The 134,985-nt window shown below is 42.3% G+C and overlaps 1 protein-coding gene across 1 annotated transcript; it reads right to left on the bottom strand.

Annotated features, from left to right (window-relative positions):
* Positions 1-15,552: 15,552 nt before the first annotated feature.
* SLC38A1 (solute carrier family 38 member 1) lies at positions 15,553-89,925 on the bottom strand. Its single transcript, XM_066589880.1, has 16 exons — positions 89,811-89,925; positions 71,827-72,008; positions 57,394-57,472; positions 56,724-56,839; positions 40,420-40,493; positions 39,674-39,766; positions 36,098-36,176; positions 32,603-32,685; positions 32,225-32,283; positions 31,978-32,100; positions 27,252-27,331; positions 23,222-23,322; positions 22,210-22,328; positions 20,576-20,717; positions 19,451-19,548; positions 15,553-16,283 (listed from the first exon to the last, which is right to left on the bottom strand). The coding sequence occupies exons 2-16, from the start codon at positions 71,943-71,945 to the stop codon at positions 16,194-16,196; spliced, it is 1,455 nt and encodes a 484-aa protein (XP_066445977.1). The 5' UTR covers positions 71,946-72,008; positions 89,811-89,925; the 3' UTR covers positions 15,553-16,193.
* Between the last annotated feature and the right edge of the window lie 45,060 nt (positions 89,926-134,985).

Below are 134,985 nucleotides of genomic sequence, written 5' to 3'. Positions count from 1 at the left end.
CAAACTTTCCTTTTTCATCCCCACTTTTCAGGAGCTATAACTTTTTTTCTTTTTCTTTTTTTGTCGGTCAAATTGTATTTTTTAATAGTTCTATTTATTGGACCATATAATGTATTGAAAAACTTGTAAACATTTTTAAGTGGGATGAAATAGAAAAAATAGAAGAAAAAAAACCACAATTGCGCCATTGTTTTTTATCTTTCTTTTTACAGTGTTCATGATGCAGCGACATGTTAACTTTATTCTGTGGGACAGTGCAGATGCAGGATACCAAGTTTATAGTTTTGTAAATGGATTATTTTGAAAATAAAATACCTTTTTTCTTAAAAACTGCTTTCCGTTGTCATATTTTTCCATCAGTGCGGCTGTATTGAGGGCTTGTTTTTTTTGCAGGACAACTTGTAGTTTGTATTGGTACCATTTATTGGTACATGAGACTTTTTAAAATCTTTTTATTCAATGTTTTTTCTACGATAGGGTGCCCCAAAAAAACCAATTCTGGCCTTATGTGATTTTATTATTTTTCTTACGATGTTCTCCATGTAGGATAAACCATTATATAATTTTATCGTTTAGCCTGTTACAGACACGACAGTACCAATTATGTCTATTTATTTTTTACATGACAAATGGGAAAAGGTCATTTTTAAAAAATGTATTCAACTTATTTTTAAGTATCCTTTTTTAGCCCCTATAGGGGTCTTGAACTTGCAAAAATTTGATCATTTCTATAATATACTGCAATACTACAGTACTGCGGTATATTGTATTTTTAATGATAGTCCTTTAAAGGAGTTCTCCAGTTGTAAAGTATTGAAGGCTTATCTGCAGGAAAGGCAGTCAATAGCAGATCGGTGGGCAGACAGCTACGTTTCCACTGCAGTGCAGAGGTTTGGTATTACAGGTAAAGTTCCCATTGAAGTGAATGAGTACTTTGCATGTAATACCAAGTCTGTAGAGATAACAAATGTTTCATTTTCTCTTCTGAGATGCTTTGCCAGTCCTTTACTTTTTCACTTTCTTTGCCTTAAGAAGCTCTTGGGTTGCTTTTGCGGTATGTTTTGAGTCATTATCCATCTATACTGTGAATCGCTGACCTATCACTTTTGCAACATTTAACTGAATCAAAGTAGAAAGTACAACTTGTACTTCAAAGTTTACCCCGCTACTTGAGTCCGCAGTCATGTCACCAGTAAATTTTAGTGACCTGGTCCCATTGCAGCAATACATGCCGCCTCCACCATGTGTCACAGATGATGTGTGCTTCAGATCATGAGCTCTTCCTATTCCCTTCATTCTAGTACAAGTTTAGAGCCTTTTAAATGCAGCCATTATGTAAAAACATCATTATATCGAGTAAATATTCTTAGTCATTATCCAGTGTAAAGGCCCATTTAGACAAAACGATTATCGCTCAAAATTAGCTCAAATGCCATCTTTTGAGCGATAATCGTTGCGTGTAAATGTGCCCATCTTTCACTTTTCTGCCGAACAATGAATTTCAGTTCGGCATAAAATCCATCCTTTGGCAGAACAGCTGATAAGTAGGAGCGCACCCTGTGTTCTGCCCGGGGATCGCTGATTACAGCTGATTACATAGTCTCAGCAGTCAGCCCCGCAGAACAAAGGGAATTTATTCAAAGAACAGCGGGTGGTCTGTTCCCTGAATACAGCTCCTGGCAGCTCACATGCTACTAATTGTTAATAATAGGCATTAGTACCAAGTAGTAGTTTATGCAAAATGATCACTCAAAAGTAATCTTTTGCGTGATCATCTTTGTGTCTAAATGCAACTTTAACCTCTACAGTGATTAAATGATTAGTGAAAATTCACTTGTTTATCATTGATTGAATCTTTTGGCCTTAAAATGATCATTTGTCAGCGTTTATCCGCTTGTGTAAAAAGCCAGCTATCCACCTCTGATTTGTCATAGAGACAGGAGAAGAAAATGCGAACAATCTCAAAAGTGATCAAAATCTAAAAAAAACCATGATTATTTTTAAATATACATGCTTGTCTTTCTAACATTAAAACTTGCTATATCGTCGATCTGTGCTCACTTTTACAAATGTATCCTCACGTGTAGAAGGAGCATTGAAGAAGTTTTTAGAGATTATAAAAATATTTTTCCAAAGAGGGATAACATAACAAAAAAAACCTACACTATTACCTACACCCCGCCGCTCTGACATTGCCACTCTAATGGACCCCGTCAGACGTTCTTTACTTAGCTGCAACGATGATGTGCCCATAGAGGATGTAGGGGATGCGGTTGCACCTGGGCCCAGGAGCCTTAGGGGGCCCATAAGGCCTCTCTTCTTCATATAGGGAACCCAGTACTATGAGTAAAGCATTATAGTTGGGGGCCCTGTTACAAGTTTTGCATCAGGGCCCGGGAGCTTCAAGTTACGCCTCTGCCTCAGTGGTTTCCTGCCATACACCGCTGAGGGCAGTGATTGGCTCTAACAGTCACGTGGGTTTATAAGCATTTCACTGCAGCCAAGTAAATGAGGGCCTTGACAATGATATACCTACTTCTTGGAAAGTGTTCTTGACTTGGCTGGATGCTGTGAAGGGGTTTTTCTTTATCATGGAAAGATTCTGCAATCATCCACTTGTAGTACCCCAGAGATGGGGTCCCACAGCACGTCTATCACTGTTCCAGGTAAATGTTCATATTCAGGAGAGAATGTGGAAAATGATTTGTGATACATGTTTAATTACAAAACAACAAGAATAATTGGTTTATTAAAGGTTAATTTCTAATGTTTCCATTAGCTAACTCTGCTTGATTTAGTGTAACGTCAACTAACCCCCTCTCACTCCCATCAATCATCCTTAGGTAGCTTGGGCATTGGACAGTTAGTTGGGCCCCCACTCAGGATTGGGAGACACAGAGAGTATAAAGGAGAGAGAGTGGGTGGAGTTAGGGGGCTGAAGGGCTTAGGTTTGAGCAGGAGGAAGGAGAGGAGAGAGTGCCATGTGGAGGCTAGCCAGAAATGGAAGAGGAAGAAGATCGAGGAGAGAAGTAGGTGATCTACTGTAAACCAGTGGGGGAAAGAATAATGCAAAGTGTAAGTACCTATGCAATAGAATGAGGAAAAGAAAGAAAGACAAAGGCTGGAAATGGAAGAAAAAGAAAAGGAGTACAGTGAGAGAAGGATCAGAGGAAAGAGAGATTGAGTGAGAAATGGGACAGACGAGTCAACAGAATGGGATGGAGACAGGGATGTGTTTACTAAACTTTAATCCAAGCTAAGGGGTGAAAGCTGGAAGTGTTTTACTGCAAATCGTTGCCACAGCCCCCCTGAGCCAATGCTGCAAATGAGATGTCAAGTTGTGTGGTTTCTCCATGTCTTTATTGCTGCAAATTGAGGTGATGCAAACATTACTGCAGGTGAGTTTGAACTGTGATTGTCTACTGCCAAGTGAGCCCAATCCCTCTGTCCTCCTGCAATAAAGAGTTGGAACTTGGTTTGATTTAAAGTCGGTCTCCTGGATTACTTCCAGCCAGTCTACAACCACTGATCAGAGGTACCACATCATCCTCCAGAATTGTAAGGGCTATTACTCCCATTTTTCCGGTATTTTGATATTGGTCCCCTCTCTATTATTGTTTCCGTTTGTAATAGGTCCCGGCCCATATACGGACTGGCGTCACGAGAAGTTAATGTTTATTTTATGCTGTTTGGTTTTTTACCACTCTTGCATGTGACTCACCGACCACTACCACCATTTCCCATAGTAACGATCCCTACTGTAAAGACCAGATCCTGATTGGTGGGGTTAAAAGGTGAATACCAGGGAACCCCATGATCCCCTGTATCTAACCAGATTGGTTTTTGTAATATAGTTGGTTCCCATCTGATGTCTTGACACATATCTTCTGCAGCCAATTCTGTCTAGTTGACCATTTTATCACCATGGATGCTGGTTTAATTCTTTTTTCCTTCTTTGCTAATGCTATATACAGCAGCAAATGACCACATGAACCAGAAAACTATTGTGATAGGTTAAACATATTTTGATGATTTAACACTAGAGTGAAGGAAGTTGTAGTAGTCTATGAATTTATATTTTTGTATATCTAAGGGCATAAGGAACAGTGAATTACAATCCATGTTGACGTAAACAACAAGTGTTCTGAAACATGTTCTCTACTTGAAGACTATATACTCTGATGACGTCATCCAGCCCGGACTCCTTTGTTGTTTAAACCTGACACATGTGGAATACCATTGGCCGGAACGTGACCACTGAGAAGTGTGTGCAGGCAAGCTGTATCCTTTTCAGCCCTAGTTTTGAACTCTCACCTTTCACTATACAGCTATATAGAAACCATCTTTGACCTCCAGATCAACTGAGAAGTCACTTATGTAAACCCCATCTGCCATTTAGAGCCAGTGTGAGAAGCTGTATGGTTCTCATTGTTGGGCCGGGTTCATATCCGCTTTAGAACCTCCGGACGGGCATTCCTTCACAGATCCGGCTCAAAATACCAGAATAAAAAGCGCTGCATGCAGCACTTTTTCTTCCATCCTAAAGCCAGGCAGCTGGGTGAAAAGCAGAAGGACCCCATTTATAGTTAATAGGGTCCATCCAGTGCTGTTTGGTTCCATCCAGAGACTGAGCCGCTCGGCAGCGGGAATTTGCCATTTCTGTTCCCTGAACGTAGCAGGAAAGCAGAAACCCCAACGCAGGTGTGAAACTACCCATAGTCCTCACCACCAGTTTTAATCGGGGATACATGCTTATCCGCTAATGTGGGTCTATATTAATAGCTCAATGTAGGCTATTTAGCCAGGAGGTTTGACTTTCTGTATACCCTTTGGTGTGTATTCTTGTTCACTATAGTGGGCTAATGGTGGCTTGCTCATTTTAGAAATGGTATCATAGGTGTGCAGCAGTTCAGAAATGTTATTTATTTTGTGGTGTCCATGTCATCACCTACCAGCAGCCCCTGGCTTGGATTTGGTTTTCCATTTATATTTGGGTTCACCCCTCTAATTATTTAATCTTTGGCACATGTGTTTTGTGCAACATCATTACTGATCTACAGTTCATGGAGATGGAATACATATATGATACCTACCTTCAGGGGTGTAGCTAAAGGCTCAGGGGCCCAGGTGCAAAAGTTCAGCTCGGGCCCCCCCCCCCCATACCCATACCTAAACCGCGCTGCCTACGGCTGCAAAGCACATTTACATACATGATTTAGCCGTTGGCATAAGCTTTTCCAAACATGACTCCTTTCATGGACTAAGGGAAAATTTGTTTGTAGCCCCTTAGGCTGTGTTCATGTTTTTTGTTACATTTTTGAACCACAATTAAAAAACACTTTTAAAAAACTGCATACACTATTAAAAACCGTATGTGGATTTAAACAATACATCCGGTTTAAAAACAACAAAACAAGTGCCGTTTATGAAATGTGCATACAGGTTTTTGATGCATTTGTTTATTGTGTGTAAAGTGTGCAATCATATTCAGGAGATACCCAGGTTATACCAGCATGGTCCATATCACTATGCACAAGATGTACAGTATAACTTATACCAGCTATACATATATAATTATATACAGGTGATACCCAGGTAATACCAGCATGCTCCAGATCACTATATATAGGATGTATAACTTATACCAGCTGTACATATATAATTATATACAGGTGATACCCAGGTAATACCAGCATGCTCCAGATCACTATATATAGGATGTATAACTTATACCAGCTGTACATATATAATTATATACAGGAGATACCCAGGTTATACCAGCATGCTCCATATCACTATATATAGGATGTATAACCTATACCAGCTGTACATATAGAATTATGCACAGGAGATACCCAGGTTATAGCAACACGGTCAATATCACTATATATAGGAGATGTATAACTTATACCAGCTGTACATATATGATTATATGCAGAAGATGCCTAGGTTACAACAGCATGGTCCCCTCCTCTCCTCCACAACCAGACACCGCCGGACTAACCAATTATGCGGCCTGCAATGCATTGACAGACAGAAGTTGGAATGAATCACAACTTCTGTCTCAGTGGTAGGAGGACCGCGCACCTAGGAAGTCTGCAGCGTTGAATAGGCTGCCGCCCAGCTAACAGTTCCTCCCCTCCCTGAGCGCCACCCGTAGCCGTCCATCCACTAAATTAGGGCAGCATCGATGGAAAAAAATATATGCTGCAAAATTAAAAATAAAAAGAACCAAACCTCTTCGGAGTTATCTTTAAGGTCCAACTTTTTAGATCCTTTGGTGTGTTTTTAGATTCAAGATGAAAAACAGCAAGATAAAGAAGGAAAAATAACCAATGGAATCCAACACTAAACAACTAGTTCATCATCTTTATTAAAAACATCTGTATGTGTCAGTTTTAGAAGCATCACACTTAATGTTTACATCAGATAACAAATACAGCTTCTATAAAATGTGCACCAATGAGACAATTTATACTGAAGTGGTAATATCTAGAAGAGCAAAGGTCACATGTTATAAATAACATTCAAGTTATAGTTTATGATCTTAAATCTGATGGCAAAACAGGAACGAAAACAAACCTTGGCCTAACAGACAATGGCTAAGGAACTGGATGGTATTTAATTAGATTTTTTCAAAAAATATGAAATTCCGCATTAAAATATTTTTCATTTAAGGTTCATTTTTCCTTTCTAAAACTGATCCAATAAACAGGGAACATTCCAGACTTGCTGCTGAATGCAATATTCTACCTGTAAATAAATAACTCCAAAGTTTTCTTCAATACCGCATGAGTGATCAGGTACAAAACACATCATGCACGCTTCATCAGACTTAGAAACTGAGACTATGTGAGACGAGGTAAAGTCCCCTGGCGCAAGCACCGAGTCGTGGCCGACTCCTAGAGTGACGTCACATCGTGACATTTTAATGGCAGACTGTTTTTGTGGGGTGGTTTACCGTTGCCTTCCCCAGTCATTTTTACCACCCAGCAAGCTGGGTACTCATTTTACCGACCTCGGAAGGATGGAAGGCTGAGTCAACCAGCAGCCTTTGAGTCACCAAGTAAGTTTCATTAATGCATCCACAGCAGTTCATTACAATCATAAAATGTAGTTTGGTTTGAGATTTATAATTTAGCGACGTAATAGTTTGAGGCATGTCTTATTAAGAGGAAAGAACGTCAAGCCAACCCTTGTCGGGACCATCTTCCACTTGGAAACGGATGTCCCCACTGCAAAAGAACCTGTGGATCAAGAATAGGCCTCTATAGTCACCGATGGACCCACCGCTAAGCTTCCTATACTTGGAAGGCAATCATGCTCGACCATGAGTGATAGCCTATGATGATATTTTTAATCAAGCCCTGTCATAAAAATAGTTTTTTCATGTACAGACTTAACATGGTGTTATCCTTAGTTGTTAAGGATTGCCAGTCTAGGAGTCAGAGTCCAATATCTGAAGCATACTCATTGAGTGTCTGCTACATTTAGTTTTCTTTTCAGAGTGGATGTTGGAATGACATTGCAGCTTTGTTGCCACCAAAGCTGAAAAAGGTTGTTTCCAAGTGGAAGAAAAGTATACATTTGAAACATTAGGAGGATATTAATGCTTAAAATTGTCATTAAAAAGTAGCCTGATTAAGAAAATGACTTCAAAAAGATATTCTTTTAATTTAATGATTGCAAGTGCAAGTTTTCTTAAAGGGGCTGTATAGTATGTTTTGGGGAGTCCCTGTTAGCAAGATAGGCTCTACACAAAATTATCAGAAATCGTCCCTCTGGTGTGATTCCAAGCAATCAGCTGTACTCTGGGGGAATCGGCAAAGAAGCATTTAACTCCCTTGCAGTACCAACATAGGAGAAACGAGGCATTACATGGTGTTCACTGCAATCAATGGACTGTCCTGGTAATGCACAGATATACAGCCTCCTCAAGAAAGAATGATGCTTTTTAGCGTTGCTCTTGCTAATTGAGGGAGGTTACAAATGAAAGATTCCCTTTTTTTTAACTCAACATGTAATTATGAGGTATTTGAAAATGGGTTTTCTAAGGGTGGTTTCACATCTGCGTTCAAGGAGTAGGAAAGGGGAATCCCCATGGCTGACGGAACCGAACAGTACCGGACGGACCCCATTGACTCTAATGGGGTCCGCCCACTTTTCACCCAGCTGGAAGTAAGAAAAAGGGCTTTTGGTATTTCGAGCCAATCCATGACAAAACTTCCGAATGCAGGTTCACACACAGATGCGAAACCGGCTTAAAGAAGACATCCCTTATAAGGTAATTACGAAACAGAATTAAACATATTTTATGTATGTACGCAGAGAGCTCAAGATACTGCTCAGGTAGACAAGAAGTTATTGTTGGCTTGGTAAAAGAAAGATCACATATGGTGCATTGGTTCTTTTAAGATCTAGTTCAAGAGCAAATTTTAATATTTTTTTTTTTTACTACGAATTCTAATTCATTAACTACATCTATGAAAATACTGAAAATATGTTTATTCTAACTTTGACAACTAAAAAGAAACCATTGCAAAAATATAGAGCATATTATCTATTTACAGCATATGTACATATAAACACATTAACACTTCTGAACAAAGAGTAACTTATGCATAGAGTTACAATTTTGGGGGCATGACAATACAGTAAATACAATATTCCATTCAGGCGTGGATCTGTGTAGTTCCAGCATCCTCACAATGAGTGTGCCCTTACTTGTACATCATAGATGATTTATGTTCAAGTGATTTAGTAAGTACAATGTGGAGGATTTAAAATGTTCCACCTCAATGTTAATCATGGATGAACTTGAAGAGGATTGATCATGACAATTGTATGTTATGTTTAAGTGTCAATTCCATGAAAAGGAAGCGATATGGGAATTTATAATAACCACATTCGACTCAGTTGACACCTGCATTTTGGCATCCATTACGGACACCATAGTGGACACCAGTAGCTTCCAATTGAAATCTCCGGCACAGACATGAACAAAGCCTTATTGTGACATTCAGAAAAAAGGGTCCATAGGAAATAAATTCCTTATTATTGAAATTAAAATCATTTAGTGGATGTCCAGTGAACTTAAAATGTATATGGAAGGCTCATACTTTTTCCTCCTATTGATTTTCCTAAGTGATTGCTTATCTCCACCAAGGTTGAGCTGTGATTGGTGACTACACCATAACTACACTGCCTACATGAAGTCTGGGGTAGTCTGAAATTCAACTTTTCTCTTACAATTGGGTTAGGTTACTGCTTCTTCCTCCCCACTGCAGCTCTACCTTTTTGTAGAGACTACCAAGTGGTGCCACCCCATTAAAAGCAGAGAGCAAGTACCAGAGAGCTATTTTAACCTCTTAAGGACCAGGATGTTTTGGTAATAAAGGACCAGACACTGTTTAGGGATTTTACCCACGTGATGGTCTTACTCGCCTAATTTATTTTTCTTCACCTACCTTTGACACATGAACATTTTAAATGATTGCAGTTGAAAAATTGTTACAATTTCCCTGATCTTACGGAGTAAATTAATATTTATTCATGGGACAACCCCTTTTATTCTTATTTCTATAATTAGATTAAAGTTAAAGGAGTTTTCCAAAGATCAAAATTGATCACCTATCCATAAGATAGGTGATAAATGTCTTAAAGGTTGGAGGTCTAACTGCTGGCACCAGACACTTAACATCTATTCTGTGAAAAGTTAATTGGCAGTTTTCCAGAATATAAACTTATTTGAAAAAGATATTTGTAAATATACAGCATGTTAAAGGGAATGTGTCAATTACAGTTGATTCTTTTTTACTTATTAAAATGATAGTGAAACATTCTATTTTTCAAATCTGTTTTTATTTTCTGATTATTGATTTTTTTTTTATTCTATTCTCTACACACGACTATGAGGGGCGGCCATCTTGCCTGAGCTGCTATTAAGAGCAGTCAGAGATGCTTTACAGCATAGGCCTTAGACACAATAGACTGAAGGGGATCTATTGACTTCTAAGGGACCTGTGCAGATGTCACTTTATGGGGAGGGGAAACACATACGCTTTAATCATCACCTATAATGAATGGTGGATCCTGTGTTATCTGTATATGCATGTTACCTTTCATTGTAATCCTGCCTGTGATGATAACGAGATAGCTTTTTTTGACTAATTTTCTCTATGGGACAGGAAGTGTCAGACTGTTATTAAGCTTAGCAGTCAGTGTAAAAACTGCAGGAATTAAGGATTCTTTAAAAAATATTGTGGCATTGAAAACTGAAACAAATCACCAAACGTTTTCTAAACATATGCTTAAAATAAGAACTTGATTAATACAATAAGTCATTTTCTGTTAGTGCATTCCCTTCAAATACTTAGTTTAGTTTTGTCCAATAGAAATTTTTCCTCATTTGTAACTGATTTCAGTTTCGATCTAATTTTTTTCTTGGTTACATAGTAAACACTGTGATCATAATATTATCAGTTATGATGCTGAAATGAGTTCACAGTATTGGACTTTGGGACAATTAGAATGGGAGAAATCAGTTTCGATTGTTGCAAACGTCTTGCAATGTATGCCTTTTCAGTGACATGCATCCCATTATTCAAATGCTGGTTGTATTGAAGGCAAAGTGATACTTTTATGGGCAGCTTTAGTTTGTAATGAGATCTTTATGCTGATGGCAATTGGACGAGTATGTGATGCTGATTCTTGTAAGGAAAGGCAGTCTAATAAATCCCATGTCCTGTTGTAATTGTAAACGTATACATTTCCTTGATATCTACAATATGCATTTGGAGAATTGAAGATATCGTATACTAAGCTGCTTGATAGGCAGATTTATGCATGCCTACATTACTACTAAGAATAATACACATTTTTACATACCTGTACTCTTGTTCAGTTCTTAATAAATACATTTAAATAACATTATTGTCCAACAGATATACATATAGAAAAGATCTACTAATAACTACTGTGCTTTGTGAATACGCCCAGGTAAGGACAATGAAGCTACTGATGAGGACTTGCTGACATTCAAATACTACACAACTTAGCAGCATTATACAAATAGCAGATCATCATCTAAAAATAAAATATCTGCATCATATTCTGCATCTTCGGTAACACAGAAATCTTGGTCAACATATCCACAGCATTTTTTATAGTCAAGAAATAAATGAGGTTATACAGTAAAGTCATGAGTTCTCATTTACCATGACAGCAGAATTTAGTACAATTGTAGTGGACCCTGATAGATCCATTACCTATAATGAGGTCTGTCTGGCCTTAAAGGGAACCTATCAGCACTTTTTAGGACCGTAAACCAAGCCCAGTGCTAGAATAATCACTTGCCGCCATTTAGAAAACCTATTGTCCCGTGTCTATTTACAAAGCCATACCTGTGTAATCGCTGTATAAAATGTTTCCATGTAAATTAGGAAGAGCAGTCCGGTGGGCGGGCTGGACCATCTCTCAGAAAACTTTGCCCATATGCCCGCCCTACTCTTTTCAGGTAGCGCAGTAAATTCCCATGATGCTCTAATGTCAATAGTGCTGGGCTTGGTTTAATGCCTTAAAAAGCACTGATAGGTTTCCTTTAAAGAAATCTGGACAGCATATTTCCTAACAAAGCTTTAACTGGCCACATACATGCATTTCTTTTTATTCATTTAGTACCATTTTGTTTTGCATTTTTGATTTTTTTTTTAATAAAAATTATAGGGAATTGAAAATATTTTCAAGAATGAAGAAGATCCTAGGATTCAATTTTATTACTTTATGATTTTACCTAGTTAGGTTCTATTTTGTATTTTATTTTAACAGAAATCAGTCCAAGCATAGAAAACCTGAAAATACATCTATGTGGCTTCACACAAGGTTTTTTTATTTTTTCAATTCACAGTTCTTTGTGTCGTTTTTTTGAGCCAAAGTCAGAAGTAGATTCAGCAGGAAGGAGGAGTCCTTTCTTTACATTTCCTGTTCCTGTTGAAACCATTTCTAGTTTTGGCTTTAACCCTTTCCAATCCACTGTCTGACGTCTAAAGATATTCTGATTGAAGGCTAGATACATCCGGCAGGGTATTCTTACTGTATATTACTGGCCACTCTGTTGTCGGGGGCCTCTCCAGCATGCCCCATACTGCAGTACTGGCTCAAGCTAGCAGATGGTGCTGTTGTATAATAGCAGAAAGAGAAACCCCCCCCTCCCTAGGAAACCCTGAATCCAAAATTGGATTGCAAAGGGTTAAAAAAACAATCAAGAACTATGGCTTCAAAAAAGTATGTGAAACTATCCTCGAAGAGTTGTCCATGGTACAGCATGGCTGCTTTCTTCCAGACACAGCGCCACTTTGGTTCACAGGTTTTGTGTGACTTCTTAGTCCCATTCCCTTAAATAGAGCTAAGTTGCAAGACATAATCTATGGGTAGGTGTGTGTTGTTTCTAGAAGAAAGCCGCCATATTTTTCTAATCATGGACAACCGCCTTGAATGCCCGCGACACAATACATGTTTTTCCTTTATCTTTATTTATAATTCTACAGTATTGTACATTATGCCCTTCCTCATATAGGAAATATCAGTGATTTTATATCATTAGCTTTTCTTGCAGTCATGAAAATCAGGGAACTGCGATGGTATAGAAAGGGACAAACCACAGAGAAATGGCATTTGTTTGTGCATGTTTAAATTGTAGTTTGGTGTCTGAACATCTGATTGATGTGTACAAGTGTGCTGAGTCCTTAGACACAGATAAAAAAGACTTAACATCAGAAAATTTTCAAAAAATACCAATACAGGACAAAAACATACACCTTAAGGGTATCTGTTACCAGACAGATCCTTTAATGTTAGGGCATTTAGAAGATAACAAAGAAAGCTAGTGGATACATCTTAATGCACTTATGGTGTTCTCAGGGCAATCATAAGTGCAAAGAGGGTGCAAAAAAAGAATGTCTATGCAGATGGATTGAGCTATGGAATGGGGTGGAATGTGCCCTTTAAATGCTTTTGATTGGTCGAATAGTTTCTCAGCATAATACCTTCAGAATGTTTTGCCTCTGATTGCAGGATCAGTAAATCCTGTAGTTGACCTGGGACACACACTCCTATTACAGATGCAGTGAACTACATTTGTGTGAAAATGGCCTAAAGCTGGTCTCACACATAGTGTCTTTAGGAAAAACCTTTTCCTTTTGTGGAAATTTTGCTTTTTTTATCCCTTTTTATCTCTTTAATAATTATCCAACCATTCTTCAGATTTTTTTCTTTTTTCATCCCCATGTTCCAAGAGCTAGAACTTTTTTATTTTCCCGCTGTCATAGCCATATGACCACTTCTGTGGGATGAGTTGTATTTTTTAATGGTACTGTTTATTACACCATATAATGTACCGGAAAACTTTTAAAACGTTTGTTAAGTTGGGTGAAATTGAAAAAGCGGCAAATGTGCCGTTTTTCAGAAGCTTTTGCAGTATTTATATTCAGTTTTTATTGTGGAGACTGGTTGACCCAAAAAAAGCACAATTCTGGCATTTTTTTTAATGGAGTTCAGAATTTGAGATAAATAATGTGATACTTAGTTCAGTGTTTTTCAGACATGGTGATACCAATTATGTTCTTTTTTTATTGTTTAGATTGTTTTGTGGAAAAAATGGGAAAAGCATGTTTTTTTAATTATTTATATTTTTCCATTTTTAAAATTTTATTTCACTTAAATTTTACATTTTGTAGTCACTTATTTTTCATGTTCACATATTAAACTCTGACACAGGCAGGGCTTAATATATGTAAAAAACATGGCAGCTCTGGGAGTATTCACTAGCCAACCATTGGCACCCTATGATTGCATTCGAGCAGCCAACAGTGGTGGTGGGGAAATCTGTCATGTAAGCAGTCAAACAGCTGTGAATTAAGCCAGCCAAGATCTTGGCTGTTTGCGGCAAGTGTCAGCTGTTTCAAACAGCTAGCACTTTCCAGGTATGCAGGAGGCTCAGCTCCCAAGGCTTGATATCCAAACCACACTTCTATGGCATACATGTATTTCACAATGGGGGAAGTAGTTAAACACACTGGGACCAGGTTTTAGCTTAAAGCCGGTTTTAAAATATGTGGGTGGTATTTTTTTCAAAATGTTTTTTTTTATGCGTTTTCTTATAGGCTTTTAGAAGCAGAACACAATCGTTTCCTTCCTTATTGTACAGTATAGAGCACTTTTGGAGATGTGTAAGTACATTTTTGGATGTGCTAGCCTAGGCATAAAAAAAAAATCAGTTGACGATTCATTGCGTTAAGTGGCTAGGGGCATAGATAACAAATCTATTACTAGTCCAACTGTAGCACGGGGTCAAACTGCAACACTTTTTAACATATGGTTTATTGGACCAGACAGCTTTAGCAGACCAACACCATCTCAATCTATGATCTTGGACTTCACAGTTTACCAAAGGAATCGGTCTATTAGATTGTATCTTTATTGTGATCTGTATAAAAATGGTCAGCGCTGATTCGGGGGTTGTGTTTTGCATCCTTCTAGAGCACACAACTAGATCTAAGTTTCATCGACGTTTCTTCCATACTATTAAATTATTCAATGATATTTATAATTTGAAGTAGTCAATAAATCCTGTTTAACCCCTTGAGTGGCGGGTTTCCTACCACCCTGTCGTGCCCACCAAGGCAGGTTTTTTAAAATGGTCTAATCATTGAATTTCAACTAATTTTGCAGTTGCGTCTCAAGAGCCATAACTTTTTCATTTTTCCATTGATATGGCCATATGAGGGCTTGTTTTTTGCGGGAAAAGTTGTGATTTTTTTAAACAGGGGGAGGAAAAAAAGAAATGGGGGAAAAAAGAAAAAAAGGGGCCATGTCATGAAGGGGTTAAATAATGCATTAACTTCCTTCTCTAGGTCATTACAATGCATGGATACCACGCATGGATACAATGTGCGATTGTATTTTTGAAAGTAAAGGGAGACAAGTGTTTTTTATAATTTTTTTTATAATTTTTTATTTTTTTTTAATTTAATTTTTTTATTTTTTTTCCCCTTTAGGGGACTTCCACAGGGACCCATCAGGACCCCCTGATCACATTCCGGGGGTCCGATGGTGACAGCCCTTTACATGCTGCAGTCACATAGACTGCAGCATGTAAAGGGTTAACACAGCAGAGATCGGAGGTTTTCTCTGATCTCTGCTGTAAGAGCTAGTACCTAGCTGTCCTCTCACAGCCAAGCAGCAAGCTCTCCCTGCCACAGAGACCATCGGCTTGCTTCTGACAAGCCGATGGTCTCTATGGCAACCTGTAAACAAAGCAGGAGCATGCTGGCAGATCGGCAATATCTTCTGCTGGTTTTCCAAAGCCCTTGCTTTGTTCTCTGTGGGTCTGTGCAGGCAGAGCACACTGTCACAGCTTGTGGCATTTTGCTCTGCAGCTCCCATAGTGATACATAGCCCAGAAATCTTCCGGGCTATGTCTCTATGAGCAGTGGAGCTCGTCCCGGAAATTTTCCGGGCGTGCCACTCAAGGGGTTAATACATTCTGCTTTTTTACTCTAAATGTCCGGGTGATATGGTTATGACATTACAGGACCTTTAGCATATTACTCTACAAAAATGGCAAAAGTAAGGTTGAGTGGACTGGAACTAGGCTGCTTTGAATATTAATTACCATTTAGATACTAATTTCCATAAGAAAAATAATTCCAGGTGAATTTCCACTGTCAGTGTCTGTAACCAATGGCAATCCATTACTTCTGGAGTTGGTCCCAAAGTTGAGTTATCCGTACATATTGTATAGACAGTCAGATTGAACAATATGGTGTATGAGGTGCAAAGTTTATAAGTGGGATGTGGTTGTTAAAAAAAAAATTCATGAACATTACAAGTTTTAACATAAATTAGTGAAAACAGTGATGATGTTCTTGAGGCAATTTTCAGAACTCCTCTGAAAATAGAAACCTGATCAGTGAAGAGCATGACTGGAAACGAAACATGCAGGATGAAGACCGTAAAGAAACTAGATATCCTGCAGAGTGTAACATTTAAAGGACAAACAGCTGTGACATTGAGTAGGGAGATCCAATGAGGTATAGTAAGAGTTGTCCTCCAATCTAATGTGTACTTGTGCCCTTAAAACAGTGTGGCTGTGATGGTGGTAAAGGGACACCTTGTAGACAAGCTCAGCTTCCTTCTTACGGATTTCCTGAATGAACCCAGTCGTATATCACAAGAGGAATACTTATCATGGAGAATAACAACCCAAGTGCAAAGAAAGCACAAGCCTGCAGGAAAAAATTGATAAAATGCTGTATTAAATAAAGAAGACCGGTAAACCACGATTCACTGAATTATATTGGTTGTTATGTGTGAATCGGTCATATTGGTTGTATTGTTGATGACTAATGGTCATTATGTATAACCCACCACAGGTAATACATGATGAAAAGAAGGCAGAATGCTTGTATAGCATTGATAACATTCGGTTAGCCATTTATAACAGGCAGCAGAAAACATGTGCTATACCATGCCTCATTACACATATGCATTTGTGCATGCAGTTTACAGCAAGAAATCTTCTTATTAAGCACCTGACAGTCCAGATATGGTAATCTTGTAAAAAAAAAAAGTGTCACAGTTCATTTTAATCTGAAATTCCAGATGGTATGTAAATCTATATGGTCTGAAGTGTACTCATAGAATCATAGAATGGTAGAGTTGGAAGGGACCTCCAGGGTCATCTGGTCCAACCCTCTGCTCAGTGCAGGATTCACTAAATCATCCCAGACAGATGTATGTCCAGCCTTTGTTTGAACACTTCCATTGAAGGAGAACTCACCCCCTCCTGTGGTAACCTGTTCCACTCATTGATCACCCTCACTGTCAGAAAGTTTTTTCTAATATCTAACTTGTTTCTCCTCCCTTTTAGTTTCATCCCATTGCTTCTAGTCTTTCCTTGTACAAATGAGAATAGGGCTGATCCCTCTGCAGTGGGACAGCCCTTCAGATATTTGTAGACAGCTATTAAGTCTCATCTCAGCCTTCTCTTCTGCAAGCTAAATATTCCTAGACCCTTTACCCGTTCCTCATAGGATATGATTTGCAGACCGCTCACCATCATGGTATGTCTTCTCTGAACTTCCTCCAGTTTATCTATGTCTTTTTTAAGTGGGGTGTCCGGTACTAGCACTGTATGGTACAGTACAAGACCTACATACCAGTAGGACTGTTTAGCAGTCAAGTTGGTGCTTTGCAATTTCTAAATATGTTATATTTTGCTTTATACTTTAGGCTCAATGGACGCTACTACTATATGCACCAAGTATGATATGTTTGAAATTATGCATGTTTTACCCTGCAAACTAAATTAAGTGACTCCATGATTCCTGAAATTCCTTAGAATACCTGACTAACAGAAGGTTACAGTATACAGTTGACCTCCACAGTGAAGCTATCTCAGTTAGATCTTGCTACTTCAACATAATAAACTTGCTGTACCTAACTGTTTCAGATTACTTTTCAGAATAAACTACTGTATGTGTACGTGAGGAGTATCCTTATTTCTGGCCATTATGTGACTTATAGCCTGTATTTCTCCCCATTTTTCCCTCTTCAGGGTATACATCTGATTCTAAGTTCTCTCAGAACTGGTGGGAGACGTCTGACTGCTGTGCTGTGTTTTATATATTGGGGCACAGAGAACTATAGATCCTGCTTTCTAACTCACCGTAAGGCCGCCTGCACACAACGCAGTGGAATCTGCAGTGGAATCCGACCCTGTGCCTGGCCGTTGAGCCCGCTTACCTTATCTGTACTGCGGATGGTCTGGCCTGTGAGCTGCCGGACATGCGCAGTACAGATTTTCCCGCGCCGTCACTAGGCGATGCCGCGGAATCCATGACCTGTCCACAATGTTAATTGTGGACGGGCCGCATGTTGGACGGCTTCCATTGACTTCAATGGAAGCTGTTTGTGCAGAATCCGCAGTAAATTGGAGCATCCTGTGATTTTTCCTTCACGAGCGGAAAATCCCAAGTTATTGCTGCTGGTGTGCAGGAAAAAGTGCTTTTCCATAGCATGCTATGGGCATTAACCCAACTAAGCAGATTAACTTTTCGACAGATATTTGCCTCCAGACAGCATCTGTTATGCCAGCTTGAGCAATTAAAAGGTGTAAATGGTCAGCTGAAAATGGACTAATTTGGCTTTTTCAGTCCCACAAAGGTTTCGAGTATGTAGCCAGCCTTAGGCTGGGTTTACCTTATGTTTTTGCTTTCTACTGAAATAGTTTTAGTATAATTTAAATGGAACCTGTCATGTCCTCACAGCACCTTAAACTAAGTTATAGTGCTCTCACAGGAGGTGACAGGGATCTGGTGATGTTTTTTTTTTTTTTTACTCACCTGCTTCTGCAATTCAGCAGTTTTCCCCTCTGAAGTCATCGCACAGCACAAAAATCTGACTCTATTCAGAGTCCCAAATACATGCTCTCCTATACAAGTCCATGGCAGAGAGCGCGCATGGGACTCTGAAAAGAGTCAGATTTTCGTCTCTGCAACATTGCCATTACCACTTGCATTTTATTCACCTAAATAAGCTACAGACTAAGTGGACACTCAGGAAGATGAGCCGTGATCTCCTCTATTATAATGTGACAGGAGCTGTGCGATCATCAATCATTGTGATAGTGCCTGTGTCCCCCTCTAGGCAGTGTCTGTGGTCCATTCCATGTAATAGCATCACACAGACTGAGAAACTGACTAGAAACTGAACACATAGCCCCAAGTAAATCTGAGCTGATCAGAATTTAGATTACATGACCAACTGAGGAAAAGCAGGCCAAGAGTATCGGACAGAAAGGAATAACTAACCAAGGTAACACCAGCTGATTTATATATACTGGGGCGAGAGGGGTGTCTATATAATAAATGAAACAAAAATCACCAGAGTGGCCCTTTATGTATATCTATATTCAACACAGCAAAAATTTAGCTTGAACCGCAAAGTATATTCTGTGCATAAAAGTGTTACAGTGAATAAATGCATTAGTTGATGGGACATGGCAACAGAATCATTAATGCATTAGCCCATGCATCTTTTGCTGGGGCGTCACCAAATTGCTCAGTGGTTAAACATGCCTGCATTTTTGCAACCTTAGCAGTGCAGGGAGTCTAGCAAGATGGATATGGGAATGAGTACCAAGAAGGTGGATTGAAGATTGTATTAAACTGACCACTCTTTTTTACCATAGGGAATCTGGCTTCAAACTGTATAATATTAGAAAAACAAATTATGTTTATGGAAGTTCCATTTCAAGCTTAGTCAAGGCATCTCAAACATTATATATATATATATATATATATATATTATATATATATATATATATATATATATATATATATATATATATATATATATATATATATATATATATTGGAGCAAGTCAACTTACCCAAAATCTTTCTTTGGCCAATGCATCATTACCATTAGTAATTTTCAAGTATAACATTGAAGGAAGAATAAATATCAGCATATTTGCAGATGTTGCACCTGTGAAGTACATTGAAACGGCTATTAATGTGACTTTATATCACCATATAGCTGAACATCCACTGCAAAGAATCTGAATTAATATTTTTTACAGGTCTTTTCTTGAAGGGGTACTCCCATCTGATAATGTGATGGCAGATAGCTAGATTAGTGAATGTGCGACCTCTGGGAACCCCGCAGAACCTGAGAATGAATGTACCAAATTATATTCTGCTTTTCACTTGTATAGCAGTGCTTTTAGAAAAAGCTTCAGAAAAACTGGTACATTTTGTTATGCTTAGTGCCGGGCTTGAAGGGGTGAAACATGACTTTTTCTCTGGTGTTCTTTTCAAAGCCAAATCATGCACCACCCCCTCAAGCTGTGTACTTGGCACAACACAGTGCTTATATTTTGTAATGCTCCTTTAACTAGTGCTGTGCGGACCTTTCATTCTAAAGTTTAGTCGGGGTCCTGGTGAGAAAGTCATGGTATATTCTTGCGATATACCATCACTCAGGGTCCTTTTACACACAAAGATAACATTTGAAAGGTCAAAAAGTTGAATGATTCAGTGATGTATTTGCATATAATGTTAATGGATTTAATCATCTGCATTTGCATGTAAAAGGACCTTCTAATCATCTTCATTTTCCTCCACGAGTTGTTTGCTCAGTTGGGCATATGTTAAACACATGCCCAGCTGAGCAAACATCTGTTGGCAGATTCTATTGTTCTGCTCACAGCAGAGTACACTGTACTTATTATGTATGCAAAGCAAACACAATCAGTACACTATTATCGTGCAGTCTTTTGAAAGATGAGCGGAATTTATTCAAATGGAACAAATTTGCTCTGTCTTTCAGCGTCTGAATGATGAATTTTATGCAAGCTAAAATCCAAAGTTCAAACGAAAAGTGCATGATACCCGTTTTTACATGTAACGATTGTCGCTCATTTTCAGCCAAATGTTGAGCGATAATTGTTGCATGTAAAAGGGCCTTTACTATACTATTCACAGAAGAAATATAATATAAAAACATACTTTACCTATTGCTCCAAAAATATCTTTCATCGTTGGTATGAATATAACAAGTAGGTCAATTATAATTAGAAGGATTATTGTAACTAGTAAATGCTGCCAGAACTTATATTTTGTCTTTCGGGCCAGCTCAAACAATGAGGATCGAACCTATGAATGAAGAAAATAATAATTGAAAGATGTTTAGCATCTTAAGTGTGTTCTATAAAAAAAATACCAAATCTCTTTTAAAGGGGTTGTCCCGCGGCAGCAAGTGGGTCTATACACTTCTGTATGGCCATATTAATGCACTTTGTAATGTACATTGTGCATTAATTATGAGCCATACAGAAGTTATAAAAAGTTTTTTACTTACCTGCTCCGTTGCTGGCGTCCTCGTCTCCATGGTGCCGACTAATTTTCGCCCTCCGATGGCCAAATTAGCCGCGCTTGCGCAGTCCTGGTCTTCTGCTCTCTTCAATGGAGCCGCTCGTGCAGAATGCAGGCTCCGTGTAGCTCCGCCCCGTCACGTGCCGATTCCAGCCAATCAGGAGGCTGGAATCGGCAATGGACCGCACAGAAGAGCTGCGGTCCACGGAGGAAGAGGATTCCGGCGGCCATCTTCACAGGTAAGTATAGAAGTCACCGGAGCGCGGGGATTAAGGTAAGCGCTCCGGTAAGCTTTCTGTACGTCCCTGCATCGGGGTTGTCTCGCGCCGAACGGGGGGGGGGTTGAAAAAAAAAAAAACCCGTTTCGGCGCGGGACAACCCCTTTAAGTCTATCTACCAAACCTCTAATTTATCTCAGTCATGAAACTGAGGAATTTTTTCAATTGTCCTGCTTACATTGAGGTTAACAAAAGAAGACCAAGCCATGATTATACAACCAGTTTTAGGGCCATTTACACAGGACGATCAACGCACAAAACTCATTTAAATTTTCGAATGCGCGATAATTATCTCACTTAAATGCACAGCCATCGTTCATTATTCGTTTGCAGTTCGCTGGTCACTCACTTTCAACCAGCGTAAAAATCATCGCTGGATTGCTGACTTCTCGCTGAGTGTAAACACTTGCCGCTCAGTGCTTCACATAGAATGTGCAGCACTGAGCAAGAAGTCAGAAGTGATCCACCTGTCTAAACGCTCTGCATGAGTGCTAACAACCTAGCAGTGACATCACCCACTCAAGCAGTTATTTAGACGACTGTCGTCCCATCTAAGGCCAGCTGCACATGACCAGGTTGGATTCCGCATGTGGGAACCTGCAGTGGAATCCGGCTGTGACCCTGCGTACCTGCAAAATCTATATTGCGGATGAACATGGAGGCTCACAGGTGGTCATGCGCACTACAGATTTTTTTTTCTATATTTACCATGCCGTCGCTAGACAATGACGCAAGTACCCGTGGATGGACTGAAAGTTGCATGACCTCTATTGACTTCAAGCAAAATAGTTCATGCTGTGATTTTTTTTCTCCGCTAGCAATTTGTTTCCGCAAGCGTGAAGGAAAAAGCGAAAGTACATAACTTTCAATCAATGTGATTTGCTGTAGATCGTCCATGCGAACACCGCAATCAGGTCGTGTGATGCTGGCCTAAATGCAGCATTATAGTTTCACAGATATTGTTACAATAATGACAAGTGGAAATAAATACTTACAGTGAAAAATAACACTGGTACAGTAAGTATAACTGCAATGATAACAGCCAGGCGGACAGTCAATAGGAGAACGTCCTTTTTATCACTATATGTCCCAAGAAGTTCAGATTCTACTTTATCTGTAGAAATTAAATGTGAAGTTAGAGGCATTGAAATATATCAAGATCATTGAGAATTATACAGGATGAGTATGACCATAGAACATAGTATCTGAGTACACCAGCAATGTGCTCAATGCCCCTCAAAATGTATACATCGGGCCATTATACAGTTAACGGAAATTTTGATATTTAAACCCCTTTTTTCCTACTTCTGCCTTTTTATATCTGTGGCCTCCATCTCTTCTGTATGCTCTCTGTTTAGATAGCTAGAAATAGTGATCTCTTTATTTTACATATTTGTGAACATTTTCAGATTTGTCATGTTTTTCTGCACTCCGCACTGCTGGCCTTTTATTTATTGGATTTTTGAACCGGACTTTCTGCAGGGTCTAATGGTTTATGTTGTTTTCTTGGTACTTTTTATGTTACTGATTAGAGATGAGCGAGCGTACTCAGAAAAGCACTACTCGCTCGAGTAATGTGCTTTATCCGAGTATCGCTGTGCTCGGGTCTGAAGATTCGGGTGCCGCTGCGGCTGACAGGTGAGTCGCAGCAAGGAGCAGGGGAGAGCGGGCAGGGGAGAGGGAGAGAAAGATCTTACCTCCGTTCCTCCCCGCTCTCCCCTGCAGCTCCCCGCTCCGTGCCGGCACCCGAATCTTCAGACCCGAGCACAGCGATACTCGGATAAAGCAAATTACTCGAGCGAGTAGTGCTTTTCCGAGTACGCTCGCTCATCTCTATTACTGATATTAAATAGGACACTTCAGAGGTTACCTTAACCTTGTTGCTTGCAAAGTTTGTAACTTTTTTTGCTAACATTTACTTCATTATTGTGAAAGTACACAGAGCAATATTGACACTTGAAGAGTTTAACTTCTAACCTAGCTAATTAAAATATAATTACAACTTACCATAAAATGTCAGATAGCCAAATATGGCAGTGAGAAAATACATAAGAAACATAGAAAAGAATGAAATCTGTGATACCAGCTGCATTTTCTTCTGTGTGCGACTGGAAAAAAAAAGATTAACATCATTTAGTATCTATTCTTTGCAGCATCTAAAGTAATCAGATTAATTGAAAATACATGCACCTGGGGATCTTACCCCCTTCGAAAAAATAAGCATGTCTGCTGGCTCTCCTAGCCACTTGATCTCACTTCTTTACAAGATGCTGCTGGAGTGGGAGATGGGGGACACACCGCCGGGATATATCGCGGCTTGGGGAAAAGAACTGGGTAGAGGCTTTCCCCCGGAGGCTTGGGAGAAGTCGTTTGCTCTAACTCACAAGGGGTCGGTCTCCTCCAGACTTCAGGAACTAAACTTCAAGATTGTGTCACTCTGGTACAGGACCCCAGAGAGAATGCATAGAATGTCCCTCCAGGCTTCACCCACATGCTGGAGATGCCCGGATGTAAGAGGCAGAATGTCGCACATTTGGTGGGAATGCCCGCCAATAGCAGCATTGTGGGAAGATGTATCAGGGTTGCACAATAATCTATGCAGGAGGGAGGAGCGCCTCACACTTGAGATAGCAGTACTATCCATGTATCCGAGATTCGTCTCAACCACCAAAAAGGGACTGCTTCGCTTTTTAGTGCAGGCAGTAAGGCAAGTCATCCCAAGGTTCTGGCGGTCTCCTGCCCATCCCTCCAGGAGTCAATGGGTCGAGGCGGTCAACGAGCTGGCAAGGTTTGAGGAAATGAGGGCTGACGAAGACATGACCACCGAAAAGTTTTATGAGATTTGGAGGCCATGGCTAGATTTCAGGGCATCCCCCAGGGCTGCGGAATGGATAGCACACGGTCTGGTATCGCCTTAGTTATGCAACCAACCCCGCAAAACATGCTAAGAGAGATACCAGAGACCAACATACCTGAAACGACCCAATACTGGCTCCTGGATAGGTCAGCGCATTACAGGTAAATTTCAACCTACGGAAACAATACCACGCTTGCCGAGGCATACTGGCGACCCAGCTCTCACCCCTGTGCTACTCCCCTCTCCCCACACCTTACCCCTCTTCCTATTCTCTGCTGTAGTTAAACTCTCTCTAACTTTTGTATCTCTTCTCTTTTCTTTTCCTTCTCCTAAGTTTTAGTGTTAATTATCTGGTTAGACTAACAGGTTTAGTTTAGGTATACTTTAGGGTAATAAAATATCGACAGCAGGACTCCAGAGATAAAAAAGACGGATGAGAGAAGTCGATATGGCATGTCATGTTGTGAATAATCTGATGTCCGCTGTAAAGCAACCAGATACATTATTTGTATGTAACAAGTATTGCCCCAATAAAAACTTTTTGAACCAAAATACATACACAAGACATAACGCTCAGCTGCCTCAAACACATTGTTCAAAGAAGTGTTTATTTAAATCGGCAGTGTGGAATAAACTGTTGCCAGACCACTCTAACAGCTGCTCCTCTCTTGGAGGGCCAAAACATTGACACATTGAAATCCAACATGCTCCATCCTTCTTTGCCTCCATAGTAGATGTCAGGGGACTGTTGAGCTGCCCTCATACACATAAAACAGCAGAAGTCTATGCCCTGTTAGTGTCTGAGATTAGTGAGGGAAGTGGAATTAGGAAACCCAGGGAGTGATGTGTGGTGGGGAAGGGGGCTAATGTAGACTTCTATGTAATTTGTGGAGGGGAGTACTGCAGGATTGACAGTAAATGCAGTACTTCATATCAAAGAATGACTCTGTCCTAATTATATCATGTCCAGGACCTGATATCTAAAGACCTTTAGATCACAGTTAGGATCAAGTTAGGACCAATTAGGATCTAGTCTTCCCTGCAGCTACCCACATGATGTTACCCTAATTGTAGTCTCAGTACTGTGGCAGCTGAGCGGACAGCGATATGGTTCGTATACAAAGCTGAAGGCAGGACAGGCAGAGTTCTTGCCTAACAATGAGACAGGCTGAGGGTCTGGGCAGGCAACAGACGGTTATAACATGGTCAAAGTACAAGCTGAGGTCGGGATAGATGAAGATGAGAAATCTAGGTGAAACGGGCACAGGTAAAATAGAGTACAATAACAATATTAAAACACCTTTGTAGAGCCATACAGAACCTATTGCCCAGGCACTTTCCAGTGGGGGAGGGATGACTTAAATAGCCTGAGAACCATCCAGATTGGCAAGGGGCAGGAAAGCTGGTTGCATGTGCGGATCCTTTAAAAGGAACCTGTTACCTCCCTACATAAATAAGTTATGGTGCTGTTAGAGGAGGTGACAGGGAGTTGAATGTTGTACTTTTAATACTCACACGCTCTCCCGATCCAACGCTGTCACCCACTGAAGTCTGTGTGGGGCACAAAAATCTGACTTTTCAGGTTGCCATGCATGTGCTCTTCTAAAGTGAGTCAGATTTTTGTGCCGTGTGCGGCAGGGTAGGGCTTATTATTGGAGTAGGTTTTATTTTCGGGGAAACACGATAGCATTTGTGTTCAGATGGGCTGGGATTGACTGATCGTGGACATATTCATATGAACCGATGATAAGGCAAGCAAATGTTCATACAAACATTTGTCGCCAATCATCAGCCTGTGTAAAAGGGCCTTAAATGAAAAAAACAGCTTAGATATTATAAGCAAAATGATGTAATGAAATGTTACTGCAGCACTCGAAAAGAGCCTTAATTAACATATATGACAATGGCATCATTTGTACTTCAAGTGCATTGATTTGAACAAGCCCTGTGCTTTTTGTGTCAGTAGACATTTGTAATAGTGATAACAGCTGAGTAATAAAATGATAAGGCCACTTTAACGGCGAGTCGCCGCAGATCCACATCATTGCTGGCGCGACAGCACGTCATGCCTTGCACTGCAAATGTGTGTCGGCTAGCTGGCCAAGACACTCTGGACAGGTGAGTATGGGTCTATGGGGATCACTGCTGGGGCACTAGGTGTGATTCCCCTGCAAGATTTCACAGTCGGAATCTGACCTGGCCGTGGGCATGAGGCCTTAATTCATTGCATGCTCTATTTGGTGCAGAAAATCGCACGGATGGCTTTTTTATTGCAGTCAATGAAACTGTCTGTCCCGCGGCTGGTCACCGCGAATCCGCGTCATCGCCGGCGCAATAGCACGTCATGCCCTGCACTGCGCATGCGTGCCGGCTCGTGCATTGGAGACACTCGTGGCAGATCCGGACAGGTGAGTATGGGTCTCTGGGGGTCACTGCCGGGGCACCGGGTGTGATTCCACTGCGAGATTTCACAGTCAGGATTTGACCCAGCCATGGGCAAGAGTCCTTCATGCTCTATTTGGTGCTGAAAATTGCATGGATGGCTTCCATTGCAGTGAATGGAAGCCATCTGTACCACAGCGAGTCGCCGCAGATCTGCGTCATCGCTGGCGCGACAGTGTGTAATCCGGACAGGTGAGTATGGGTCTATGAGGGTAACTGAATCTGGTTCTGCTGCGAGATTTCACAGTCTAAGGGCGCCTACCCACTGGCGATTTTTTTTCCTTTGCGTTTTTTCTGAAGAGCAATTAGCATAGAATGTGTTCTTGTCCATTTGCGGTTTTTTTTTCGGTCCGTTGCAATTTTTCACATAGGAACTGTCAGTTGCATATGTGTCCTTATTTTTCTCTTAATGCACCCATGAATGTCAATGGAAATTAACGAAAAACGCGCAAAAAAGCAGCGGGAAAACGCGCCAAAAACGCTGCGTTTTTCACGCACAAAAATCGGCAACGCCAGTGGGTAGGCGCCCTCAATCCGACCCGGCCGTGGGCATGAGGTCTTAATTTAATGTATATGGAAAGCTTTACTGTTACTGTAAAGCATGGCAAAAATATATCTAAAAACTTACAGCAGGTAAATCTGCACATATTAAAGATCTCTGAACTTATCATCTGAGTAAAGTAATCTGCATTGTTTTCAAGCTGATAGTCGTGTTAATACACATAAATTCTTTCTTACTCTCTGAGCTCGCTGTATATAGGTAGAACGGATGGATGACACACGAATGCAAATGCGAGTGTTGGCAGTGCGTAAGCAGTCTGTAGATGAAAAGAAGACACATAATTAGGTCACATCAAATCTTCTAAAAGCTACTGTGCTTAGCAATAATCATTATGGTGTAATCAGTAAGTGGTATACATTTTCAATAAAGATAGAGAGAAAAAACAATGAATGTGGAGAACCCTGGGCAAAAAACTTGGTAGGGGATCCATCCCACCTCAAAGCAGCATACTCAACCTGAGCCCTTATTGCAGCCATATAAAGGAGGGGTGGATGTACATGTGAATGGCTGTCTGCTGAATTCCGTGGAAGTTATGAAAACTGCGGAGTCAGTGACTCCTTCAGGTCAGTGTCACGCACAATGTTTGGATCCTAATGTGTATAGTAAAATTTGAGCATTCCTGCGTACACAGCTTTTTGCCATTTTTGTAGTGTGGTCACAAGGATCCCCATTTTTCTGAGAAGTAAAAGTCCCCCACCCAAAAAACGGGTATACACTAGCTATTGTAACAACTTGCAGGGATGCCAGTTAAATAGGATTATTAGGGTAAGATGGTGACATACGCATGGAATTCACTTTTAGACTTTGGATTCAAGTTTAAGGGCTTCTACAGAAAAGCGCATGCGCAAATACGCTCACCGCTACAGAGCGCATCAGCACATGTACCAGTCAAAAGTCTTTTTTTTTTTTTTTTTTTAAACATTCAAACTTCGCACTATTGCTTGTGGAAAAAAGCAAAAAGGAAAGATACGCCCGGAACTATCTTTTATCGCAGTGTATCACAGAAAGGGAAATATAAAAACAAACAAAGCACTGAAAACGGCCATATACTTACTGACACAGGAGGGCAAACAACCAACCTCAGCATGCAGGCAGCCATACTACCAAATGAGGGAGCCAATTACACCTGTGGAGGACACCGATGAGACAGCCACTCACACAACCCCCAACTAATACCTTGCATTTATTATGAATTATTCAAATGCAGTGCGGCTTTAAACGCCGGGGAAGCCCAGGGTGGCAGTACCAATGTGGTTCACTTTTTTAGGTGCAGGGCAGCCTGCAAAACTATCATGGCATCATTAATAGGTTGCTTGTTTGCATGGTGCACTACCTGTATCATAAGGTCTGGCACTTTGGACCTACTCTGTGCAGGAGTATACACCAAGCAGCCACCCCCCTCTATATAGGAGGTTGTGTGAGTGGCTGTCTCATCGGTGTCCTGCACAGGTGTAACTGGCTCCCTCATTTTTGCAGTGTGGCTGCCTGCATGTTGAGGTTGGTGCACATGTTTGCCTTCCTGTGTGAGTAATTATATGACCGTTTTCAGTGATTTGTTTGTTTTTATATTTCCCTTTCTGTGATACATTTATATTAGTGTAGGGACTCATAAAATGCCAGGAGCCTTGACGATTGGCTTGTGAGCTCAAGTATTTTGGCCAAAATCCAACTAATACCTAGCATTTATTATGTATTATTCACATGCAGTTTGGATTTAAACGCCATGGGAGCCCAGGGTGGCAGTACCAATGTGTTTCACTCTTTAAGTGGCAGAGCAGCCTGCCGAACTATTATAGCATCATTAATAGGTTGCTTGTTTGCATGGTGCACACCCTCATTTGGCAGTATGGCTGTCTGCATGCTGAGGTTGGTGCACATGTTTGCCTTCCTGTGTGAGTAATTATAATGGCCGTTTTCAGAAATTTGTTTGTTTTTATATGTCCCTTTCTGTGATACATTTATATTAGTGTAGGATGCGAGGAGCCTTGACGATTGGCTTGTGAGCTCAAGTATTTTGCCCCAAATCCAACTAAAACCTCGCATTTATTATGTATTATTCACATGCAGTTCGGATTTAAACGCCACGGGAGCTGAGGGTGACAGTACCAATGTGTTACACTCTTTAAGGGGCAGAGCAGCCTGCCGAACTATTATGGCATCATTAATAGGTTGCTTGTTTGCATGGTGCACTCCCTCATTTGGCAGTGTGGCTGTCTGGATGCTGAGGTTGGTGCACATGTTTGCCCTCCTGTGTCAATAAGTATATGGCCATTTTCAGTGATTTATCTTTTATTGCACACGTAGAAACTAGGGTAAGGCCTATCTTTTCTTGTGCGTAATAGCATTGCGCAGGAATCACACTAGTGAAAACCAAACCATTGAAATCAATGGCCTCCTTTCGTCACGTTTTGCGGCTGTGATTTTCACAACCTCAAAACGTGACGAAAAAACAGTTATCTGTTTAAGCCCTAAAACTGGTTTTATTGCGCTATACACAGCACAGCTATTCACACAAATGGTGCATTGTCAAAACAAGACTTAGGCCTGCCTGGCCACCAACTAACATATAGTATTCCTCGCTAAGCCAGGGGTAAGGCCTATAGCCTACACCCTAGAAATGTTACAAGCTGTGCCTGTACCTTGATGTGCTGACTTCGGCAGGCCTTTGGCTTAGCCTGCGTCTTTCTCCAGATTGGAAGAATTCTGGGAAGAATTCTGCCCTTTCTGAAAGAGCTCTCCCACCAGGCTGCTAATTACCTCATTAGGCACCCCAAATGCAGGGAATACCTTTTCCCCGTTGACCACTTTTCTACACTTTGGCCCACTGGTAGCACAAGCATGCCACTATAATGGCTACTCTGCCACACCATGTAAATAGTCACTTCCAGTGATGTAACTAGAAAATTCTGAGCTTTTTAAATTCTGCTATAAGTCTTTCTTTCTCTGTATTGGTGCCTGAGTCAGAAATACCACCTTAAGGGTGAGATCACACACAGCAGAATCGCTAAGGAATTTCTGCTGTGGAATGCGAGCCAAAATGTGCAGTAATAAAACAGTAAAATACGTGGCACAAATTCACGGCTTTGCCACAGATTTCTACCGCATTTTTTCTTTGAGGTGGAATCCATGTAGAAACATGCACGTCATAACGTTGTGTGAACTCAGCCTTACAGTGCAAGCTGTCAAGTGTTCAATGCTTTACACACAGGATTAAATGTCTCTGAAGGATTTATGGTGGGTGGATTAGAACATCTGAGAGATCCAGTGCAGGAATAGTGGTAGTGGATGTGCTGGGCCTCTAAATTAACAATTTACAGACAGCAAAATTGTCACACTCTTATCTGTGGACTAATTAAAGATTTGCTGTCCAACCTCATCCGCTTCTGTTATTTTTATAAATGCAAATTAATCACACCATGTCTGTGCTCTTTTGTGTATGTGCTTGCTCACATATATGTTGTTACACCAGTCTGCTGAAGAGACCCAAGTAGCCTCAAAAGCTTGCATTGTTAACATCATTAACCTATTTGTTAACCATTAAAAGGTATCATGTCTACAAGATTATTTTGAAAAACAAAGGAAAAGATAAAGGCTAATGCTCAGTTAGAGATTGGAAACAGCTCACACAGAGGGAACATATATCAAGCTAAAAAAAGGCTTATTTTATGACCGAAATGCGTTGCAGGTAGAGATGCTTTGTTGCTTAATAAATGACTAGTATCAGTTACTGTAGACAGGTACCCAACTTGTGAGTTATTATTAAACACAGCTTAAGCCTATAGATTATTATAATAATGCTCCATTGATGACCCTGAAGCAGTCAGTTCAGGTATATTATAGAGCAATAGACAGACACCTGGTGCATAGCTGGTAAAGCACAGGCTGAAATTCAGGCTACGTCCAAAAACAATAGCACTGCAGTTGCCTAATAGGGTTATTAGGTCTAATAGAAATGTGCTGCTATAGACAAACACCCAACCCGTGGGCTATTTATTAACGTAGCTTCTGTCTATACGTAATTGTGATAATGCTCCATTGGTAACCAAAGATAGTTGGTTCAGATATATCATGGAGCAATAGACAGACTCCTAGTGCATAAATTGTAAGACACCAGGTGAAGCTAAGTCTGTATCAAGAGGACAACAGTGCTGCAGTTGCCTGACAGAGATAACTTCAATGTTATGACTGCTGAACTAGAGTGTGCATGGACAGAGAGAGATATAGCCACCGGCCTTGATGGTAGGACAGGGCATTATTAAAACAAAATTACAGTGTAAAATAAAAATATATACATAAAATAGAAAATAACCCAAAGCCGACGCCAACCAAAACCGTCGCCATATGGGCCTTGTAATACAAATCCATACATATTATATATCAAAATGGCCGAAACATAATGAGAAAACCATTCCCATACTTCATTTTAGCGTAAATATACTAATGTATATAATACCTATAAATGTTAAAAAAAAATCATTTTTAGCTTTTTGCCCCCAATAAAACTAAAAAACAGTAAAAAAAAAAAGGCAGAGAAAAAGATATTAAAAAATAGCCCTGTATGTCACAGAAAAAAAAACGCAGCAAAAATAATTTTGGTAGCTGAAGGAAAAAAAAAATAGGGCAGTAAAAAGCACCACATGCGTAAAATAAAAAAAAAGTGTCTGGTCCTTAAGGTGCAAAACAGCCTGGTCCTTAATGGGTTAAACTGTGTAAATGAGGCTTTTAGGTAATATCTACTGGTATCATTTTATTATTGATTACAACTCTTTTTCTAGTCTTCTTTTTCTAGTTTTCCACATTACATTGCAGTTCTATGCTAAAAGGAAAACAATTATCAGATTATCCGATTTTTGGGATTATCAAACACTGGATTAAAAGGATTTTAAAGTATCAAGTTCTTACCTTCGAATTAAATGTGAAATACTTTGGTGTACACTGTTCCTCTACTGTTGCATTTTGAGGACTGCTTAATGTTCCATTAATACTTTCATATGGACATGGAATTTTAAATTTATTGTAGACCACCTGGATTATTAAAAATAGAACATGAAAGATAATTACAAAAGAGGAATAAGAGAACGATCTAAAGAAAACACCACCTTGAATTATAAATGTTAACAAAGTAAAAGAAAGACATTTCCGAACTTACCACCACAAGGAAAAAAAACATACAGGTCAATGAGAAGCCACTGGTGTAGCCAAGGTAGCCTGTGTGGATTAAATATAAAGTTTAGGTCTTTGGCTGCTGATCTGTTACTTTACCAGTGAACAGCAGTTCTACATTCTACCACTAGGTGGCTGTTAGATTAATATGCACATTGAATTGGAATAAAAAATATATATACTGCCCATTCTAGCATTTTACCTATAATCTGTATTCAGTAAACTTTCAAAATTCTAATAGCAAGAACTCCATGTAATATTTACATGTATCCTATATTACCAAAAATATATTAGTGGATTACATGTGAAAAACAGAATATTTCTAATCTGCCAGTTTGTAATTCATCCGTAAATTCTATTTTACCTAAATTTTTAAGAAGACACAATGGAAGTATAATTCCCACAGTTACAAGAACCAGAAGAAATCGTCCATCCAGATACCATGGCCTGTAAAGCAAAGTGGAAAAACATGACAAATGATGAGATTAAGAAAATTAATATAGTAATTTATTTTTAATTTAAATGGACTCAGTCAACTCCTATGAGCCCCATAAACTAAAGTTATGGACTCCCGCTGACTGCTAGTCACTGGAATGCATGCAGTGGCAGCTTTATGGGCAGATAGGGGTCCGGGAGTAAGATAGGTAGGAGAGTCGTATTCCCGTATGCATCGCTTGTTCCCATGAGCCCCTAACTTTAGTTTATAGGGCTCATAGGAGCCAACAGAGTTCCCTTTGAAGGGAACATCAAGTAAAAGTTATGTATTGTTATAATTTCTCTAATGAGTATTTTTTGCATGCGGCATCTGAACAAGCTCCAGTGTAAATCACTTTAGTCATGTATGATATTGCAGAAGCCTATAAATCATGCCGCACAAGCTTTTCTACATGGGGTGATGCAATATCCTAACTGAGTTAAGAGGTATCTGCTACTTTTTCATGTGATTGTTTAGTAAGGATGAAGTATCAACAAATTAGACATTGGAGTAGAGTTAGGATCCAGCAACAGCAGATAACAAACACTGAAAAGTTTGGATTTCAACCTATTCAAAAGTTTGTGTTCACGGCATATAAAACTGCACTACTTTTCCACCACTTAGAAAACAATGCTTGAATGTTTATTGAGCCCATGTCAGATTCATCAATAAGCCGTGTGTCACAAATGTAACGCTTGTGCGCCTGTTCAGACGGCATGGGCCCCAGCACATAAAAGCCGAGGCTGCCATGCTGTTAAGCCTTCCCCTTACCTCCCCCTCGCCGGCTCACCTCCTCTATTCTCCCCTCCAGCTGATTGCAATGGGAGGGGGTGGGACAGGGGTGGTGCTAAGTACCGTCCCATTCCGTCTCCTCCCATTGCTGGCTGCAGACGAGGGGCGGGAGCTTAGCAGCCAGCTTTGGGAGGAGGCGGGATGGGGTGGTGCTTAGCTCTGCCCCTCCACCGCCCCCTCTCAGTGCAATCAGCCATAGGGGAGGAGAGAAGAGGGAGGGATTTAAGCAGCATGACTGCTCCTCCTTCTCCGGTCGCTGTCATCGGCTCCCATAGGAGCCCATACAGCGGCCGATGTATTCCAGCCCAAAATATAGTTCCAGGGCGCTTTCGCGTAACAGGAATATGGCCACGTGATCTGATGCATTGGAATACAATGCATCAGATCACAGTGTATATCAGCCGACTGTGAAAACAGCGGGCTGATATACGCTCGTGGGAAAGAGGCCTGACAGTGAGCAATCGTCAAGAAGCCAGCGGGGATGTGCTTGTCTAAACGCCCTGCACGAGCGCTAACAACCTAGCAGTGACATCAGCGCTCATGCAGTCATTAAGACAACTGTTGTCCCGTCTAAATGGGACATTAGACAAACTGGATTCCAACCTGTCTTGCAACCTTGTTTTCGCAAGAGGTAAGTGTCACTAGTGTGCACATATATTGTTGAGTCAGGACTAATAGCTGTAAGCCAAATGGTAATATGCCTATAATAACATTTGGAGAGCTCGGGGAAAGAATGATCAAACTCTTTACTGAAAATTGCTCATTTTAATTTGAAAGTTCCACAACTCATCAAGCCTAAAGTATACAAAAAATGGAGTTTTGAACACTATAATACATGCATGGGACATTTCTAAAGCTGCAAACATGGCCGAAAGCTATGTAATAGAAAGAAAACCTTTTTCTCTTTTTATAAATCATAATGTGGAAAAGTGCCCAATTTTGGCAAATTGACATAGTAATCATGGTATTCCATTGGCACAGACTGCTTTAGAGCCTGCAAATCATTGTTGCTTGGCCACATGTAATGGCCGAAGATTAAAGTACAGATTATTCAGTGTTCCAACATCTTTGGAATTATGATTTGTGAGTTTTCACAAAGTCCAAGGTCCATTGTATGCATTGTGTTGCTGTACAGTAGACCTCGTTTTCAATTCTTTTGTTTTTTTGAATGCACAAAGGACACTGGCACAGGTACAGTGGATGTAAATGCATGGTCATTTTTGAACATGCCCTATTTGCATTGTTCTCCCAACAACTGTGGTTTCTCTGCACAGCCCTGGAATGAAGTAATCATTTTTTCATTCATCTGCCTTTCTCAACACATTTCACAATATTAATCTTCAAAATGGCAAGTTCTGCTCAAAAATGTAAAAAAGTGCACTTTGATCGTTCTTTGTCCGAGCCGTTTGTCCCAATACTGTGTATAGAGAAAGCAGGAGGTCTGTTGCAATGTCAGCATTTTCTTGCAGCTTCTGCCGGCTGTGAATTTGGTTGCTACGTGTTCTAAAGTATGATAGTTGTACATGTTTGTATATCTTTAAGATTACCTTTTTGCATTTTATCTTTTGACATCTAGCAACAGAAGATAGAGTTTTGTTGCTTCATAATGCTGACATAATAAAGCCCTGAGCAAGAAGGCCGCGATCCATTGGCAAACTCTGCCTGTGTAAATGCTCTGCACGAGCGCTATTGAGCTTGGCAGTGACGTCAGCGCTCGTGTAGTCTTTTACCTGACTGTTATCCCGTGTAGAAGGGACATTACAGTCAGACAATGCAAACATTGACTAGACAATCATAAAATGCACCAGATTTATCACAGAGATATCCTGGATGATAAACCTGGCACATAACACCTCTGTCTAACTTTATACCACATATTGGCTTACTTTATATCAGTTTTTGGACCAAACGTTTTGTACAATTTTTGACACATGATGGTGCATTTAGGTCACGCCCGCTTTCCATAAAGTCATTCCCCTTTTTGAAAAAGTTTCTAAAAGTGTCTTAAATCTGCCTAAATGTACCAGAGCATGCCAGCTGAACTCTTTAAGGAGGTTATTAGGCGGAAAGTATATCTGATAACAGTTATTGAGAACATTTTTATGTAACATTTTTTTAATGCTAGGCTATCTACAAACAATCTTAATAAGGGCTCATGGACAAGGTCAAATTATTACACTTTTTTGTACAAAGGCATATTAGCACAGCCAAAGATGTCCATTAGGGTCTCTGGTACCTCTGATTTCATTTGGAGGCATACTGAGGTATTTGATGCAATCGTGGCGTGTTCCACGGTACTCTTTTTTCAATGGGGGATTCCCTTTTCGAAGTATTACTTATAAAGGAGAATGTACAAACATAATCTGACTAAGCCTGTACAGCAATGCATGGCAACTATGTTGCTGTGTACTACGGCTTTATACTGTATATATCTTTTGTGCCCTGCTGAAGAAGTTCCATGTAGGGGGTTTGACATGTGCATGCGTTCTTAAACACTTAAGGTTGACGGACATACTCATCCAATCAAAAATATCAAATTAACAAAAGACTACACTAGATAATGCAATACAGAAAATCCAATTGTCCACTTACGATGTATCTTCCATTCCAAGTAGAAACTTAATAACATTTGGTAATTCATTTTTTACTATGAAGAGATAACTCAGCATCGCTGTAAAACAGGGAAACACAGAAAAGGAAATCATAATCTAACATTTTAACCATTTTAAATCCTGATTCGTTACACTGGAACTCTGGGGTGGCAAAGTTACCATTCCAAGTTACTGTTTGGGTACCCACTACACAGCAGTGCTGCAAAGACACATTCTAAGGGCTCGTTCAGATGAGCGCTGTCCGCGCGCATTGGAGGCGTGCACAGGACGCGCTTCTATAGGAACCAATGGTTTCACACGAGTGATTGTTAGATGCGCTGCATTTGCGCATCTAACAAACATAGACATGCGAGTGCAAACTTGCATGTCAGCCCCGTGGTGTGCGCAAAGATAGGACCTGACCTATCTTTCCTTCGTGCTTTCTATACACTCCTATGGGAGCTGGCTGCTTGTGCTGCACTGATGGGTCATTTAATACCATGCTCACATAGCTTTTTTTCAATGTGGATTTCATGTGGAATCTGTGCCAATTCTACAATAAATCCAGAGCAAAATCCACATCTGGTGTCTCTCATTAGTTTTAATCGGAATACACATGTGGACTTGAAATTCACATGCTGAAGAAAAAAAGTGACTTGTTCCTTCATAAAGCAAATTCTGCACATTCTAACAAATGAAAATACATGCCAGAAATCTTTGGCAATCACATAGATTTCTGATAGGGATTTCTTTAAAAAAACATTTCTTTAAAAAATGTACTTCCTGTTGAAAATAGTCCAAGAGAACCAGCAATGGAGCGGAAAGTTACAGATGGAATGTAACCAGTAGCCATGAAAAGAAGTTGCATAGAGGGACCCCCCCAAAAAAAGGTTTGCGCTGGGGTCTGTGAGCCTTTAGCTTGCACGCTGGGCTTAGTGTAGGGCCACAGAGTGTCATGGTCACAATGCAGCCGAGAACTGTGCTAAGATACTGTTTGGTGCGGTTTCATATTAAATATTAAATGACTGCACAGTTTTGAAGTAAACAGGGCTTTACCGTCACAACCACACAGCCAGTAACAATTAATTTACAAACTGTGCTAATATGTTGTTCAGCACATTTTATCAGCTGCATCATGGCTGTCCAAAAGCCACACTGTGGGGTCTTACCCCCAAATATCCAACTCGGAACCAAACTGAAGGAAAATAATAAATAAAAAGGTTGTTACATTAATTCATTAATTGGTTGGCGGGTAGAGAGCACCAAACTATATATTTTCCCCAGAGGCAGGAAAACCTGGCTACTTCTTGTCAAGGCATTTAAGTAGAGAAACTGTTCTACAAATGTTTCTAAGGCCCTTTCATGTGGGACGCTGATTGACCATATGAATGTTTACGTGAATGTTCGTTCCCAATCATTTGCCCCTGCAAAGATCCCTGCAATCAGCTGACAACCAAGCGCTTGTTTGTTGGCTGATTGCATATTTTATGTGCAATTTAAAATTATTGTTTGTCAACTGTACATCTGTCCATGTAAACAAGGGATGTGTGTTGCTAATAATAATGCAAATGAGAAGATAGAACAACAGCTCTACAGCACCACCCATTGGAATGCAGCATTCCTGCAAGTCAATGTCTGATGTTTTAACAAGGAGAAAGCACTAAAAAGTCTGGTGCATAGGCGCAACACTCTAAACTGAGTAGAAATTGGAGATCATGGATAAAGTAGTGAAGAACTTCTCTTCAATTGGACAACATGCAAAGCCAGCATGTGAAATGCGTTTTGGGGTCACACCCCTTCGACAGTTTGGCTAGATTAAAACATACAAACAATTGGAGACGTGGGGGAGACAAAGTTCCAAGAATCATAGAATCATAGAATGTTAGAGTTGGAAGGGACCTCCAGGGTCATCGCATCCAAGCCCCTGCGCAATGCAGGATTTAATAAATCATCCCAGGCAGATATCTGTCCAGCCTTTGTTTGAACACTTCCATTGAAGGAGAACTCACAACCTCCCGTGGTAACCTGTTACACTCATTGATCACCCTCACTGTCAGAAAGTTTTTTCTAATATCTAATTTGTGTCTCCTCCCTTTAAGAGTTTGCAGGGATCCCAGAAGTCCTTTAAGGAGCAGAGTAACTGGGACCAGAGAAGTGCTAAACGTTTTCCTCTATGGGCTCCTGCGGATATTTGCTGCGGGCTCCGCGGACAGCGTCCGCTATGCAAATCCACAGCAAATACCACCTGTTAATTCCTATGGAGATCCGTTGCTTCCTATCCACGAGCAGAAATCAATTGCAAAATAAATCGCTGCATGGTCCATTTTCCTGCGTATTCCAAGTGGACGGCTTCCATTGAAGTCAATGGAAGCCGTCCGACCCACGGCCTATCTGCAATGAACACAGGTGGTGGATTCCACGCCTTCGCCTAGCGACAGCGCGAGGAATAGAATAAAAAAGAAAAAATATGTACTGCGCATGCGTGACAGCAAACCGCCAGGTCCATCCGCAGTACAGAAAAGACGGCTGAATGACAGAGACGGATTCTGCTGCGGAATTCCGCAAGTGGAAATCGGCTCCCCCGTGTACAGAAGGCCTATCTTTACTAGACTTTTTAACAAGCCTAACAATGACTGGGAATTATGAGCCAAAGCCAGAATCTTCTCCAGACTGGCTTTGGCTCACAATTCCCAGTCATTGTTACAAGGCTTGTTAAAAAGTCTGATATTGACTTGCAGGAATGCTGCCTTCTAGTAGGTGCTGATGTAGAGGTATTGTTCCATCTGCTATTTGCATATTTCCCAGAGGAGCATGGATAGTCTTATAAGGCCTCATGTCCACGGGTAAATTGTCATTTTAAATCCGCAGCATTTTTCCCGCATGCGGATCCGCGCCCCATAGGGATGCATTGGACACCCGCAGGTAGTTAAATACCTGCAAATGTCATTTTTCCCTTCAGGCACGGATCCGCGTGCGGGAAAAAATCCGGATATGCTCCATTTTAGTGCGGGTCTCCGGTGGGGTCGGCTCCTGCAGGCTTCTATTGAAGCCTAAGGAAGCCGTCCGGATCCGTGGAACACCTGTACCATAATTAAAACTCACCTGTCCTGGACGCTGCAGGTCTCCCTTCCTTCCTGGCCGGGCCGAAGAAAGAAGATCCGGCCGGGAAGGAAGGAAGAACCGCAGCGTCTGGAGAGGTGAGTTTATTCTTATTTTTTGACCTCATGTCCGCGGGGCAGGAGGGACCCGCTACGGATTCTCCATGAAGAATCCGCGGCGGGCCTGATTTTCCCCGTGGACATGAGACCTAAGTCTCCTCACACCTTCAAGGTACTCTCCTTAAATAGAAACTATACCCTTGCTGACAATAATGGAAACAGTTACATGAATGACTGAGTCATGAAGGACTGTTCATGTGGTCCTTCATCCCTGACAATTACCCAGTATAAAAAGTCCTAAAACAAGTACCAATCAACTTGTTATATTGTTGATCATTGCTCATTAGAGGCAACGTATTTGCTTCTGTAAAAGGACCTGAACTGTTTCTCTAAAAGCATGCACATAGTAAACCACTTACCTCCTGTATTCTGAAGTGTTGTTGATCCAAAGACCAACAATCTTCCCGGAGTACCGAACACTTGCTCCCCCAGCTTCTCATATACCATACAACCTGGTTACATCAATAAATGTCATTTAGTATCACTAGGCAACTTCAGCACAGACTATAAAATAAGCTTCTTTATTGCTAGATTTTATGCAATTTTAGGGTTTTAAATTTGTTTAATGTTTTGTTTTTTTTTAATTCGCTTATGCAAGGAAGCAGGAATTAGTTTGTGGCAACAGCTATAGAAACCAATAGTATATTTCTATAATTCAGGGTGCATTCACACGGGCCATTTTCAGGCACGATTTTTGTGCGTTGCAAGATGCACAGAAAATGGACATGAAAAGAACCCATTATTTTAAATGGGTTATTTCAACATGTCCTCTCGAACGTAGACATGATTTTCATGTTAGGGTGATTTTTTTAATTTTTCCAATTGAAACAACATTCGCTCTTCACGCACATGAAAATTGCTTGTGCCGCGATGCAATTTTCTCGCAAAACGCATTGCACTCGCACAGACCAATATCGCACTCCTAAACCTGCAAATTTTCCGAGTTCTCGGACTGATATCACACTCGCCCGTGTGAATGCACCCTCATATACATTGGTTATAATATATCTATATTTGAAATAAAATTATTTTATCAGTGCAACTAGCATGTTAGTTTAGCAGCACACAAATTTATCAAAAAAGTAACAATAAGTGAAAAAATCACCTGTTTCCTGGGAACATTTCAGTAGGAGGTTAATAGAGTATATAGACAAGAGAGTCACTGAAATTAGGAGCAGCCTGGAAGACAGAGTGAGAAAACATATATTTGAAAGCCAAAATTTGAAGGTAGTATACATAGCCTGCAATTACTACATATATTTGAGAGGTAAGGCCTCGTTCACACGAGCTTTGTTTTGCACGCATCTATGTGCGCATGAAACAGCGTGTCTATTAAAACCATTGGTTCCCTATGGTGTACGCATGCACGTCTTCTGCAAGCGTGCAAATTCGCGCACCTGCAAAAGATAGGACATCCGCGCGCCGGGAAGGTCCTTGCTGGTGTAAATATTCCCCACTGGGACTCCCCTCAAGGGAGGGGACTCCCCATGGGGAGCAAAGAATCCCCTGCCACAGCTGTCATAGCAGTGGCAGAGGACCGTGATGTTCTCCCATTGCTTTCAATGGGGCCGCCGCTGCTGCCAGTGGACCCATTGAAAGCAATGGGATTGCATTGTGCTCCTCTGTGACAGCTGCGGCTGGGGATTCTTTTGTCCCCGCTGCAGTCCCCTCATCACTGAACACTGTGACAGTGCTGTCACAGTGTTCAGTGATGAGGGGACCTTCGTGGAGGAGCTGCTCCAGTGAATGGGCAAAGTTTAATGCTCAAACTTTGCCCGTTCATGCGTGGTCCAAGGAGCACAAAAAACACCCTCGTGATGCTAGAATACTTAGGTTTATGGAGGGTGTGAATTAAAATACCAACCGCATCAATACCCACTTGCCCTTTTATTTATCTGTATGTAATTTATTTTAGAACTTATATGTTAAGAACTGTGCAGATGTTTAAAAAATGATGTAAAGAAATGCCAATCTGAAATGTTTTGCAACATTGTATCAGTAATAGCAGGATAGATAATAATTGATTTCTCCTTGCTTGCGTGTGTGTGTGTATATGTGTATATATATATATATATATATATAAAACAAAAAACAAACATTGTCCACATCAGGTAAGGTATTATGCACGATGCAGTTACAATCTATATATATATATATATATATATATATATATATATATACACATAGACACAAATAGGAGAGTGCTGCTCGGCATAAAATTAGAGGGCACAAAAAGTGAGGTCACATGGTAATTACTAGCACAATATGCATAAAGGCTGCTCTGATAGTTCTCACTTTGAACTGTAAATTGAGTCAATCAGCACATAGAAGCATCTCAATTTAGTGATAATATTTTGGTAAGTAAGGTCATCTAAAATCTCCTCCCTCACAAATAAACATCTATAATAGATAGCATATTTTATAATAGAATAAAATACGAGTAGCAGCAAAAGTTAATTCTGAATTGACCGTTAAATGACCAGGAATTTAAAAAATTTTCCTTTTCATTTCTTCATCCCCGCTTTTCAAGGGTTATAACTTTTTTTTTTTTGTCAACATAGTCATATGAAGGCTGGTGTTTTGTGAGATGAGTTCTATTTCTTAATATAGGTAAACAGAAAAAAGAAAAAGCACTTTACGTGGACTTAGAATAAACATCTGAACCAGCTGAAGACCTTCAGATGCATGCATAGCATACAATCCATAGTAAATCCTAAAAATCCAGCTCCATAAAATAATCTCCTTTATTAGTATAAATGTATATAAAGATATTACATAAAATGTAACAGTCCGCACATAATGCTGCGTTCATGGTTACACGTTTCAAATAAGCAGCATTATGTATTGAAACGTGTAAGCATGAGCAAAACATTCTTTGTGCACTGATAGTTTATGTAATATTTTATATATAGTTATTAATATAGGAGACTTTTTGTGGAGCTAGAATTTTTGGATTTCAATGTATTTTCAATCCTACCATTTACTGTACCATATTATATGTTGAAAACCTTTTTAAAAGATTAAGTGCGGTGAACTGGAAAAACCTACAGTTGTGCTATTGTTTTTTGGCTTTTGATTTTGCAGCGTTCATGGTGCCCCAAAGATGACATGTTAACTTTGTGGGTCATTACAAATGTAACAATACTGAATTTATACAGTTTCAGTATTATTACTTTAAAAAAAAAAAGAACCTTAAAAAAAAAATCCTTTGTCGCCATATTTTGAGACACAAATGTGAGGACTTTTTTGGAAGGGGCAACCTGTAGATTTTAGTATGACTATTTTGGGGTACATATGACTTTTTAATCAATTTTCATTCAATTTTTCCTACGAGATGGAATGCCCAACAGATGCAATTCTGGCATTATTTATTTATTTTTTTCTTATATTGTTAATGGTGTAGGATAAATAATGCTATATTTTAATAGTTCAGACTTATATGAACATAGCAAGACCAATTATGTTACTTGTTTATATGAAAAATTGCAATTTTTTTTTTAACTTAATATTCTTAAAATTTGTATTAATCTTATTTTTACAATTTTTTTCAGTCTCCACAGGGAACCTGAATTCACAATCTCTTGATCACTTGTACAATATGCTGCAATACTTCTGTATGGTAGTATATTGTGCATTTCAATGTGAGTCCACTAGGCCCTGCCACAGGCAAGACCTAATGAGCTGCAGTAAATGGCAGCTGAAAGAACCTTCACCTTGATCTAGACTGCCATGTGAAGCCATCGGCACCCCCCCAGCTAGCTGCTTTGTTGCATGGTCAGCATTGATCAACGGTGTAAAATGATCATTGAAGGTGAGTGTCAGCTCTCAGAAGCAGCCGGTAATCAGCGGATATGGAGCAGGAGGAGCTGAGCAGTGTAATATTGTTTTGCAGAAAACATTCCATATAATTTGTAATTTCTTCATTTATCTTTCTATACTTAGGAGTCCAATGGGCTGTCCTATGTGGTGACTGACAGTATTCTCTGAATGACTGTGCAGAGAGATAGCTGTCAATCACTATTGGGACCACCCACTGGAATCCTAAGTATAGAAATAACGGAGATAAATGAATAGAATACAAGTTGTACCAAATCATTAAATCATTTAGCTCACACCTATACATCAACCTGCTCAGCCCCCCACCTCCCCTTCCCGTTCTATAACCATCTGCTGGCAGATTAGACTTCATGCTCTATGCAACAGATCCCCTTTAAGAAGAAAAATAAGTATGTAAAACTATCAATGACAATGTTTAACAAAATGAAGCCGCCCTGAGTCTCTAGCCATGTTTTATAGAGAAGAGAGATTGTGGTCGTGGAAGGAAGTTATTCAGAGGAAGCACAACTTGTGAAACTGACAGTTTTTTCGTAAGTATTCTGGTAAGTCATGTGGTTTTTGAGTCAATTCTTAAGAACTGCTTAGAATACATTAGATGCCACAATACACGCTTTAGACTATATTTTGGCAACAGACTAATCTATAGTGATATTGAAAAGTTTCATTCATATGTTTTAAAAAGGACCAGGTAACTCTCCTGATGAGTTTTCATAAATACTTTTATTCCTCATGCAATATGGTGGAGCATCTTGCCCTAGAGTGCTGTTTTCCGCTGCTCCTCTGTTATTTCTCCTGGAAATGGATGAAGAAATTGATAACTGGGTGTTACTTGTCAGTAGGCATTTCCTTACATGCTGACATGGTCAGCACTGATTGTTAGATTGTGTAGGGATAGACCCCAATGACAAAGTAAATGGTAAAACCCAGGTGACAGTTTATTTATATGTTTCCAGAAGAAATAACAGGGGGAGGTCATAATTCTGAGTTCTATGGAAAGATGCAGCAGATTTGTTATTTTATAAGAGGTGCATGTTTTTAAATAAACAGACATGTCTGCAGAAGCTATAGATCCGGGGTGTCAAAGTCATTTTCACCAAGGGCCACATGAGCCTTATGGTGACCTTCAAAGGGCCGGTTGTAATTGTAAGATTGTATAGTAAGGGCTTGTTCACACTACCGTATTTTCGTACGTAATATGCAGTAAATTTCAACGAGTTCATTCACATGATGTATATTTTCATACAGCATGACCTATTTTGTTGCGTACTAAGCACCCCAATAGGCTATTGAAGTGACTGGGCCGCGCAAATACGCGGAGAATGCGCAGGAAACCTATGTATTCACTGCATATTTGTGCACCATTTAAATGGGCCCATCTGCCTTCTTTTTTGCGTGTCCAAATATGCAGACACAAGCGATTTTTGATTGCGCAAATATGCAGCATATTTGTGCGACAGAAATACGATTACCCCCGTGTAAATGAGCCCTAATAGTGACCCCCTATAGTGGTCGCAGTAGTAATAGTGAGCCCTATAGTGGTCGCAGTAGTAATAGTGACCCCTATAGTGGTCGCAGTAGTAATAGTGACCCCTATAGTGGTCGCAGTAGTAATAGTGACCCCTATAGTGCTCGTAGTAGTAATAGTGACCCCTATAGTGCTCGTAGTAGTAATAGTGACCCCTATAGTGGTCGCAGTAGTAATAGTGACCCCTATAGTGCTCTCAGTAGTAATAGTGACCCCTATAGTGCTCGTAGTAGTAATAGTGACCCCTATAGTGGTTGCAGTAGTAATAGTGACCCCTATAATGCTTGCAGTAGTAATAGTGATCCCTATAGTGGCCTCAGTAGTCATAGTGACTCTCATAGGGGCCCCAGTAAAAATAGTGACTTTTATAGTGCCCCCAGTAATAATATTGACCCCCACAGTGGCCCAATTATTAATAGTGACCCCAGAGGCGTAACTTGAAGCTTCTGGGCCCCCATTCAAAATCTAAAACGGGGCCCACAAATAGAATGCTTTATTCATAGTATTGGGCTCCCTATATGGACAAGAGAGGCCTTTGGGCCCCCTAAGGCTCCTGGGTCCGGGTGCAACTGCATCCCCCGCATCCCCTATAGTTACGCCCCTGAGTAACGTCCACAGTAATAATATTAACCCCCTCAGTAGTAATAACCCCACAGTAATATTATCCCCCTCAGCAATAATATTATCTCCCTCAGCAATATTAACCCCCCTAAGTAATAATATTATCAATATTAACCCCATAGCAATATTAACCCCCTTCAGTAATATTAACACCCCCCCTCAGAAATATTAACCCCCCTCAGTAATATTAACCCCCCCTCAGTAATAATAGTTCCCCCCCCAACCCATATACTTACCTCCTCCTTACTGTCATTGCCGCTCCTCCACTGCTGGCGCTGAGCCCGAGTGCACACTGACATCAGTGTGTGCACCCAGAACTCTTCCTCCCTGAGTCCTCTCCTGCGGAACAGAGGAGCAGGGGACTCGGGGGAGGAGAATCCCGGCTGCAAAGTGACGTCAGAGTGTGCGTCGGGATCAGCACTAACAGCGTGATTACCAGCAGGGAGCTGTGGCACTCCAGCTGGTAATCGCTTCAGTGGTGAGCGGCCGTCGGCACGCTGCAGCCACATTGAATGAGGCAGCGGGCCGGATTCGGCCTGTGGGCCTTGTGTTTGACACATGTGCTATAGATCCTTTTCAAATGTATCTATTTTGTATTGTTTTATTTCATTTTTTTAAGCTTTGCATATCTTTTTTAGGCCTCGTTCAGATCACTTCTATGCTGCTCTAAAGATCGCGTGAATGTGTGAATTCAAGCTCTGTGAAGTAGCCCGTTCACACGAACGGAGGTGAATGGTGTGTATTATCCAGCTCCTATAGGAGTCTATGAAAAACATGCACCAAAGCTAGGTCAGGTCCTTTCTTTTCATGCAGCACGGACCTTTTGATGAAAGTTGCACTCGCATGTCCTATTTTTGAAAGGTGCGAGTATTTAGTACATTTAAAAATCGTTCATGTGAATGCTTCTATAGGAAAGCATTGGTTCTCATAGAAGCGATCTTTTTGCACACCTATTCTGCCTAAAAACACGATTGTCTGAACGAGGCCTTACTTATATGTCTGTTTTGCTTTCAGTATACTACATATGATTCCCATTTATAGTTCTTTTACTACTGCACTCTATAATTTTATATAGAAACTATATTATAATGTCATCTATAAATACTCTTGTAAGTCTGAAGAAACAATTCGCTTTTCCACTCTATGTTAGAGATTCTGATTTGTTTGGGCTCTTTCCTTAGCACCAGGACTCCTTCTCCGCAGAATTTCCGCTGGTGCCCGCCTGCATAGTACTGCATTACAAAACACAATCCTATGCAGACGGCCACGATTTGTCTGCGAGAGAATACACGCGGAAAACACATCGCGGCATGTTCTATTTCTGTGCGGGTCTCTGGGCAGCAGCCGGCACATCACAGAACCGGAGGTGCGGGAGCAGGTGAGACATGCACTGGTCCCTGCAGGGGCACGGGTCGGATCCCGCTGCAAGAATTCCCGCAGAAGATCCGACCCGGCTGTGTGCAGGCGGCCTTAGTACTGAGAATCAACATGGCTCTCAAGGAATTCCATATTTAAGCTGTTTGATGGGAGCCTAATGTCACTGTTCTGTATTACTGGGGAGCAACATAAAAGTCACCAAATCAGTTTCTGGACTCTAGCTGACCTCAACTCATTCCACTTTATAACATGATAAACAGCCTTGCGATCACTAATATAATCGCATGCATGGAAAGGTCACTGCCTCCAACAACAGCCACACAATCATCAATATGACTACTACATGAAATGACATCTGATGATAAAAAAAACCTCAAGCTATAGCCGTATGATCCTAAAAAGGTTAACGAGGCAGTGGTCATAGAGCGTTTGACCTTTCATCTCACGATACATGGTGAATGTAACTTTTGTGTTCATCTGAGCTGTATAGTGCAATGGCCCAACTTATTCCTGGACCACTCCATTCAAATCTATGGGAGCTATGGAAACATTTGTGTAAGCCTTTAACTTTAAATGGTCGCTGGCTTTTCAAACAACATGTGCTTATGGCATAACCTAAAATTACATTTTGTGCTGAAAATCACAATTGCTGAACACCTTGCTTGTAACTTGCTGCCCACTGCCTGATGTCAAGTTCAGTTTGCCTTTAGTGACAGAAATAACAGCATGAATGGCAGAAAGTGGAAGCGATGTCTCATGCTGCCTATACAAGTCTATGGAGAGAAGAGGGGAGGAGGAGTGAGAGAGATTCACACACTGAGGCTACAGCAGCTAACTGGTAAGTGTTTACTGTTTCTGACAGCTACTGAAATCACATCTGCACTGCTCAGTAATACTGTGCAGTGTCCTGCATGATGCTTTTTATTAAAAGGGTTTTCTACAGAGAGAAAGAGAAGAAGATATTCTGCTGTTATTCTGCTGATATTCTCTGTACACAGTGTCTGGATACATCATAACAATAGAGACTCGAGGTAGAAACCAGGTACCAACTTGGAGACAAACTGAAATTACATTTAGAAACTGGTGAAAAATGTACACTACAAGTCAGATAATGGCCATATATGGGGTTTTTCCTCAGGTACATATGGCAGAGTATTTTTGAAAAGCCAGTCATGCTTTAAGACCACGGTCAGATGAGCATCCTTTTTTTTGCGCACCTATGCGCGCAAAAATGATCACGTCTATTAGACCCATTGGTTTCCTATCAAGTGTTCACATGTCCATTTTTTACAGGCGCAAAATACTCGCACCTGCAAAAGATAGGACATGCGTGCCTTGAATGCGCGCCGGTAAGGCCTGTGCTGCGCATAAAAGACAAAGGTGACAGGGGATGAGGGTACTTCCAGAGGGTTCCATTAATCCCTGCGGGGAGTCCCCTCATCACTGAACACTGTGACTTCATCTGACATTTTTGCAAACAATTGTTTTGGACTGCTACAATGCATTTAAAATTTTTAAAAATTGAGCAACTTTGCAAATAGTCTTGCTTAAAAATATCTTGTGTATTCAGCTCCCATGCACATCTATGTATTTCCATGATTGCCAGCTACAAACAAACTCTAGACAACTGCTCATTAGAGATGAGCGAACGTACTCGGATAGGCACTACTCGTCCGAGTAATGTGCTTTATCCGAGTACCGCTGTGTTCGTGCTGAAAGATTCGGGGCGCTCCGCTGCTGACAGGTGAGTCGCAGCGGGGAGCGGGGCAGAGCGGCCGGGAGAGAAGGAGAGAAAGATCTCCCCTCCGTTCCTCCCCGCTCTCCCCTGCAGCTCCCCGCTCCGCAGCGCGTCCCGAATCTTTGAGCACGAGCACAGCGGTACTCGGATAAGGCACATTACTCGGACGAGTAGTGCCTATCCGAGTACGTTCGCTCATCTCTACTGCCCATGCCACCTACCCCTCATGCTACAGTCTGATTCTGCAGTTTTGCTTTCTTCTATGTGTTCCCAAATTCTTGCTGTTATTTAAAAAATTGAAATTGCTTTGCACATTGGCTAAAAGTGGATTCCAGCAATATCATTTTATGATGAGTCAATGATAATACAGTCATGACACGTTTGACTGAATGCCTCTTTAACTTGTGCATTGCTTTTCATCACTCTATTCTTAGTCAGGTGAGCAATTCACGGAAAAATAATATTTGTGGTTTTAGAACCAAAAGTGGCAATGAAATAAAAAACAACATAAAATGCCTCTTTGTAGACACAAGGAAATAAAAAATAGAGGAAACCTCCCAGCCACGTTTTCCTTACTAAACATTGCTAGTAGTATTTTTGCTGATTGTTGGACTTTAAAACAAAATGATGTAATAATTTAGCATTCAAAGCATTTCATGTGAGCTTCTACAAACTGATAGTGGCAATATAGGAAAGTGGAGCAGTGCAGCATTTAAAGAGCCATCGCCCGTCTTGTCGGTGGTTTTTCCCTTAGCAGCTCTTTGTAAGTGGACAAAATGTTCCATTACACAGAGGAGATTACTGTAAGGGAAGCATTGTGATACACAATGTAAAAGTAGTCTATCCGGGAAATGCACACTAACACTCCTGGAATGTTAGCACATAGAAGACATGAACCTGCCTGTTGTTTCGCAACCATGATTCAGGTTTCTACATATTGTCATCATTGAACTGTGAAAAAAAACTATAATAATTCTTCATGGTGTCAATTGGTGAAAAAAGACAAACATTATCGATGCTTGTCTTGTGTGTGTTGGACAATATGCAATAATTCAATAAATCCTTGCATTTTATTTTAACCCCTTAGGGTAGTTTCACACTGGCGATCGCGATATTGCCGCGAGAAAATCATGGCAAAATCGCAATTTTCTTTATGAGATGTCTGAGCGTCTGCAAAAACATCGCTGCTGCTTACAATTTAGTAGTGCGATTTTATTGCAATTTTACTCGCAAGGAAGACAATAGGAATTTTTAATGTTAAAAACGCATCGTATCACACAAAAATCGCTAGTTCGAGCAATGCGATGAAACTAAGGCTCCATAGGGAAACAAGGGCGATAAAAAAAGAGCAAAACCCATATGGCAGGGTTATCAACTGCAAGACTTGCAATAAATCTGCTTTAAAATCTGCTTGTGTGATTACAGCCCTGCTGTATTGAATGTAGTGAAGTCTGCAGTGAAAATCCGTGGTATTTGTGTAACAATGAGCATGCGCAGTATGTTTTTATATGAGCAAACTGCAGCATGTGGATGATATATATTCTCACCGGTTTGCCATGCACTGTAATTTGCTGTGGATTTTACTTACGCAAATCTGCAGCTAAAATCTACAGCAAATCCACCATGTGTAAATTTATCCTAAGGGCTCAGTCACACGGGCACATCGGCGCCCGTGTTACTGCATGATGGGACGGCCGCACTGCAGGTGTGGACGACTCCCCGCACCGCTGGAGGAAATAACACATAACCGGCTCCATTGCCGGTCATGTGTTCTTTCTTCTGGCAGTGCGGAGAGTCGTCCGCACCTGTAGTGCGGCCGTCTTCTTCGTGCAGTAACATGGGCGCATCGGCTCCTGGATACGTCCGTGTGCACCCGTGTGACTGAGCCCTGAAGCCAGGCTCACATAGGCATATGATTATTGCGTATTACATGGGCGCCCGTATGATACGCGGTAACTCACAGGCAATCAATTACATTGCCTTACGCAATTCCGATCACATTAGCGTGTCAAAATTGCGTAATACGTGTAAGATAGAACATACCGCAATTTTTAAATATCGCAACATCACTTGAGTGAAAATATTGCAAATGTGAAGGAAACCATTAAAAAGCATAGAGTTCATAAACCTCTGTTTTCATACACTATCGCATCGCACAAAAATCGCACAATTTTATCGCCCATGTGAAACTGGGCTTAGCGACAAGCCTATTTCCAGTCTTACAGACTAAGCAATTTTCATTGTTGTATTGCAAGAGGCATAACTCATTAACTTGCCGTATGAGGGCTTGTTGTTTTGGGACGAGTTGTATTTTTTAAATGGCAGCACTCTGGGGTACATATAATGTGTTGTATAACTTATTACATTTTTTCTGGAGGAAGATGGAAAATTCCGACAGAAATTTCGCCACTGTTCTTGGGTATTGTTTTTAGGGCATTCTATAAGAATAACATGAAAAATAACACGATTAGGGCTTAGTCAGACGGGCATTTTTAGCCGCGATTTGCGCATGCGTCCGGCGATTTTATAAAACCATTGCTTTGCAATGGTATCGGACACATGAGCGCTTTTTATGCGCTCGTCCCATAAATTATAGAACAGAAATTGCAGATCGCACCTATCTGCGATCTGCGATTCCTGTTCTCTTCTCTATATGCGCTCAATGGGGCCGGCGGCAGCAGCGCCGACCCCATTGAGAACATATAGAATACAAATCATTCTTCTCTGCCACAGCTGTAACAGCTGTGGCAGAGAAGAACGATGTTTGCCCATTGAATTCAATGGAGCCGGCAATACAACCGTCTCCATTGAAAGCAATGGGCTGCCGGCGAGCGCTGGATGAATTGTCGGGAAGGGCTTAAATATATTAGCCCTTCCCTGCAATTCATCCTAAAATGTGTTAAAATAAAAAAAAAAAGTATACTCACCTTTTCACTGCAGCCGGAGTTCTGCCGCGGCCGCTGTCAGTTCTCCTGAACTGCTTCTCGGCACTATTCAGCCGGCGGGGCTTTAAAATCCCCGCCTGCTGAATGATCTGCCTCTGACTGGTCACAGCCTGACCAATCAGAGGCAGGTTTCACTCACACACCCATTCATGAATTCATGAATGGGTGAGTGACTGCTGCCTCTCATTGGCTCAGCGGGAGCTGCCCCTGATTGGTCCCGCTGAGCCAATGAGAGGCAGCAGTCACTCACCCATTCATGAATTCATGAATGGGTGTGTGAGTGAAACCTGCCTCTGATTGGTCAGGCTGTGACCAATCAGAGGCAACTCATTCAGCAGGCGGGGATTTTAAAGCCCCGCTGGCTGAATAGTGCCGAGAAGCAGTTCAGGAGAACTGACAGCGGCCGCGGCAGAACTCCGGCTGCAGCGGAAAGGTGAGTATACAATTTTTTTTTATTTTAACACATTTTAGGATGAATTGCAGGGAAGGGCTTATAGATTTAAGCCCTTCCCGACAATTCATCCCGGGCTCGCCCGCAGCGCATTGCTTTCAGTGGAGCCGGCTGTATTGCCGGCTCCATTGAATGCAATGTGCTGGACAGCTCCGACCCGTTTCTAATGAAACGCGGCTAGGAGCAGATTTTCGGCCGATTTTTCGGCGCCTGTCACGCGATTTGCGCATGCGCATCCGTCATGCGATGCGCAAATCGCGTGAAAAAACGCCCGTGTGACTAAGGCCTTACTGCGATAGCAAGTTTATGTAGATAATTTTTTAATTTTTTTTACTACTTTTGGACAATAAAAACATGTTTGTTTCTTTAATAAAAAATTATTGAGTCTGCATTGCCGCATTCTAAGACACATAACATTTTAGTTTTTCCGGCAACGAAGGTATATGAGGTGTCTTTTTTTGCGAGAAGAGTTGCAGTTTTTATTGGTACCATTTTGAGGTACATAAGATCCCCAGACGAGTTCTACTTTCAATTATATCCACGTAATTAAAATGCAGATCCCAATGATAACCATGGCAGAGCAGAGAACCTTTGACTCCCTGCACGGCTACTGATGCTGACAAGTCACAGGCTACTTTAAGGCACACCAAAGCTCCAGGCACGCAGAGAACATCAGGCAACACAATGACATCACTGCATCGTGCTGCCTGTGCCAGGCCCTGGACTGCAGCGGGGAGAAGACCAACTGACCATCACAGGAATGGGAGAGTTCTTTTTCTACTTTTATTGGCACAAAGGGGGTATTATTACTATTAATGGGGCCTGGAGGCAACACAAACAAGTTACTGTTATCTATGGGGGGACAGCATGAAAAGAGAATTATTATGCACTGAACAAGGGGAGACATTACAATGTATGGTAGTAAGCACAAAGTGATCATTATTAATTATGTGCGGGGAGCATTATTAGTGTCTGGGGCACAATGAAATGTTTGTGTAGAGATGGGGAAAAGGTAAGGCAGGTGCTTGAAAGATAAGGTGCCATACATGTCTGTGCATTATATTCTATAGAGACAAGTCATGGCTGGAACACGTTTTCATGGCGGACTGGAACGGATGGAGAAGAAAAGTGAATGACTCTAATCACCTGTGATCACTGGACTTTACTGTACTGTAATAACTTACACAGTGTGAAGAGTGTCCGTATAGTACTAGTACTAGACATGAGCAAATTTTTCAAAAATTTGAGTTGTCCTGTTCACTGAATTTCCGCAAAAAGTTTCAATCAAAGCAAAACTTCACTAATACCCCTAAAATTGGTGTAAAACATGCTAGTCCAGCGTGTCTCAGTGATTAGCACTGCTGCTTTGCAGTGCTTAGGTTCAAATCTGTTTAGAGTTTATATGTTCTCCCTGTGTTAGTGTTTCTTTTTCTCAATAAATGTATGTGTATATAAGGTGATTAATGTGAAAAAACCCACAAAAACACAGGAGAACATACAAACTCCATGCAGTTGTTGTCCTTGGTCAGATTTGAATCTAGAAGCACAGTGCTGCAAAACAACAGTGCTAATTACTGACCCACAATGCTTCTTATTTCTTTCCAGTCTGGAGTGAGAGAAGGATGATAAGAAACACAAGGAAAACATACAAACTCCTTGCAGATGTTGTTCTTGGTCAGATTTGAACTTAAGGCCCTACCACTCCAAGGCAACAGTGCTAACCACTTAGACACGTTAGACAACTGCTACCATCACCGCCTTCTTCTCCTTGTAGTAAGTTCGGCTGAGATGAACCGCCAGAGGTTCGGGTTCATGTCGAACTGAGCTTCTAGCAAAGGTTCGACTGCTTCGGTTTGCTGAAAAGTAACTAGTATCTACCATTATATGGTCACTGTGTGATTCCAATATTGGTCTTTGTATGGTGGTTTTATTCAGTATCAGTTTTGTAATATTATCCAGTCACTATATAGTGGTAATAGTAGTGGTCATGATGTGGCAGTATTATTTGGGCTTTGTATAGTATTATTATTGATAATAATGGACTTAGTATATTGGGTTTTGTTGAGTAACAGTATGGTGATAATATTCATTACTTGTATAGCGGTAGTATTTGCTAAAAGTGTGGCTGTATTATTTATAGGTATATTATCATACATTGAACATTGCTGTATAGCTAGTTTATCCTTGTGGGGTATATTTGCATTTTTTTATGAGGGTGTATATACATAATCTTTAAAGGACACTGCAAATCAATTGGATCCTGTGTAAGATGGTGGGGTCCCAAATCCAAAATTTGCAATAGGGCCCATAGGACTTTATTTCCATCTCTGACTATACAGCCACTTACACACTACCATAATGTGTACAAAAATGTGCCCATTTGATGGCTACGTAAAAGCAGCCCAAGTGTCATAACCACTTCATTATGCAACTTAAAACCAACATAATTCTTATTGGGTTAATCCGATGAATATGTACAGGTTTTTGTTAATAAATTCCAGAAAAAAAACTATTTTAAATGACTATTGTTCTCCCTAGCATTAACCAGCATGACAAAAAACATTTTTTTCAATAAGCTTGTGTTGATTAATATCTGATAGCATGCAGCTAAAAAAGGTAACATTTTAATGCATTCCCTACTGCCTGTATTCTGCACATTCAGCAACTTCTCCTGTATGAATTCAGTTGCAATTTAGGACTCACAGTACATTGGCAAAGCAGCTGCCAGACGGCAAAAGGATGGCAAACTTTGAAACTTCATTAAATATAGAGTCACAGAAATGGCTACCAAATAGAATTGAATTTTTATTCATATGTGTAAAATATAAGAACACTTAAATCATATCACAAATAGGGACAGGATGCAGAGGTGGAAAAGGAAAGAATCTACAATACACTTGTGCTATAAAATCTCTCCACTACCCTGCCTACAGCAGGTTAACTTCCCCCTGATAAGGGCTTAAACAGATGATGGTGTTTGCACAGGTTTTTGCACACGTGAAACTCAGGCCCATAAAACTCAACAAGGCGAAGCCATTAATTTCAATGGGTCTGTTCTCACGAGCGTGTTTCTCCCACGCAATTACTAGACGTGAGAAAAGATAGGATATGCCCTATCTTTCTTGCACGGTTTTTTTATTTGTGTTAATATAATATAAAGTTCTCTCCCCTGCCCCTCTCCATTTACTGTAAGCAGCGGCAGTTCAGTACTGAACGGCTGCTATTTAGGCTGGGGTCACAGGGGACGGAATTTCAGCGGAATGGCCACACCTAAAAACCTGGAGAATTCCGCTGGAAAAGCACAGCTTCAAAACCCACGGCCTTTAGCCGCGGGCTTTGTAGCGGTTTCGCGGTCGCCATTCTGCTGCGGCTTTCTCTCCCCTTAGAGAGGAGAGAGGCTGCTGCAGAAAAGAGAAAAGAATTGAAATGCTGCGGAATTGAATTGCACGCCGCATGTCAGTTTTCGTGCGGCTTGGCCGCAGCGTGTGGATGAGATTTTTGCAAAATCTCTTCCACTTTGCAGGCTAATCCCAGGATTGGGAGTCGCGGGGACGGGTGTCACACATCGTTTGACCGACATTCGTCCCATCTAGAAAGGGCCTTAAGTCCACATATGGCAAAGTTATCAACTGCAAGACTTGAAATGAATCTGCTTTCAAATCTGCATGTGTGATTACAGCCCTGCTGTATTGAATGTAGTGAAATCTGCAGTGAAAATCCATGGCATTTGTGTAAAAAAAAAGAACATACTTGGTTTGTTTTTTATATGAGCAAACTGCAGCATGTGGATGATATGTGTAAATTCTCATCAGTTTGCCATGCACTGTAATTTACTGTGGATGTCAGAGGAGCTATAACCAATAACAGAGCTCAGACAGTATGCAACCATAGATGCCGAAAGAAGTAGCCTAGTAGCACTGGAAGGGTCATTAGGCTGCTATGTTTGACATCCGCTGTTCCATGCCAGCTGGTTCAGCATTCCACACAACTCCATCAATGGGTCATGTATCTATACTACATGTCTAGGGACATGCAAGAATTGGATGTGTTGATTTATTTACTTTACTTATTTACATAGGGCATATTCTGCAACACTTTGTGATCACTTTTATTTGTCCGAGTCCCCATTGGGGGCCCAGAGTCTAAATTCCAAACTAACCTATCAGTATGTTTTTGGGTGTGTGGGAGGAAACTGGAGTACCCAGAGAAAACACAGAAGCACAGGGATACCATATAAAATCCATGATAGTGTAGCCCTTGATCAGTTTTCATCCTAGGACTCAAGCGCTGTAAATTGTTTTAATTTTGCCAGCACTGAAACTGACTCTTATTTCTGCAGCATTCCCCATGGCACAAAGATTGACCGTCTGCTCACGATACTGACATAGTCTTATTATATAAGTCAAAAGACAGACCGCAGGTTATTGCCAGCTACCTACAAGAACCAATTTAGGTAATAGAGGGCCCTGTGCCAAAATAAGAGACCGGAAAAACGTTTTGCCACTGGCATATAAAGGAGTTCTCAAAGGAAAACTTCAATACAAAAACAAATAATCTATTGCTAGTGTTTGTTCAAAAGAATGAAATGCACTGGATATCTGATATATGGTAGGCCTCAGAAAAGTAGTCCATCTCCAATCTTGGCACCACACTTTTATGAAAGCAGTTTAAAAGAAAAATTGTCTTTGTTACCCAAGACAACCAATCACAGCTCAGCTTTCATTTAACCTAAGTAGTATAAGAAATGAAAGCTACACTGTGATTGGTTGCTATGGGCAACAAAAACAGATTTTCTTTTAAACTGCTTTCAGCATGATGCCAGGATTGGAGGCAGGCTACTTTTCCGTGGCTCACCCGGTAATAACCCGATACATATAGTACATATATTAAGTATATAGTAGGTGCGGATACTTACACAAACAGGACAATCCCTGTGTTTGCCAAAGCAAAGGCCAATCCAAGAATCCCGCTTCCCATAATAGCATTGCTCAAGTTAAAGACAGACATTCCAATAGATGTTGTGCCCGGACTCTATGGAAAGTGAAAAAAAGCATGTAGAATTACCTATAGAATAATAACATGATACAAACAGTTCTAAATGTGATTCAATACTTCTCTCTTGGCAAGGGAATAGGTAATGCCTAGTTGTGAATGTATCCATTCATTTATAAGAAGAATATCAGAGGAATAGTACAACATAGGGTTCTAAAAGAAGATGCCCCAGAATTGTTATTTTATGGAGAATGCACTTTTAATATGATATTCTCAGGTATGAAAAGATCCAGACTATAAAGTACATAGAGGATCAAGATAAATTCATGAGCTCCTCAGGGGAAGAAATATTAGAACTGTTTCCAAACTTTCCATTTCCATTATTTCTTTATATGGGTCTGATGAGTGAAGTGAGACCACTTTGATGGTCTCTATATCTATATATCCTTTGCAGGACTACAATTATCAACAATATTTATCACTTTTGTGTGGCATTATCTACATTTAGTTTTATATAAGGATATCAGTATTCAGAATATTGCATCTAGAAGAGTTTCATCCATTAGATCCAATGAAAGAACAAGGGCACTTACATAGTCATCACATGATTTCTTCTTTTCCAGGTGACTGTTCGTAAGACTTCTTCTGCTCTCACGATCTGCAATAAATTTACTGTAGAGAGAGAGAGAAGGATATTGATTATTCACTTCTCATATCACTGAATTTTTACCTCGGGTTAAATTTTTAGTGGTGCTATTTTAGGCCGTCTTCTCACATGGAACAGAATACATACAGCAATTCCGCAAGAATTCTGCAGTGGCCAAATCTGCACCTAAATGGTCAAGATTTGGGCCGTATTTTCTCTTGCAGAACAGTTGTGGAATTCAAGTCTTGTATTTCAAGGGTTGAAATCAGCAGCTTGATTTTACAGCATAAGATTACCTGCACCGCACCGCAGATCCGCAGCAAATACTGTCTATAGCATGCTATGGAAAATAGATTCTTCCTGCACACTCACAGAAACTTATTGTGGTTTCCACGAGCAGAGGAAAAATCGCAGCTTGCTCTATTTTGGTGTGATGTCCGCACGGATGGATTTTGCGTCAAACGCAGGAAAAGCAGGAGTTAAAAAAAAAAAATCTGTACTGTGCATGTCCGATGGTGGCTCTCTGTGACCATCTGCAGTGCAGAAGAAACAGGTATGCGGGGTCGCCGGACATGGTCAGAGCCGGAATCTGCTGCGGGAACATGCATGTGGAATCCGGCTCTGCCGTTTGCAGGCGGCCTAAATAGCCATGCTGTGGATTCCTTGTGGAAAATATCTGCACCATGTGAAGGAAATTTATTTAAATCCCCTCCACATGGCTTGTACTGTAAATGTTGTGGAATTTATGAAGGCCGTGTTGATGAGTCTTTTTGATCAGATGCTTTAAGCTATATTAATTGATGGAGAAAAATACCTAAAACATGATACTTCGAGCTTGTTGGCCTAAAAAATACCCTACTAAGGGTAAATGCACACAGGCGGTAAAGAAGTTTCATCCGAGATTCTCTGGGGCATCTTGGATGGGGCAGCAGACAGACATCCCATTTGTGTACCGTCTAATGTGCTGAACACCACATATTGACATATTCGTAAGCATTTGTAATATGATTGTGTAATACACACATGTATCAGCATTCCGTCAGTACTTCATCAGTACTTGCTCCCCCATTTGAATACATTAGTATTATTATTTTCTAGTCTGTAAACATGGATATTCTTTTTTTTTTCTTCAACACAAAATAATACTAATGAATTAATGATGCAATACAGATGAATCCATATTTTAATGACTCTCCGTAGACTTCAATGGGCCTATTACATCCTTGAAACGGATGAAGCTAGTGCATGGTGAGTTTTAAAAATGTGTGTATTTTGAACGGCCATATAAATAGATTCATAGACTTTCATTAGCTTCCTATTATAGTCTGTAAAACATGGACTAAATATGCATGTGAGATATGCTTATCTGAAAGAGGAGTTAGATTTAAAGGGGTTTTCCCAAACAGAAATACTATTAATGACCTATCCTCAAAATAGGTCAATAGTTGATTGGCTGGGGTCTACCGCTTGGGATCCTGACCGATCCCCTGATCGGGCACCTGCAGTTAGCTTCGGGATCCACAGGGTTCAGAGCAGAAGCAGCTGCTCTGACCCCTGTGTAGTGGCCAGTGCTTGTAATTGCAGGTTGGGGTCTCATTGAAATCAGTAGGAGCTGCACCTGCAATTCCAAGTGCCAACCACTACACAGGGGTCAAAGCAGCTACTTCCACTCCGACTACTGTGTATCCCAGGCACCCAGTCAGCTAATTGGCTAGGCTCCGGAGCAGCAGGCCCTAGCCAAACAACTATTGAGGGCCTATCCTGAGGTCGGGTCATTAATAGTATTTCTGCCTGAAAAAAACCTTTTAATTATACTGAATTTGAATTTTTTTTTTACCAATTGTTTTCAGAAACTAGTCCCCAGGCTGTGGAGGTATGTTTGCCACTGTAGTAAACACAATACAGACAGAGGCATTGACATTCATATGTCAATAAGCAAAGCAACTCCAAATAATCATGGCCTTTGAAATACCTGAATAAGGCAAACAGTAGTGTATGTAAAAGTGAGAGCACTGTATGCAGGTTGCAGCATTATATCCTCTTACATAGCCTGTAAGCATGACATGTAGATACAGTGTAAGGGATATAGTTTTCACACTGTTCTGCTGCTGTTCTATCATTTTGTATAGTGCACTGTCTATTACGGCGGTGGATTTAAGAGGGGAGGGCGATAGGCGCGGCTGGTTCTGAGCGGGAAATGACTGACCAGAAACAGGAAGGCAGGCAGAGCAAGAAGTACAATGTGGTGAGAAGACGTGGTTGGAGAGTCTCTGTGTGACAAAACATTTGACCTAGAGGTGTGAAGTCTGAAGTGGTGGACTATTGCTGTAAATTTGCATTACACAGGAGTCTAAATAATGACAGGGGCCCTTGAGAGACCCGTTACACAGGGAGAAGGACTTATATTAAGTGTCCCAGTAGTGGTCTGAAGAAAGTCACTTCGGTGATAGGGTAGATGTGTGGGTTATTAAAGTGTTAGTTTTCAACATGACCCAGTATCATTTGTAACTTATCCATGGAATCTGTGGGCTACCGCTACTTCCCAGTGCTACTTTACAACAAAGCCCTCCACTAAACCAAAATGGTCTGTACCAGGACACAAGGCCCGGTTGCTGCCTACGCCCACAAATTTAACATAAACATGTTCATTGTGGCCCTAATATTATGTCCGTATGCACAATGGGGCCAAACCGAAAGGAGCAGCGGATGGTTTTCAGAACAGACATTTTGCTTGAAGGTGTTTTAGGCCCCATTGCCCGCTTGTAGAGCCCTTGAGCAGCCAAAACGACAGAGAACCCCCACAAATTACCCCATTATGCAAACTAGACCCCTTATCAAATTCGTCTAGAGGTGTACTGCATGTTTTGACCCCACAGTTTTTGAATGAATTGAAGCAAAGCAGAAGGAAAAAATAACGATTTTCATTTTTTTTGGCAATTGTGCTATTTTAAAAACAAGTTTTTTGTACAGCACATATATGAATGAAGGTTTTCATCCCAAAATGGATCCCTCTATTTGTTCCATGTTCAGAAACATACCTATTGTGGCCCTAATCTTCTGTCTGGATGCACAACGGGGCACAAACCGAATGGAGCGTCAAACTTTAACTGTCTTTTAACTATTACGTGATCGCCATTATCCATTGGATAACGGCAATCACGTGACCGGGGACCGCTCACTGCGGCCCTCAGTCCCTGCTCAAGGCTCTCGGCTACCTTTAGTAGCTAGCTGTGTGGAGATTTTAAGATTACCCCGGCAATCTGCAGCTTTTGAGCAGGCGTCCGCCAATTTGGCGGTGGGCGCGTCCCCAAAAGCCAGGGTAAGGTCCGCAGATAAATCCGGGGGCCTTAGGTACCTAATTTCATCTCCCCTCTGAGGGTGGATGAAACAAACTTTTTTCTTTTTTTTTACACTTTTGTTATACTTTCTTAAACTTTTACATGATCGCTGTTATTCATTGGATAGCAGCGATCATGTGACCAGGAACCGCATACAGCAGCTCCCGGTGACAGCTACCTGCTCTCAGCTACTCATACTAGCTGGGAGCAGGGAGTTTTTAAATTTCACATCCCTTCCGGCCCTCTGCGCATGCGCGTGACGTAATGCTGCCTGGCGTGCATGCTCGGATGGCAGCGTCAAATTCGGGGAGGATGAGGCCACCGGACATAGTGAAGGACGGGGGGTGAGTATTCTCAGCTCCCCTTACGGATCCGATTTGTAAGAGGAGCTGAAACTTTATCTTACATTTACTTCTCATTCACTTTAATGTGATTGCCGATATCCGCTGGATACTGGTGATCGTGTGACCGGGGGTGGGTCCCGCAGCACGTGATGACAGCCCCAGGATGTTGGCTACCTCCGGTAACTGGCAGCATGGAGCTGTCATGTCCAGAGCCTGCATGGTTTTAATCCCCAGAGGAGGCATGTTTTTACGTCTTCTGGGATTAAAGCCCAGCAGGCCAAGACGTAAAAACACTATGAGCTAGTCACTAAGGAGTTAATGGCAGGCTGTCTCATCAATAGCAGGGTTCATCTCTATATCTAAGCTCTGATTTTTTTTTTTTGTTTAAATTCTTTATTTATAAAATGTGGGGAGAGTACAGAAAGGAACAAGAGTGGGTAGTAGAGATGAGCGAGCATGCTCGGATACAGCAGTTACTCGAGCGAGCATCGCTCTTCTCGAGTAACTGCTTACTGGTCCAAGCGTGCTCGGGGGGGCAGGGGTGAGCGGCGGGCAGCAGGGGGTAGCGGGGGAGGGAGAGTGAGAGAGATCTCTCTCTCCCCCCGCTACAACCCGCCGCCCCCCCGAGCACAGGTGGGACCAGTAAGCAGTTACTCGAGAAGAGCAATGCTCGCTCGAGTAACTGCTGTATCCGAACGTGCTCGCTCATCTCTAGTGGGTAGGTTACAAGTGCAGCAGCACAAAAGGATTTCCAAATCTTCCATGTAGTAGGTAATATTTGCAATATTAATAAAACAGAGTACAAAGGGTAGTTGCGGATTGATCAGGAAAAAGTGGGAAGGAAACAACAGGGGATTTGGGGCTCTGCTTCATGATCCAATATCAAAGTTATGAAATAATTGCATTGGGTTAACCTCTGTGGAATATGTTGGTTCTATATAAAGATTACTATTATCTTTTTAAATTTTACCATAATTGTGTGTAAGACGATAGGGAAAACTTACTTGTACCACCATTTTATACAGTGGTCTAAGTGAAGAGTGCCCCAGAGGGAAGTGCACCAAGTTTATGAAGAGGCGAATGCTCCTTAATACATCTGATGAATGTCTGGCCAGTCCGTGCGTTAGACTGACATCTACGTTAGCTACAAAGAGGCACAGATTTCCACTATAATTTATGCCGATTCTTTGCGAGTGGGGCACAAAAAAATTCAAAAGCTTCAAAATTTTGGAACTTGCAAAAAATATACAACTTTTTAATGCCAGATTCTAGGGTGCCGGGGTTGTTAAATTTCCTGCATTGTCTATGAAGGAAAACAATGAGTGTTCTGTAGGTAACAGAAGTGACCGTCAAACACAATTATTGACTCTGTATTACTCCTATTAAAACAAATGATCATGTTGGGGAAATTAACCCAAATAATCGTCTCTAAATTCTTCATGAAAAGTAGCAGACAGAATGGTAGAGTCTGCTCCGTATGTCGCCTTCTTCATACTTATTGGTTTGTTTACTATACGCTGTGTTGTCAAAGTTAAAAAAAAACTGCCCTGACAAATCCGGCACAGCAGGATAACCGGGATCAGATGGAGAAATCTTCTTACGTAGTGACCAGCATAAGAAGCCAGCCATTGATTAACCTTCTGCTTGGGCTGAGACTATAATACATCTGCTCAGGTATGATAATGAGGTAATAGGTCACGTACTCCATATTTCATTTATTACCTCTGATACCGTTCCCAGCACAAGTCTTACATTAATTTGCATGAATATTTTTACTGTAGACAAGTAATGCATTTATCATTGTAATGCTTGGTTTGCAGAAATTATAACATTTTTCACTGTAATAGTATTGTACCTATGAGCATAGGCCCATTAACACCTTGAGCAATCTGACATTTTCTAAAAATCAGCACATATGACCTGGAAGGGAAAATCCATGTGCATCATTATGAAAGATGTCTAATAAGCGGTTTTGATGCAGTGAACTTTAGAATCCATAAATTAGTACAACGTGCTACATTGTCTGGATGCTAATGTAATAAGAAGCTAGGCGGTCTTCTTATAACTATAATGACTAAATTTTTGCAAGTATTGAAAAGTAACAAACGTCTTGTATAATGGATATCAAGTGCTATATTTTTACTACACATTGTTAGTATAGAAAAAAACACTTGCACAGGGGTAACTTAAAGCTCCTAAGCTCCAATTTAAAATCTGTAACATGGTACACTACCTCCTATATGCCATTTATAAATCTGTGTTCTTTTAATGGAGCAGAGGGGCCAGTGGGTACCCTCCATCACCAGGCCCTGAGTGTAGCTGCTACTTCTATACTCTCTATAGCTACACACCTGGACACTTAAATAAAATCATAAATAAATCTTGGTATTTGTATGGCGCCAACTTATTCTGCAGCGCTTTCAGGTTATTTTTATTTATTTATTACCCCCACCAAGCTGGGTACTCATTTTACCAACCTTGGAAGGATGGATGGTTGAGTCGACCTTGAGCTGGCTACCTGAACCAAGCGGGGATTGAACTCCAAGTGTAGAATAATAATAATCTTTCTTTATATAGCACCATCATATTCCATACTGCTTTACAAGTTGGGGAAACATACACAAAATAAGTCATAGCATACAGTATTGAACCGATGCACAGCTTGAACAATAGGGGTGACAGCCCTGCTTGCAAGAGCTTATAGACTATAAGAAAGTAGGGATAACGAAAGACATACAAAAGCTTGTTCTGTACAGGGCGGGGTGGGGGGAATATATATAGGGTACATAGAGCTTTGTGAGTTGATCACCAGTGTATAAACAGGTAAGAAATCCAATGGAATGTCTGGGGGATGCAGTGGGAAGAAGGGGGTCAGGTATCCATGGCAGAGTGTAGTAGCAGGATAGGTGGAGAAGAGTTTAGGTAGGTTTTCCTAAAAGGCTGTATTGTTAGTGCTCACTTAAAGCTGTGGGTGTTCGGAATTAACCTGATTGTCAGAGAACTGGTGTGTTTCATAAAAAAATCTTGGAGGTGGGAGTGGGGGCTTGAATTAAAGAGGAATTTAGTCTAAGGTCATTAACAGAGCAGAGGGCACAGGTAGGGTGGTAGACAAAGATGAGGGGATGTAGAGTGATGCAGCATTGTGGAGAGCTTTATGGATGAGAGTGAGGAGTTTAAATTGCATTCTATACTTAAAGGGGTTGTCCCGCGCCGAAACGGGTTTTTTTTTTTTTTTAACCCCCCCCCCCCGTTCGGCGCGAGACAACCCCGATGCAGGGGTTAAAAAAACAACCCGCACAGCGCTTATCTGAATCCCGGCGGTCCGGCGTCTTCATACTCACCTGCTGAAGATGGCCGCCGGGATCCTCTGTCTCCATGGACCGCAGGGCTTCTGTGCGGTCCATTGCCGATTCCAGCCTCCTGATTGGCTGGAATCGGCACGTGACGGGGCGGAGCTACACGGAGCTACACGGAGCCCCATTCAGAAAAGAAGAAGACCCGGACTGCGCAAGCGCGGCTAATTTGGCCATCGGAGGGCGAAAATTAGTCGGCTCCATGGGAACGAGGACGCCAGCAACGGAGCAGGTAAGTGAAAAACTTTTTATAACTTCTGTATGGCTCATAATTAATGCACAATGTACATTACAAAGTGCATTAATATGGCCATACAGAAGTGTATAGACCCACTTGCTGCCGCGGGACAACCCCTTTAAAGGATAGCTACTGCAGACACTGGCACAGGGTGGAGGCATCAGAGCAGCAGCAGCTTGTCAAGAAGATAAATAAGTCTGGCTGCTGCATTCAGAATGGATTGGAGAGGGGAGAGTTTATTGAGGGGAAGATCAATTATACACTGTGCAACACAATTTTTGCAACAGATAAGCAGATAGGCGGCTTACAGTAACTTCAGTGTGCTGAATTCAAATATGATATCTGTTTTTTTCTGCTGTGACCATACTGCATACTGCATATTTTTTCACGAACCCATGGAAATCAATGGGTTCTATTCACTGAGTTTCACAAGACATCTCACTCATTGAAGACCGTTACAAAGGAAAGTACAATCCGAATATGATGGGCGACTTTTCTGGTATTTACAGAGCGAAAGTAATGTTTCTTACAGAAGGAAGTCAAGATCCAAGCATCATTTTCCACCCAAAACAGGTTGAATAGTAATATTATGGCATGTCCAAATTGTTATCATTTTAAATAAAGGAAAATGGTTCGTAACTAGGGATGAGCGAGTATACTCGCTAAGGCACTACTCGCTCGAGTAATGTGCCTTAGCCGAGTATCTCCCCGCTCATCCCGAAAGATTCGGGGGCCAGCGCGGGGCGGGGAGCTGCGGGGGAGAGCGGGCAGGAACGGAGGGGAGATCTCTCTCTCCCGCCCGCTCTCCCCTGCTCCCCGCCGCAACTCACCTGTCAGCTGCGGCGGCCCCCGAATCTTTAGGGACGAGCAGGGAGATACTCGGCTAAGGCACATTACTCGAGTGAGTAGTGCTTTAGCGAGGATACTCGCTCATCCCTATTCGTAACTTAAAAATGAGACGTGCTAGCTATTATTCAATGGTACCAGTGTAATTATCATGTTTTAACCCCTTAGTGAGCAAGCCTGTTTGTACCTTAATGAGCAAGCCAAATTTTGGAAATCTGATGTGTCACATTAATATAGAATAACTCCGTTAAGGTTTTGTATATCCAAGTAATTGACATTGTTTCACCACATATTGTACTTCATTTAGGTGGTAAAAATAGACCGATAGAATTTTTGTATATTTATTAAAAGCGCCACAATTGTTATTTTTTCACATTTTCAATTGCAATATCTCAAATATGTGCAGACATAATGTACCAATTTTGGTAATATATATATTTTTCTGTATGTTTAATTTATTCTGAATGCATATTTTAAAAACTTTCATTTTTTTAACCATTTAGGAGACGTACAAATTTAACATTGATTATCAACATTTTGAGGAACACTTTGTTTTCCTGCACCAAGCCAAGAGTGCAAAGGCTCATAGGTGTCAGAATGATAAATACCCCCACAAATGATCCCATTTTAAAAACTACACCCCTTAATGTATTCACTGAGGGGGGTCGTGAGTATTTTGACCCCACAGTTTTTTTTCAGGATTTAATGCAATTTAGAGGAGAAAAAATAAAATTTCATATTTTTGCAAATATATCATTTTAAATGCAATTTTTTTTCTATAGTACACATGAAAATAAGCATTTACACCCCAAATGGATACCCCTTATTGACCTGTGTTCAGAAACATACACATTGTGGCCCTAATCTTATGTCTGTATGCACAACTGGGGCCCAAAATCAAACGAGTAGCCGGTGGCTTTCAGAAGAGACCTTGAAGGTGTTTTAGACCCCATTGCACACTTGTAGAGCCCTTGAGTAGCCAAAATGATGGAGAACCTCCACAAATGACCCCATTATGAAAACTAGACCCCTTAACGAATTCATGTAAGGGGGGACTGCATATTTTAACACCACAGTTTTTAAATGAATCTAAGCAAAGCAGAAGGAAAAATTATGATTTTCATTTTTTTGACAATTGTGTCATCTTAAAACAGTTTTTTTGTATAGCACATATATGAATGAAGACTTTCACCCCAAGATGGATAACCCCGTTTGTCCTGTGTTCAGAAACATACCCATTCTAGCCCCAATCTACTTATAGGACACATGGGTATGTCTATAATGGAGAGAACACCAATTAGATTTCAGGGCACAACTGAATAAATTCCAGGCAGAAGAATAATTGACTCCCCAAAAATAATATGCCCCCCACCCCCTCCTTTTTGGCATTCCCTAAATCTTAGACAAAAGTAACAATGTAAACTGTGTGGTATGTCTGAACACAGTGGTAATTATGGATGCCTGGTTGGGAAGGGGCAATAATACCGGGCATCCCTCCTCAGTGGTACTTTTTGAGGGGTATTTCTATACCTCAGCAGCAGGGATGGGGCGTATAAAGTGACGCTCTGTAAGCTTGCTGAGGTGCGGCGGTCTCACAAAGAAGGCGCTCAATAAGCTGCTCCTCGTACCGCAGGAAGGCGAGCGTTCCCGGGGACTTCTTGTAAATTACGTATTTCAGGTAGTGATCTGAATAACACCGGGTTCATACCGCCGCATGTGGAATCTGCTTGCGGAGGCCCGCAGCAGATCCCAGCTGTGAGCTTGGCCGTGGCCCTGCATGCGGCTGCGTAATGTACCACACATAACTGTGTACTCACACATGTGATCATGTACAGTACCCCTTTTTTTGTTTGTATTTCTTGCACCGTCGCTTAGCAATGACGTGGGTACCCGAAGCCCAAACACAATGTAGTTGCACAATGGGCTCTGTGTTGCAGATATCTGTGGTAAAATAGAACATGTCGCGTTCTGTTTTCTGTGAGTGGATTACATAATTCTGACCTGCTAATGAGGCTAACTACCAATGAATGTATATTTTTACTCTTTTTGAGATTGTGGTGGGTCTACTATTGTTTAATATTGCTGAATAGGCTATGGTTCAATGGTGACTTTTGGTGGTGACAAAAGTGGTGTGACCAAAATTCACTGTGTAGCCATGTGACCTTGCACTCACATTGAAGTAAATGGGGTCATAGTATGAGTTGGTGCTTGCCACAACCATAGGAAGCAGGTCGTAAAAAAATGCTAGGATATGCCATAGCATTCTGATTAGAGGGGAAATAACCTCTGGGTCCCTTGCCGCTCCTCAGAATCATGGAATTGCAGGACTAGTTTATTTCAACAGCAGTATGCCCTTCGGTCATTTTGAAAAAAATTCTGGTTTGAAGTTCTTTCCCATGTAAATAAAACTAGCAAGCAAACAAACAATCCAATAAACAAGCACAATCATCATGGAGGTCATGATATTATGTCAAAACAAAATTTCAAAAATTTTTTCTCTGCACTCGTTTCAAACAGGGACCACAGGGCAACCACCGGTTGTAACGACAGAGCTTATTTTATTCCGAAAAATACATGAAAAAATCATCGGTGCAACACATTTCGACGCTCCATAGCATTTTTATCAAGCATAGAAGACTGCCATTGTAACATACATTTGTATAGAATTAACAGCACTTACACAAATCATTTCAGATGGCCGCGAACTTCGATGGTAGCGTCCACTTAAAGGGCAGGTAGGAGGGACCTCAGGCAAACTGCATGCTGTGGAATGCAGTAATACTAGGTCCGACACAGGAGCCTGGCGTGCGTTCCACATCCAGGCGCCTGTTTTATCTAACAATAAATGTAGTCAAACAAAAAAGGATAAAAGCAAAGGTCCCCTAATAGATTCCAACTCCAAACATAAAATCTGCAACCCAAAAGATATCACAGAAACTATATGCAATTTCTACAAAAGACTTTACAATCTTAGGGACGACCCTGAGACTCCTCAACCTTCAGATGAGGTGATCTCAATATTCCTCACACCCGTCCAGGTTCCTTCACTAAACTTAGATCAACTTAACTTTCTAAACTCACCCATTCGGCCACAAGAGGTAATAGAAACTATTAATGAATCCAAGAAAGACAAAGCCCTAGGACCGGACATGTTCTCAAAAGAATACTACCAGACCTATAAAGACATTGTCCCCCACTTAGCAAAAATATTTAATGAAGCTAGAGAAAAAGGAAAATTACTGAAAGAAATGCTCCAAGCAACAGTAATTGTGATCTCCAATACATAGTGACCAGGTAAGATTTGTGAAGGGTCAACAAGCTCTGGGTGGTATGAGACGTGTTATTGATTTGCTGTCCTGGGCTGGGGCCTTGCAGGTGTTCAACAGGATGCACTGGGATTTTGCTTTTTAAGTGCTGAAAAAATTCAGGTTTAACACAATACTGGCACTGTATCCAACATCAACGTGGGAGGTACTAATAAATCAAGTCTCATCAATTTCCTTTAGTATAAAAAATGGTAAACGACAGGGATGCCCTCTCTCACCCATTTTATTCATTCTGACATTGGAACCTTTAGTGGAACTGATCAGAACTCATAGCAGTGTAAGGGGAATCCCGGTGTCCTTTAAGCAACATAAAATAGGATTATTCGCGGATGATATTATTCTAATGCTAACCCACCCACTCAGCTCTCTCAGAGAAGTATCTAGCTTACTAGACAGTTTTGGAAGGGTCTCTTATGAGAAGATCAACTCCAACAAATCCCAAATCTGGGCAATTAATATCCCTAAACAACTTAAAGAGATTATTAAGCAAGAATTTCCATATGTGTGGGAGGATTCCGGGATCCCTTATCTAGGGATTAAGCTTTCATACCCGTTAGACAAAGTGCCAGAGCTAAAATTGGAGCTACTAATCAGCTCCCTTCAAGAGGAACTGAGGAGTTTTGCTAAAACAGAACCTTCTTGGTTAGGGAGAATAGTCTTGTACAAGATAATAATACTATCCAGTTTTTTCTACATTTTCTGAACAATGATAGCTCCCATCCCCTTAAAATTAATAACTCTACTACAGAAACAGTTACTAATATTTGTCTCGAATGACAAATAACCATGGGTTGAAACATCAATAATGTATGCCCCACGAAGAAGAGAAGGCATGAAAGTCCCATAGATCTTAGCATACTACAACACTATTCTGACCAAGCAAGCTAAGTATTTTAACTCTCTCCCAAAAGATATTAGTTGGTCGAAATTTGAACAACAACTTGGGGGGAGGTACAGCCCTACAAGCACTACTCTTGGTGTATGCTTGGGACCTGTCCATTTCTCTACCTGAAAGCTCTACAATAAAAGCCTCAGTATTAGCTTGGTTTCAAGTCTTTCCACTCGCTAAGGATTCTTTTTTCAAAGAACAAGGTCCCGCTACCTATAGAGAGCCTGGAAAGTTTTGTTAGTAACTTGAGGCCCTGGAGACAGAAAGGGATAAGTTACATCAGCTAATATCAGCAAAGAAAATTAAATGTTTTGAGGAACTGAAAGAGGCGTATGATATCCCAAACTCAGATATGTTAAAATATCTTAGAATTAAAAAGCTTTATTGCAAGTCACACCTCCTTTGACGCCTCATTACCAAGCAAGATATACAATTACTTGTTTAACCCCCTAGCTACTAAGATTCCCCTAAAGTATCTTTATGATATATGCATAGGAGGGAAAGATGATGAAGAAAAGAAATATAAAAAAGCCCACATATTAAACAGGGAAAGAGATCCCTGTTTTTCCCTGACCCAGTGGACAAAGGCCTTCTCGGGACCCGAACAAGGCTCATCTTGTACTAACCTGCTGGAAGTCCACTTCGAGTTGGTCACAAGATGGTACTACACTCCAAGTAGATTGGCTAGGGTATTCCCAGGATCTAAAAAGGACATGCTAGAGAGGTTGTGATCTGCCTGGATCACCTCTTTATGGAAATCAACATTTACTCTGATAAATAGATTTACAGGCTTAAGTCTCTCCCTTAACCCCCAGCTGGCAGTGTTAAGGCCCATATACACGGAGCGATGATCGCTCAAAAATCTCTAAATAGCGATCGTTTGAGCGATAATCGTTGCATCTAAACGCGCGGTCATCGTGCACTTTTCATGCACTGCTAGCTGCTAGTTAAATTCAGTCCAACCTAAAAATCGTTGTTCAGCCTTATCAGCAGCTCTCCACGTGTAGTGCTGATAGCATTGTTTCCCGTCCGGAGAGCAAAGGAGCTGAAAGCAGATAAGAGCCTTCAGGCTATTAACCGTTTTCAGTGAAGGCTTCATTTGCACAATTAATTGCTAATAAGTAGCGGAGTAGCTACTTAATAGTTTATGCAAAATGATCACTTAAAGCTGTCACTCAGACTGTCGTTTGAGTGATCTTTGTGAGATCGTCGCTCCGTGTAAATGGGCCTTTACTTTTAGGTATAGAACAAATACCAGCAGAGTTTAGGATCCTAACGGCTCATATCCTCCTATCAGTGAAACTATTGATCGCTACAGGATGGAGAGCCTTCCTCCCCCTTCTCCCATCCCCCTTTCACCAGGTAACTGTAATAATCACTAAACATTGCTCTTATGAGAAGGTCTTGGCACTGAGAAATAATAAATTACCTACTTGTCATGCAATATGGAAGAGATGGGTAGAATTTGTAGGCACCCAGATGAGAATAGGTCATCTTACTAGAGATGGAGTGGAAGGTACCATTAGAACCTCATCTAAATGACAACACTATATTGCTGAAGCAAAGATATGGTTTTCCTTATCCCCCTGTCCCCCACCCTTTCGCTTACCTAACCTCCCCTATCTTACCCTTCAGGGGTATTAAACCCAAGTTAACAGAAAATAATGAAACGGAGTAAAGTAATGAAGGTTTACTTGTCAGAAAAGTTATAGATTCGCTCGTGTGAATAATAAATTTATTAGGCGTAAAAGCACCCTAACAAAAGAGTGGCTGACATCATTAATGTGCCCATATTGGTCTGATTTGTGTTGGGAGATGGGGGGCATTTAACATGTGCCCACCTTATAACATCAAAGACCAAAGTCTACCTTTTACATCTCACACACACTATACAATATATCACATTGATGAGATATGTTCAGGAATGATGGGCACAGGAGACAACATGCAATAAAGGATATTATTTAGCCAGGATCTGGTAATTACTGGCCAGACAAAATAACTTCAAGTCTGTGATCCAGAGATTATAGTAGGAGCTTTACCCACCTGCTGATACGATTGTTGTCAGCTTCAATGAGGTCATTCGAATCATTACTAATGTTGTCATCCTCTGGACTATGCATATTCTGTAATTCAGTTAATTCCAGACCATTCTTAAACGGCATCCTAAACCCTTCGCTCCAGTTGCTAGCTCTTGCTCAATATGTAGGGTATACTCAATGGCGAACCTTTAAGAAAAAAAGAAGTCATAAAGATACATGATATGCATTTATTTATTTCCGGTTGCTTATATAGAACCAACATGTTCTGCAGTGCTGTACCTAAATTACCAGCATTAACATCAATCTCTGTCCCTAATGAAACACTTGGAGAATAATAAGGAATGAACGGAGGAAAGTGATACAGTTGAAATAATATTGTGGCCATGCGCACATGTGTTTTAAAGCCTCGTTCAGATGAGCGCTGTTTTAGCACAGTATAGGTGTGTGAAAAGATTGCGGCTATACTGCACTAAAGATCGCATGAATGGGTGATTGCCAGCTATTTTAATTAGCCCGTTCACAGGATCTGAGGTGCGTGGTGCGTGTTATCCAGCTCCCATAGGAGTCTATGGAAAGCACACACCAAAGATAGGTCAGGTCCTATCTTTTCTTGCACCACGGGCCTTAGATGCGAGCTTTTGCAGTCCCATGTCCTATCTTTGTTAGGTGCGAGTATTTATAGTGTCTAAAATTCCTTCATTTAAATGCTTCTATAGGAAACCATTGTTTCTAATACACGCCATCTTTTCACGCACCTTTAGTGTGCAAAAACAGCACTCGTCTGAACGAGGCCTTACCCTTAGGCTGAACGCTAAAAGCTGCTCCAACACAAATCTGTCTCAGGTGAATGTAGGGTCTCTGGCCGGCACCAGGTCTGATTCTGCTGTGGGATTTCGCAGTCAGAATCCGACCCGGCCGTGGGCATGAGGCCTTATGCTGACACCATAAAGAAAGAAGTAGTGAAGCTATCTCCTCCTCTTTTTCGGTTTTCAATGTAAAATCAATATAGTTGGCAGTCTGAGACTTGACAACATGAAAAGACGTGAGACAGGCCCTCAACGCGTTTCCTTTCAACATAAGTCTGGTATGATTATGTCTGGAAACAGTTTTTGATCACATAGAAGAATATGGGCTGCAGAACATTTCAAAACAACATAACTCCATAAAAAACAAAATACAGCATGCATCATTGGCAGACCGATCAAAACATAAGGAGACATCTGTGTAGATTTACACAATATCCCACTAAGGCCTTCTACACACGGGCGGATCAGACCTTGCATGCATGATTCCCGCAGCGGATTTCGACCCAGTGCCAGGCCTGCTTACCTGTCCGGCGTCTTCACTATCTTCTCCTGTGCTGTCAATGTGCCGGGCGGCACATGCGCAGTAATGAGGACTCCGCGACCTCCAGTGCTGCGAATGTGCCAGCCGGCGCATGCACAGTTGAGTGGACACCGTGCCATCACCATATCGATGATGCGGCTCCTGCGGCCATTCCACAATGATAATTCAATGGAAGCCAGCCGTGCGTATCCCACAGTAAAAAAAAGCAGCATGCTGCAATTTCTTTCCCACGAGCAGAAAATTGCAATCGATTTCCGCTCATGGGCAGGAAATACTGTTTTTCCATAGCATGCTATGGGCTGGATTTGCTGCGGAATCCCGCTCCGTATTTCGCAATGCAAATCCGCCCTTGTGCAGGAGGCTAAGGCTACTTGTCCACGGACAAGGTGGAATATTGCCAGCGATATTCCGCCGTGGGGGAGCAGGGAGAGAAATGACAGGTCTCCGCGGTGAGCCTATCTGATAGATAGGCTCACTGCGGAGAATCACGGCAAATTGCAGCATGCACTTGTAATGTACTCATACACTGCAGGACAAAAAAATATTTTTTCTTGGTGCCTGGAATTTTCGACCAGATCTGGGTATTTTTGTGCCGCTGATTCCACAAATGGTATTCTTTTCTTCGTAGGAGCTCAGGTTTTTGAGATAGCGCTAATAATTATCACTTTATTTTTGCAGCAGAATTTGTTTACTGTTCGTGTTCATTATAGCCTTTTTGCTGATGTTCATGTCTTTTGTTTCCATCACAGACATAGATATGGCTAGATCAAGAAGAAAATGTGTCCATCATCCTGATGTTTTTTGTTTCATTTGCAGGAAAAACACATTGTCAGCATAGATGAGCTATAACGGACTTTGCAAAAAGGGCTTATTTAGCTTACTTCACAGTGTAACTGGAGGACCAAGACAAGCCTTGGGTACCACATATTGTGAGCAAGACATGTACAGGGCACCTGTGACAATGATGGAACTGGAAAAGGAAGTGCATGAAATTTGGTATACAAATGGTATGGCGCGAGCAGAGCAACCATAGCGGTGACTGTTACTCTTGTTTGGTGAATATAAAGCGCATCAATGGGAGCAACCTGATAGTTGCATCAGGTTTCAATCAAATACAATTGAACAATGTCATAAGAGATCTAAATCTTCCAAAGAAAGCGTCTGAGTTGTTAGCTTTCCGGCTGGCAGGAAAAAGTTGACTATTACGGGGAACTAAAATCACATCTACCGCAACAGAGAATAAGAGTTTCTGTCATTCTTCACAAAAGAAAATGATTTTGTTTTCTGCAACAACAAGCAAGGTTTACTCATGAAACTGAATTTAAGCGAATATACACGAAGCAAACGGCGGGTGTTCTTAGATAGCTCCAAACGTAGCCTAAAATGTGTACTTCTACATAACGGAAACAGATTCATGTCAAATCCTATTGGTCACTCAGTTAGTGTGCCGGAAGATCAGGCAACAATAACCGTTGTCTTACAGAAGATAGCCTATCATGATCACCAATGGATCATCTGTGTGGATTTCAAAATATCATATTGCCACAATTTCACATTAAATTGGTTTGATGAAGCAATTTGTAAAGGCAATCAGGAGAGATGGAACGTGTTTCAACTACATATGCAGAAAATTTGCCAAAAGTATTGGCACCGCTATGTAAAGTACCTAATCTAATTCTCTAACTTCCCAATGTCGTACAAACATGAAATTTGGCACAACCATTCTGTAGGTCCTAAATAGGAAAAGTAAAGTGGTCACAACTCGATTATTCAATGCCAAGTGCAAAAGTAAGTGACCCCCTATATTATGTAACTTTCTGGTGTCGTACAAGCATAAAATTGGCATAAGCATTCTTTAGGTCCTAAATAGGAAAAGTAAAGGGGTCGCAACTTCAATAATCAATTTTAAGTGTGACAAAATTTGTGATACATGAGATAGGTCTTTTCTCAGAAACCTGAAAGCCTAAGGAAATGATTTGTATACTGAGAAGAGTTATTAATAGTTAATGTTATAATATTGAAATAAAATAGTTTGTTGTGAAAAGGAGACCTGATGGGCAAAAACAATTGCCAATTTTGAAAATCTACGACCCAGAAATATCCAAATAATGTTCTAACATCTTAGACACCAGAAGTTGTGTTCCCTGGGGAATTGCATTTTTGGTTAGCATTGTTTATAATGCTAGCAGTCCATCTTGTGTAACCCATTATCCTACAGTATTGATCTAGAATAAGACAGAACAACCCATACAAGGAAGTAGCTAATGTCAGTCATCTTGGGGAAAAAACAAAACAGGGAAAACTGAATTCAAATATGAATAAAATTAAATAAATTCCTGAAATAGTGACCCATCGCCTATAAACTAGTACGTATAACATATTATTTATTTCAAGGGAGCTATAAAGATCTCTACTAAAATTAGTTAACAAATTAACCATAACGACATACAGTACAACAGCACACAGTTTCACAGTCTTACTGCTCTTACAATAAGGGCTCATTCACACGGCCATATGCGTAAAACGATGCGTTTATTACGCAGCTTTAATCGCTGTGTGACCCAGCTACCGCTGCATAGGTCATCGATTGTGCACTACGCATGACAGCGTATCTCACACATGCTGTAATGTGCAGCATGACTAGTTTTTTTTTTAAATTCCCTGATTTGTCTCTTAGCGGCGTTGCATATTAAACGCCAAACTTACACAATGTATTGCATATGTACAACGTTTTATACGCACCCATAGAGAACAATATGGCTGTACTCGCAGAATACATGGTAGAATAGAACAAGCTGTGTACTTTTTTACGTGCATATTATACGCAACGAAAAAATGCTAGTGTGAATGGGTCATGCAAAAATCAATGTACTTGAATTGCTGCAATGTACCATGCATTATATGCACGTACATCATGCGCGTAATACGTTCATGTGAATGAGTCCTAAAGAACCTTCTTCTATGTTGTTGTCAAAACTTTCCTCTAGACTTGCTCCTTTGTTTATATTTGCAGTCCTGGGTATAAATAGATAATTAGGGAAATCTCCATTTTGAACCTTTAAAATATTCAAACAAAGTTATTAGGTCCCCAATCTTGTCTTTTTTTTAAATTACATAATTCTAAACTTTTGGCTCCTGTAGTCTACTAATTAATAGTTTACTAATACTATGTTTTACTGTACTAACACTGAACCTGTGATTATTCGCAGAAAAAACAAGTAATCTTGTAGATATGATACCTTTTAATGGCTAACAAAAATACATGATGTTATAGTGAGCTTTCAAACATACTGAGGTTCTTCCTGAGGCATAATGAAATACATTCAAAGAGGAATGAATATATATATATATACACATACTTATGACAAGCCACAGACATGGATGTGATTAATTTGCACGTAAACGAATACTACTACAGGATGAGTAGAGAAATAAATACTTAAATAGTCCACTGATAAAGATGTGAATTAGTGTTAGGGGGTTTCTGAATTAGTGTTAGGGGGTCACCAGGCCAGTGTGTTATCTGTGCTATAGATTTCTCATACTTCCCAGTCACACATGAATCTTAAAGAATTTAGGCCTCTGTTGAAAGTGTCAAAATTGTTATAAATTTGTACTCCAAATTCTTCTATGGCTTTGTAATTTGAAATTGCCTTTCAATATAATAACTTTCATGTCTTCCAAGTTGTGTCCGTGGCGATGAGATCTCATTCTAGCTTTAAGATTTTGTTTTGTTTCGCCAGTAAAACAAGCCCCAACAGGACATTTACTGCACAGGATCAGGTACACAACATCGGGCGTGGAACATGCAAATGTCCCCAGGATCTTATAGTCCTGCTGTGTGTTGGGGATTTGTATCCTGTCTGCGGTCCGTACATGTGAGCAGGTCTTACAGCTCCTTACATTACAGTTCCTTTTTGTGTGTTACAGGGCAATACACTTCGAGTCCTGATTATACAGTTCCTTAAATTAGGGGGTTGCCTGTAACACCGAAGTTGAGGGTCTGGGAGTATGGTTTTCAGACAGTCATCCTTGTGTATGGTATGATGGAGTTTCTTTGCAGTTTTCCTTAGTACCTCTAGCTACGGATTGTAAGTCACTACTAGAGGTACACGATTGTTTCTTTCCTTCTCTGTATATTGGAGTAGTTAATTACTGACTCAGCTTGTGTAAACAAGGCCTTAGGATATTCTTGTACACTTGCACCCAAAAATGAACACAATACTCTATGAGTCGTTTAGTGATTTGTAGAGGTAAAACTATGGAGGAGAGGAAAAAGGGAACAGACCTAGAACTGGCAATCATTGAGGGTGTGCTCCCCCTGTCCTCGAATATCTCGCCATTGCTAATTATAATACAGCTCAACCATCATACTTCTGTGGGTTCAGTATTAAAAATCTTTCCAAAAGTAAAACTTTAAAAAGTTCCTGATGAATAGAGATGAGCGAGCACCAAAATGCTTGGGTCCTCGTTACTCGAGTTAAGCTTTTCGTAAAATTCGAAAGCTCCATTTCGAATACCGAACCCCATTAACTTCAATGGGGGACTCGAGCATTTTTGTATGGGACCTGCCAGTTGCCGAGCTTTTTTTTTTTTCTTTCTCTCTGTCTCCTCCACCAAGCCAGCCACAAACTACCGTTGACGTGCGCAGCGGGGAGGAGTCAAATCTGACACGTCAGCGGCAGGGAGGGGCCAAAACTGGGGCGGGGTCGAACACAGCGTGATGCTCGCTTGAGTAGCGAGCACCATCGAGTATGCTAATACTTGAATGAGCATCAAGCTCGGAAGAGTACGTTCGCTCAACTCTACTGATGAACTGTTAAAATTAAAAGATAAACGCGTTGATCCGTTAGAACTGCTAGAACCACTAGTAACCCTGAACTGCTGTTAGCTGAACCACTAGAAACGCTAGAACGGCTAGAAATGCTAGAACCAATAGCAACTTTGAACTGTTGCTAGCTCTGTATCGGACACTGTTTTACTTTAAAGATTATAACAATCAATTATGAACCAGAGAATCCATGTATGCTCTGTTAGGCTCTACCACTCCACTATAGCCTATATATCCTCCTGACAACTCTGCACCTTTATGCACTGACTTGTCAGCCGGCACAAGAGGAGACAGTGGTGTTAGCTGCTACTACTTCACCTTGTCTGAATAAGCATTTAGCCTCATTTATTTTAATGAAGCAAATGCCCATCTCTTTTGTCACTACCCTGAGTGCCATAAAGGAAGTGAACTTTCAATCTAAGGGAGTCACTCCTACACTCTGATCTCTGAGTCTTTACTGGGATCTAACTGAGGGATTGTGGGTCCAGCCTTTACCTATGGCAAATATCTGACTACAATGAGATAGGCAGTGATAGCCTATGAGATTTTTTGTAATTCTGGTGGTGTGTAAAACCCAAAAAAACTGCCAAGCACTCTTAATGATTAGTAAATCAGAATGACTAATAGACCTATGAATCATAGAATCCATCAGCCTCTGCCAAATATACTAAGCTCTACATAGTCTTCTGACAATTCTGCATCTTTATGCATTGATTTGTCAGAGGAAATAAGAGGTAGACATTGGTGTTTATTGCTATCATTCCACCACTGTCTGAACAAACAATTAGCTTAATTTCCTTTTTATGAAGCAAATTCTTACCTCTTCCTCCAATGCCCCAAGATTCATAAGGGGAGTGAGCTCATCTTCAACCTAAGGGAGACACTTTTGGACACCGACCTTGGTGTCCTTACTTGGATCCTATTTGGATATTGCTTGTTCTGTTTGCATACTAATTGCCACTTCCTTATCATATTGATACATATAAAGGGAGCCTGAGGGATTTCTGTAATATATATTTGGTGGTGTGGCAAAACACATATTGTCCAGGGTGAACCCCGCCGATATGTTATATGTGGGTTTGTTTTTGTCAGCCCTAAGTTTTAATATTTGCTAAATAAAAATTATTGTACTTTTAAGTTGTCTATACCGTGAAGGGCTTTCAGTTTAAAGGGGTTGTCCCGAGGCAGCAAGTGGGTCTATACACTTCTGCATGGCCATAATAATGCACTTTGTAATGTACATTGTGCATTAATTATGAGCCATACAGAAGTTATAAAAAGTTTTATACTTACCTGCTCCGTTGCTAGCGTCCTCGTCTCCATGGTGCCGACTAATTTTCGCCCTCCGATGGCCAAATTAGCCGCGCTTGCGCAGTCCGGGTCTTCTCCTCTTCTCTATGGGGCTCCGTGTAGCTCCGTGTAGCTCCGCCCCGTCACGTGCCGATTCCAGCCAATCAGGAGGCTGGAATCGGCAATGGACCGCACAGAAGCCCTGCGGTCCATGAAGACAGAGGATCCCGGCGGCCATCTTCAGCAGGTGAGTATGAAGACGCCGGACCGCCGGGATTCAGGTAAGCGCTGTGCGGGTGGTTTTTTTAACCCCTGCATCGGGGTTGTCTCGCGCCGAACGGGGGGGGGAGTTAAAAAAAAAAAAAACCCGTTTCGGCGCGGGACATCTCCTTTAAGTAATAGACTACATATTCTTGTACACTTGCACCCAAAACTGAACACAATACTCTATGAGTCGTTTAGAGATTTGTAGAGGTAAAATTATGGTGGGGAGATTTATGAAACCATCTAAAACAAAAACTGTCTTACCTATAACAACCAATCACAACTCAGCTTTCATTCCTCATAGGGTTCTTGCAAAAAGGGAAGCTGCTCTGTGATTGGTTGTTATGGGCAATAAAGAAATTTTTTTTAGACAGATTAAATAAAATATTTTTTTGCATTTACACAGGACGATTATCACTCATTTTCGTTGGTTTGAACGGATTTTGAGTGATAATCGTCCTGTGTAAATGGCCCTTTATTTTATCTCCCTGCACTGTGAATAATCACTAAATATGTTCAATGCAAGGCATAAACAGTACAATAGTGTGTTTATAGCTTAATTAGATTGTGACCTGAATAACAATCAAACCCCATTTTATAAATAGTCAATGCAGAAATGCAGATAATTTCAAAGAGTCACTTGTTTTTTCTTGCAACCAATTTTCATGCCAATTTTACCCAGTGCTCTTAAACTTAAAGGGGTTGTCCCGCGAAACAAAGTGGGTCTATACACTTCTGTATGGCCATATTAATGCACTTTGTAATGTACATTGTGCATTAATTATGAGCCATACAGAAGTTATCAAAAGTTTTATACTTACCTGCTCCGTTGCTGGCGTCCTCGTCTCCATGGTGCCGACTAATTTTCGGCCTCTAATGGCCAAATTAGCCGCGCTTGCACAGTCCGGGTCTTCTGCTGTCTTCAATGGGGCCTCTCGTGCAGAATGCCGGCTCTGTGTAGCTCCGCCCCGTCACGTGTCGATTCCAGCCAATCAGGAGGCTAGAATCGGCAATGGACCGCACAGAAGCCCTGCGGTCCACAGAGAGAGAGGATCCCGGCGGCCATCTTCAGCAGGTGAGTATGAAGACGCCGGACCGCCGGGATTCGGGTAAGTACTACCCGGTTTGTTTTTTTAACCCCTGCATCGGGGTTGTTTCGCGCCGAACGGGGGGGGTTAAAAAAAAACAAAAAACGTTTCGGCGCAACCCCTTTAAGGGACATTTATGTCTCGTTCACACGAGCGCTGTTTTAGCACAGTAAAGGCGCATGAAAAGATGGCGGCTATACTGCTTTAAAGATCCCGTAAGCGGGTGAATTCCAGCTATTGGCCTGTTCACAATTGGAGGTGCGTGGTGCGTGTTATCCAGCTCCCATAGGAGTCCATGGAAAGCTCGCACCAAAGATAGGTCAGGTTCTATCTTTTCTTGCACCACGGACCTTAGATGCGAACATGTCTTATCTTTGATTAGTGCGAGTATTTTGCACGTCTACAATTCCTTCATGTGAATGCTTCTATAGGAAACCATTGGTTCTTATAGAAGTGCTCTTTTCAGGGGCCTTTAATGCGCAAAAACAGCGCTCATGTGAACGAGGCCTTACATAGACTAATTGTCAGGCACGAATCTTTAACTAAACGTTCATTTCACCAATCAGCTCACTTTAATGTTCAAAAGATCAGCCGATGAATGAGCACACACTCGTTTGTAGGCTGATCTGCTTATTTATGTGAGCATAGAAATGCTTGCTGGTCATCTGTACATTTCCCCATGTGAACAGGGAGAAGTATAGCTAATCAATGACAGCCGTATAGAGATGAACAATCATATTAACAATCGTTCATTCCCATAACGCTGATTGTTTACTATATGTGAATGGCAATGAATGAGTCCTGATCGATATGCTTTGTTGATTGGCAATCGTTATAGTGGGCCAACTCAGCCTGTGTAAATGGGCCCTTAGGCTATAATCACATGACATTTGTGCTGTGTGTTCACCGTATACACTGAACAATTCTCCCAATGTATAAAACAAATCTGTCCATAGCCTATAAAGAGCCCAACATATGCCAAATGAGTGTCCTTTTGCCTACATTTAGATAGTATGCATCAGTCAGTAGTAGCCTTAATACAAAAGGGATCTAGATCTTTTTCATTGCATTGGATTTGTGATCATTCCCGGGACTCTCAACGTGGATCGGTACCTGAATCTCCTGCAGACTATGGTGGATGACTTCCTCGATGGTCTGTCCTTATTGCAGCAGAAGGAGGCCACTTTAAGTACACTTTCCTTGCTGCAGTCATAGCAGATTTAGGCCTCTCTTACTCAGGCGTTCTTTACAGCGATTAATGCACTGTTTTGAATGCCACTTTAATCGCGCTATATGGGGCCTCGCAAACATGCGCTCTATAGCGGCACTGGACAGCGCTTTCCAGTGCTGCGATTTTCGAGCTGAGTATGTTCTATTCTTTGCGTTTAGTGCACCTCATCAACGAGAGTTAAATTGCGGCGCTTCTCACATGCTACTGGATTTCCGCTTCTCACACGCTACTCTTCAACTTTGCAATTGGGTTTTACTCTCTTTCCCTTACAGAGGCCACAATTCAAAATTGAAATCCATGTTCCAGAACCCCAGGGCCCCCCCATACCATCATGTAGGGCAGCTATCCCTTCCTATATGCTATTGTTATATTTATATAGGACATCAGTATTGAGATATAGCGCTTGATCTGTCTTTTTGACTACACCCCTTATTTTTGTCAATGAGCAACATAATTTGTTGCAACAGTCTTTAGCCCCCTGTGTCTGCTACTCCATAGATAAAGGTGAAAGCACACCAGTTTTCCTTTTTCTAGCCTATATCTATGGCTGTGTCGTTTTCTTTAAAATAAGTGTATTGGGTAGGAAGAACCAAGCATTTGGAGTGCACAGAGCACAATTACTTATTTCAAGTGCGAGTCTACGCTTTTCCATAAATAATGCTTAACTGAGTAAAATAAATGTACTCTATGGCATACTCCATAGTAAACTTTATTTATACTATTCTCCACACAATGGTTTGGGATTCTAAACCAGTGCTTCTCAACTCCAGTCCTCAGGGACCCCCAACAGGTCATGTTTTCAGGATATCCTATAGTAAGAACACCTGTGGCAATGTCTGAGGCACTGAAAGTAATTACATCACCTGTGCAATATTGAGGAAATCCTGAAAACATGACCTGTTGGGGGTCCCTGAGCACTGAAGTTGAGAAACACTGGCCTAGACTATTCTGTAAGAACTACTATGTGACTATGAGAACTGTTCAACGGACATGGCATGTCAATGAGATGTTAGAGATGTGCGAATGGCAAGCAATGGCTGAAATGAATTGTAGCATGGGAGATATTTCAAAGCTAGGGCACACCATATTCTGCTGTGGCCTCTTTAAAGTACGTGATGCCACACCCATTTAGCAACATCTAGCAATGATTCTGATTTGCGTCCGGAGTGTGCTCGCTTTGCCCTGTCGCTGCTGGAGTACATCCTCGTGAACAATTATTTTGTGTTCGCGGGGGTGTACTACCGGCAGCGGCAGGGTACGGCAATGGGCTCCAATATGGCGCCAAGTTACGCAAATACGTACATGCGCGCCTTTGAGGAGATATTCGTCTATGTATCTGCCTACAGCCCTAATCTTAGGTGCTGGTGGCGGTACATAGACGACATCTTCCTCTTATGGGACGGCTCTTTGGATGAGTTAAAGGAATTTCATTCCTTTCTCAACTCCGTATACCCCGAGCTCCAGTTCACTTTGTCTCATTCATATACAGAAATACAGTTTTTGGACACTCTTGTTATAAAGAGGGATAATAGATTACGCACAGATCTCTTCACTAAAATTACTGACCGTAATAACCTATTGCAATTTGACAGCAATCATCCTCTCCCCACTATAAGATCACTACCGTGGAGCCAATTTCTTCGAGTGCGCCGTGTTGCACATGACGACACGGTAGACGTCAGATTACAGGAGATGATGAACAGGTTCTTACAGAGAGGTCACCCAGAACCCTTATTACAGGAGGCTAGAGATAAGATCAAACCTCTTGTACAGACAGCATTGTTGACAAAACCAAAAACAAAACGAGAGGTACAACAAATCCCATTTATTTCCACTTATAATAACATGTCACGGAAAATAAAGGGAATAATAAATAGACATTGGCCGCTGTTGACCTTGAGTAGTTCTATTGTTCCTGAGTTCTTGAATAAACCAATGATGGCCTATAGGAGAGGGAGGAACATTGGCGATCAACTTGTGCATTCTTTTTATGCGCATAATAAACCATCAATACAATGTACCTTGATGCCCATGAGAAAGGGCAATTTTCCATGCTTGGGGTGCTCTGTTTGTTGTAATTTACAAAAGGGAGATCATTTTTGTCATCCCCTTAATGGAAATACTTATTACATCAAAGATCGGTACTCTTGTGATTCATCATTCGTTGTCTACCTCATAACCTGTCCATGTGGACTGGGTTATGTAGGAGAAACCACCCTAGAGGTGAGGACACGAATGGTGAATCACAAGAGTACGATCAGAACTAAAAATCTGACATTGCCGGTTTCACGGCACTTTACTGAACGGGGCCACTCAACCAGCCAGTTTAAATTCAGAATAATTGACCATGTTCCTCCCTCTCCTAGAGGCGGTAATCGCGCGCTACTCCTAAAAAAACGGGAGTTGCGCTGGATTTACGAGTTAGAAACAATGTCCCCAAAAGGATTAAACATGGAATATGTGTATATGCCCCACCTCTAATGGGGGAATAAAATTTTGGATATCAATTTGCACCCTGGATGCTGCCAAAGTCTTTTTTTCATTGCTGCATGTGATTTGGTGAAAAGGATCCATTCACCTGTTTCTTTGGCTACTGCATGATCTATGCCCAGCCCTTGGAGGGATATACAATTTGTGCTGCTGGCGACCTGCTTTCTCTGGTATTTAGCAACATCTAAATATATACAGTATTAGCAGATAAAGCAACAATCACAATGTTTCTGCCTGAAATGTAAAGGTAGTTACAAAACAGTCTAAAACAGTGGAACGTGATCAGTTGTATCCCTTACTAGAGAAGTGAATTACAAATAGTATGTACTGCAGATAGCATCAGGCACACAGAACTCTCTCACTACTTCCTCTGTGGTTAGGAAGTTTTGTAAAAACTTTTGAAAGCTTGTTATATTCAGAATACCTTAAAAATGCTTTCAGAAATAAATAAAAGCAACACTTGCAGGTAAAACCAATTGATGTGTAAATGTATTGTGCAGGACAAAATCCAGCTCATCCAACACTTGGAAGAAATAGTATAACATCTAAAACTTTTAAATTAAGATTATTACAAATGTTTTGATGTGAGACCACAGCACAACATTGTATCGTTATTCCCTCAGATGTGTTTCCGTTGCCTTTTGGCGCCATTAGTCATAGTTAGTTTCTTGTGTAAACTATATATAAATGCATTGGTCTGTGGTGGCCACACCCCCTCCTGCCACTCCCCCTTTTAGTAAAAGTGGCATACTTGTCAAAAATTCCCAACATTTTAGCAATTTTCTTAAGCCCAAAAAGACTTCATAAATCTCCCCTTATGTTCCTATGTGTATGATTGTCACTGTTCACTTCTGCTCAACGTAACTTCTCAATTAAGTGAGTCTCTGAAAGTGGGACATAAGACACTTCATATATATATATTCACCTGTAGAAGTCCCCCTTATGTGTACGTGTAACGGGATGCGAACACTGGGGTCAATATTCCCTTTTTCGAGTGAAGCCCCACCCCCTCTCGTGAGACTGCTGCTGGCCATATGGGTTATAAAAGGACTTGTTGCTGCACCATCAGGGAGTGTGAGAGACACAGCCAGACAAACTGTATGAGAGCCCAGCAGCTGCCAGTAGACTGATGTGGTCAAGAGTGTCCGTTTCCTTATGCTCGGGAGTAGCCAGGAAGCAGCTCTGTGTAGTTTAGGACTAAATTCATCACAAGGACACAGGACTGCCGCAGGATTGAGTGAGCCGTGCAGACGTGTTTTACAAGGGGGCCACATTATGAGTGATGAAAGGGTTCTGATGACTGAGGATCAAAGGACAGATGAGGTTGCGATGGCCTGCGAAAGAGAAAGACTAGAGCTGCGCAGTGTAGGTAGCAGATCGAGACACTGGAGGACATCTGGATTTATTGCAGCAACGGGATGTAAGTAAGGATCAACCTCGTTAAAAGCCAAATGGTGTGCACAATGGGAATAAGCAGGCCTGTTGATAGGGGATGATGTTTTGGGACTTGTACTACTGGGTATGGACCGCTAAGAGGTCTGGATACCGAGATACATGGAGGACTAATGCTTAATAGTATTGGAGCCTTTACAAGTCTCCGAGTTGCAGAGGGGATTTTGTTATTGTTAGGTTGTGCAGTAAACCACAGATTAATATTCTGGTATACTATGTTATGTTTGTAAGGGCGCAGCGACACACCTGATATTGCAAGTAGGTAGGTGTTTGTGACATTTGAAAAAGGCCAGTGATACAGTGTTATGCACAATGTGAATGTCAAATTTTAGCATCTGTGATGTCATTGTGACTTTTGGGGTAAAGGCGCTGCACCAACAGAACAATAACAGGTCTGGACTATGTGTAGCAGTGTCTGTAATGGCCAATGGCTATAATTCAAAGGTCAGGTGACTCATGGCCTGGAGTGAGGGAAGATATAAACGTAAAGTATCCATACGGCATAACGCCATTCGTTGGTTACCATGCAATGTTAAAGTAGCCATACCCTCCAATGAAGTGAGAACCCTATTTCATGTTCTTTAAAGGGGTTTACTAGTGGGAATACTATTGATGACCTATCCTCAGGATAGGTTATCAATAGTTGATCGTCTAGGGTCTGTCGCTCGGGACCCTGACCGATCAGCTGAGCAGGTGCATGCTGTCAGCACCGCAAATACACAGAGGTTAGAGCAAAACCAGCGGAAGTCTCTGTGCCGACCTCTGTGTAGTGGCTGGCACTTGTAACTACAGCCACGGCTCCTATTGATTTAAGTGAGAGCTGTCATGACCTTTGAGCCTTATAAGTTATGTTATTGGTCTTAAGGTACCCCATTCCAGCGCTGTGTACCTGCAAAGTTGCCGCATGCACAGAGCGTGACTCTTTTCAGCTGCCTGTGTGTTCGCGCTCATACATATAGATTAATGGGGGAGCGTGCTCACACAGCCAGCTGAAAAGAGTTACACAGCGTCAGGCATACTGCTCTGCATTTCATAAGACACAGCACTGTGGGGAAGGGTCAAAAAAATAACATGAAGGGGCAAAAAAAATGCTCAAAGCCACTCTCACACGTTACAAACGCCCGCTAAAATGCTGTACTGCACCTCCATTCATTTCTATGGGGCTTCTCAGGCAAGCGTTTTAGGGCGGCGTTAGAAATATTGCGCTAAACAAATGCTGTATGTTCTATTTTAGTGCGTTGCAGCACTTTCTAATGCACCACATCACCCATTACAATGGTGGGGTGTGTTAAATACGCTATTGAACATTTTTACAAATCCCTGTGTCAGAGTGGCCTAATAAGTTGGTACTACAGTTGCGAATGCAGTTGCAAATCCATCACATAAAAATGTCTATTTATCGATCTATCCATCCATCCATCTAAATCTATCTATCTATCTATCTATCTATCTATCTATCTATCTATCTATCTATCTATCTATCTATCTATCTATCTCCTATCTATCTCCTATCTATCTATCTATCTATCTATCTATCTATCTATCTATCTATCTCATATCTATCTCATATCCATCTGTCTATTAATCTATGTAAATCTATCTATCTCTATCAATCTATCTATCTATGTCTATCAATCTATTTATCTATGTCTACCACTCTATCTATCTATGTCTACCACTCTATCTATCTATGTCTATCTATCTATCTATCTATGTCTATCTTTCTATCTATCTCATATCTATCTATCTATCAATCTATCTATCTATGTCTATCTATCTATCTATGTCTATCTATCTATCTATGTAAATCTATCTATCCATCTATCTATGTCTATCTATCTATCTATCTATCTATGTCTATCAATCTATCTATGTCTATCTATCTATCTATGTAAATCTATCTATCTATCTATCTATGTCTATCGATCTATCTATATATCTATGTCTATAAATCAATCTATCTATCTACATATCTATCTATCTATCTCATCTCTATCTATCTATCTATCTATCTATCTATCTATCTATCTATCTATCTATCTATCTATATCTATCTATTCAGAAAGTCTTTTACAGCCTGCCTTCTAGGCTATATCCATGGACAAGCATGGATGTCTTCCTTGGATACCAGACAAGAATTCTTTTTTTATCAGCTGAAGCATCCTTAGGGTAAAAAAGATGTCACTGATCTAAGATACAATAGGCCTGATTTAAGATAAGTAGACAAATGTCTTTGAGAAATAAGTGATTTTGTTATCCATAACAACCAAAGTTCAGCCTGTCTATCTATCTATCTATCTATCTATCTATCTATCTATCTCATATCTATCTATCTATCTATCTCATATCTATCTATCTATCTATCTATCTATCTATCTCATATCTATAATCTATCTTCTATCTATCTATCTATCTATCTATCCCATATCTATCTATCTATCTATCTATCTATCTATGTCTATCTATCTATCTATCTATCTATCCCATATCTATCTATCTATCTATCTATCTATCTATTTATCCCATATCTATCTATCTATCTATCTATCCCATATCTATCTATCTATCTATCTATCTATCTATCTATCTATCTATCCCATATCTATCTATCCCATATCTATCTATCTATCTATCTATCTATCTATCTATCTATCTATCTATCTATGTCTATCTATCTATCTATCTATCTATCTATCTATCTATCTATCTATCTATCCCATATCTATCTATTTATCTATCTATCTATCTATCTATCTATCTATCTGTCTATCTCATATCTATCTATCTATCTATCTATCTATCTCATATCTATCTATCTATCTCATATCTATCTATCCTTTTCTCACAGGTGAATATTGTTAAACATACAAAGTACTGAAGCCATTCTGCCTATTCTCCCTTGGCTTACAGATCTGTACCTTGGATTATAGTGCATGACCTGAGAGGATTATGGTGGATAGAAATTTGCCTTCCTGCAACGTCACTTCCTAGCAGTCAATCAGAAACTGAAATTTCGCACTTTAGACCTTTTTTGCCTCCAAATCTAATACAAAATTCATACAGAACGCTGGTGCATCACATAAACGTAATCACATACGAATACCGTGCCACAACTGCTGCAGTAGCTCTGTGTAGCGTGCTGACTGGAGGGGACTATGTGACAATTGCCAGGGGACATGTGCCTATTCATGGCATTGTGCCTGTGACGTCAGTCTCACCTCCAGTCGTAATGAATACATTGTGACTGCATGGTATCATGTGATACCAGCACATTGTTAAAGGGCACCGCTCATGGTGGCCACATGCAGCATCATTATGTGACTCCAATGCATGAAACATCACCGTCTCTAATGACACTCCATCAATTAACATGCCACTTATATCCTTGTATGTGTATTCTGTGTGGAGGATCATGAAACTTGCCTCTATGATCTGTGTCATCATCATTATCATGTGCCTATAGGCTCAGATATCACAACATAGTAGTTTGTATTCTGGGTCAATCGTTATAATCCCATTGTATAAGTATCACATGTATACATATTAATAGCTTTAAAAATGGAGGGGAATGCGGTAAATCTAGTTCAGCCTGTGGGGGATAGAATACACAATATATAAAAGATATGCCCAATGACTGACAGCACAAAGTCCAGGTACACTGCAATGAATAACTGAAGGGCAGCATCCATTCAATGACGATATCATTGGATGTAAATGTGTTGCTGTTCGCATAGAGCTGACACCAAGGCTTAGACATCTCACATGATCACTTGCCGCCTTATTGTCTTCGAGGGAACATAACTCTTTAGCAACCGGGAAGACTTAACAGATAAATATATAACACATTAGTCCTCATTTATGTTTGTAATAAGGTTAATTAAAATGGTCTAAACAAAAATGATCCAAGCCATTAGTCCCTATATCTACATAGACAGATCCAGGTCATCCAGGTACATAGATGCTGAGGATAAATGCATGGTGAGACAGGGTGTTACCTGGATCCTGGAGCAATGCAGCTAGTCCGACAGGGATGACCGGGTAGTACATCCAAAGGTAGATTCCTGTATCACAATCTGATCTGGATAGGGAGAGGAGTTAGAGCCAGCTGGCCAAGTGGATGTGCGTACTCTACTGAACAGACAAAGGATTGCATCAGACTTAAAGCATGTGTGCTGGGGGTGAGAAGCTGAAGATGAAGCATCCTGGCAGCTCGCATGTTAGAGCTCCCCATACTGGCAGCTACACTGAACGTAATTAGAGCCACTTTAAGGACCTGCTATTTTGCACAAGTCAAATAAAAAGTCTTCTGCATTTATTTTTTTTTAGATAGCTACCTGAATTGTGGACTTATTTTAGCTTTAGATATTTACATATAGTATACGAATATTACATGGCATATTAAGGGGATTTTCTGAAAATGGTAAAATAATAAATCCGGTAATATATAATGTACCTTACTTTTTTCACAGGCCCCCACTGCTCTTTATGCACCTGTCAGCAAGATGACGCACCATAATAAGGACTGAACACACAAGAAGGGCACAAAAATGGTAAATTAAGTGTTTTGGTTAATGTAATTATTTTATTGCCTTAAGCCTATGTAAAACCCTTGTTAAAATGGCCTTTTATACTAAAAACAGCCTCAAAAGCTCGCATATATAATTTTTCTGGTTAGCCAATAAAGATAGCACTTCTAGAATACTTTTGTCTTTTTTATACAAGAGTATTTAACGTCACATAGGGGGCTTGATGTGTTTCTGGAGAGGAAGGATATTATAGGCTATAAATCTAAAGTTATTTGTTAATCCGGGTATACAGGCAGGTAGGAACTATTAGGGGTTGATCCAGGGAACAGTCTGATTGCCATTAGGGAGTCGGGAAGGAATTTTTTCCACAAAAGGGCTAGTTGGCTTCTGATCTTGGGGTTTTTTTGCCTTCCTCTGGATCAACAAAGCAGGAGGCTAGACAGGCTGGACTAGATGGACATTGTTTTCATTCAGCCTTACGAACTATGTTACTATGTTACATAGAGTTTTCTGGCTAACATGGTGCCATGCTATTTCTTTGCCGTATATCATCAAACTAAGAGCAGGACCATCGTCTTAAGGTGCTTGAATCATGGGTTTGTAACTGACCTAGCCAACATTTGAGGATGTTCTCTGGGTACTTACAATACCTTCCACATTCAAAAACATAGTTGGCCTTCTATGAAGTTGGTCCTAATGTATCCTAATGACATATAATTATATACAACAGCTTAGCCTTAAAGTGGTACAGGTATTTTTTACTAATGAAAATATACCCAGTGAGGGAGATATACATAGCGTCTTCAAGCACTTACGAAAAGTATACGGACAGTATGTGATGTCATGGTAAGAAGTGGTGAGTCTGGAAATTTACATGCAACATAAGTTTGGCTGCTGTCACACCTGTCATAGAGCTAAAAAATAGATGTTTTTTTCTCATTGATTTCAATGGGGTTTCAGAAAAAATAAAATAATATACGAGAAGGCTTCCATTTGCTTCCATTCTCTTAGGTTTTAATTTTTTGGGAGGCAAAATAATGCTGCAGACTGTGTATTTTGCATTCAAACCAACAGTTATAGAAAGCCCTTAGCAACAAACAACCTGCTCCACTGGAATAGTTGGCATCCCCCTCACTTAAGAAGGACATTCCAGTGGGGCAATATTAAAGAGCAAGAAAAAACTGCTCAGACAAAGCATTCTTCTAAAGAGAATGCAATCAATTGTTCATGAGGTTTCACAGGAGGGACTATCTGAATAAATGTTTAAGGAAAGAATATAAAATAGCTAAAACTGAGCATCGTTCATGGTTACTTATGACCAGGAGTAACCCAGCAAAATGAAAAAAATGGTCTGCTGTATAGGAACCTACAATGGCTATACTTATCAGGTCGTTAATATCATTGGCCAATTTTAATATTAGAATCAGATCTTAAATAGGCCATTATCCACTACCCAAGCATTATGTACAGAAAAGGGTAGAAATCATCTTGTGCATAGTCTGTTTGTACTTTCTTTTGCCCTAAATGGACAACTACCCCAGTCGAAACATACTAGCTCTAATCCCTGTGGGATTTATCATGAATGCCTCTATATTTGTCAACCAGTGGACAGCAAAATTTATCAAATAAAGCAGAAAATAACAGGTCACAGCACAGGCATTATATATGGAGTAAGATGCCCCTCCCTAGGATATATATTGGTAAGATGGTCAGGTGCTTAAGAGGAGCATTTTCAAACACCTAAAGGCTCTATATGCATGAAAACGGGCACCCACATTGCATATGAATGGATATCATGGAGGCGATGGTACTCAACTAATATTCTGTGGCATTTGCCAGATAGAACTGGATCCCCAGAAGGGAGATCTGGAAAAAAATTGCCACATAAGGAGGCGCGCTGGATCTTCTGCCTTAGGAGTAAATTAGGGAATTTCTTATTCAGCATTCATTTGAAACCAGCCTTTGGAAATGCTATTCAGTCACTTCTATGAATTGTATAACTATTGATAAGGATTTTGCTTTGTTATATGGCACCCCCATAATCACCAACAGCTTTTCATGTGGCCGCTGTAGGGTACTGAGACCCTGTGACAGGAGGGCATAGTACATACTAGTATGCCTTAAGAGTCGCTCAGTATAAATGGACACATAGTCTATGAACTAGTAATGAAATGTAAATTTGGACTAGAAGGCATTCAAAATGATATATTACATTGTCCTAATTAAGGGGACCATATCTGTGGGAAACATCAGAATTATCCCACGCTAAGCTACATTGAAATGTTCTACACAAGTAACACTTGAGATTAGAAGATGCAGTATACTACAGAATACCCTCAGAAATTGCTATGTTGGGGTCTGTGCCAACTGTAGCGCCGTTGGTAAATAATGACATCATTTTTAGCTGTAGTTATATGTTGGAGGGTATGTATTGACATTTAGAAAAAAAAATATATGTATTAGTGCAACATGACTCTCATCTATGGATTCAACATCTTGAATATCCAATTGGTAACACACGGCTACTTAGATGGTGAACATAGTAGAATCCCTTGTCACAGCACTGACGTCACAAGAAATATTTTTAAAATATCTTGCTGTATTGCAGCCCTGAGGAAATCAGCAAGAGCTTTTATGTACTGAGTATGCACCACAAAATCAAGTGAAAAATATCAAAGTCCAAGGGATACACTGAGCATGCTCAGAAAGGCCAAACTGCTGATGTAATCATATCATCACACATCAGGATTGGCCGTATATGAGGGAGGCACTCTGTATTATTGGCTTAAAGGGGTTGTCTCGCGAAAGCAAGTGGGGTTAAGTACTTCTGTATGGCCATATTAATGCACTTTTGTAATATACATCGTGCATTAAATATGAGCCATACAGAAGTTATTCACTTACCTGCTCCGTTGCTGGCGTCCCTGTCTCCATGGCTCCGTCTAATTTCGGTGTCTTCTTGCTTTTTTAGACGCGCTTGCGCAGATGGGTCTTCTCCCTTCGGCTCGGCTTGGCAGCAGCGGCGTTTTGGCTCCGTCCCCTTGTACGCGTCATCGCGTAGCTCCGCCCCCGCCACATGTGCCGATTCCAGCATCCTGATTGGCTGGAATCGGCACATGTGACGGGGTGGAGCTACGCGATGACGCGTACAAGGGGCGGAGCCAAAACGCCGCAGTTGCCGAGACGAGCCGAAGGGAGAAGACCCATCTGCGCAAGCGCGTCTAAAAAAGCAAGAAGACACCGAAATTAGACGGAGCCATGGAGACGGGGACGCCAGCAACGGAGCAGGTAAGTGAATAACTTTTGTATGGCTCATATTTAATGCACGATGTGTATTACAAAGTGCATTAATATGGCCATACAGAAGTACTTAACCCCACTTGCTTTCGCGAGACAACCCCTTTAAGGACTTGCCCTGCATCGTTAGCTGCCTCTCCATTGGCTGCTCAGCATGCAGTGTCTCTCACTGGTCAAATAGGAGATTCCCTCCCTCATGTTATATAACAGCTGTCATTCACATGAGTGCACCTCTAGTGACCCCAGACCCCTGAGGACGCAACTACTCACTTTGTAATAACTATTCATTCATCTGATCGAGCACTGTGGTTATATAAATCATGGGAAATAATTCAAAAAAAGAAAGAAATTGAATAATAAGAAATGTATTATATTGGAATGTTAAGCCATCATGTTCACCTCAATGTATGGTACATTTATTTAATAAGTAATTATACAATATTATTATATATGACATAGGGAAAAATTACAGAATGCCTAGAACTAAAACAGGAAGGAACAAAAAGTTCTCCACAGATTATACATTGCATAACATCTATTGCTACACTCAGAATGAACTCTAAGCACTGCTGGTGACCTGCTAAAATACACTGAATGGCCACTTTATATGAATTTTCCGTGTATGGACACATAGCCCTAGAGTTAGTAAGTTTCCTGTGAATCAATTTCAGTGTGATTGCTCAATAGAATAGGAAAATCCAGGAATTTGAGTGACTATGAATGAGGCATGGTCATTGGTGCTAGATTAGCCGGGGACAGTATCTTAAAAAGTGCCAACCTTGAGGAGTTTTTGTCATGTTTGTGCTCCTGGAACCTGTAGTTCTCTGGGTTTCCAGGAGCACACTGCTGCAAGTGTGGTTGATTTGGTTGGCTGCCAGGCAATCACCATTGGTCTTGTGCACATATGTACCAGCCCCTCTTACTAGAGGGTGCTGGTCATTTTTGCCATTTATTCATTTATCTCTCAGAACTCTGGTGCTTGGAGTCATGCATGTTCTGTTTTGGTGTGAGTTGCATATATGAGCTTCTGGGTGGGATTCCCTTGTGTCTGTTTATTAATGTGTTTAGTGTTTGTTTACGGGTATTTAGACATTAGGTTTGAACAGTGTCTTGTTCAGTGTCTCTGGCAACTAAACCACAAAAGGGTACCCTGCCTACAAGCGGGATGATCGTCCCAATCGGGACGGCTCCATGCTGTAACCTAGGGGACCTAGATGGTAACAGACAGGCACACCGAACAAGGTAAATAACACAACAGGCATCTGCTCACCTACAGACACAGGGGAATACAACATAGAACATAAAACTCACCAGGTGTTTGCACACATAGAAACACAGATCAAGACATTGTTCATACCTAATGTCTGAATACAGACACTGAACTAGTAACTGTTCACACCAGTTTTCTTGTGTAATGGGCTCAAGAGTACACCGAGAGTGGTGTGAGCAAAGAAAAACATACAGCAAGAAAGGATCCTGTGCCTATAAACAAGTCATTGATGAAAGAGGTCAGAGGAGGATGTCAAGAATAGTTCTGATGAACAGTCATGCAAATTGCAAGCTGCCTGCAATGCTGGTGCTCCAACGACTCAAAGCACACAAGTCGTTGTACAAAAGAATGGTAAAAGAAGAAGTTAAAGTTTTGGAATGGTCCAGTCAAAATCCTGACATTAATCGTATAGAAATGTTGGGGAAAGACATGAAGTGAGCAGCTTACGGGAGGAAACCCACCAACATAACAGAGTTGAAGCTGTTTTATACAGAGGAATGGGCTAAAATTCCTCCAAGCCGATGTGCAGGACTAGTCAACAATTACTGGAAACATTTAGATGCAGAAAGCAAAGGTTCAAATACTTTTGCCACTTACAAATGTCATATTGGATCCTTTTCCCTAACCAATAAATTACCAAGCCTAATATTTTTGACTTTGTTTAATTTGGTGCACTTTCTTATTTTGTAATTTTTTTTTTAATTGAAGTTATTTTTAAAAATATTTAACAAAACAATGCAAATTTGAGAGGTAAGAATTTATTTTCAGAACACATATTCGCAAGCAAGCCATGATATTCAATCTGATAAGCATTTAAAAAAGGTGTTCATATAAAATAAATATGTATGTATACAAGAAAAAGAAAGGTAAGCCTTAAAAGTAAGGGAAAATTAAATAAAGTGTTCACCACTACTAAAAGAACAGTAAGTATACGAAGCAAGGGTTAAACAAGGTAAAATGATGCATTATGGTATCCCAGATACTTTTCCAGTGCAAGCAACATATCTCCATAAATGCAGTAATCTAATCAGTGTGGGTGATTATGAAAGATTCTTGGCAAGGTATTCTGTCCAAGGTGCCCAGGAAGAAAATGTGGAGGTTTTAGTAATACATCTATAAGTGTATAGCTCCTCCAAATGGTATGTAAGATTAATGGAATTGATAACTTCGCTAAGGGAAGGTGCATCCAAGGATTTCCTTTTTTTAACTATTGGCAATCCAGATGCAAGAAAGGTGTGGGAAATAATAACTGAATAAAAGGAAGAAGGTTATTTGCATGCAAAAAGCAAAGAGTCACCGTTGGGCCCGGAGCGACAAAATAATGTTTTACAGAATAGAAAAAATTAAAAATCTTGTTCTAAAAAGAACGAATGGCAGGATAGAACCACCACATGTGGAGGTAAGTGCCCTTGAGGCCATTTCACCACTGCGTCTGACAGTGTGGTGTAGCACATCTCATCATTGATGAGGTGTGCTAAATGCAAAAACATAACATCTGCTCAAAAATCACGGTGCTTTCCATGTCTGCTAAGCTCCATTGAAAACAATGGGAGCATTACACTGTGATTAGCGTGGTGCTCAGAGCGCCGCACTGATCCTAGGAAAAAGCACCTGTGTGAGAGCGCCCAAAGGGCGCTTTCATGTGACAGTTTTTGTGTTGAGTTTTTGGTGAGCCAAAACCAGGAGTGGAGAGAAAGTACAATGGAAAGATTTGCAGTTCTTCTGTATTTTGAACCCACTCCTGGTTTTGGCTTTTTTTTTCAGTCTTTTAGAGGAAAATTGCTGTTTCATATATTGCTCCCATAGTTGCATATATGAATACTTGTTTTGAGATGCAAAAAAAGGAAACATCATAAAAAACACATACCCTTAGATGCCCTGTTGGACAGGTAAAAAAAAGTATAGGCAGGCCTCGGAAAAAAAAGGCTTATGAACATTTAAATAATGTAGAGCGTGTTGAAATTGTAAAAAAGCAAAGAACAAAGCATTAGGTATCTGAAATAGTTTACATAGTGTAGAAAACTCTAATATACAACCCTTCTCATAGATATCAGCAATTTTCCTGATATTCCGAAGGTCTGAATTCAAAATCAGTAAGAATAGAGGATAGAAACATAGAGGGAGCACTGGGATCAAAACCATAGATGGAAAGGAGGGAGAGTAAGGAAATTTCTTGTGTAATGATAATGATATTGGTGGTATGACCAAGTAATAGGTCCAACCTCAATTCATATAGCCTCCCAGAAACCCCTAGGTTCTGAAAAAACATAAGTCAATTCTCGAGTAAGAAGAATGGGATGAAGATACAAAAGAATCATGTCTCTCAGAACCATAAAGACAGCGCCAAATATCATGTAGATATTCACTCTGTAAGAACTGAACAATAGGGGAGGGTAAAAAATTTGGAGGAGGTATCCAGAGATGGGTCCATGACAGAATCAAAATCTTAATAATCTTCCCCAATTGTCAAAGTACCCTTTTAGATCTTAGTAGTTTCTTTCAGAACTTGTGTAAAAAATCTATTTTGTTGTTTATGTGGAAAATATACATTTAGTAAATGGGTTTAATTGAATGGGCTGTTTATACACTTAATATTCAGGGAAGAAATAGTGATGAGCATGGATTATAAGTAGAGATGAGCGAGTATACTTGCTAAGGCACATTACTCAAGCGAGTAGTGCCTTAGCCGAGCATCTCCCTGCTCGTCTCTAAAGATTCGGGGACCGGCGCGGGTGACAGGTGAGTTGCGTCGGGAGCGGGCGGGAGAGAGGGAGAGAGAGATCTCCCCTCCGTTCCTCCCCGCTCTCCCCCGCCACTCCCCGAATCTTTAGAGACGGGCGGGGAGATACTCGGCTAAGGCACTACTCACTCGAGTAATGTGCCTTAGCGAGTATACTCGCTCATCTCTATTTATAAGTTAAAAAGGGTGTTGCACTGCCTTCATGATGAACAGAGAGTGGTGGATATATATCATATGAAAAAGACCTCTCATTAATAAAACAGGAACAAAGATAACAAAGCAATAAATGAGAGAACTGAAGAGCAGTAGAATAGTGTTCACCTAGGGCACACTGTACAATAGGTGAATAGTAATTTGGGGGTATTAACATATTTCAAAATCATGACTAGCTCTATAATGCAAATAAGTATGAAGAATAAGTAAACAAGCAATTTGATGAGAAAAAAAATCAGTAGTGACATACGGTACTACTCTTAAAGTACTTATTATTTTAAGAATAACGACCATTCTTACTAACAGACAACCATTCTTCTATGATCTGAGATGGGGACTTGTTTGTTGAAGTAAATGTGATTTGTTCAGCAAGAATGTGTACGTCCCATTTCTTAAAACATGACAGGCCATCTGTTACCAATGTCGCTACATGAGATGCTCAATTTCTCGAGATAATGAAGAGAGCAGAAGTAACTGGGGTGAATTGTCTGTGAAGTTGTAGAGTTGCTGGAGAGAGATCTGGAAACATTAATGCAGCTGCATATGGGGCTGGTATAAATTTTCTTCCCCTACCCTCATTTAGAAGCTTCTCCTTAATCTGATAAAAAATGGATATGAGCCAGAACATCTCTTGATGCAGCCTCTGAGACATAAAGAGCTTTAGGGATCCTATGTGCTCTGTCGATGGTGTATTCCAGTAGAGATAAAGATGAAAGCAATGTATGAAAGACTGGGGTAGATAATAAGGGAAGTCAGCAGGGAAAATCGATTTTGGAATTCCCCGGATTTGACGTTGTTTCTTCGTGACTAGAGATGAGCGAATGTACTCGTCCGAGCTTGATACTCGTTCGAGTATTAGCGTGTTCGAGATGCTCGTTACTACAGGCGAGCACCACGCGATGTTCAAGTTACTTTAACTTTCATCTCTGAGACGTTAGCGCGCTTTTCTGGCCAATAGAAAGACAGGGAAGGCATTACAACTTCCCCCTGTGACGTTCAAGCCCTATACCACCCCCCTGCAGTGAGTGGCTGGCGAGATCAGGTGTCACCCGAGTATAAAAATCGGCCCCTCCCGCGGCTCGCCACAGATTTATTCTGACATAGAGGAGGGAAAGTGCTGTTGGTGCCGGAGCTGCTATAGGGAGAGTGTTAGGAGTATTTTAGGCTTCAAGAACCCCAACGGTCCTTCTTAGGGCCACATCTAACCGTGTGCAGTAGTGTGGAGGCTGCTTTTTGCAGTGTTGCACATTTATTTTTTTTTGTATATCGGCCGTGCAGAGCATTGCGCCCTGCAGTAATTATACATACTCCAGGGCCAGTAGTGGTGGTGAGGCAGGGACAGAAGACATATATTTATTGAATATAGGCAGTGGGCCTTTCCAAAAACATTTGGAAAAAAATCTATTTGGGCTGCCTGTGACTGTCCTCAGTGTACTGGGTCTGTGCTGGGTGTAGTTGTCCTCCTAATTCATATGCAGCCAGCTAAGTGTTACAGCAGGCTTGCGCAAAATTATTTCCTGGCTCTGTGTTGGCTGTTACATCACCGCTGTATTCCTGTCCACAGTGCAACAGTCTGCAGTTATTTTACATACTCCAGGGCCAGTAGTGGTGAGGCAGGGACAGAAGACATATATTTATTGAATATAGGCAGTGGGCCTTTCCAAAAACATTTGGGAAAAAAAATCTATTTGGGTTGCCTGTGACTGTCCTCAGTGTACTGGGTCTGTGCTGGGTGTAGTTGTCCTCCTAATTCATACTGTTACCATACAGTGCGGCATGGGGTCCCGCGGTCGGCGCGCGTCGCTCCGGCGTCGGCTCCAGCAGCCTGGAGCCCTGTGTCGAGGTCATCCCAGCAGCTTGGGTTGGCCAGTGGGCGGCGGCGTGGGCGTGCCCGCCCGTAGGGTGCCGCCCGCACTCCTCTGTGCTTCTTATACAGCAGTGGGTGGAGTTGCCTCCTCCCACTCTCCGCCCCTGGGCGGAACCTTGTGGTTAAAAGACTGGCAGTGAACTGAGCTCATTGCCAGTTATTGGTTCTGCATGCACCTAGCCAGTCTGTCTGTGGCTCCCCTCAGTCAGTCCCTAGTTGTCGGTCAGCTCCCTCTGGTCCCCTATCACTCTGTCTGTTTGTGTTGGTTCTGTTTGCCTCTAACCTGGTCTGGCCCAGTCAGCACTAGTTGCTATCTTGCACCCTGCCAGTTTGCCTGTGAGCTCCATCTCCAGCCTTGTCAGTTTTGTTGGTCGGATTCATCTGCCTCCTCTGTCGGCACTCTGTCCCCTCCATTAGGTAGTTTCCTGCTTGTCAGCCGCCAGGTCCCCAGCCAGAGCAGGGACCGCCGTCCAGTTGTCCGCCTGGGGTTAGCCAGGGCCGAGGCAAGTAGGCAGGGACAGTGGGGTGCGGGAAGATCAGGGCATCCCACTTGGCACTCGGGGGGCAGAGTGCCGTAACACATACGCAGCCAGCTAAGTGTTACAGCAGGCTTGCGCAAAATTATTTCCTGGCTCTGTGTTGGCTGTTACATCACCGCTGTATTCCAGTCCACAGTGCAACAGTCTGCAGTTATTTTACATACTCCAGGGCCAGTAGTGGTGAGGCAGGGACAGAAGACATATATTTATTGAATATAGGCAGTGGGCCTTTCCAAAAACATTTGGGAAAAAAAATCTATTTGGGCTGCCTGTGACTGTCCTCAGTGTACTGGGTCTGTGCTGGGTGTAGTTGTCCTCCTAATTCATACGCAGCCAGCTAAGTGTTACAGCAGGCTTGCGCAAAATTATTTCCTGGCGTTCCGTAAGCGAAGTCAGCCTCCAACCACAGGCCAATAAGCGGCACATTTAATTACAGCGTTCTGTTTCTGCACTACTGGTAATACACCATGCTGAGGGGTAGGGGTAGGCCTAGAGGACGTGGACGCGGGCGAGGACGCGGAGGCCCAAGTCAGGGTGTGGGCACAGGCCGAGCTCCTGATCCAGGTGTATCGCAGCCGACTGCTGCGGGATTAGGAGAGAGGCACGTTTCTGGCGTCCCCACATTCATCTCACAATTAATGGGTCCACACGGTAGACCCTTATTAGAAAATGAGCAGTGTGAGCAGGTCCTGTCGTGGATGGCAGAAAGTGCATCTAGCAATCTATCGAACACCCAGAGTTCTGCGCCGTCCACTGCTGCAACTCTGAATCCTCTGGCTGCTGCTCCTCCTTCCTCCCAGCCTCCTCACTCCATTACAATGACACATTCTGAGGAGCAGGCAGACTCCCAGGAACTGTTCCCGGGCCCCTGCCCAGAATGGGCAGCAAGGGTTCCATATCCTCTCCCACTGGAGGAGTTTGTCGTGACCGATGCCCAACCTTTGGAAAGTTCCCGGGGTCCGGGGGATGAGGCTGGGGACTTCCAGCAACTGTCTCAAGAGCTTTCAGTAGGTGAGGAGGACGATGACGATGAGACACAGTTGTCTATCAGTGAGGTAGTAGTAAGGGCAGTAAGTCCGAGGGAGGAGCGCACAGAGGATTCGGAGGAAGAGCAGCAGGACGATGAGGTGACTGACCCCACCTGGTTTGCTACGCCTACTGAGGACAGGTCTTCAGAGGGGGAGGCAAGGGTAGCAGCAGGGCAGGTTGCAAGAGGCAGTGCGGTGTCCAGGGGTAGAGGCAGGGCCAGACTGAATAATCCACCAACTGTTTCCCAAAGCGCCCCCTCGCGCCATGCCACCCTAAGAGTGCAGACGACCGACGAACAGTGGTGTGCAACCTGTGTCGCGCCAAGATCAGCCGGGGAGCCACCACCACCAGCCTCACCACCACCAGCATGCGCAGACATATGATGGCCAAGCACCCCACAAGGTGGGACGAAGGCCGTTCACCGCCTCCGGTTTGCACCGCTGCCTCTCCCCCTGTGCCCCAACCTGCCACTGAGATCCAACCCCCCTCTCAGGACACAGGCACTACCGTCTCCTGGCCTGCACCCACACCCTCACCTCCGCTGTCCTCGGCCCCATCCACCAATGTCTGTCAGCGCACCGTCCAGCCGTCGCTAGCGCAAGTGTTGAAGCGCAAGCGCAAGTATGCCGCCACGCACCCGCACGCTCAAGCGTTAAACGTGCACATAGCCAAATTTATCAGCCTGGAGATGCTGCCGTATAGGGTTGTGGAAACGGAGGCTTTCAAAAGTATGATGGCGGCGGCTGCCCCGCGCTACTCAGTTCCCAGTCGCCACTACTTTTCCCGATGTGCCGTCCCAGCCCTGCACGACCACGTCTCCCGCAACATTGTACGCGCCCTCACCAACGCGGTTACTGCCAAGGTCCACTTAACAACAGACACGTGGACAAGCACAGGCGGGCAGGGCCACTATATCTCCCTGACGGCAGATTGGGTGAATTTAGTGGAGGCTGGGACAGAGTCAGAGCCTGGGACCGCTCACGTCCTACCCACCCCCAGAATTGCGGGCCCCAGCTCGGGGGTGGTATCTGCGGCGGTGTATGCTTCCTCCACTAAACCACCCTCCTCCTCCTCCGCAACCTCTGTCTCGCAATCAAGATGTGTCAGCAGCAGCACGTCGCCAGCAGTCGGTGTCGCGCGGCGTGGCAGCACAGCGGTGGGCAAGAGTCAGCAGGCCGTGCTGAAACTACTCAGCTTAGGAGATAAGAGGCACACGGCCCACGAACTGCTGCAGGGTCTGACAGAGCAGACCGACCGCTGGCTTGCGCCGCTGAGCCTCCAACCGGGCATGGTCGTGTGTGACAACGGCCGTAACCTGGTGGCGGCTCTGCAGCTTGGCAGCCTCACGCACGTGCCATGCCTGGCCCACGTCTTTAATTTGGTGGTTCAGCGCTTTCTGAAAAGCTACCCACGCTTGTCAGACCTGCTCGGAAAGGTGCACCGGCCCTGCGCACATTTCCGCAAGTCCCACACGGACGCTGCCACCCTGAGCACCCTGGGTCGTGCTGGGGGGGGGGGGGTTGGGCAGCATGTAACCCAGGAGAAGTGGCAGCGGAGTGTCATGCAGGCAGTTATTGTGCTTTGTTGGAGGTAGTGTGGTGCTTAGCTAAGGTATGCATTGCTAATGAGGGCTTTTCAGAAGTAAAAGTTGTTGGGGGGGCCACTCTTGCCACTATTGTGGCTTAATAGTGGGACCTGGGAACTTGAGATGCAGCCCAACATGTAGCCCCTCGCCTGCCCTATCCGTTGCTGTGTCGTTCCCATCACTTTCTTGAATTGCCCCGATTTTCACAAATGGAAACCTTAGCGAGCATCGGCGATATACAAAAATGCTCGAGTCGCCCATTGACTTCAATGGGGTTCGTTACTCGAAACGAAGCCTCGAGCATCGCAATAATTTCGTCCCGAGTAACGAGCACCCGAACATTTTGGTGCTCGCTCATCTCTATTCGTGACTTTTCCTCATGATCTATGACCTGGTCATGTAAATGAGAGACATCTTCTTCCAGAGTATTATGTGTGTCTACCAGCTCGTTCTCTGCAGTTAAGAATTCACCCGTCTTTTGTTCAAAGTGGGCTGAGCATGTGGCATATTTTGTATATCCCAGGATATCCTTTTGGAGGGACAGGAGTAGCTCCTTCAGTGTGTTGGTGTTAAGGGATTATCTGTACTTAACAGTAGTAGTGATGATGAAAATGTATCCGTTCAGCCGTTGACGACTTTCGGTCACCTTGTGCACTAGCATACGCCATGCTTCCCTGTCTTTGGCCGCTTCCTTCAGATTTTCCACAGTCATGTTCATGTCAACCTTGATTGTATCTAGCCATTGTGGTCTTTTGCATCTTCTTCTTCTGGACCCACTGACTGTGCTGAGCATTAATATTGTTTCCAGAGAATTGGCTCGTATGATATGACAAAAGTATTTTGATTTCTAGTGATACTTTTGGTCTGATCGCCTATGGGATCCTTTTTTTAGAGGAAGGTTTTTTGGACTAGTTGAGGCCATCAGAGAGTCAGGGACACTTCTTTTGTTTACTTATTTAGTTAAATCACATCGGACTCAATATTGTGGTCATTCGAATCCGTGTCTCCATTGGGCCTGTGAAGACCAGGAGGAGAAAAAAAAATCTGTGAGTTATCTAGAGGCTGTGGATTTGGCCTTCTTATACTTAGAGTGGTCAAAATGTTCAGATCCAATAAGTGAAGAATATGGTTGTGTTATCACCTGAAAATCCAATGTCAGGCTAATGGGGAGAGCAGTCCTTTTACATTTCTCCTTCTTCTCTATAACCTGTGAGGTCTAGAACTCAGGATACTGAAGCCGCAGTCTGTCCAGGACCATTTTATTTAGGTGTTAGTGTGCCCTCCTTTCTTATTCCCATTCAGCACTGTCTGCCACACGGTCTATAATTTACTGCAAAGTCCACATGTGCCTGCGCGGGGTATACAGCCCCTAGACTTGCGGCAACATCCGGTGGCGTGGTCTATGGCGAATATACGTCCCCGCTAATGCAGAGATAATGTTCGCCAGGTGGTTTCTCCCACCTGGTCCGGAAAGCACCAGGAGCCCCCTCTGGTATCCAACAGTTATGTGCCACCATGATTTTTTTGGCGGTCTGTGCCACCGGAACTTCCAGAGCTTAGGCCTCCAGGCTGCATCAGGCTCGACCCCCATCTGCTGGTCCAAGCACCCAGATTAGTAAGTTTATAGCGAGTATACTATACAACAACCTTGGCACATGTCACAAAGCCTGTCTAGATCTTTCTGACATAGAAGTCAATGTGTTCTCTCCTGTCCATTGTTTCTATGACCCATGGGGCTACTGTAAAGCATATCTTTAAATGCTGTTAACTGCAGCTCAGGCGAGATGGCTTCACCCCCCCCCCCCCCATTCCCCTTCACCCATAGTCATGTACAGACAATAAATAAAAAATCTATAATCAGCATAAGAACAGATTAGAAGAATAGAATATATCTCACTCACTACCTGGTTGTAATTATTAAAGTATAGCTGATACATTCCCTTTAAGATTGGTGCATTGTTTTGACAGATTGGCATTCTGTCATGAATTTTCCTACTAAAATCAATAGATTGTGTCGACTTGGAAATTGAGCAATACCTGTTTTTGCAACTCAATAATAAATCATTGAATTTATTCTAAAAGAGAAAGAAAGGTCTGACTCAGAATCACAGAATTCATACATTTTTTTCTTACATGGCTTCCAGGTTTTTCTGTGGATAATTGCACCAAAGTAAAAAAAAATACATCTTTGTTATAAAAGCCTTTGTTATTTATTGGCAGCCAAAGACCTGTATTGTTTTAGAACAACCAGTGGCATGATTCATGCAATCCATTTACAATAGTTCTCAAGAAGCCATTTACCATTCTGTAAGAACAGTTTTGTAGCTCAATTTTTATACTAGTCGTGGTATCAGACAAGTGATGATTTCTAGCTTTCATTTTCCACAAAGAAAATACAAGTTTTCATCATTTTGATAGAGACAAAGGTTTTAAACACATACTTTATTGTATTAATATAAAATTGTTTTTCATTATTTACATTACTGGAAGCATATTCTGCAGCTCCAAAATTATATTCACATATCTTCCTCAAGGAAGTCACTTTAAAGGGGTTCTGTCATAAAAGAAATTCTATACTCACCTATTCCTCCCTCATCAGTCACCTCACCTCCAGCTAGCTGATTCTTCTGCTTCCTGTTACAAAGAGTCCATTTACAGGCATTCTTCTTCCTGCCCAGTAATGTGTGCTGCGTCACTAGAGATGTAGAATTCACAGTCTAGCAGGGAGTGCTGAGCTATTGCAGAGACTGCGCATGTGGGAAGGAGTCTGCCTGGGGAGGGATAGGTGATTATAGAATTTTTTTTCTTAATGACAAAACCCCTTTAAGGCCTTGTTTACAAATTAGTCATCAAGTGTAATAGAAGTTTGTTTAAGGGTGCTTTTAGATTAGAGGAATATTTCTGCAAAACGCACTGAAAAATGCAACTTAATCTTAAGCTGCAGAATTCCGTTCCAATACCTGAATGTCTATATGCAGATTTTGGTGCAAACGTTTCCTCATCTCTCAGTAAGTCTTGGGCTCAGCGTCTGAAAGCATCATAAAGGGGTTTTCTGACACTAAAAGAAAAAGTACAGCTGACAGATACTATTGAAAATACAAAAGAAGGCATATTCACTTTTATAGTGGCCTCTTCACTCCAGTGCTGCTGGTCTGATCCTGAAAGTCACTGCGGTGGTCACATGCTATTAATCGTTCACATTTCCACATGACATCAATGGGCATCTGTGCAAAAATGTCACCTGACCGTTGAGGCCAGTGATTAGCTGAGCAATCACATGAAAGATGAACGGCACATAACCATGGCAATCATTTTTTAGAATTGGACGAGCGGAGATTGAAGCGGCGAAGAGTTAAAATATACCTGTGCGTTCAGCTAAATTTTCAGAATAAGCTGCCATGTGTGTACATGAGGTATGACACTATATCTGGCCATTAGGTGACTTTATCACCAGTTTTCCCTCTGCTGCCTGTATCTCTGATTCTTAGTTCTCTCTGAGCTGGTTATAGGAGTCTGATGTTATGCTGTGTGTTATACACTGCACATGGAGAAAATAGCATTTCTTCTTATCTAACTCTCTATAGCACACACAGGGACATAATATGTCCATGGAGAACCATGGGGCAGAGTCACTTAAATGCATTTGCAGTACTGTCTATCAAGGTGGAATTACTCAAAAATGTTTCTTTTGATGAAGCAGTAACAGAGTTTGCCTATAAAAGAACTGCAAATTTCTGAATTAGGCATTTCTGATCTGATTTTGACCTGCTTAATTTGTTGTTGTTTTGTTGCAGGACTGGGAACACTTTTCCTCTTCCCTCTATTCAGTGGCACCCAGGTAGTAGCGATTGGTCTGCCCCTCCATGTAGTCCCACCTCTAGGCCGTTATGATCATGTGATGTGCTGCAGGCCTGGAGGCATTGGAATGTTCTCAGTGGACCAGACATTTAGCTCTGTCTCCCATCTCTCTGATATGAACTCATCAGCACCCAACCAGTCCAGCTGCCGCAGGCCACGGCCTTTCACCTGGGGACTTAAGAAGACAACTTGGGCTTATAATTTTGCTGACTCTACTTAGAAAAATGGTCTGGAAATAGCTATAAAAGTAGTGCCACTGCATAGAGCCCATATATATATATATATATATATATATATATATATATATATATATATTTATACTGTGAGACAGTGACTGGCAAAGTGCTGGAGGGCAGATATATTTCGCCTAGGATGCTCTCATATGAGGCTTTAGGGAGCACCTGGGCAGATACGTGCTACCGAGCAGCCTGGGCTCGGTGGAGGATGCCAGCATTTGTGTGTCAGTAACACTAAGTTACTGACACGTTGTAGTGTGTAAGTGGCTCCAAGCCTCATAGTCCGGGCCGGCTTTTCCTGGAGTGGTCAAAGCGAAGGGTGGGATGGCCACTCCCATGTACCAGGTGAGGCTGGTAACAGGCCTCATAAAAACCTGGGCCTCTGCAGGTCTTGTGGAGATGTTGGCTGAGAGAGCCAGAGAGCCGGCTTAGTGGGGCTAGGAGCCCGGCTAGCCCAGCGTGTGTGGCTTAGAAGGCCAGAGGTGGACAGGGAGACGCCCCTAACCTCCACACCTAGCAGAGGTGGTGAGACCTCTGCAGGTCTGAGGACTGGATTGGTTGTGCGCAGCAAGCCGTATTTGCAAAGTGAGTAGTCAGGACTGACTTATGTATAGTGAGTGCTCAGATGAGCAGGTGTTCCTTTCTGTTTTATTTTATTTATGCTGCAATAAACCCAGGCGAAGCCTGGACTAAAGAACTTTGTTGCCTAGTGTCACTGTCTCTGACCGTGTACGCCCCGGCCGCTACCTTATCCTGACGCTAATCCCTCACATATGGTGTTTGGATGCGGGCAACGGTCTTAAAGAGACATACACCAGTTAATGAACATTTTGCTGCAGCAAGTGGAGAACCGTTGCTAACGGCAACCACCAGGAAAGAATTGTCTGAGGGTGCCGTAACCCCATGTCCTGGGTGGAAGCTGCAACGGCGCAGCAATCAGACATGGCCAGTATGGAGGAATTGCTGAAGCAATGGATACAAGAGACGGTGCAGCAACAGGAGGCCATGGCTCAGCAGCAGAAAGCCATGGCTCAGCAGCAGAAAGCCCATGGAGAGGCTATGCGGGTGCAGCTGGAGTAAAGGCAACTCCTAAAGAAGCAGTTGGCTGTACTGACAGAGTCAGTCAAAACTACAGAGTATGCGCACCTCATACGAGAGACTGAAACTGATCAAAGGGCTTTGTTGGGAGAACAAGCCCATAAGTGTGAACAAGGTTGTAAAAAGTTGAAGACACAGTCAGCAATAGAGATGAGCGAGCGTACTCGGAAAAGCACTACTCGCTCGAGTAATTTGCTTTATCCGAGTATCGCTGTGCTCGTCCCTGAAGATTCGGGTGCCGGCACGGAGCGGGGAGCTGCAGGGGAGAGCGGGGAGGAACGGAGGGGAGAGCTTTCTCTCCCTCTCTCCCGCCCGCTCTCCCCTGCTCCCCGCTGCGACTCACCTGTCAGCCGCAGCGGCACCCGAATCTTCAGGGACGAGCACAGCGATACTCGGATAAAGCAAATTACTCGAGCGAGTAGTGCTTTTCCGAGTACGCTCGCTCATCTCTAGTCAGCAAAAAGGAATATTCAATGGGAAGTGCAACTAAAACAGCTCAAAGAAAAGCTGGAGATGGAGAAAGCTGCCTGCAGCAAAGCAGAAAAGCAAGCAGAGGTATTGAGAGGAATACTGGACTTCAAGACAGCAAGAGAACACTTGGTTAAAATTCAGGAGGAATTTGCACCAATGCAAGCGTATATAAAGTTTTTGGAAGAAGCATGTCAAACGGCTAAAGTGCAAAGTGAGTAGTCAGGACCGACTTATGTATTGTGAGTGCTCAGACGAGCAGGTGTTCCTTTCTGTTTTATTTTACTTATGCTGCAATAAACCAAGGCGAAGCCTGGACTAAAGAACTTTGTTGCCTGGTGTCATTGTCTCTGGCCGTGGACGCTCCAGCCGCTACCTTATCCTGACGCTAATCCCTCACATAAAATATATATATATATACATACATCATGTGTCTCTGGCTCCAAGCTATATAAACAGTAAGGCAGCCAATTATACAGATGAGCATTGACCACATTGAGGTATTTTTTTCACATGGCATGGGAAAGAACGCAATGCCTGGCATTGGTTTTTCATAGCTTATTTATTATTATTTTTTTTAAATCGCACTCACCATGTAGTATAAATAATATGTTACCTGGATTTTTGGGGTAAATACGATTACAGCAATACCATTTTTATGCATTTTAATTTTTACTAGTTTAAGCTTTTTTGCTTTTTTGCAGTTACCATGCATTCTTCGTTCATCGCTGACTTTAAGCCAGCATAAAATCCGTTGTCCCTGATAGCAGGGACTTCATGCTATGATTCTCTATGGGAGCGCTGATAACATTGTTTCAGCTGCTGTCCCACTGGAGAACAATGGAGCTGAAAGCAGATAACAGACCACCTGCTGTTATCTGCTTACAGCAAAGGGAGGCTCATTTGCATGCAGATGAAGCTAATAAGCTACTGAGTAGCTACTTAGTAGTTTATACAAAATGATCGCTCAAAAACATTTTTACCAATCATCTTTGGGTGTAAATGGAGCTTTAGGGCCTTTCCACACTTTAATATGGTCATCTGTGAAATGCACACATTTTTACTCCAAAAACTGGATGTAAACGTAGTGTTTAATGGACCCATAGACTATATAGGTTAAACGTAGTCAAACAATGCATACGTTTGGGTACGTTTAGCAGGACATACATTTGTGTGCGATTGTAAAGAGTAGGCTATTACGCTGTTCTGTCAAAAAAAGGCATGGAAATGTAGACCTTTTTGTTTTTAACATTGCAGTCAATGGAAAATGTATGGAAACGTATGGCTGTGTACAGGGGCGTAGCTAAAGGCTCATGGAGCCGTGTGCAAAAGTTTACCTTGGGACCCCCCAACTTGTCTAAACCCCTTAACACAGAGGCGTAACTTGAAGCTACTGGGCCCCAATACAAAACCTGTAACAGGGCCCCCAACTATCATGCTTTATTCATAGTACTGGGCTCCCTATATGGGCAAGAGAGGCCTTATGGGCCCCCTAAGGCTCCTGGGCCCAGGTGCAACCGTATGCCCTGCATTAGTTATGCCAGTGGATGTGTGTTTCTATATGTTTAACGGTTATGTTTTTTGTGATAAAATGCCTTAAAGGCCTTTTTATAAAGTGTTGAACTTTAAAACTTAATTAATGGAGAAAAAAGAGCTTAAAGTGAAAACATGCTTTTTGTATCAAAAACGGATCAAAACGTATACCGCACATGTTATTTTAAAATGTAAATATTTGCTTAAAACGCATGCATTTTTACATTATGTTTCTCACATACGGAAAGCATATGTGAAAGTACCAGTGTGGACGGACCCTAAACTACCCTAAACTCAACTGGTATCTGCTAGTGGATAACTGTGCTATGTTACTGTGCAGTGAAGTACTCAAGAGTGAGAGGAGTGGAAACGTCTTCACTGTTTGATTGGATGAGTGATTGCAGTGGTGTCCAGACACCATGCCAACCATTGCTATAGATCCTGGGTCCAGTGGGTGGGCATCCACTGTCCGATTCTCTGGTCTGAAGAGAAATTCCAACTGCAAGAAATATAGAAAATTGAACCAGTTCCATAGTCTCTCTGATGCACCTCCTGTTGGCATTCAGGAAAAAAGAAATGTAATGCATGGTGATATTTGAATATTTCTAAAGTGTGTCCTAAAGAGCTCAAAAATAGAAGTGACGTTCCCCTTTATATAAATATTATCCCACTACCTACTCTGTTTCACCTATGTGAATCACTGAATGTCCCGTAAGTGATTGACAGCCAAATTTGGTGGGACTGACCAACCATCTAGTGTGTATAGGGGAGTGCAAAATCTCCCCCGACAGAAGATATCGGGGGATAAAAGGGTTGAGCATGTTAGATTTCAACATGCCTGATGTTTTTGTTCTCATGGGAGATAAGTCATCACCAGAGGTATCTCATTAACAACACATGCAGGCTTAGCTATTCCTCCTAATCCCCTCATAGAAATGGACACCCATCTCAGCTATCAGCTGAATGAGCGTTTAGCCAACAGTTGTCTACTGTGTATGACTGCCTAAACCTCTCTCTCATCTCTATTCTCTTGCATCCTACATTGCATTGGAACCCTAAGCATACCGTTAGTGTGTCTGTCTAAGCTGAAAATGGACAAGTTAATAAGCCATATACTATTGTGCATTGTTTCTTTCTTAGCATGCTTCATTTACTTTGAGATACAATTTAGTCAGGAATTAACATTTTGGGTGGACAGGGCAATGTATTCATACACTGGGGAACATGTAACTGAAGTCAGTATAGCTTGGAAATACAAGAGTAAAAAGCCAGAAGAACTGCAAAGCCTAACTAAGCTCTGTGCGCCAATTCTAATGATTCATGGGGCTGCAACTCACAGACTCCCACCAATGTTATTTTTTGGCATGTTTTAATTATAGCGAATGTAAAAAAATTGAGAAAAGTGGAGGCATACTATATAGACTAAGCACTTCCCTTTACATGGATGTAATTTTCGTCTTATGATAATGCTTTATAACATATGTTAAATCATTTCAACAATATTCATCTGCGGCAAGAATCATTGGGTCATTCCTTCCATCTGGACATCCAGGGGCGTAACTATAGGGGATGCGGTTGCACCCGGGCCCAAGAGCCTTAAGGGGCCTACAAGGTCAATTTTCTCCATGTAGGAAGCCCAGTGCTATAAATGAAGCATTATAGTTGGGGGCCCTCTTACAGGTTTTGCATGGGGGCCCAGAAGCTTCAAGTTACACCTTTGTAATCCCTTTGTTGGGTTCATGCTACCTCTGCAATAAACTGCGTTTTGCATTTCTAAAGGTTGTCATATACTTGTATTTACAGAGCAATAAACTAGCGGTTGCTTCAGGCACTGATGGCGGTAACTCACAGAAGCAGGACTGGTTCATTTAGCACTTTTGAAGTACAAGGCGGAGCAGTGCCTCCCCTTTAGGCCACCTGCACACTGGCAAGTCGGATTCCGCATGCGGAATCCCACAATGGAATCCAGCCCTCTGCCCGGCTGGTGATACCGTGTACTTGTCCAGTGTCTTCTATTCTGTTCTGCGGATGTGTCGGACGGCAATACAGAATAGGCCACGCCATCGCAAGACGATGGAGTGGATATCGCGACCTTTCTGCAATGATGATTGCGAAAGAGCTGTGGGACGGATGGCTTCTATTTTGTGCGGAGCCCGCACAAAATCGCAGCATGCTGTGATTTCTCCTCTGCGAGTGGAAAATCACAATCGATTTCCACTTGTGGACAGGAAATCACGTATTGCCATAGCAAGCTATGGTTGGTATTTGCTGCGGAATCTGGATTTGCATTGCTCCATGGGTGTTCACATGGGTTGGTTTCCATGAAAACCTTGGCTTCATACCTGGTCCTGTTTGTTTTCCAGATCCTTATAGCTAATTATTTGATGAGTTTGAGCACCTTGATACTAATGCACCATAACTGTCCTCTAACCATTGCTTGTTCCTTCCTGAATGTTTTTATAGGAATGACTGGTACCTACTGTATATACACTATGTACAATCTGTCTAATGTTGTTCCTGTTTGGGCTTTGTTCTATCTATTTGATGTATTTATTTATGAATGTAATTGTTTATTCATTTTAATGATTTTTTTGTATTTGCATTTAACTTTATTTTGTACTTTTCCGACATTTTGCCTTTTTAAACTCTTTATTGTCAATGTTTGTTTTGTATCCAATGAAGGCGTCACTCTAGCACCATAAAGCGTGGTATCAAAAGTTGCACCAAACGAACCAGTTCTGCTTCAGTGAACTACCTCCACCAGCGCCTGAGGCACTGGCTATTTCATTGTTTTCTATGTATTCATTGGTTATGTACATGTCCCTCACGACTTCAGAGAGAGCAGCGGGGGCATATTGACATTCAAAGTCTTTAGTGCTATTGTACTAGCTTTCCACAATCCGGTGGGCACATTAAGATTTACCTGTACAGACTGGTTTTTAGTATACAGTGTACAATATGGAGCACCTGTATTTGACCAACAGCTATTTCTCCTGACTTGGCCAAGTTTGTCTATTTATTCAAGGGGAGAGAGGAATAAGCTGCTGGCAGAGATTTATCTAACAAGGAAACAAAGGATTGGGCATACAGAACTCCAACATGCCTGATCCTTCCTTCCCTTGATGTCTGCTGTCACGAAACAGGTGGATGGCATCTATATATTAGGTAATCTATCACTTTTCGCCAAAACCAGTGGATTTAGTGATGCTAAGATTTTTGACTGTTTCTCCACTTATGGAGTTCATGAGTAATTGTGAAAGGAATGCATAATGAAAATGAATCTTTACAAAGTCTATTGTTGTTTTTTTTTAATAAAAAGAATACAATGGATCCCTTAATTAAAGGAGTAACTAGAAGCTCTTCGGCTCCTTCCTATCATGTGCTGTTTATAATACTGGTGTATTCTTATGTGATGGTGGTGCCCTCTAAAGCTCCAGTGCCTGGTAGCAACTGCGACCACTGCACACCCTATAGCTATGCTGCTGCTTAATGAAGGTAGTCAGTTTTTGTTTTTCTGATTGTAATTCTCCCATCCAGACCTTTTTCATTATTTCGTCGACAGCCATATGAGGCTTGTTTTTTGCTGGATGAGCTGTATTTTTTAATGTACACAACTTAATGTACCCTCTAACTGTTTAGATGTTCCTATTTGCAGAGTATAGAGAGCACTCGTAACACTAATGCTCACTTGGGAAAGCCGGGTATTCACCCAGCAATGTTTGTGCTGAGTACAGAGATCCGCTGTGGCTGCCGCTCTGATAAGCCATTTAAGTGAATGGATATAATGGAGCGTCAATCAATAAAGGATTTTTTTCAATAAATACATACAATAAGTGGCAGTGTACATTACAAAGTGCATTAATATGGCCATACAGAAGTGTATAGACCCACTTGCTGCCGCGGGACAACTCCTTTAACTATTTAGATGCCAGTCAATATTGAGGAACATCTAAAGGGTTAATTGGCCAGGATACACGCTGTTGTAGGTGGGTATCAGCAATATAACACAGCCAGCACCCACCACATATGGAGTGCACTCAGTCATCCTTATTCTCCTAGACATTTGCTGTCAAGGGAGAGTCGAAAAAAAAGCCCCCCCACCTGCATACACGTGAAACAGTCAGCCAGTTTATCTAATATGTATGGTCACTTTAACTCTGTGCAGCCACTGCAGGGGATACATAGCAAATCAAATGTGCAGGCAATCAAAGTGTGGCCCTAAATGCTGAAACATTGTACCAACAACACCATAGACATTAACTTGGGAAAGCCTTTCACAGTATGATGCTTGAAGTCTGGGTCATGGCAAAAATGGGAGTGGCCGTTTGAGGGTGTGGCTTAGGACATGGCCAGGGCCAGGCTGATGACACTGAATTATATACTTCTTCCCGTGACATCAAACATTCACTACGACAGAACGCCTGTACACTGACGGTTGTCTCCAACATTATGTCATCTCTTTCTAAAAATTAACCTCTCAAAAACTGAGCTTCTTGTGTTTCTGCCATCTACTGACTGACCTAAACCTGATATCTCCATCTCAGTTTGTGGTACCACTATAACTCCTTGGCAGCATCTCCGTTTGGGGTCATCTTTGATTCGGACCTTTCCATCAGTCCCCATATTCAGTTACTTGCTCACTGATGTCACCTGCACCTCAAAAACATCTCCTGTATCCACCCTTTCTCACTATGTAGACATCAAAACTCTTACTGTTGCCCTTATCCACTATGCTTGATTACTGCAACTCGCTACTGATTGGTCTTCCCCTCTTTAAACTCTCCCCTCTCCAACCCATCCTGAATGCAGCAGCCAGACTAAATTTCTTGTCAAGCCACTACACTGATGCCTCGACCCTGTACCAGTCACTGCACTGATGCCTCGACCCTGTGCCAGTCACTGAACTGATTCCTCCACTCTATGCGAGCTACTGCATTGGTTACCTGTCAAATATAGAATACAGTTTTAACTCATCACTCTCACCCATAAGACTCTCCACAATGCTGCACCACCCTACATCTCTTCCCTCACCTGCCTACCATGCTACCCATGCTCTCCACTATGCTAGTGACCTTAGATTAAATTCTTCTCTAATACACACTTTTCATTACCACTTTTTTTAGAATTTTCTTGAGTCACATCAGTGCTCTGGAAAGTGCAGCCCCAGGCGATCGGGTTAATTCTGAGCGCCAACAGATTTAGGCATGCCCTAAAAACACATCTTTTTAGGGAGGCCTATCGTATTCATTAAAGTTAACCCTTCTTTGTATGCTGTGACCTTGGATACTTATTTGGGACCCTATATACCATTCTGTGTTCATTTGCACTGTCCTTGGATTTGGACATTTCACAGAAAAAGCAGCCCAATACAAGATATAGACTACAAGGAAGGCTCAATCGCCATGTACCCTAATAGCATGCAGCAAGCCAGATTGCAATATAGAGGAGCAAAAGTGTTCACGTGCAAACTAATGAGCAGCCACTCAAATCAACCCAAGGTTGGGGAGGGGTGACTGCTGACAAACCTAATCTGCATAATATGGATCATTTTTGCCATCTCATGCATGGTCTATGATTAAGGGACCTTGTACATTATCTTTGGACCTTGTACACCATTTTGGGACTCATGATCAATATACTTCTCTGGTAATACAGTTATCATATATTGATTGCATCGTTGTTGATGCAGTGATTGTACGAGGGGGTGCTGATAAGTCTTTGGCCTTACCCAGAAAGAAACGAGATCGGAAGATGAAACTTTACATTTATTCCACATACTCTCCACTGATGTCAACACACTTCTTACATCGGTATTCCAAGTTCTGTAAGCCTTGCAAAAAGAAGGATTTTGGTTGTGCCTCAAACCAGTCATCCGTAGCAGCCATGGCATCAGAAATGGTGTGAAATTTGGTACCCTTGAGGTGTTTCTTCCAATTTGGAAACAGATGATAGTCGGAGGAAGTTAGATCTGGTGAATAAGGTGGGTGCTCAACCAGCTGGAAGCCTAGCTCCACCAGTTTTGCCGTGGTCGCTTGTGCAGTATGAGCAGAAGCGTTGTCTTGCAGGAACAAGATTCCTTTGGACAGCTTGCAGCGCCCTTTGGCCTTCAGAGCTGCCTTCAATTGGTCTACAAGTTGAATGTAATACCTTGCATTGTTGGTGGAACCATTTTGAAGGTAGTCCACTAGCAGTACGCCCTCCTTATCCCAGGACACAGACGCCATCACCTTAGTGGCTGATTTTTGCACCCTGAACTTCTTTGAGCGAGGGGAACCACTGTGCCTCCACTCTTTTGACTGCTCCTTGGTTTCAGGGTCATACAAATAAATCCAGGTCTCATCCATAGTGACCAGTCGATCCAGGAAATTCTTATCAGTCTGGAAACGCTGACGAATGGACCGGGAAGTTTTCACTCGCATGCTTTTCTGATCTCTTGTCAAACATTTGGGGACCCACTTTGCAGATAGCTTCTTCATGTTCAAATGTTCATGGATAATGACACAAACACATTCACGAAAAATCCCCGTGATGTCTGCTATTCCTTTGACTAAAATTCACTGATTCTCCAGTATGAGGTTGTGCACAACATCGATGATCTCCAGAACAACAACCTCTCTCGGTTGTCCAGGACATTCCTCATCATTGGTGCTGAAGTGGACTGTTTTAAATTTGGCAACCCAGTTTTTAACTGTAGAATATGAAGGGCATTGATCCCTCAATGTCTGCAACATATCACCATGAATATCCTTCTCAGACTTTCCTCTGCTCTCATTCGTTGTGAATATCGCCTTAGACTCTGACATTTTGTTTTCCCGTGTGCCGAGATCACTGTTGCCATATGCTACAAACACAAAATTTTGAAAACATATATTAGACACATAAGGCTTTCATGTGATATAACATTCATTACCATAGAAGCAAAAAAAGAACACAAAGCCAAAGACTTATCAGCAGCCCCTCATATGTACTGAATAAAGGCCCTTTTACATGGACCAACAGTCAGGTAAATGACTGCATGAGCGCTGACGTCACCACTAAGGTCATTAGTGCTTGTACAGAGCATTTAGACTAAAAGACATCCCTGGCTTCTCGCTAAGCTCTTCACCTTCTACATGAAGCACTGAGCTGGGAAGTTTACACATAATAAGAAGCCAGTGATCCAGCTATAGTTTTTTTGCTGCCTGAAAGTCAGTGATAAACTCCCACAGATGTATAAGGAATGATTTTTTTCGCGTTTACACTGAATGATTATCACTGAAATTCATTTGAAAGAATTTTGAGCGATAATCATTACGTGTAAATGGGCCATAATTGGTGTCTATTATCAATTTTTTAAGCACTCTTGCACTTTATAATGGACGTATATTTGTCATTCCTTTTATTGACTATTTTTATCTATTGACTATTGATAAATTTTTCAGTGTTTGTGTTTTATCAGAGGCAAGCTAGACGTTTATGATATTTTACTAGTGGATGGCCTTATCCATTAGTTCTGTATCCACCCACCTGTTTGGATTTTATAGGACTTCCTAGGAAGTTGGAGCACAGTCCCATCCTTTTCAGAGTGAATACTCAGTTTATCAGGGTATGTCAGAATAAGGTCATATTAGCGACAGCCCAATTCAGTGGTTTTCCCTCCTTTTAATGAACCTATTAAAGGTTACGTTTTAACTTTTCAAATCCTTATCCCACTCAGCGATGCTGTTTATGATTTTGAATTAAGATATTGATTTCAGTGATATATGCCCACCATAATATAAAAATGCCGCCTTTGTGGGCCCACAGTTATCAGCTACCCTTCTGTTGCTCTTTGTAGTTAGCTTCCCCTTTTTGGTCTTACTTTAATTATCTACCTCTTTGTAGGCCCATAATAATTAGCTTCTTCTTTGTTGCCCCATAGTAATTAGTTCTCCTTTTGTGGGCCCACAGTAATTAGTTGCCCCCTTTGCTGGTCCCTACTGTAATTATCTCCCCCTTTGCTGGCCTCCACTGTAATTAGCTATTTCTCCCACAGTAAATAGTTCCTTACACAGTAATTAGCTGTCCCCATAATAATTAGTTCCCCGCATAGTAATTATCTGCCCTCCACAGTAATTAGCTCCCCCCACACAATACACAGATTTGAACATTCTTTACGTCTACTCCCAATTCTGCATCAAGATCCGTATTTAGAGATGCAGATTTTAGTGTGGATTTTGATAGAAGAATATTCTGCATTATTTTGTGGAATATTTTATGTGAAAGCACCCTTATAAAACAGAGCATAAATTATGGCGCAAATATTCACCAGTTTATACCTGCTTCGTGCATTTCAGCACACTTTATATTACGACAGGCATATGAAACACCTGCCTTAATAAATCTCGACCTCTGTATTAAAGCTCCGCTTTGAAGATCCATGTTTGCGGTAAAAAAGACGTACAGTAACATTATTACTGACTCTCAAAGACTGAAAAAATGTATAGACCTACTACTTTTTATAGCTGATATTTTGCTACAATTATATTCAGTGTAGGTAATTCTCTGTGAGCTAAATATATCATCAGCACAAATCTACCATTGCAAGTAAAAATAAGTGAAACCTTTTGGAATTATCTGAATTTCTGCAATGAATACTAATAAAATCTGGTCTGATTGCTAAGTCACAATTATGGACAAACAATCTACCTAAACTAAAAACATACAAACTTGTAGTGTTTATGACTTTTATTAACCCCTTAGTGACGAAGTCTGTTTGCGCCTTAGCAACGGAGCCAAATTTTGGAAATCTGACATGCGTAATTCAACATAGCATAACTCCGTAAAGGTTTTGCATATGGAAGTGATTCTGACATTGTTTTTTTGACACATATTGTACTTCATTTAGGTTGTAAAAATAGACCGATATAATTTGTGTATATTTATTAAAAGTATCAACATTGGAAAAAGTTTGAAAAATTGTCATTTTTTCACATTTTCCACTGTAATATCTCAAATATGTCCAAACATACTGTACAAATTTTTGATAGGATATATATTTCCATCTGTTTACTTATTCTAAATGCATGTTTGAAAAACTTGTGTTTTTTTTTTAACCATTTAGATGATGTACAAATTTAACATTACTTTTCAGCATTTTGAGGAACACTTTATTTTCCTGCACCAAGCCAAGTTTGCAAAGGCTCATAGGTGTCAGAATGATAGATACCCCCCCCCAAATGACCCCATTTTAAAAACTACACCCCTTAATGTATCCACTGAGGGGTGTCAGGAGTATTTTGACTTCACAGTTTTTTTTCAGGAATTAATTCAATTTAGAGGAGAAAAAATAAAATTTCATATTTTTGCAAATATGTCATTTTAAAGACCTATTTTTTTTTCTATAGCGCACATGAAAATGAGGATTGACACCCCAAAATGGATCCCCCTGTTTGTCCTGTGTTCAGAAACATACCCATTGTGGCCCTAGTCTTATGTCTGGATGCACAACGGGGCCCAAAACAAAAGGAGTAGTCAGTGTCTTTCAGAACATAAATTTTGCTTGAAGGCGTTTTAGGCCCCATAGCACTTTTGTAGAGCTCTTGAATGGCCAAAACCATAGATAACCCCCACAATTGACCCCATTTTGAAAACTAAACCCCTTAACGAATTTATCTAGGGGTGTACTGCCCATTTTGACCCCACAGTTTTTGAATTAATTCAAGCAAAGCAAAAGGAAAAAAATGTGCTTTTCATTTTTTTTGGCAATTCTGTCATTATAAAAAACGCTTTTTTTGTACAGCACACACATGAATGAAGACTTGCACCCCAAAATGGATACCCCTGTTTGTCCCGTGTTAAGAGACATACCCATTGTGGCCCTAATCTTATGTCTGGATGCACAACGGGGCCCAAAATGTAAGGAGTAGTCGGTGGTTTTCAAAACAGAAATTTTGCTTGAAGGCCTTTTAGGCCCCATTGCCCACTTGTAGAGCCCTTGAGCGGTCAAAACCATAGAGAACCCCCACAAGTGACCCCATTTTGAAAACCAGACTGCTTAAGGAATTTATCTAGGGGTGTACTGCCCATTTTGACCCTACATTTTTGAATGAATTTAAGCAAAGCAAAAGGAAAAAATTGTGTTTTTCGTTTTTTTGGCAATTCTGTCATTTTAAAAACAGCTTTTTTTGTACCGCACACACATGAATGAAGAATTGCACCCCAAAATGGATCCCCCTGTTTGTCTCGTGTTCAGAGACATACCCATTGTGGCCCTAATCTTATGTCTGGATGCACAATGGGGCCCAAAATATAAGGAGTAGTCGGTGGCTTTCAGAACAGAAATTTAGCATGAAAGTGATTTAGGCCCCATTGCCCACTTGTAGAGCCCTTGAGCGGTCAAAACCATAGAGAACCCCCACAAGTGACCCCATTTTGAAAACCAGACTGCTTAAGGAATTTATCTAGGGGTGTACTGCCCATTTTGACCCTACATTTTTGAATGAATTTAAGCAAAGCAAAAGGAAAAAATTGTGATTTTCGTTTTTTTGGCAATTCTGTCATTTTAAAAACAGCTTTTTTTGTACCGCACACACATGAATGAAGAATTGCACCCCAAAATGGATCCCCCTGTTTGTCTCGTGTTCAGAGACATACCCATTGTGGCCCTAATCTTATGTCTGGATGCACAACGGGGCCCAAAATATAAGGAGTAGTCGGTGGCTTTCAGAACAGAAATTTAGCATGAAAGTGATTTAGGCCCCATTGCCCACTTGTAGAGCCCTTGAGCGGCCAAAATGACAGAGAACCCCCACAAATTACCCTATTTTGAAAACTAGACGCCTTAATGAATTCATCTAGGGGTGTACTGTGTATTTGTACCCTACAATTTTTGAATAAATGTAAGCAAAGCAGTAGGAAAAAATTAGAATTTTCATTTTTTTGGCAGTTGTATCAATTTAAAAACTGGGTTTTTTTTGTACAGCACACAAATGAATGAAGACGTTCACCCCAAAATGGATACCCCTGTTTGTCCCGTGTTCAGAACCATACCCCTTGTGGCCCTAATCTACTTTAAGGACACATGGCTAGGCCTATAATGGAAGGAGCACCCGTTGGATTTCAGGGTTCAACGGAATAAATTCCAGGCCCCATTGCCCACTTGTAGAGCCATTTAGCATCCAAAATGATAAAGAACCCCCACAAATGACCCCATTTTGAAAACTAGACCCCTTAACGAATTCATCTAGGGGTGTACTGCATATCTTTACCCCACAGTATTTGAATGAATCTAAGCAAAGCAGAAGGAAAAAAATTAAGATTTTCTTTTTTTTGGCAATTTTGTCAATTTAAAAACAATTTTTTTTGTACAGTGTACATAGGAATGAAGACCTTCACCCCAAAATGGATACCCCTGTTTGTCCCGTGTTCAAAAACATTCCCGTTGTGGCCCTAATCTACCTATAGGACACATGGCAAGGCCTGTAATGGAGTGAACACCCGTTGGATTGCAGGGCACAACTGAATAAATTCCAGGCCCCATTGCTCACTTGTACGGAATAAAAATTGACACGTTAAAAAAATCCCCCCCCCCCACAATCTGTGCCCTTTTCGGCGTTCCCCAAATCTTAGATAAAAGTAATAATATGAACTGTGTGGTATTTCCAAAGACAGGGGTAATTACAAGGGCCTGGTTGGGATGGGTACATGGGGCAATAAAACCGGGTATCCCTCTTCCTCTCATGCTTTTTTGGGGGTATTTTGTGACCTCAGCGGCGGGGATGAGGTGTAAAAAGTGGCGCTTTGTGAGGCTTCGTAAACTAGCTGAGGTGCGGCGGCCTCACACAGATGGCACTCAAAAATGCTGCTCCTGGAACTGCAGGAAGGCGAGCGTTTATGGGGCTTCTTGTAAATTACGTATTACAGGTAGCGGTCTGAATAACGCCGGGCTCACGCAGCCGTAGGCCCACAGCAGATCCCATCTGTGAGCCCGGCTGTGACCCTGCGTACAGCCGCGTAATGTACTGCACATAACTGCCTACTACACAGGCGGTCATGCATAGTACAATTTTTTTTGTTTGTATTTCCTGCACCATCGCTTTGCGATGATGCGGGTACCCGCAGCCCGTACACAATGTAGTTGCGTATGGGCTGCAGGTATATCCGCGACCATTGAGCACAATGGGCTCTATATTGCGGATATCCGCAGTAAATAGAACCTGCTGCATTCTCTTTTCTGCGAGTGAATTATGCAAACCTGACCCACTAATGTGAGCGGAATGGTGTAATCCAATGCGATTGATCTGCGTATTACCGTGGATCAGACGCATGCCGAATCTGTAATTCCTACCTGGTCATGTGAGACCGGCCTAAGGTAGATCGCTACCTTTTTATAATGTGACTGGCAACCGCTCAACAAGGTCCCTGCTCCAGGCTCTCGGCGACCGTTGGTTTCTGGGAGCAAGGAGATTTTAAATTTCCTGAGCTCCCTGACTCCTGCGCATGTGTCCAGTGTTTTGCTGGTGGTCGCATGTGCAGAATCCGGGAAAGTTCACAGAGAAAGATCTTGTCGGGGTGCAAATACAGAGCCTCCGCTAAAAAGTTTCATCTCCTCTCACTGATCGCATCAGTAAGGGGAGATGAAGCTTCACCTTTTTTTTTACTTTTACGTGATCGCCATTATCCATTGGATATTGGCGAACACGTGATCAGGAACAGCTCATTGCAGCTCTCCGTGAAATCTCCAGGCCTTTGGCTAAGTTTTGTGGCCAGGAGCAGGGAGATTTTGAATTTCCCAGGCAATCTTTGACTTTTGCGAATGTGTCCGCCACTTTGGCGATGGGCGCATGCGCAGAAGCTGGGGTAAGGTCTGCGGATGAATCCAGTGGCCTTACGTATGTCATTTCATCCTCCCTCACGGATATGATCCGTGGGGGAGATGAAACGTAAGCTATTTAAACTTTTTTTTTTACTTTATAAAACTTTTTAAAAAACTTTTTTTACACTTTTTTTTAACTTTAAATGATCACTGTTATCCTAACAGTGATCACATGCTGGGTGACATCCCTCTGCTCCTGGCTACACATGGCAGCCAGGAGCAGAGGGATTTTGAATTTCCCGGGGCTCGAGCCCCTCTGTGCACGCGCCCGATGATTGACATCGGCGCGCATGCGCAGAGGGGGACTTCGGGTCCCGGAACACTGGGGACATCGGCGGACCTGAGGTGAGTATTTTCACCTCCCCTCATGGATCGGATCCATGAGGGGAGGTGAAACTGGAACTTTTTAAAAACTTTTTCGTGATCGCCGCTATCCAGTGGATAGCGGCAATCGCGGACCTAGGGACCGCTCACTGCTCACCGCTACCTTCAGGAGCCGAGAGCCAGGAGATTTTGAATTTGCCGGGGCTCCCGGCCTTCTGCGCATGCGTGTGACGTCATACGTCTGGCGTGCATGCACAGAAGAGCGGCAACGGGTCCCGGAGGATCCGTTCACCGCGGGACACCTCAATTAAGGCAGTTGAGTACTTTCAGCTGCCCTGATGGATCTGATCCATCAGGTCAGCTGAATATCTAACTTTTTTACCACTTTTGTTTACTTTATTGTAATCAGGGCTATCCATTGGATAGCGCCAATCGCAGTGCCAGGGGGGACTGCTCGCAGCCCTAGATGACAGCTCCATGCTGTCGGCTACCTGCGGGCACCGACAGCATGGAGCTGTCACGTCCTCAGTTGAGTGGGCAATAATCCTTAGGGGACGCATATTTCCACGTCCTCTAGGATTAAAGCCCACTTACTGAGGATGTAGAATCCCGATGGAGCCGTCACTAAGGCGTTAAGCACACTGAGTAAACATCCAGAATGTAGGGAGAGAAATTAAGTAAACCTCTGTATGAATGACTTCTCCAGGCCATCTTCTTACCGCATTTTCTCCTCACCGTTCTTCTCCAGTTCCCAGCATCACCTCTTCTTTTTATGGAGCATCCATTCTCAGCATTCTTCTTCCAGCAGGTCAGTGTAGGTTACGTCCCTAGTGATGTAACGCTCATTGCCTAGGAAGAAATGCCGATCTATTGCCAAGACTGTACATGCGCACTGTCTTGGCCCAAGAATTCACATACTATTGCAGAGAGACAGTGCGCATGCACTGTCTCTGCAATAGCTCAGCACTCCCTGCTAGACTATGAACGCTACATCAACTTTTTTTTACCACAATTTTCATTTGATAAAGCTCTATTTTTTTCCAAAACACGTTAAACTTTATAGAACACTTTCTATTCAAACATATCTTTATCCTTTTATCTCTTGGCAATCAAACCACTCTGAAGGGCTTCTTTTACTAGTTTTTGCTCATGTGACCTCATATTAAACAGCACATACTTTACAAAGCTATATTTCTAAGTGCAGACATAGAGCTAAGCTCCTTTCAGACATAACGATAAATTACCTATTCTCGTTTGCCCAAGCAATCTAGCTGGTGACATCATCACCAGCTCATCCGCGCTCGTGCAGCCTGTTTAGACTGGATTATTCTCAATGAACGATAATCATTCAGTCTAAACACACCAGTAATGATTCTGTTAACCCCGACTGATGGTCAATGGTCAAACAGCAACTCTTTAGCAGTTTCAAAGAGCAGAACACTGTTATGTAGTAGCCCCTCTGTGCACGCGCCCGATGATTGACATCGGCGCGCATGCGCAGAGGGGGACTTCGGGTCCCGGAACACTGGGGACATCGGCGGACCTGAGGTGAGTATTTTCACCTCCCCTCATGGATCGGATCCATGAGGGGAGGTGAAACTGGAACTTTTTAAAAACTTTTTCGTGATCGCCGCTATCCAGTGGATAGCGGCAATCGCGGACCTAGGGACCGATCGCGCAGTCCCCGGTGACATCTCCTGATTCCCGGCTACCTTCAGGAGCCGAGAGCCAGGAGATTTTGAATTTGCCGGGGCTCCCGGCCTTCTGCGCATGCGTGTGACGTCATACGTCTGGCGTGCAAGCGCAGAAGAGCGGCAACGGGTCCCGGAGGACCCGTTCACCGCGGGACACCTCAATTAAGGCGGGTGAGTACTTTCAGCTGCCCTGATGGATCCGATCCATCAGGTCAGCTGAATATCTAACTTTTTTACCACTTTTGTTTACTTTATTGTAATCAGGGCTATCCATTGGATAGCGCCGATCGCAGTGCCAGGGGGGACTGCTCGCAGCCCTAGATGACAGCTCCATGCTGTCGGCTACCTGCGGGCACCGACAGCATGGAGCTGTCACGTCCTCAGTTGAGTGGGCAATAATCCTTAGGGGACGCATATTTCCACGTCCTCTAGGATTAAAGCCCACTTACTGAGGATGTAGAATCCCGATGGAGCCGTCACTAAGGCGTTAAGCACACTGAGTAAACATCCAGAATGTAGGGAGAGAAATTAAGTAAACCTCTGTATGAATGACTTCTCCAGGCCATCTTCTTACCGCATTTTCTCCTCACCGTTCTTCTCCAGTTCCCAGCATCACCTCTTCTTTTTATGGAGCATCCATTCTCAGCATTCTTCTTCCAGCAGGTCAGTGTAGGTTACGTCCCTAGTGATGTAATGCACATTGCCTAGGAAGAAATGCCGATCTATTGCCAAGACTGCACATGCACACTGTCTTGGCCCAAGAATTCATATACTATTGCAGAGAGACAGTGCGCATGCACTGTCTCTGCAATAGCTCGGCACTCCCTGCTAGACTATGAACGCTACATCAACTTTTTTTACCACAATTTTCATTTGATAAAGCTCTATTTTTTTCCAAAACACGTTAAACTTTATAGAACACTTTCTATTCAAACATATCTTTATCCTTTTATCTCTTGGCAATCAAACCACTCTGAAGGGCTTCTTTTACTAGTTTTTGCTCATGTGACCTCATATTAAACAGCACATACTTTACAAAGCTATATTTCTAAGTGCAGACATAGAGCTAAGCTCCTTTCAGACATAACGATAAATTACCTATTCTCGTTTGCCCAAGCAATCTAGCTGGTGACATCATCACCAGCTCATCCGCGCTCGTGCAGCCTGTTTAGACTGGATTATTCTCAATGAACGATAATCATTCAGTCTAAACACACCAGTAATGATTCTGTTAACCCCGACTGATGGTCAATGGTCAAACAGCAACTCTTTAGCAGTTTCAAAGAGCAGAACACTGTTATGTAGTAGCATAGTATGTTAGGCTGAAAGAAGACAATGTCCATCCAATTCACCCAGATTCCACCCCCACTTTGTTGATCCAGAGAAAGACAAAAAAACCCAACCCAATGCGGCAGAAGCCAATTTAGCCTATATGGGGGAAAAAAATCCTTTCCAACTCCAGAATAATCCCTAGATCAACGCTTGAAATTTCCTACCTGACTCCAAGACCCAAATCAACAACCCCACTGGTTATTTAATGTCTATATCCTGTAATATCATAGCACTCTGTTAAGATGTCTAGTTCCCTCTTAAACTCCTCTATCAATTTTTCCATCACTACGTCCTTAGGCAGAGAGTTTGACAGTCTCACTGCTCTTACAGTAAATAACCCCCTTTTATGTTGGTGATAAAACCTGCTTTCTTCTAGACGTAGCGGATGCTCTCTTTTTACCAACACAGTCCTGGGTATAAACAGATCATGGGAAAGATCCTTGTATTATCCCCCAATGTATTTATACATAGTTATTTGGTCGCCCCTTAACCACCTTTTTTCCAGGGTGAATAATCACAATTTTGATAGCCTCTCTGGGTATTCCAGTCCTCCCATTCTTTTTATTAACCCTTTACAATCCAATTTGTATCCTGGTTTTCCTGGGGGCTTACTCTTTTTCTGCCGTTTTAAAACGGCGCTATCTGTTGGCTAAAGCCAGGACTGCATGAGGTGACACGTTGGATAGGCTCCGACAGCAGAGAGGCTGGCAATATACAGTAAGAGAACCCCGACAGATGTCTTCCAACATCGGAGATGTACAGCATTAAATCATAATGTCTTCAGACGTCAGACAGTGGATTGGAAAGGGTTGATTTAGTTGCCCTTCTTTGAACGCCCTCCAGCACTGTAACATCTTTTCTGCGCACCGATGTCCAGTACTGTACGCAGGACTTCATGTGAGGCCTGACAAGTGCCTTATATAGTGGAAGAACAATATTCTCGTCCCACACCCCTATACCTTTTTTAATGCACCCCAAGACTTAATTTGCTTTTGTAGCAGCTGACTGTCATTGATTTCAACAGTTAAGACTACAGTCAACTAGTAGTCCCAGGTCTTTTTCCATATCACTTTTCCCTACCAGTACCCCATTAAGTGTATATTGGTGACATCTATTTCTCCTGCCCATGTGCATAATTTTACATTTATCAATATTGAACTTCAATTATCATTATTCTACCCAAGCCCCCTGCTTATCCAGGTTCATTTGCAGCCATGGGTTGTCCTCCGTTGTATTAATTATCTTGTATAATTTCATATCATCTGCAAAGATCGATATTTTACTGTGCAGCCCCTCTAACAGGTCATTGATAAATATATTGAACAGAATGGGGCCTAATACTGAACCCTGTGGCACCCAGGTAGCAATGGTGGCCCAATCGGAGTATGAATCATTTATTACCACCCACTGCTTTCTATCTCCGAGGCAATCCTTTACTCAGCTACACACTGTTTTAGCCTAGACTAAGCTGTTTAATTTTATATATCAGCCTATTATGCGGCACAGTGTGACAAGAACTTTTCGCCCTTGTGAGATTCACAGGTTTCATCTTCCCATATTATATCTAGATAATTAAAATCTCTCATAATAATTACTTCATTGCAGTTTGACATATTTTCTATTTGTTTTATAAATAAGTTTTCATTTCTTCTTTTAATTTTAGTGGCCCATAGAAAACCCCAATCAGGATTTTGTTATTTTTCCCTCCCTGTATTTCTACCCACAGAGATTCCACATGTTCATCTCCTACATCTATATCTTCTCGCAGCCTTGGCCTTAAAGGGGCTGTCTCGAGGAAGCAGTGAAATTTTTTTTTTGCCCAGTCCCCCTTATTAAGCATACATTACTAAGAACCCGTGTAAATGACTTTTCTAGCCGGTTTCTACTTACAGTTCCAGCGTTTCAGCAACTTATAAAACGTTTCCCAAAGATGGCCGCCGTCTCTTTTCCCGTCGCTTGCTGTAGCCCGATGTGCGCGCTCCTGAGACGCTACCAGCTGTGTCTCCCTGACAACCAGACGCCCCGCAGCCGCCGACCGGACCCACCGTGGCCGCCGACCACGGCACACGCTCTTGGGCCACAGTCACCCACCGCCAGGCAGCAGGTAACCGACGCTAGGCCCCGGTTCCCCCGCGCTAGGCCCCGGGGCCCCCGAGGCAGGCCCCTGACAACAGACGAAGGCTCCGGGGCCCGGCGGCAGGCCCCTGACAACAGACGAAGGCTCCGGGGCCCGGCGGCAGGCTCCGGGGCCCAGCGGCAGGCTCCGTGGCCCGGCGGCAGGCCCCCCAGCGCACACATCACCCCCGACCCCTCACTTACATGGGCGGCTTCACGGCAGGGCTGGGCTGGGCTTCTCGGCTGGGCTGCTGGGCAGGGCTTCTCGGCTGGGCTGCTCAAGTTTCTGCACCATTCTCTAACAGAGGATGGTAGCAGAATGGCCGCTCCAGCGCACTCCCGAGAAGTTACAGCTCGTCTGCGCATGCACAGAAGAGCTGTAGCGGCGAGCATGCTGAAGCGGCTCGTGCTCAGAGCAGAAGAACGGACTGCGCAAGCGCGTCTAAAAAAGCAAGCCGCCGGCGATTTTAGACGGATCCATGGAGACGTGGACGCTAGCAATGGAGCAGGTAAGTGAATAACTTCTGTATGGCTCATATTTAATGCACGATGTATATTACAAAGTGCATTAATATGGCCATACAGAAGTGTATAACCCCACTTGATTTCGCGAGACAACCCCTTTAAGTAGGATTTAGCATACAGACATATCTCTCCCCCTTTATCCTTCCCACTGTCTCTTCTGAAGAGATTATAACCCTGTAAATTTACCACCCAATCGCACTTATCATCAAGCCATGTTTCCGTTATTCCTACTATGTCAAAATTTTCTTCAGACATTCTCACTTCCTGTACTGATCAGACTCCTTGCATTTGTTGCCATACAATTTATACTGTTGTTGTTATTCTTTATATTCATTATACTACTTATAGTACTATTAGCTGATCTGTCAGTTCTAACTGCACTACCCTCACCCCCTGCTCGAATCCCATTCCCATTACTTCACAGTCTAGACTATTCTAAAATTGTAATTTATTGAAATTTGCTAAAAACATATAGCACAATGGGGCACACCTGACACACAAAAACACAAACCAAGAGAACTCTTGGGTAGCAAACTACAATAGTTGGCTATCACTATCAATGTATCATAGGGACACCAACAATCTATTTGTATTCTATAACTTAGATATACAGCTAGGATATGTATCTGATGTGATATTCTGGACCTTGTGTGGGAGGCTCAATGATAAAGCAGACGCCTCTCCTATTACATCAAGGTCAGAGGTAAAGGGGCCGCATTGATCCCTATTGTTTATAGGATATTTGCTCCCTATATATAACATAGATTTCTGTGCATATTACAACTTCTTATAACTTCAACGCGCAACCGCGCGCCCGATTGCAGCTATTGTCTGCGGGTGCCAGCTGTAATGAACAGCTGACGCCCATACGGTATGTAGAGAGGTCGCCTCACGATCTCTCAGCATACATACATATATACCCAGCAATGGGGGGTTATTGTGAGGGGTTTTAACCCCTTAAGGACATGGTCTATTTTGGCTGAAAGGATGCAATAATTTGGGGGGGATTTCCATCTTCACTTTTCAAAAGCCATAACTTTTTTAGTTTTCCATGGACATGGCCATATGAGAGCTTGTTTTTTACATGGCGAATTGCAGTTTTTATTAGTACTATTTTTTGGATAGATTTTTTGGACGATAGCAAAATTATTTTTTTTTTAAGTTTTTCCAATTTTGCAAAATAAAAAACCTTTTTGGAATTTTTTTCTTTTTGCATTGCTGCAATCAAAGTCCCATAACTGTTTTATTTTTCCATTGACAAAGCTCTGTCAGGGCTTTTTTCTGTGTGACGAGCTGTAGTTTTTATTGATACCACATTGTAGTACATGCAGCTTTTGGATCACTTTTACTGCGCTTTTTTGAAGGTGAATTAAATAAATTAAAAATGTTTGCTGTTTTTTAGGGTCTTTTTTAGAGATGAGCGAACGTACTCGTCCGAGCTTGATACTCGTTCGAGTATTAGCGTGTTCGAGATGCTCGTTACTCGTAACGAGTACCACGCGATGTTCGGGTTACTTTCACTTTCATCTCTGAGACAGCGCGCTTTTCTGGCCAATTGAAAGACAGGGAAGGCATTACAACTTCCCCCTGTGACGTTCAAGCCCTATACCACCCCCCTGCAGTGACTGGCTGGCGAGATCAGGTGTCACCCGAGTATAAAAATCGGCCCCTCCCGCGGCTCGCCACAGATGCGTTCTGACATAGCTGAGGGAAAGTGCTGCTGCTGGTGCTGCTGCTATAGGGAGAGTGTTAGGAGTTATTATAGGCTTCAAGAACCCCAACGGTCCTTCTTAGGGCCACATCTAACCGTGTGCAGTACTGTGGAGGCTGCTTTTTGCAGTGTTGCACTTTTTTTTTTTTTTGGTATATCGGCCGTGCAGAGCATTGCGCCCTGCAGTAATACTCCAGGGACAGAAGTGCTTAGGCAGGGAGAGCGTTAGGAGTATTTTAGGCTTCAAGAACCCCAATGGTCCTTCTTAGGGCGACATCTAACTGTGTGCAGTACTGTGGAGGCTGCTTTTTGCAGTGTTGCACTTTTTTTTTTTTTTGGTATATCGGCCGTGCAGAGCATTGCGCCCTGCAGTAATACTCCAGGGACAGAAGTGTGGAGGCAGGGACAGAAGACATATTATTGATTGAATATAGGCAGTGGGCCTTTTCTAAAAAATATTGGGCAAAAAATCTATTTGGCCTGCCTGTCACTGTGCTCAGTGTTCTGGGTCTGTGTGTGCTGGGTGTAGTAGTTCTACAACAAAATCATACGCAGCCAGCTAAGTGTTACAGCAGGCTTGCGCCAAATTATTTCCTGGCTCTGTCTGGGCTCTGAAATCACCGCTGTGTTGCAGTTAACAGTGCAACACTCTGCAGTTCTGTGACATACCCTAGGGACAGAAGTGTGGAGGCAGGGACAGAAGACATATTATTGATTGAATATAGGCAGTGGGCCTTTTCTAAAAAATATTGGGCAAAAAATCTATTTGGCCTGCCTGTCACTGTGCTCAGTGTTCTGGGTCTGTGTGTGCTGGGTGTAGTAGTTCTACAACAAAATCATACGCAGCCAGCTAAGTGTTACAGCAGGCTTGCGCCAAATAATTTCCTGGCGTTCCGTAAGCGAACTCAGCCTCCAACCACAGGCCAATAATCGGCACATTTAATTACAGCGTTCTGTTTCTGCACTACTGGTAATACAGCATGCTGAGGGGTAGGGGTAGGCCTAGAGGACGTGGACGCGGCCGAGGACGCGGAGGCCCAAGTCAGGGTGTGGGCACAGGCCGAGCTCCTGATCCGGGTGTATCGCAGCCGACTGCTGCGGGATTAGGAGAGAGGCACGTTTCTGGCGTCCCCACATTCATCGCACAATTAATGGGTCCACGCGGTAGACCTTTATTAGAAAATGAGCAGTGTGAGCAGGTCCTGTCGTGGATGGCAGAAAGTGCTTCCAGTAATCTATCGTCCACCCACAGTTCTGCGCCGTCCACTGCTGCAACTCAGAATCCTCTGGCTGCTGCTCCTCCTTCCTCCCAGCCTCCTCACTCCATGAAAATGAGACATTCTGATGAGCGGGCAGACTCCCAGGAACTGTTCTCGGGCCCCTGCTCAGATTGGGCAGCAGTGGTTCCTCTCCCACGAGAGGAGTTTATCGTGACTGATGCCCAACCATTGGAAAGTTCCCGGGGTCCGGGGGATGAGGCTGGGGACTTCCGGCAACTGTCTCAAGACCTTTCACTGGGTGAGGAGGCCGATGACGATGAGACACAGTTGTCTATCAGTGAGGTAGTAGTAAGGGCAGTAAGTCCGAGGGAGGAGCTCACAGAGGATTCAGAGGAAGAGCAGCAGGACAATGAGGTGACTGACCTCACCTGGTTTGCTACGCCTACTGAGGACAGGTCTTCAGAGGGGGAGGCAAGGGCAGCAGCAGGGCAGGTTGCAAGAGGCAGTGCGGTGTCCAGGGGTAGAGGCAGGGCCAGACCGAATAATCCACCAACTGTTTCCCAAAGCGCCCCCTCACGCCATGCCACCCTGCAGAGGCCGAGGTGCTCAAAGGTCTGGCAGTTTTTCACTGAGAGTGCAGACGACGGACGAACAGTGGTGTGCAACCTTTGTCGTGCCAAGATCAGCCAGGGAGCCACCACCACCAGCCTCACCACCACCAGCATGCGCAGACATATGATGGCCAAGCACCCCACAAGGTGGGACGAAGGCCGTTCACCGCCTCCGGTCTGCACCGCTGCCTCTCCCCCTGTGCCCCAACCTGCCACTGAGATCCAACCCCGCTCTGAGGACACAGGCACTACCGTCTCCTGGCCTGCACCCACACCCTCACCTCCGCTGTCCTCGGCCCCATCCAGCAATGTCTGTCAGCGCAGCGTCCAGTCGTCGCTAGCGCAAGTGTTTGAGCGCAAGCGCAAGTACCGCGCCATGCACCCGCACGCTCAAGCGTTAAATGTGCACGTAGCCAAATTGATCAGCCTGGAGATGCTGCCGTATAGGGCTGTGGAAACGGAGTCCTTCAAAAGTATGATGGCGGCGGCGGCCCCGCGATACTCAGTTCCCAGTCGCCACTATTTTTCCCGATGTGCCGTCCCAGCCCTGCACGACCACGTCTCCCGCAACATTGTACGCGCCCTCACCAACGTGGTTACTGCCAAGGTCCACTTAACAACGGACACGTGGACAAGCACAGGCGGGCAGGGCCACTATATCTCCCTGACGGCACATTGGGTGAATTTAGTGGAGGCTGGGACAGAGTCAGAGCCTGGGACCGCTCACATCCTACCCGCCCCCAGAATTGCGGGCCCCAGCTCGGTGCTGGTATCTGCGGCGGTGTATGCTTCCTCCACTAAAGCACCCTCCTCCTCCTCCTCCAACGCAACCTCTGTCTCGCAATCAAGATGTGTCCGCAGCAGCAGCACGTCGGCAGCAGTCGGTGTCGCGCGGCGTGGCAGCACAGCGGTGGGCAAGCGTCAGCAGGCCGTGCTGAAACTACTCAGCTTAGGAGATAAGAGGCACACGGCCCACGAACTGCTGCAGGGTCTGACAGAGCAGACCGACCGCTGGCTTGCACCGCTGAGCCTCCAACCGTGCATGGTCGTGTGTGACAACGGCCGTAACCTGGTGGCGGCTCTGCAGCTTGGCAGCCTCACGCACGTGCCATGCCTGGCCCACGTCTTTAATTTGGTGGTTAAGCGCTTTCTGAAAAGCTACCCACACTTGTCAGACCTGCTCGGAAAGGTGCGCCGGCTCTGCGCACATTTCCGCAAGTCCCACACGGACGCTGCCACCCTGTGCACCCTGCAACATCGGTTTAATCTGCCAGTGCACCGACTGCTGTGCGACGTGCCCACACGGTGGAACTCTACGCTCCACATGTTGGCCAGGCTCTATGAGCAGCGTAGAGCTATAGTGGAATACCAACTCCAACATGGGTGGCGCAGTGGGAGTCAGCCTCCTCAATTCTTTTCAGAAGAGTGGGCCTGGTTGGCAGACATCTGCCAGGTCCTTGGAAAGTTTGAGGAGTCTACCCAGGTGGTGAGCGGCGATGCTGCAATCATTAGCGTCACCATTCCTCTGCTATGCCTCTTGAGAAGTTCCCTGCAAAGCATAAAGGCAGACGCTTTGCGCTCGGAAACAGAGCCGGGGGAAGACAGTATGTCGCTGGATAGTCAGAGCACCCTCCTGTCTATATCTCAGCGCGGTGAGGAGGAGGGGGAGGAGCATGAGGAGGAGGGGGAAGAGACAGCTTGGCCCACTGCTGAGGGTACACATGCTGCTTGCCTGTCATCCTTTCAGTGTGTATGGCCTGAGGAGGAGGAGGAGGATCCTGAAAGTGATCTTCCTAGTGAGGACAGCCATGTGTTGCGTACAGGTACCCTGGCACACATGGCTGACTTCATGTTAGGATGTCTTTCTCGTGACCCTCGCATTACACGCATTCTGGCCACTACGGATTACTGGGTGTACACACTGCTTGACCCACGGTATAAGAAGAACCTTTCCACTCTCATACCCGAAGAGGAAAGGGATTCGAGAGTGTTGCTATACCACAGGACCCTGGCGGACAAACTGATGGTGAAATTCCCATACGACAGCGCTAGTGGCCGAAGGCACAGTTCCGAGGGCCAGGTAGCAGGGGAGGCGCGGAGATCAGGCAGCATGTACAGCACAGGCAGGGCAACACTCTTTAAGGCCCTTGACAGCTTTATGGCTCCCCAGCAAGACTGTGTCACTGCTCCCCAGTCACGGCTGAGTTGGCGGGAGCACTGTAAAAGGATGGTCAGGGAGTACATAGCCGATCGCACGACTGTCCTCCGTGACGCCTCTGCCCCCTACAACTACTGGGTGTCGAAGCTGGACACGTGGCCTTAACTTGCGCTGTATGCCCTGGAGGTGCTTGCTTGTCCTGCGGCTAGCGTCTTGTTAGAGAGGGTGTTTAGTGCGGCTGGGGGAATCATCACAGATAAGCGTACCCGCCTGTCAACCGACAGTGCCGACAGGCTAACACTCGTCAAGATGAACAAAGCCTGGATTTCCCCAGACTTCTCTTCTCCACCAGCGGACAGCAGCGAAACCTAAGCAATACGTAGGCT

The sequence above is a fragment of the Eleutherodactylus coqui genome, chromosome 2, assembly GCF_035609145.1.
Source record: "Eleutherodactylus coqui strain aEleCoq1 chromosome 2, aEleCoq1.hap1, whole genome shotgun sequence".
NCBI lineage: Eukaryota > Metazoa > Chordata > Amphibia > Anura > Eleutherodactylidae > Eleutherodactylus > Eleutherodactylus coqui.
This window is presented reverse-complemented; position numbering and strand designations above follow the sequence as displayed.

Excerpts from the sequence above, each read along its gene's own strand:
- SLC38A1 (XM_066589880.1), bottom strand. The coding sequence starts at position 71,945 with ATGCCGTTTAAGAATGGTCTGGAATTAACTGAATTACAGAATATGCAT. Across the intron at positions 19,549-20,575 it reads AGATATTTTTGGAGCAATAG|GTGCAACATCTGCAAATATG; the intron begins GTAAAGTATGTT and ends TGTACTTCACAG. Across the intron at positions 16,284-19,450 it reads TGGCCAAAGAAAGATTTTGG|GCTTGTGCTTTCTTTGCACT; the intron begins GTAAGTTGACTT and ends TTTTTCCTGCAG.